Source organism: Pleuronectes platessa, chromosome 7 (genome assembly GCF_947347685.1).
Source record: "Pleuronectes platessa chromosome 7, fPlePla1.1, whole genome shotgun sequence".
NCBI classification, from domain to species: Eukaryota; Metazoa; Chordata; class Actinopteri; order Pleuronectiformes; family Pleuronectidae; genus Pleuronectes; species Pleuronectes platessa.
In genome coordinates this window covers 18,508,935-18,612,265 of record NC_070632.1, presented here as the reverse complement: position 1 = coordinate 18,612,265, position 103,331 = coordinate 18,508,935, and the positions used below count along the sequence as shown (strand labels likewise).

Here is a 103,331-nt window from a genome sequence, read left to right as displayed (position 1 = left end):
GCCTTCTGGCAATCTAAGCCTTAAGATACAAGCTTCTTTTTCTGGAGTGGAAAAAATAGGTCTGACACTTAATTAGCAAACAAGGTCACAGCCCAGAAGCCTGGTCCCATGTTTGTGTCTCCCTCTGTTCCTGTAGTTTTGACTCACACATGCCCCCTCTCACTCTCTCTCTCTCTTTCTCTCTGTGTATATAATTTAAATGCAAACATGGTGTCTTTTCCATCGGCAGGTTATGGAACTCAACACAAAATATCAGGCTGTCAGTGAATCATCAACTGCCCACTCCTAAATGCTCCTCGCTGCAAGCAACACCTGACAAACAGGCTATTCTCTCATCAATATGTTGTCCATGTCTGCTGAGAAACTGGATAAACTGCAGGTGAGAAGCTTTGAGCAGAGGAGTCTGGGTAATATTAGAAGACACAGATCTATTGATTGGGTATAATGGCTCTACCTCACTCTGCCGTGGATTGACAATTATGGGATTTCTGTGGCTTCAAAGCCTTAGTAGTCAAAATCAGACTTCAATATAAAACACTTTCGCAGAACGGTTGCACAATTATCACTCATGATAGAAAAAAACTGATATTTGAGCAGTTGCGAGACATCTCAGCTGTTACTTACAAACTGGAAAGCCTGTCACTACATCAGTGCCTTTGTCTCGTGACACAAAAAAACCCAGAGAGATGGATTCAAACAAACAATTAATGCTAATGGGAACTGAATAATGCTTGAAAAACTGTTTCTTATTTCAAGGATTATTTGAAATGAATGTGGAAATTCATATATACACAACTAGAGGAGCATTCCAACTCTATATTGTCATGTTAAAGAAAGAAAAAGAAAGTTCCTCTATCTCCACTATAACATTTATAAGGTTCTTCAATGGATCAAGTGTAGGAGATTTTGAATAATGCTGCTGACAGACAGACAGACAAATTAAAACTAAAATAGCACTCAGTCCAGCACATACCTCTAACAAGGTCCAACAGTCCCCTTAAATTCTACCAAGCTGCACCAAATGGCAAAATCCAGATCCTCTGAGTACGCCTGCTTTTCTCCATCAAGATCCATAAATCATGTCATTGGAAATTTGTAAAAATGTAAAAAATCTATGTAAAGGAAGTGAGAAAAGAAATCCTGGATCCTCCCCTGATGCAGACGTCATCACATTTTGATGGGTTCTCTCTTGGCCGGTGTCCTATCCTTCCACCAAGGTTTATGGAAATACGTTCAGAACTTTTGGTATATATAACAATTAGTTAAACCATTTGAATGCGGATTTTGGGCATCGATTACAAAGGCAATGGACGAAGCTTTCAGGCAGGCCCTATTTGACAAATAATCAAACCAGTCCTTATTTTAATAATTTCTTAATTTCAGCATAGTTTTGTCAGAGAAACCCAGTAACTCAAGTGAGCCGGTGAGTGGCTGTCTATGTGCTAATAAGAAGAAAATGTGCTCTGCACTGCAACTGAAAGTCAGCTGAAGAGTCCAGTGTTCCCTCCCTTACAGCACTTAACTGAACTCACCACCATCTGCAGTGATTTAAAAAAAACTGTACATCTCAAGCACATGAGGATATAATGACCACTTAAACACAATGTGAGTCAGGGACAGCCCCAGGATGGACAAGATGCTTTATAATGCAGGGGAGACAGCAATGTATGTGGATGTGGGTCATTGACACTTCATCGACAGCAATTCATTCCTGTTGCAGGATACACAGAACAAAACCTGAGAAATTAAATCTATCCAGAGTTCAATCACAATTTGTCATTACAGCTCAGGTTAATCAGCTTCAGAGGCTTAATCGATTGCACAGTATTGACTGATTAACAAGTGGCTGATATCTTGGTATCCACATTATAATTAGGATAATTACAGGAGCGCTGTGTTTCCTGTGTTCTTGTTAGTGCTAATGTTTCTTACCGAGACACATCCCAATTAAAAATACAACTGCTGTTCTTCTGTTACTGTTTTTGTCTACAGAGACCGAAACAAACAATGTTTTTTAGCATCTCAGTTATTTTTCGACTACCTCTGTTTGTCGGTGGCTCTCAGCCCCATGAGCCCATTCACATCTACTGAACACAAAAAGGCATTCAAAGCTGGTAACAAACAGGGATTAAACTGTTAAGTTGTAAAGTATCAAGCCTCAATTACATGTTTTTGTCATAAGGGTTTTTATATTGACTGACATATGAGTATTGGAAATGTTTTACTGCCTAGTATCTGTATCAGCATTGGTCCCTAAACATCCAAAACAGTCAGGCTCTAGTATTTACAATATAAAGGCAGTATCTGTGGCACAGACTCAAAATAATCAACATGTCCATGTTTGTGCAGATGAAGGAACATGCCAGCCACTGCACCTGTTTGCACGATCAAATTATTGTTATGGGATTTGTTGTCAATGCAAAAACTATTGCACATCCCTCGAATAATCTCTGAAAATGTTTTCCACTTTAGTGAACAGGAAAACACCCTGGACATTATAATATATTCCAACATCTGTCTTTCCCTCAACTCATCATTATGTGAATTGTCTGTTTGCACAGTAATTGCACATAAGTGACAAATTGTTTGAATATACAAATCCCTGATGTCCTGCGTTTCCTTCCCAATCAGCAGAGGTCTGTTTGCAATGTTGTGCAACAGGAGCAATTTGTCTGAATCTACCGACATCTGTAGTTTTTTCTATAGAATCTGTATAGGTTACCTATAGGGACACATGCAGCTTCAATCACATTCACTCGAACTGCACAGCTCCACAGACTGCAGAGGAATGGAGCTCAGAGGAGCAGAGGAGGAAGACGGGGGCAGCAGATTGATGCAGGGACTGGACGTGCTGAAGCTTTGTGAAAAATAATTTGATTTGGTGAATCCATTGTGGCTATTAACTCCGAGTTCTGGAGCTTTGATGCAACAGCTGCCCCACTGCCAGGGGCATTGTTGCACAATTTGTGGCGGAAAGAAATTGACAGCAAACAATTTTTTATGTCCAATATTTGCCCGTTCCAGATTTCTCTCCAAGGCGAATGTGGATGGATGACGGATTATTCCAGGAAATGAGAAGGAGAGAAGCTAGTCTCCTGCCAAAAAGGAGCGTTAGTGCCTTTTTAGAAAATGTCTGGACCATGATCAGACTAACAGTCCTTTAAGATCATAGCGATCTCTAGTGCACCAGAGACAAGCTGAGTTGTTTACATCAGCAACCCATCACTTAATGAATCATTAAATCTACTCAGACCGAATGAATCCCAAGTGAAACGTCATAATTTCCAAGTTGGGCAAAAACTAAAACACCCTGCGATCCTACTGATAAATAAGTGATTAAGTCGTGAGAGAGAAGATGTAATTAAGACAATCTAAGGCTCCTCATGTGATACTGCATTTATTAGATTTTCCAAACCAAGATTAGAGAGCTTTCGTTCTGAGATCTCTAAAGTGGCCCCCTAGAGCTGAGGCGTGGAAGTGGAGACATATGGTCTTTATATACAGTTGATGGTTTCTATTGGGACAGGAATGGGAAAGCTTCAGAATTTGTCTGAGTTTCCCTTATTTTTCAAAGTAAATGACTAATATTTCAGGGTAAATATATTGGTACACAGGAAAAATTTATGTTAATACTTAAATCCAGCAAACTTAATTTTCCAAATATAAACAAATTAAATGAAATGGGGCTCACAACCTTGTCCACCCAATTTATCCATGGCAATCCTATACTTCCCACTTCTGACAAAGGATTATGTGTTCACTAAAAAGTTGTTCAACCTTTCTTCGTGGAAATTGTTGTCTTTCAATAATAAAGACCGGTTTATCGGAAGCAGCAGTGGCATTACAATATGCCAGAAGCCACCAAATCTGGGCTCTCACAGCCTTTTTTCTCTAAGCAGCCAGGACACCAGACTCCCTTCCTGGCTCCACCATATTGTTGCGGAAACCCCCGCAGACACCTACTCCAGTACACCAGGGTTGAAAGTAGACGAGACAAAGCCCGCTCTGTGAATCCATTGACTGCCATACTGTATTCGTCTGTGCCAGTGCTCTTAAACAGCAGCATGCATATTCATGCCTGCCCATCAGGAAGTCTTCCTCTACTACTTGAGCCACCAAGGGCTCCACACTCTCTCTTCACGGATACATTGACAAGGGAAAAACATATTCCCATTTTATTTGACACTGGAATATTCCTTCCTTAAAAAGCAGCAAATGCTGTTCAAATACAATAAGCACAAGCTATTATTCAAATTGACAGAAACCTGAATGGGACGAGCTAATATTGGCTGATACATTAAGCCATGCAAACACATTATCCACATTACCGTTCCTCTGTTACTCTCCTTTGTGGTAATCAAATAATTCATTTGATTGGTGCATGCAAAGTGAAACTTATATTTTGGATGAGGCCCTGCACCATCATATACACTTGTGTCCGGAACACAGTGTTCATGTGGACAGACCCGGTCAGCCTGTGTTTACTGCAGAGCACATGGCCACAGCCAGACAGCCTGTTGGAGAGCAGCGTGTGGGTCGACTGACAATGAGCACAGCCTGGGCCAAGACCTGAGTCATCTGGTGAATTTTGGCCAAGTCACACCATGTGATCGCGGCTCAGAACAGGTGCCCTCTTACACAACAGAGGCGAGCGGAGGGAACTGCATGGGAAAGAAAGAGGCCACATTTCGATCAACTGACATGTGCAGATACTTCAGTGATTAGGATCTGGCTAATGTGGTGTCTCCACAAAAACTGCACACAACATTGACACATCATGTCGTTACTTGGCTGCGTAAGGAGGTGCAGATGTTTTGGAGCAATCTGGCATTAAGATCGCTAATCGTCACATGAGGGAACCATCTCCTCTGTTTGTACTCAGCCCAACTGCTGTTTAAAGAAACTGCTCAGACAACAACAGCCCAAGCAGCTTTGTTCTTTAGCGTTTCCAGTCAAGCCCGCCTCTCCTCCAGTTGCAGCCAGGAAGTTAAACTAGGTCAAGCGAACGTTTCATAAAATATGCTACAGACAGATGTTTTCTGCTCAACTGACCTGGGAATACTCACGGGGTCCTTTCACCTACATTCTGGTGGGCTTCATTGATTCCATATGAAAGTGAGAGAGAGTTATGTTTCTTATGAGTAATTCTCATGTCTAATTTGGAAGCATTTACTTGACTGTGAAATGCAGGACGTCCAGACTGAGGAACAGCTTTTATCCAACTGCCATCAGACTGTTACTCACTGGCCCTGACACCACCCTGGACAATATTAACTCAGAAGATTCTTCACTCTGCCCCTCACACACACACACACCCATACGCACATATGCACACACTATATTTGTCTTGACTTCATTTTTGTTAAAACTCTTAAAAGCACACTATTCATTGTGGAAGGAAAATAAATAATTTCATTGTTCAGGACTGTGCATATGAAAATAAACGTTTTGAACTTGAATTTAATAATCATGTAAAATATCCATCCATCCATTATCTTTACCGCTTATCCTTTGATAAGTTTTAAATCATTTGATATTATACTATTATATTATAATTAAAGACAATTTCAATTTTTCTTTGAAAGGACTGTTTGGCAATTTGAGAGAACTTCTTATTTTCTGAGATGCTGGAGGTACAGTGAATGAGAAGAACGATAACACTGTTATGTCTGTTAAATCTGAAGCTGGAGGCAGCAGAAAATAATATTAGCTTTGCATAAAGACTGAAAATGACTGGCTCAACAGGGGTTACTGCTCGTTGTCTGGCAACCTCACAATTGAAAAAAAGACCCTGTTAACGAGGCCATGCAATAGTCCATAAAACCACAAATTGCTAATTTTCCTCTTTAGTTTTTTTATTGTAAATTGGAGTGGCTGCTTACCATGATCCAAGCTCCTATACTGAGTCTTAAGAGTATTTAGTTTTTAACCATATTGTGGAACCAAATGTACTTGGATGGAAGGAAGGAAAACTTGAACAAGGGTTTATTTGAACATGCTTTCAGCATCACTGCAGGTAATCCAATGAAACCTTGCATTTCAGCAAGGTCAATAACCCAAGCTTCACTCAGCGCTTTGTCCTTTATATATCATCAGGCCAAAAACATCGGGGGATCCCACCTCCTATGTTCTCTCTCTCAGTCTCATCATCACCAGAATGTCCACACATTTTTTGCCCTTGTGCACCAAACTGTATCACGGCACATCACCTACCCTAAGCAATAACAATACCAATGTATTGTAAGACATTGGAACAACAATAGAAACATAACTTAGCATAGTCCACTATTCAAACATATAATTGCAATTGCTGCTAAGCTAGGCAAACCACCGGTGTCATTTCTATGGGTGGAAAACGTGATTAATGCACATATTTAGTTGGTTACAATACAGTCAGTCAGTTGCATGCTTGTTTGAAACCTTTTTATTTCATTGTACAGGGCCCTAGTAATAAACTGGTCGGTCATGGGTCAATGTTATTAACATTATATACTCCAGCAGACTCTATAAACACAGAGTAGTTTCCATTCCCCTTCAGTCGTACAGAAGAGCAGTGTTTTTCTTTGTCTGATTGTTCTGTGTTGCAGGGGAATTAAGACAAGTACAACCCCTTCTCTTAATGTGCATATGAGAGAGAGTGTGTGTGTGTGTGTGTGTGTGTGTGTGTGTGTGTGTGTGTGTGTGTGTGTGTGTGTGTGTGTGTGTGTGTGTGTGCGTGTGTGTGCGTGTGCGCATACGCTCTTGCCTGACTGTGATGCTTTGCCCTTCGCTGCGTCTGTCCTTCACACACTAAGGCCCTGTGTGAGCAGCATGAGTGGAACTGTGTGTCACAGATAAGAGTCAGAGTCGAACAAAGTGTGTGTGTGTGTGTGTGTGTGTGAGTGTGAGTGTGTGTGTGTGTGCATGCGTGCGTGCGTGCGTATGTGTGCGTGCGTGTGTAAAAAGAGGATTCAATGCTCTTCCTCCCAGCCTGATTCACCTCTGGATGCCCTTTTACTCTACTCACTGCCATTACACCTTCCCCATGAATAATCTATCCAGTGACACTGGCCAATGTACGACTGACACATTTCAACACGAGGCCAACACACACAGTATGGCTTCTGTCCAACATCATGCATTGCACGCTGTGATCAAATACTCTTTTTCATTAATATGCATGAAGGGTTAGTATTTCTCTGTTGTAATATGCGAGGGAAATGTTGTGAATGTTGCGATCTCCCAGCAACCAAAGGAAAATAAAAGGGGGGTATCTTAGCTTACATCTTCATTATCTGCACATATCAGATTGTCTGCCGTAATTCTGAAAAGTGCGATGGGAGAAGAAAAAATTCTGTTATTAGGAAACTTGATTTAGCCTGCATCTCTTTCCCTTCCTCTCTCGATATGATGACTCAAGCGATGCTCTGACTTTAAAATAAGGTAACAGAGAACACCATGATCCCGTCTTTTTTCATGGGGTAATATTAGCCACTTCTTCTCAGGGGCGATTCTCTGTTGCTAAGTAAAATTGTGAGAATAGAGTCAGCAGCATGAATTGGCAGATTGCAAGAGAAGCTCCTGCAGCTAAAAACTGAGCCAAGGAAAAGAAAAGCCGGAGAATAATTAGTGCACAAGTCTCATGCATAAGTCAGCCAGATTCCCCCTCCGAGGGCTGGGCTCAGATCTTTCATAATGACAAACCGAAAAAGAGCCACTTTTGTTCAGGGACATTTTAGGGACGATTGGTGGAAGCCATTAGTGCTGGTGCATTGTCCCGCTGGCACTTACAGAGAACATGACGCAGGTGGTTACATCACCTTGTGGGTTCGTGGGCCAGATGTGACAGTGTCACGCCACCTTAGAAAGGTTCTGGACTGACGTGTCACATGGCAGAATGGGGCCTTATACAGAGGGAAGACGGCCACATAAGCATTCTTTGACCCCCTTTATCCACAGTCATTAGCTATGCAACAAAAGGGGTTGAGCTGGGACCATTCGAGAGGGTCCAGAGAGAACAGGTTTGTTAGAAACGGAAAACCAACCTGTTTGTCGTGCTCGCCTACACCGAATGCTAATGCTGCCCACATCAATGGGCTCTTCATGTAGGGATGCAGCGGAGAGGTTCGGGGGGCTGACCAGTGCAACACAAACACAGTGGCAGCACAGCGAGGGAGAGCCAGGAGAGGACAGCGGCAACCCACAGCCCTGGGCCTGCACCAGCCACAGCTTTTATTTCTGGTTACACTGATCTAAGGAATGAAGGGACAGCTCCAAATGTTTTGTTCCTCTGTTTCTCATTACATCCTCAACCTCTTCTTTCCTCCTCTCTCCAGCCCTTTGCCTTTTTAAATAGCCAAAGAACCGGACTGAAAAACCTTCTGAGTAAGAAAATAAGTAAGTATTGAATCTGTCAGGCTCCCTCTATAATAAGCAGGAATAATATACAATCACCTTGTCAGTGTTGGGAGCACAACACAATCGTCTAACTTTCAATCGATCAAACCTCTTTAGTATAGGCAGTTTCCCGGTAATGGCAGCATCCAAAGAGCTACATGTAAGTGGTTGTTACATACAGTATAGCCGATGGTAGCATGAGCAGCTGTTTGCTTACCAAGAGCTTCAGCTACTGTTGCTCAATCTACAGTTAAAGATGTTAGAATACACCCAGTGGGCAGTGCTATTTCTTCTCCTTCTTCTGTTGCACTGAGGGCATGTTAATGTCCATAGAAGAATAAAGGTGACAGATATAGTCTCATAATACCATATCTCTAACTCTGTTGCTGAATTGTAGAGCTGTGTGCAGGGTTATTTGCCACTTGCTGGCTTCTGCACTTGCACTATTGGTCATAGGCTTGTTACCATCCATACAGCCATCAGTCAGACCTCATAGTTTTAGTCGCAGTTTTGCGCATACCCACAAGTGTCATGGAATGCAGTTCCCTTTCTCGTGCAAGAACTTTCACTCTTTAGACACTCGGAATACGTTGCGGGTGAGAGTATTACTTGTGGGCGTGTACATGCATCCCAGCTACCACCAAAGACTGATTGAATACAGTGGGAAACGCTGTTATGAATATCGTTCAATATCAATATAATTTCTACCCTGACAGAAGTTTTGGCCATATGGAGCGTCCCGTAGAAAACATTGGTGTTGCTTCCACTGCTGGAGACAACTCTTTCTGAGTAAGTGCATTAACTCTGACGCAGAACTTACATCATTTCACAACTGGTGAGGAGCTATTCATGCGAACATTGCCGATGTACAGCAAAAACTTAAATTTAAAACAAAAATTCACAAAGCATCTAAAAAAAATCTTAAAATAGGAATTTTAATGGGATATTAATATCAAAAGATTTACAAAAAATTTGAAATAAGAATCGCTAAGTGGTCTCAGCAAAGGAACTGAAGATAAACAAACAGCCAGATTGAATAATGGGCATAGCAATAGTACTTACTGAGGCCCCTAGTGCTATGCTTCCCATCTCTGCCAAGCGTAATGGGATTTCTTGAGTTTAAATGCACTTCACTCACTCTGTTGAGCCAGTAGGAAGCTAAACTATTGATCCACAAACAATTTAGCTGTCCAGCTGTCCAGAGATGGTGAAAACAGGACGCCCCTAAATGTCTAATGAGGCTTCCAAAGAGCTCAGCTTCCTCAGTATTCGTCCCATGTGCCAGGAGGCCTTTGCTTTCGGGCTCTCACCACGATGAGTTCATACATGTCTAATACATGTATCCACAGAAGACTATGGAGGCCTGCCGGCTTAAAAAAGTTCCACCTCTCTCTAAGGACATTTTGGATTTTTGTAAGAATCCCCTTTGACCCCACCAGTCTTTCATATTCAACACACATCTGTTAAAAGGTTCATGACTCTGGTTTAGTATGCTACAGGAATAACAGAGCTGAGCTGTCAACCAAAAACAGCATTAATCATTATCACTATAAGGAAACATAGGCTGGGTTAGCATGGAGTACAACATAACTATACATGAAAGATGACGGATGAGCCTCACATCCTCAACTAGCATATAGATATTCTTGTGTTCTGCAAAGGCTCCCAGCACCATAGCAACAGGCTTTGCTCTAAGGCCCCAAGAGTGGCTTGGCCCGACCGTGGAAGACGCTTTCATACATAATTGGATAGTTCCCGGCGCCATTGGGCTTGTTCTTTATCCAAAGCCCTGTAAGATAACAGCCCAAGCAGTTGAAACTATGGTAAACTTCCACATCCCCATGATGAACACAGATTAAATAGGATTAAATCCAAAACAATGTAGCCCATTACTGGAAATATCAATGATGAAGGGCACAGAGGTAATCTAATCTTGAGCACTAGCTTTCATATGCAGATTATGGATGAATTACAATATGTCAGCGGGGACACAGTTGTATAGGTAAGACTTATATAGGCAAGCAACAAAGGTAATTATTTCAGTACTGACCTTTTTAAAATCAACCCAAACTATTTTCACAGACCATATAAATATGGTATTTCTCACATGAGCACCATCTCTCATTGATTTTATCTGCACTTTAAATATGCTTTGAAACACCATGAAAATCAATACAGACGATTTTACTCATAATCGAGTATAGACGTTTCTCTACATTGCTGCGCTGAAACGACAAGAGAATAAATCAGACACAGATTTTCAAATTGCATTAAAATGAAAGTCATCTCTTACAGGACCACAACAACAGCATGTATTGTTGTCTGACTGCAAAGCTTCTCAACAGGCCTGTAAACACTATAACCGACTGCAGCTATAAGGCTGCAAAAACAGATGGCTCAAGGCTCCCATGTGAGAGTTTGGTCCACTGTGTGTAACACAATATTCTGCCTCAGTGCAATGTTAAACAAATTCACAGGAGGTAATCTGACACTTTGAGGAGGACTTTAATTAAGACACCATCCCTTTATGATGCTTTAAATTGACTATAGTAAATCAGGGGAAATACTGTCTGAACATATTGACCTTGCAGTCCTGTCACTTTTACTTCTCATCAATAAATATAAAACTTGCTTAATCAAATGACTTATATTTAATTGTTTTTGCTATTGCTTGTTTATTTTATCCATTTCTTTGCCAATATTTTCAACTGATGTATTATTTTATCTGCTGTCTTTGATTGTTTTATTAGATATTTTAGATATTGTGCTATGTTTGATTTTAAATTACTTTTGTATTAATTTGCTTGTTGTTGTTTGTTTTTTTTGTCCTCTTCATGAAGCACTTTAAACAGCTGTTTTGTGCTATATAAATAAACTTAGCATTTAGTACTGGCTAACAACAGCGGAAATACAGTTAGTTATTTAATACAGTTAGTTATTTAGTGAGGGTTAGGGTTAGGCACAAAAACAATTGTCTATGCTGACACTGGAATGAAGGAAGTCAAATATTATTATGAACATTTTAAATGGATGATTGTGGTTTAAACTGAAATCAGCAGGCGAAGGGCACTCAGTTGTAATCTCCTTCTAATTGAGTCCGTAAATCCCAAAAGGTTTTCTTTGATTGTAAAGTCTAAAAATACCTCAGAGAAAACCAAGCAACGAATCAGAGAAAAAGACATGAAATCTTGTCAGACGTAACCTAGTTACAGACTCTAACTGTTCCTAAATATAGCAAGAATCCACTCAATATTTTTAAGCCTCCAGATGGCCTGCGACCAGACAACAGAGAGTTTGATGTCAAAATAAGGTAAAGTACCTTGTTTCAAAATCACATGACAGAATACCATGTCATGTATCCAGTGTCAATAATAGATCTTAACTTGCTCCAGCAGGCCAATGACGAAACCCTGTCAGTGAACCTGATTCATCCACCCAACGCGTGATAACAATCTGATGACTTTGATCAAAGTCATTCTATTTCCCCAATGAATGGCGAGGAGAGATAGCAGGCGATTTCAGAACACTAGTGCTCGTCCATTTCACATTATCTAAATGGAAACACAGTAATCCGATTTTTGAAAAAGGCATCACTTTGGCAAATAGACAAAAAGGAGGAAGCATGCGAGTCACTGAGGGGGCAGGACACACTATCAACAAACAAAATCACGCTGATAAAGAAAAGTGGAACGGATCAAATGTTCTGTCATGAAAGGCACTCAGAAGTTGTATCTTCAGGACAGCACAATGACTCAATGTTTTCTGTAACCATTCCGTTTCTTCAGGAACTTTTTTTTACCATGTCATTAAATTAATAATATCTTTGTCTGCGAGCTTTTAGTCTATAAATAGACAAAAGGCCAGCGGCTGCTATTTAATAAACATATTTTTTACCTTCAGCAATGTGTCGATCTACGAAAGACAATTTTTTGAGGATATAGTTTATAATATAAATATGGCAAGTTAACAATCATGGACTGCTGAAGAGCTATTAGTGTCACACAAGAGCATGAGCAGTGTAGTTCAATGATTATATATATAGCTTAAGTATCTAGTAAATTTCAACATCCATTCAAATGTGTGGGGCGGTTTCATATTTAAACTGTAATGACATGTTTGAATTAAAAATGTACAATCTAGAAGACTATCTGACCTTCAAGTTTGCTTTGTGATGCACCAGGGGGCGCTCACTTTAAGGTTGACCTATTGAATGCCCTTTTGACCTATCATTAAAGTAAGCCGGAACTGCTAAATCGTTTTGCTACGACAAATGGGGGACATTTCAATAAAGTTGAACAGATTGCGTTTTCAAAAAGCGGGGAGGGGAATTCTCTGGTTTTCGCGAGCTTCTTTATTGTATAAAGTTTCGACAAATTTAAGACTTTTTATTCCTAAACTCAATCACTTGATTGATTAACACTTCACTAGCATTACCATGAACCAGGTTTATTTGATGTAACTTGCAGTACATCTAAGTGCAACGGCCTCGGTCACGGCAATTCGTCTTGTGTGCTGTCAATGAGATTTATCCATTTTACGAGCATATTTACGACAAGGTGCTTCTCAACTGACAACTGTAGTTTGCGAGTTTGTCTTCCACGATAGCATTGCAACAAAAAACGAGTAAGCAATGACTTCTTCAGCAGTTATTCTTCAGTGGTAAAGGTGAGATGTTAATGTTGCCTGTCATGAAACAAGGAACCTTTAGGTGATGGTCATGTGCATGGCTTGATGGGTTGGCGTGGGGGAAATTCTATGAATGGTGAAACAAACAGTAAACTATAACGACAAATTGAGTTTACGAAGTGTTGTGTTGAGTGTTGCAATTGCAACAACGCGACATCCTGTGGACAGTGAACATAGCACAGTTTGTATCTTTAGTGAGATACAAACGTGCACTGTGCCTGGGAGTTTTCCCCCCCATTTAGCTCCGTCTCCACGCATAAGATCTATGGGTCACGTGCATGTAGAGAGCAGGAGCAGTCCACAGTGGGAGAATCAATTGCAGGCGCTCTATTCAGATAGCCGGGGACGGCAGATGGGGACTGAGGCCTTTTCTCTTCCTCAGGCATAAACAGAGGAGTGGTCTGTCTCCGGGCAAACACAGAAGACGTCATGTCTCTGCCTCGCTACCGTACCATTAGTGGATCTCCCCCATTGATCACCGGCGCGTAAATTGCTGAGCAATTTGAAGGAAGCATCGAAACGAGAGCAACGCACATTTTGTCAGCAAGGGAGAAAGAGACGGCGGCAGCAATACAGGCTGGTGTGTATGTGTGTGTGTGTGTTTCATGCGCCTCGTCCTGCTATGTCCTCTCCTAGAGCGTTCACTTTAACAATTAAACAAGTCTAGGTGACGTGTTCCATCCAGCACGACTGACGGTGCATTCAATGCGACAGAACAAACAGCGCCTGACAAACAATGATGCCAGATGCAAATGCTGCCAATCAGTTTAGAGCCTTTTGAATCGATCTTCCTTTATTCAACTGGTTCATTGGCTCTTCGCCCAAGAATTAGTCGCCCAGGGTTCTGAAGGACATCTGTAACCAATCTAATCTCCTAAAATGACTCTAAAATTACCCTGATCTTTGCTGGGAAACATCCAAGATTCTGCTTTGAGCAGCACAATCATGCTGGTTGAATTGAGACAGTGGTGTTTGAAGGAGATGGGGGAATTAAAAATGCATTGTCTGGCTGAATATATATATATATATATAAAGAAATCTTCATGCATGGGAAAGGTTCACAGTGAGGTTTTATACACAGGAATCTCACCCCTGTATTCATGTTCATACTTCACATGCTGGCTGAAGTGAAGATGTGGAGGCTGACAGCTCATGGGTCGGCCACAGGTGAAGTTACCCTGACTACCTCAACCCATGACTGAGTAGAGTATGAGACTGAAGAGGAAGAAGTAAGTGTACAGTTGAGTCATTTGAATGTGACACTAATGGAGGCTGAAGCTGTAGCCTCGACATGCATCACAGAGCAGCCACATCTTACAAGCTATACTGTATTATGTAAAACGCAATTCTGCCAAATGTGCTGTTAAGGGAGCGTCCTTCTTTTTTAGAGAAGATTCAAAACTCAATTTTCGTTGGATGGCGAGGGGAGATAGAAACTCAAGATGCTGCTCGGCACGCAGCAGGTTAGCCTACTTCTGAGGCGAGCAAATTCATTCACCTAGCATGAAGGAGAGGGTCTGTCCTCGGGGGGTGCACGGGACGACAGCACAGGATGCATTAACAGCAGCCAGGCTTACAAGATTCATAAAGTGCTTCCCCTGACAGGCGGCCACGGAGTCCCGCTGACATTGTGTGCCACCTTTATGGCTCTGATTTAGTCCGGACAAACACACGGGCTGGAATCTCACACTCTCATGACGCTGAATTGCAAAAACAAACCCCAGTAAAAAAAGGGGGCGATGATTAAAGATATTTTAGTGCCCAGTTACCCTAAAACAATTCATGAACCTGCATTATATGTTAACCAGCGATCAGAAATCCAAGAGAGCAGGCCTAGCTCTACCCTACTGATGTGCACACAACAAACACGCCCATTAAATGCGACTTTCCCTTCTAGTTGGCTTGTGTTGATTACATTGTGAATCCCTGTTACAAGCCTAAATCATACTCTGCTGTCTGTCGTGTTGCCCAGAGCCGTGCACTCAAGTCATTACGGCACCGCATCATGAAGACGAAATAAGCCTTTCGAAAGCCGTTATCTGATGCAGTGGTCACATATATCTGTAAGTCTTGAGTTACAGACAATTTTTACAATTAAGCTCCTTCACAGTGACCAGTCAGCAAAGGGTCAGGTCTGACACTTATCCATTGAAATGATCATGACATATGGCTTATCGGTGTTTCAAGACATCTCTCTTGTGTTGTTCTTTAACATTTGTAGATCTTCTGTTATTTTAGAACACAGGACAAGATGGTGAATATCCCTTGTATGTCCGGATGTCCTTCGCACTACCTTTGTGTCATCAGGTGTTTCAGCCTTTTGATCACAAGACGCCCTCTTCTAAAGCAGCTCCACCTCAGGCTGGGTGTGTGTCCCTAACATCTTGGGGCCCGGTTGGGGTCTTTCCTCCTGATCCACAGCCAGTAGGTGCAGCGCTCTGCAATCCCTGATGCTTCTTTTTATGGTCTGTGGTTTCCAATGGGTCTTTGAGCCACCTGATGGTGGAAGTTGCAAACCCCTGCAGCCAACCCTCACACCAAAACTTAACAGACGTGTAACGATATATCTAATTGTATTTGTTTAGCCCATTTTCACAAATCACAATTTGTCTCATATATGATTTAACAAAGTTTGACATTCTCTGATTGCCAATGTAATGTTTTAGCATCTAAATAATCCCATGTGGGGTAATCATAGTTATGATTTTAAAACCACCATTATCTTCACACGTGAGGAAAATTTGGCAACATGGCAACATGATGAAGACCTCCTCTTGGCAATCTCCCCTGAAAGTACCCAAACCTTACTTTGACAGCATGTAGCTTGAGCAGCTTCCCTCCCTCCACTGGAGCCTGGTGTGTGTCTGTGTGTGTGTGGACGCGCCCATGACACCTTCTCCTGCACCTGACACCCGGACTCCATCAGCCCTGCGATGGGCCATACCTGAGGAGCACAGATCTGGACCACATGCCTCCATCCACCGCTAAGCATCAGGACATGCGTCTGAGCTCCAGCCCGGAGCAGAGTGTTTACAGCCCCCTGATCTCGGCTGTGGACGGTCGGTGTGAGGGGGCGCCATCAGGCTCCGTGGCCTCTTGTGATGTCTGATTACAGCCGAATTTAAACCCCACACTCACTTACACAGCTGATGGATGTGTTGCATTGAAACATCCCTAAACGATCTCACCTATAAAGGAGCATCGGGACGTTCTCTGGAGTGGGTGGAGAGAAGCGCGCGTCAGGATGTGCTGCAGATCATGTAACATGCAGCCTCACCCCCGCCACGATAAGTCAAAAACACACGGCGTGTCCCCGTGTGATATTTCAACACACACATGCAACACGCAGCGTGTCTCTACCCCGGTCTCCAACCAGCCTGCATTGCGGAGGGCTGCTGCACTAAGCTCCTTCACGTCCGCACATCGCACTCTGTAAACAACACTGATTCCACAGCTGTCAAACCGCGCGGACCCGGCGCTTGTGGAGATGAGCGTTAAAATGAAACACCACGGTTGTGTGTCGGTGTGTGCGGTGTGTGCGGTGCTGGTCGTGTCCTTACCCTCCGGTAGTGTCCGTCCGTCTCCGTTCGTCCTTCACGATGCTCACACCTGCTCAGCACCGCATCGCCGGGCGCTCAGAGCGGAGAGAGGAGACTGACGGAGCCGCGGTCCCGCACCCGAGGATGGGATGGAGGGATGTCAACTTAGGGGGGCGCTAGACCCGCCTGTTCCCCGGGAGCAGAGAGCTGTGAGTCCCACTGAAGTGTCCGGGTTCCCCCTGAGCTCCGCCTCGGGTTCCACAGCATCACGAACATAAATGTGTGTGTGTGTGTGCGTGTGCGTGTGCGTGTGCGTGTGTGTGTGTGTGTGTAAGTGTAGGTGTGTGTGTGTGTGTGTGTGTGTGTGTGTGTGTGTGTGTGTGTGTGTGTGTGTGTGCGTGGACGCTTATATCTCCTACTCTACACCCTCGTGTTATCTAGAAAAAAGTACAAAGAAAGAAAGACTCCAGGAACCAGAGTAGAAGCATCTACCTGCTAATTCCACAAATGTCTGTATGTGTAACCCATATTTTCCAACTCTTCATTTAATCAGCCTCACACTTCACGTCTGTAGTGTAAACTGCCCAAGTTGTAAAAAAGATATATATAGATTGTTATCTTGTAAAAAGCTTGACCTCATGGTTTTGATGGCAGTGCAGCTTTAATGTGCATTAGCCATCATCAAATTGCTTTGCTACTACAATATCCCAAGTGTCCTTATTCATCATCATGTCAACTCTTTATTCTTCTCATAAAACTCACTTACCTCTGTCCTTTTTAATGTAATTTACATGTAACTTGATGGGAAGACTACATAACTGCTTTTACATATATGATAGTTAAATAAGTTGACAATGTTAGGGTTAGGCTAGCTCTTACCCTTATGTCTACCTAGCTGCTTAACTAATATGGATTTGCCAACGTGGGTTTGAGTCCCACTGTGGGACTTACTGATACATTATCATTAGAAGTGCTGAGTTAAGTGTTAATTCTACATCATTTCACCAAAATTCTACTTGTGTAAAGTACTTGAGTAAATGTTCTCATTGTCTTGAAGTCCTATCCACATTATTTATAACGGATGCACCATAAGTGGAATGGAAAATCTGTTAAATGATTACATGTATTTTTAGGGCCCAAGCACTGACATGCACTGACAGACAGTGAGGCCCTATTGAATTTTAACAGCTTTATGTGTCAATATTTCCTCAGTCATTATTTATTTTTTCAAAATGCATGTGCTCGGGCCCGCTCAATGCTTTTGTTTTCCACAAACATGCCTGCCGCTGGAGAGCTGAGATGTGTAGATGCTGCCATTGAGTTTGTTTTAGAAGACATCAACAGCGCATTCATTTTGAAAGAGGAACAGAGAACGCGGAGGCGACGCCAAAGCGCCGCGCTAATCCCTATCGCAGATTCACATTCTGACTAGAATTGTGAGTATGAAAACGTCAGGCTAGGGTTGCGCACTTCCTGAGCAGAAGTTAACTGCGCAGAATTCATTTTATTTTATTTATATTTTATTTTATAATATTTTATAATATTTTATTTTATAATCTTACATCCTTGCCTCCCATTTGTCCCAATAGTAGCTACCCACCAAATACGCAACTTCTCGCCACATTGTATTTTGACCTGTTTTAGTCTTACTGCATTCTTTCACTGCATTACACACCATTCATATGCTTCTGGCAGGAAATCTTACCCAAGGTCACTTTGGGGATCGAACCACTGACCTTCTGCTCTACCTCCTGAGCCACAGCAACACCAAACGCTATTTATGCCTTTCAACCACAGCTTCAGTGTAAACTAAGGTTATCATTCTTGATTTATCTGCAAGACATTTAAATTTAGGAAGGTTTGTTCAACAGGTAAAACCATATATACATATAGTATGTTATTATTCCCTGAAGCTACAAACCTTCAAGCAAAATTGCCTCAACAGAAATTTCTACTGTTATGATTGTGAATTGTCCAGACTTTCAGACGGAGATTTTCAAACACGAGCGGATAAATTGATCTGCATGACAAGAGAAAATGAGAAAGGAGTGTGGCTCCAGCCTGCTTGTTATCCATTAGCCTGTTCTTCATCCCTCAGATATCAGAAGGGCACCTCTACTAATTACAACGCCTAGCCGATGTGTCAGTCCAAACATGAGACCGTCTCAATCCCCGGGGATTAGATTTAAATCTTGGCTGTAAACACCGCACTGCAAATAATCTGCTGCGACGCATAAATAATGCAGGAATCTTTGAGAAAGAGCAGGCTAGAATAATTAACGGACTTAGTCCCCATGGATGAATTTGGGCGGAACATATAAAAGAAGTTATTTTTCTGACTTTACACAAATGTCATTGCCTACTATCAAGTTGTTTTTGCTGCTCTGTTCCCTGAGGGTGTTATTATTTTGACTTTCACTCCTTTTGAGTCGTTAATGTTGGCCAGACACAAAAAAGACATTATCTGCACCAGAGGGAGATATCTGGAAAATCTGTCACTCCACTGAGGCCAGGGGAATTTAGTAACACTGAGGAAATTCATGACTTCCTAATAAAGCATCAGGCCCTAAAAAGGATATTATTTTGTGCTCGGGTTATCTGAGATCTGGGTGTATTCAACCCTCAGACCAACAGTTTTGTTCCTCTCACAAGATGAAAAATGCAAAGAGAGCAAGATCCTGCCGGCGAGCAACACAGTTACAAGGCCGGTGTCTGGGGTGGATAAGAGGAACAGCAAACACCCTGCTGTCTGGAGAAAAGAATAGGTGGCTCTCATCTATCTGCCTGGCATAGAAGGAGGAGGAGGGATGTGAAGGCAGAGGAACAGGGAGATGGAGGAGGGAGGAGGGAGGGGGGAGGGAGGGTAAATGTGATTTAGCCCCAGTGATCTCCATGGGGGCTCATACAACCCATCCATGTTGAAATACACGTGGGACACTATGGGGGGTTATTTGTGGGGAATAGGATTTTTAGGCGAGGAGAGTGTTGATGGTATCATGAGAAAAATAAAACAAAATTTTTAATGTATTATGCGATATTTATTGTAAAGATCTAATTTTATCTTGTGTCCACTGTACAGGAGATTGGCAGTCGATATTTGCTACTGGTGAAAATATGACCACCCTTTGACTCCTCCTCCCCTTCCTGCATCAGGGGTTTTCAGCTTCAAACAAACCAAACCGACCAATCGGCTCCAACAGCTTGGTCTTGGCACGTGGGTTTGTGTGTGTGTGTGTATGTGTGCGTGCTTGCGTGTTGTCATACCGTTATTCAACCATATGGAAATGTCACAGAGTAATCATAAACAATTATCCTCCGCAGCTCTCGGAGCATCAGAAAAGGCCACATTTGCATACAGGCACAAAGGCTCTGCCACTTACATCTAAGGAACAGACGCTCTGGAGCTCTGCACACACTTGAGGATACCACAAACTAAAAGCTGGTTTCTTTCTAATAACTGCCTTTGATGTCTTTTATTCCGCAAAATGTTTTTACTGGGGATCTTGTACATGCTGAAAGATTAGGTCCTGCTCTTGAGCATCCGGGACACAAACAATGCCCTTCGTAGCTCCTGGAGGTTTTGCCGGAAAAACAGGACGTCACAATGAGACCATGTAATTATCCCCCCCACCCTCCCCGCCCCCCCTTCCCAGACTGGAGCTAGCCCTACAAACCAGCCGTAGATCAATTCAAACAAGGCTTCCAGCCCATGCAACAAATCAAAGAGCCGGACACAGAGAAGCTGGGAATGACTAATGGATGCTATGGCAGGCGTACGGCTGACACGCAATGGATCCATCGAGGACTGGATGAGGAATGAGATGGATGGAGGGAGGCTGTCAGGGCAGAGCGACTGGAAGGTGGGCGGGTGGGTGGGTTGGAGGTCAGAGGGGTAAACGGGCAGCTGCTCGTTTGGTGCAAATGATCACCAATCGTCAGACAAATAATGTGATTCTGTTGCCATGAAAACAAATCGCTAAGCCTCTTATAGGAAGCCTTTGTAATTGAGGACAGGGGATGTCAACAGGGGGCTAAACAAAGGCTTACAGCAGACGGCCCTGATGTGAGGCCACGTGTTGTGGTTCGAGAATGACACATTTTCATGGTAGAATAATCATTAGCATGTTTTGTTGACAAGTTGAGTCATGTTCCTTGCATCAAAATATCTGATTCAGTGTTTTTAAAAGCCTGTTGCCTATTCAGTCAGCGGTGCGCTTGCCTTCTGTCAGTAGGTGGCAGTCAAGTCAAAAGGGAAAAATCTATCACAAACAAATTGATGTATCATCCGGTTGCTGAAGGTCGTCAGGTGTCTGCTCACATGGAGTGAGAGTCATTTGTTTTGAGACTGAAATATTCCAGACAGCTGCAGATCAACACTCCCTGGTAAGAACTCTCCTGGCATCATTAGAGAAAAAGAAAATTAAACACCAACCCCGATTCATAAATATGCAGGGAGGCGATCCACTTTTAATCACTGCTGCTATTAACGGCAAACACTTCTGTGAACGATCCCCCCCCAAACAATTTCACCCTGCAAAAAGGAATTAGTGTACCTGGAGGAGCAGAAGGCAGCGTCCTCTGCCAGGAGCAGAGAGATGATTTGCAAGACAGCAGATAGCAGACTTCCTCGCTTCCTGACACCACTGCTGTGTGATAATGCACCAGATGGCGGGCTGCTCTCTCACCATTACCCTGACAATATGACTGTAATGGCAGTGAAAGGGCCACAAGTGAGCACAAAAAATGAGATGGAGCCCAACTGTTGTTTTTCATGAGGCCTTTCTTTAGCTGCTAGTGTCTGAGGGGAGTGGAGGCGTCCATATTTACACATCCCAGCAGCTTCTGTTCACTGAACAGGCTGGTTTTACTACTCACTGTGCTTTTACTGTGAGTATGCATTTATTCTTTTTAATATGCTTTTATACTCTACCACAATTCAGAGGAAAATATCACACTACTGTGTTCATTTGACAGGTCCTGTTACTTTACAAATCGTAAAGATTTTACTTAAAAAATGATAAGTAAATATAATACTACACATCCTCAAAGTTTCCAACCTGCGCGTCCGAATCATTTTGTGGCTTTTCCCGCAGCAGCAGTGTCCAGTTGTTTTAGTAGACCCCAGCAAAGAGACATTTCCACTTCAAATTCTTTATGGTTTCATTTCATTAACTGTTTGTGGCTTAAGAAGTCAAACTCAGCCTTGTTTTGAAAACTATGCAATAATCTAGAATAATAGCAATAATATGAATCATTTACCTACCTCCTTACTAAGGATGAGACATCTCACACAAGTGATTTAAAAAGAAACACAAATGCAAACATGAACGAAACATCTGGACAAAACAACCACATCATGTTTTACACTGTATAAATATATATATATCAGGCATAGGGGTCAGTTCTTAAATATTTTACTTTTATACCTCAAGTATATTTAGATGGAAATAGGTTTGTACATTTAATTTCTACGTCAAGGAAGTTTTTATTGGTGTTTGTTGTCTGTTAGTTAGCAATATTACAAAAAATCGATTGGATTGATTATCATGAAACCTGGTGGAAGGATGAGGTATGGGTCAGGGAGGAATATATTAAATGTTGGTGCACATCCGGATCCTGGGGATGATCCAGGATTTTCTTTCTTCTCTTAAAAATTTTGTGAGGGTGTTTTTCAACATTTTCACCAAGGTCTCACAAGAAAAACTACTGGCATATTTGGAGAGCTTATATTCTGTTTGTGCAACCTTTTGCATCTTGATTGAATGGAGGGGACTGTTGGGCCTTGGTGGAGCTATGTGCTTTAATGAGTGTAATTGTGGTCGAGATGTTGTTTCAGATGCACTTGTCGACACCATGTTACATGTGTCACATGCACACACACATGCCCATCAACACATAGACATACCAAACATATACTCATCTATTTTTGCAATAAGGATAAAAGTTGTTTTTATTTTCACAGTCAAAGAAATGGCCAGTACTGAAATTACATGTTTTTATTGTGTGGTATAATACTTTGTGGTTACATTATGTAGCCCTACAAAGTCTGAAAGAAGCCAATGACAGAAGAGTCTGAAAACTAGAACAAAATCAGATAATTGTTTATTCATTCATTATATTTCCAGTAGCTTGAATTCCATACTTGCACTAAAAGGATAAACTTAAATAGAAGACAAAGAAAGTATCTGTTAGTAGAAATCTGTTTCTTAAATACAAAACCATTTGCAATACTGTCTGAAAAGAGCATTGTTTTGGCAGTATCTATATATCGGTACTGCGTGTAGAACCAATACAAATCAGAGAAATATCATTGTGTGCATCAGTTAATATTGTCGCTTCACCCTTAAGATTGTTGTACAATGTCAAAGTTACAGAACTCGCTGACAAGCAAACCAGAAAAACAATCAGAATTCAAAAGTGTATGCATTTCTCCGTCCAGTTAGTTACAGTACAATGTTCACTGTGCACAGCAAGAAAAACAAAATGAATATAGATATTCTCTAGGGAGTAGTCTATATTTAATACGGTCCTATCGACAAGTTAAACCAGACCATGCACAATATTGCCATCATAGGCCGCCTCATAAGCTGCTTTTCCCTGTACAATCAATTCAGGTATTTACAAATGCAACAAATACTCTTCACGTCTTAAAAAAAAAGAAAACTTGATGCAAGTTAAGAGAAAATAAATCTTGATCCCATCCAAAGGCCCTCATGTGTTGTTAGAACACGTCAACAGTTTTTGCCTAATGTGAAATGAAAGATGTCTCTGCACATACATACACACACACACACACACAGCTATACATTCATACACAGCAGATACAATCATGTCCTGTACATAACGGCTGCAACTTAATATATGAAAGTGGTTTCAATGTTTTAGCTTCTTGGAGGAATCGAATTCTGTCCTGTGTCTCAAGCTGTTGAGGAGTCTTTCAAAAGAAAAAAGGAAATGAAGTGTATGAATTGCTCCTCCCTCCAAAGGGTCCTCTTCTTACACTTATCTCTTCCTTTCTTGGATATGACCTCAGCAGTCCCTCTACAGTCTCTGTTCCAATCACTGATCTCTGGAAAGACACTTCAGACCTCAGAACTATTGTTTTTGAAGAAAAGGCACTACCTGCCGAAGGAGCATTGCAGGGGCAAGAGGCAAACTCCCCCTGGGGCCTCTAGATCTCAAGGTCAATACTGAGAAGGTCACATGCGGGTCAAAGGTCATGTGCCATGCCATGCATCGTGTCAGTTCCCCTCCTTCACAGGTGCAGGTGGATGTTTCCACAGAGCGGGGACAGATGGAATCGTGTGGATGCAGCAGACTCAAGCATGCTGTTTGTGCGCTGCCCCCAAATATTAGTTCACTTTATATTTATATACAGTAAATATACACTATACATGAGCTACCGTGTGCACTGTATAAATGCATGATGGAATCAAACAAGCTTATTACATTATTAAATACAGATTCCTGTACAAGCTTCTGTGTTGGAAAACAAAATACATGGAGTAATAGTAATTTACTGTGGACACTGATTACTATTTGAACATAGTCGATGATATAAGAACAAAAAACAGAAACAGATATAGTTCAGACGACCACTGCATAGTCCGTAAGAGATTCCAGGTACACCACAAAAAAACAAAAAACAAAATGCAAAGCTTGTTAATACCAAAGTGTTAATTTAAATATGGATTTAGATCCTAATATCAAGTAGGCCTATTTCATGCACTGTTAAAATCATATGACTGGTTGAGCTACTTCATATTTATAATGAGCTAAGGGTTTCCAAGCCTCTCTATAAAGATTTCCAAGTGAAAAGATAAAAGTCTCTGATGAGCTGTGTGTATTTACTGATTGGTGTGTGGAGGTGTGATCATAAAGCCATGCAGTGTTGGGGGCAGCCCTCTAAGGAGAGACCCTGGGACCGAGCGCCTCATACTGGTGTGCGAGGACCGACCGGCTACACAAATGAGTTCAAGGAGTTCATGGCGTTAATGGGGGACGGGGCCTCCGAGCTCTCGTGGCCCACGGCCGTGTCCCTGCTGCCGCTCTTCCCGCTATACTGTCCGATAAACGAGCCGTCCTCGTTGAACTGTCCGTCTCCTCCTTCCCCGTAGTCAACTAAACTGTCGTCACTGTCGTCCCGCTTAACTGTCCCGTTAGACGGCGTGCGGCTCCCTTTTAACGGCTTATGGTCCTCATTGTCACTGGAGGAGAAAATAACATGCAGGTGTTACAGGTGAGATGATGTGACAGATGCAACAAGGAGGTTAGTGGTCACTTTTTTAGATGGAGCGCGAGACGGCCAATGGTTACTTTTACCACAACATAACTACTGTATGATCAGTAGGTCATCTCCTCCGCCAAGGAGGTCAGGTCTTTGTCTGTGTTTATTTTCGGCAGGATTACGCAAAAACTTTAAATCTGGTGGAGGGGTGGAGCATGATCTAAGGAAGAACTCCTTAAATTAAGTGGTGTGTATACGGATCAGTATTTTTATAAGTGTTTTCTCTCGTTATTTTCTCAGAGAATAATTAAGAAATCTGGGATGTTAAGGGGACTGACATTTCAGGATTTAGTGAATTTAACTGCGGAGTCATAAGGGGAATGTTGGGCCTTGGCGGAGGTATGAACTCTACTGAGTGCCATTCCAGTTTTTTTTTTTTTTTCATTTTGAAAAAATTATGATTTATTTCTTTCCTTTTTAAAAAAAACTTTTAAACTCAGCAGCAATGAACATTCCTGTCAAATTTGAATTTGGTCGGCTTCACGTCTAAAAAAAACTGTGGATGAATGATTAGTTGGTTTCCATCAGGCAACAGGGGAATAAAGCTCAAGCAATCATACATTGTTCAATTCCCCCTGAAACCAAAAAAATGAAGTGGTACATGTGTTGTTAGACAAAAAGCAACACCCTCGCCCCAACACAGAGGTTGTGATGAAAAAGGCAAATGAAATGAGTAACACTTGGGAAGCAAGGAATCAGCCAAACATCCCCCTGAAGCAAGCATGAGAAATATCACAAAATTGGCAAAATGCATGAACAAATCTGCAAAGAAAAGTTTCTTTGGATATCAGAGAGTCGAAAACATTCCACATCTATGACTTGAACATCGATGAGTCCAGATCATGAAGCCGTCATAATGCTGAAATGTTGATAAATCTAAATATAAAAGGTAATTATCGGTAAGCAAAAGCACTGACAGCTCAGTGAGGCTGCAGACGAATGATGTGAAAGACTCATCTATGTTCTGCACATGATGACGGCTTCAGGACCAAATATTAAACTCGATGGTGGATGTGAAAACCTGGGATGTACAAACAGCGAGCAGTTTTTCTCCATAGTGACTCCACTATCCACTGACCCCCCCCCATCCCCCCCATGCTAGACTGACAGAATGATGACCCTCCGCCCACCCACACGCCCATCCCGTCCCAACACTTATCACCCTTACCTTTCCTGAGACCCACACCCCCTGGATTGGGACGAGGAGATCCGGCTGAGATCCCACACAACACAACACAACGCGATGCAACACAACAGTCGCCTCGGGACATGATCGCACTATGCTTCAAAAGGGTTTTTATGTGAGTGTGGCACTTTGACAGGCACATGGGCCGAGTACGTGTTCAGTCTGAGCTCACAGTCTGCTCCCCGGCAGTCAAACAAGAACAGCCGAGTTGGGTTAGGTTATGCCTTTATTGACATACTGTGAGAATCCAGCTGAGCCTAAAGAAACAGCATGGATAGAAATGACTGAGACGTCCATGGGAGCGGTTTCCTAGCAGTGTAAAGAGGCCCCTGGTTTTATCTTCTAAAACTGATAAAGTCTTACAATTTGATTTACAATTTTTCCAAAAAAACACGAAAAGTACAAAAGAAACAATGTATTACTGCAGAGCCCCGTTGCTTTATACTATATTGAAGAAAAATACTTCTGGTTTCTAGAGAATAAAGTCATAATATTACGAGGATAAAGTCGTGATTTATTGAGAAAAAAGTAATTAAAATGACAAGCAAATAACTAGTTTTAGGAAATAAGCCAAAAGTTGAGGTATTTTGTTATTTGGGAAATCTATACTAAAGCCAGGTTGTCATTGTAACACAACATGATATGCAGCCTACACATTTCATTTCATTCTTTTAATGTTACGACTGATTTCTCCAAATAGTACAATGTTCTTCTTGAAATATTACAACTTTATTCTTGTAATATTATGACTTTATTCTGTTAAAAGGGGCAAGTCAAGAGGTATTGATAGTTGAACTGGTTGGTTTAGATCTTTTCATAGTGGTTTTTGGACAATATGAAATGTAGAATATCACCAGCCTCATTATAATTATTATGAATGACTGATTACTGGCCTGTTATAAACAGCATTAACTTGTTCTTGCACACTTCCCTCAAACATGCTCCTTATTTCATATTCGATCCATATGCATCTATATACTGTATATCTATATAGGAACAATAATTCCATTCAATACATTATTGCCAAAAGCAAATTTTCATATATCAGATCTTCACACCATGCACATCACATATTATACATACTGTTTATATATATATATATATCGATATGTATTTATCACAGCAAAAAATCCATAGAATAGATTTATGTTTACATAATACAAAAAGGAATATAAAATATAAAAGCAAGACAATCTTATAAATTGACTTATAAAAAACAAAATTGAAAAATGCTAGCTATACAGAAGTAAAGTGCGTTTTTTTTTTTTCTTTATTCCGCGTGCGATTGAAGAAGCAGCCTTGAATAGGATGCTAACAAGCAAAGCTGGGTTACTGCTCTACGTTAGCAGGAATGATAGTTTCAGTCATTTTCAATCTTATCTGGGTTGTGTATGTTACGAACAATACACTAAGCAAAGTGTTAATACTATCTATTCTGTAAACACAATGTATTATGAGTAGCTTATCAGTTTGCATGGGATTTGATGTGTCATGGGTCATGTTGCAAAATGAACGTAGCTTATTTATTTTCTCCTGACTGTCTTACTTAGATTTTTAAAACAACCAAACCCCCAAATCCCTTGAACCTGAAGAATCCTGCTTCTCAAATGTCAAGCACAAACAATACAGAGTCCAACACAAGTAGAATCCAGGACGTCCCAAGAAAACCCAAGAAAAAAAATTATCTTGTGCTTCACGGTGACAGAAGTTCAAATGAGGGGGCACTTCTTCTTGGTACTGAATTTCTGTTACTGGTGATCCTGGGTCATTTGTTGGTTAGCTGTAAGGGTTGAGAGGAGGGTAGGAGTGCAGAGCTCCAGCCCGGCCTGAGAGAGCAGAGCTTGGCACACAGTGGGGACGGGGCAGGGGCTGATGGGTAAAATTTGCTCTGGCGACTGGAGCCCTTTCTCTCACCTGTATTCCCCAAAAGTGCAGTCGTCTTCTTTCATGGGCTGGAACTCTGGGTCTGTGTGTGCGTCCTCCTTCTCTTTGACTGGTGGGAGATAAGATATTATTATTAGCAATCAACACAAATAAGCTTTTTTCCATTAATATATGATTTTATTTTTTACATCCAATAGGGAGGTTGTGTTTTCACCCTTTGACTTTGTTTGAAAATGTGACTATTTTAATGCAATAACAGATTTTATTTCATGATAAGTAGTTTAACTGAGGAGTTTGTTTAAAAAACACGTCACTTTCTCTTCTCATAACAGAAACCTTTCTTGTTATTTCATAAAATACAAAAAATAAATAATATATTGATAAAAGAGTTATTACAAAAATATTTGCCATTTCCTTGGTGTGAAACTTCCAAATGTCGTTTTATGACATAAATCAGTATGTTGAATCAGTAAAAATGGGAAAAAATAATATTTGACTGTAACGTCTAATACGCAAGGCTAATATGATAAAATAGCAACGTACTGCAGCAGAAGTATCAAAAACATCCTTAAAATCCAATCATGCCCCATTAATTGAATGTTGGCACATGAAGAATTAAAGTGTGGGTTTACAAATGAGTGTGTGTGTGTGTGTGTGTGTGTGTGTGTGTGTGTGTGTGTGTGTGTGTGTGTGTGTGTGTGTGTGTGTGTGTGTGTGTGTGTGTGTGTGTGTGTGTGTGTGTGTGTGTGTGTGTGTGTGTGTGTGTGTGTGTGTGTGTGTGTGTGTCAATGGTTTGGAGCGACGACTCACCGGGGTATTTCCCTCCTTTATTCCTCTGGATGAAGCAGATGATGAGGAGGATCAGGATGAGCAGAGCGATGGCGCACATGAGGCCGATGAACCATCCCTGAGTGGCGATGTCCACCTGTCTGCTCGCCACAGCTGGCCAGGGAGGAAGAGGAACACTTAGGAATTATGGGAGGACAGTTATTTCCTCCATTGAGAGCGGGAGACGGAAACCATTACTCACATCGGAGTGTTAACAACAAACATGTAAAGCGTACTATGTGTTGTTAAAATATGTTTGAGCATTCTCTTAGTAGCTACAGACTGATGCTTCAATTCATGAGTGGATCGTGAAGGCAACTGTCATGTTAGACGAGTTAGATTAAGCTAATGGTGACATGAATATATTGAAACACATTAATACTCAATGTAGTAAGTAAATCTTTGACCCACAACAACACACACATACAATCACGAATACACACACACAAACACATATACGAAGGATGACTGAGTGATATTAGGTTGGGTTTTATAACACATATTAATAAACACAGCCTATAGGAAACGTCTATATTAGAATAACGTCCTCTACTTGACTGAGACTGAACCATCATGCACGCTGCTATGTGCCGCCTCTATATCAGTACAGGACATGCCCAGCATACAGTCACCACAACACGTTTAACCCATGCTCGACCGGGCTATAGTTACGACTCAACGGCACAATCTGCTACACATTCTACACACGACACAGTGCAAGGTCAGGCCAGGCCGGGGTGGAGGCAACCGCCCAGGAACTGCCTCACCTGGAACCGTGACCAACAGCTCCTCGGAGTGGTGGAGCGGCTGGTCGTGGTGACCTTTGGCCACCAAGCGCACCCTATAGGAGAGGCCCCCCTTTAAGCCCTTCAGCACAACGTTCTGAGAGCCGTTCACCGGCTCTTTCTGCCATTCCTGTTCGCCTTCACCTGCGGGAGGGACGTTCATGAAGAGAGGTACGACTGAGGGAGCACAACTTCAAATGGGCTATGGAGGTCATGACAATATGAGAAGTGGCTGGTTGAAGAGAATAAACATCTACTGGTGGTTACGCTACTGAGAATGCTGTATGTATTAGATTTCAACTATTAAATAGCTCATTTAGTCTGTGAATGGACTATTACAGAGGCCCTGTGTGCTCAATGAACTGCAACTGAGCAAAACAAATGCAGATAGACAGGCAAGTGAGGAAAACTGTTTTAGCATGCACGCTCACACAAACGACTTTTAGATGTTCAGTGTGACTCTACGGTTGTTTTCTCATTTTGCAACGTTTTCCACCCTGCCACACAGCTGGGCTCTGTAGGGATGTCAGTCCACCACTTTGATCCATACTGGAATGTCTTCATACCTGAAATATCTCAATGGGCTGTCATGAAACTCTGCTGAAGAGGTTCATGTCCACCTCAGGATGAATTAGTTACTCTATTAATTTACATTTTGAATATTCACACAGTGCCACCATCGGGTCAAAATCTAAAGAATTTGGTTTTATAAACAAAAAAAACAGAATATTTTGGTTTATGATCAAATACCAAATGGCTCGTACTTTGCATTTGGTGCATATTAGCAATAGTTATTGTACTAACAATGCTGAACATGGTAACTATTATACCTGCAGTTAGCATTGTATTTGCCAACATAAGGTGGACACTGATCAAGTCAGCCTAAGGACTTAAGTTATGAATGAAAGACTTAAGTGATACTCTGACTTTTCATCTAGCGCCACCATCAGGTAAAAATCTAAATATTTACAGTACTTTGATTTGTGACCAAATATCTGCAGAACTAATGACATTTATCTATTTCCATGTGTTTTCTTCCTCAGTAGCAGCACACTAAGCACACTCGGCCTCAGTCGAAATAAATGGGGGTGAGGAGTTAAATATGAAATGCATTTGACTGATAATCACAGAAATATGTTTTTTGATAAGGACATTTTCTAAATGACTGGGATCTATGATCATGACATCCCCTCACTGAATTCATTAAAGAGTAGGTTTGAGAGAGCCATACTACTGCTTTTCATCCTCACTGCAGGTGGATAGAAACAATGGAGATCACTTCAGTCGAATCCAACTGGCACAGCACGAATGTTTGTGGTGCTTTTTTATGATGTTTGTCTTCATAAGTTCCACAGAGACTGTCACAGGAAATGCATGGGACTCTCCAGTACAGAGTAATTAACAATCCAATCACCGACAGCCTTGTTTATCACATCTGGGTCCACATTGGCAGAAGCCAGAGCCAATGACTGCCAATATTTATATTCACCTGCATGAGCCAATAATGAAGTAGGGGTCTCTTGCCACCTGTGTGTAGAACAAATAAAGATGCGTAGCTTTTCTTACTGTTTTCTACAATGTACTCTACATAAACGTTTTTCTCCGGGCCCCAGTACTCCCAACTGATGAGGGCCCCCTCCTCTCCAACCGAGGAACTAACGTTCCCGAAAGGACTCACCGGCAGTGCTGAGCACACAAGAGAAAAGACAACCATCAAGATTGGTCTGCTGATCAAAGGACAATCCAGTAACTGGCAATAATATGCTTTGATCTAATTACAGTCCCATTAAAGGCTATTAGAATAACTGAATCTATACCATTATAGCCTTACACAACAAAACCAACGAGCAAAAGCAAACACAAAGCTGATCCTGTAACATATCAGACATGTAATGTACTACGATCACAGCAGTATTTGTACCCTCGTTGGGGGGGCGGCGTGGAGGAGGCTGTGCAATGGGATGAGAGGATTGGGTGCTTCCTGTAAACAACATGGAATAGGCGTGAAGAACGCAACAAACATTAGACACACACAGAGACACAAAGACTTTCCGCATGCAAAGACACCACAGATGCTGAAGTCATTATACACACTGCACACAGTTTGCCTGGCACGCCAACAAAGCCTCGCCATGCAGCGGGAAGCATCTCCAGCAGCCGCCATGGAGGAAGTGAGAAGGGGTCAAAGTCGCCAGAGGCACTTGGAAAAAAGATGCAGCCAAGCACTTTGAAAAGACGTGTGTAGTTTTATCACACAACATTAAAAAGGCCCACGTTGCACAGCATCGTTATCTCTGATGCTTTGAACTTTCCCCGGCTTTGAACTCAGCGCAGTATTTTGGTGGGCAGCAGGATTTGAAAGAGGGAAAGGGGGAAATTGCTCAAATCGTGCAGAGTGCATGCCTGCAGCTGGGGTTTTGATGCTATGGCTGTATCTGTAAAACATGGCATCAGTCTAGATAACCAGCGGTACCTTCGCCCACATCTACGTCAGGCAGTGACATTAGAGCTTGTAAAGAGACACAGAACACAGGACATAGGAAAAAACAACAGGACAAGATTCATTATAGGATGACCCCCCCCACCCTCTCACGCCACCATCTGTGTCACTGCGTGTGACAGTGCCACACTCAGGAGGTCGTGCTGTGTGGTGTGAGTGAATTACAGGTAGAATGATGGATCTGAGGTTTCATAACGGCACTGGTCAACTCTTACAGCAATGAAACTGGATCGTAAACATGTTCCACTTAACACAGCCATGGATGATTGACATTTATATGTATAAAACACACCATATGAAGTACTGGAAGTAAATGTAAATGCTTCGGCAAAATGTGCATTAAACTGGTGAATATTTCACATATAAAAGTCACATTAGTTCTGAGCCCCTCTGGTGACATTTGTAAAAAAACATAACATGTGGCTGTTAAATAATAAAGCGTGGGAACAAAATGACTAACAAGATATGAATGTGTTGACACGTGGCGTGGCCTCTACAAGGGGCTTTAGTTTGAACACACTGTATGCACTGACTCTGAGGTGATGGACACGTCTGCAGCCACTTGTTAACCAAAACATGGAGCCCTATTTCCATGTGCCATGACACCTTGTGCAAAGCGTGGTACAATGTCCAGTGCACAGGGAGCATGACTGTGCATTTTTTTGGGCATCTGGCAACAAGGAAAGATTTTGATGAACTATATGTGTAGCCAGCAGGGATTTACTTAACAAATCAGACCTACTTTTACACTTCTATTCTTCTGTTTGAGGAGAGAGAGCACACTGCACAAGAGTGAGGTGTCGCCTTGGAGAGGGCTGACTGCATCAGTCTCACAGTTTTATACGTAAGAAAAAAGAAAGTGGCCACAATTTTTTCTATTGTTTCCAAATGTCACCAGGGGGCTTCCTATATTTGAGTAATCAGACTAAACATAAGTTTGAAAAATTATTATTATTGTCATCATCAATTACATTGAGATAATCTGCTATTATTCAGTTAATCATTTAGTCTCTAAATATAGTGGAAGATGTCCACCATCATTTCCTCTTTATTTGGTTTTGATGTTTCTCACCAGCAAAACTATAAATAATATTTTTACAAATATACAAAAAGATATAAGAAATAATTGTTGTCATTGTGTTTTGGGGTTGTTATTTTAGCTGCTGCTTTCCCCAAAACACAAAATCAGAAATCATGCTTTACAGTAAACATCATTCCAGTGTTTGGAGGAATGTTTAGTTTCCCGAGGTGGAGCCTCATGTGATCTTCCATCCAAGTTCATCCAAAATTGAAAAACAAGGCACAACTCTTCTCCATAACACCATGATTTATTTAGGTCATGTTTTGGCTTAGTTTGGAGGGAGGTTTCTTAAGCATAATTTTTTTTTAATTACCTTTTACATAGAAAATATTTACTTCCAATGAATATCAAAGTTTCCCTATTAAAAAAAGACATGCTAAAAAAGCCATCCATCCATCATCAATACTCCTCCTAACCCTTACATATTGTGGGTGGGGCTTGAGCCAGTCCTAGCTGACATTGGTTGAGAGGAGGGGTTCACCCCTGAACAGCTCTCCAGCGAATCACAAGACCGACATACAGACACAAACAAGCATTCACACTGATTTTCATACCTTCAGTCAATTTAGGGTCTAAACTAACCTCAATATGCATGTTGTTGAATATTAAAAACAACTATAAAAATCACCAATTACTATCTTTCATCACCCACCCTGTATAGTTGAAAATACTAAATAAAGCATGGTGTACTGAAGAGTTGTGTGATGTGCTTTAATTCAGCTATAAATCAAATATACAATCTGTAGATGAATGCAAAGTTTGGATATTGTTGCCAAAATTATTTATATATTCATCTCATAATTGTTTATCTAACTTTCCAGCTAAAGAAACAAAAAACATCAACTAAATTGATTGAAATTTCCTTTTCTGATGTACATTTGTTGACTTACCTTCATCCACGATGGTGACAGCCTCCTGAGAAATGGCTGGGCCCTCTCCCCTGACTGTTTTGGCATTCAAATAAAACTTGTAGCGCGTGCTGTACTTGAGGTTGGGCAAAGTGACTGAGGTCTCATTGGCGAGCAGGGCCAGCTCCTCCACTGGGCCCAGCTCATTGGAGTTATTGACTACAGGGGTGGAGGGTGGATGACAAGAGTAATGGGATGGGAGGGGGTGGAGGTTGGGAGGTAGTAAAGGTAAGTTGAATAGAAATATGAGGAGGAGTGGGTTGTAGGAGGGGTCAGAGTGTCAACAATGAGAAAGGTGGAAATGACAGCGTTTGAAGCACAGAGGTGCAGGGTTCAGGAAAAGAAGGCGGGAGGTGACAAAAGTTGATTTGTTAATTTGTGTCATAATTTACGCAAAATAACTTGTTTGAGATGCTTTTAGAATCTTCCTTAATTATCATTCTCATAATCTGAATTTAAACAGGATGAACGTACAAGACATGAAAAAGAAGGAGAAAGCTACAAACTAGATGACGGAAGGAGACACTAAACACTGGGTTAAGTTATAACAAGCTCTCTGAAGCCCAGTGCTGTGATCTACTGAGTCAGTATGAATCCTCACCTGGCTGATATTTGAGGGTGTAGCCAGTAATGCGTCCTTTGCGATCGTGGGGAGGACTCCATTCAAGGGTTAAGGTGTCCAGGTTGGAGTTGGTGACTATCAGCGAAGTAGGAGCTCCAGGTACTGTGGGGGGAAAAAACAATAATCAGGAAACCTCATCACAGTAAAGATAAATAGGTTTAAAATTAATATTTTAAATGAATGATTGCAGATTGCTTTCAGTCATCTGGCTATATGATTTTCACCATCGCTTCAGCTTTTGTGCTATAGATAGACAAGTGTCATATAGATTCATTCACATGACATTTAGGCCAAATACATATTCTAATAGGCTGTTGTGTTGTGTTTTAATAGAGGTGTCTCTGTTTGCTTGTGGCTTTAACACCTCCAATCTGCTGTTGGTTCGATGTTGTTTCAGGGAAAATAGTGGAAAATCTCTGGATGATTCATATTGAATCTCGACTTTGGTCGCTCAGAGCGGGGGCGGCAGATACCAACATGAAAAAAGAACAGGGGGGGTCCGACCCGTCTTGGAACACAGTACATTTTTGTGTTGGTTGCAATGCCAATATGTTTTATTTGGTTGGTAGATCATGTTGAGCTGGTCATTTCAAAAGTAGCTCACAAGCCTATAAAGTGTGGGCCCCCCCTGCAGTAGAGGGTGGATGCAGGGGTGATGCTGCTCGATCCCTGTCCAAAGCCTTGAGGCCGTTGAGCATTGAAGGAGTGAAGAGAAGAAGAGCCGCCAGCAAAGAGCCTATGATATGGCTGTGGCTCAAAGGAGGAGAACCATTGGGTGCTAGCCCCCTGGACACACAAGCTGGGGTCTGAGCAGCCTTAGCTAGGTCACATGGAGGAAGGTGCATGATGTTGAGAGACCCGACTCAAAGATTCCAGTACCATCTCTGAAGACGTGTCCAGAACATTAGCAGATTTACTAACATACCCAACGTGGATATTTTTAAAGTTTGCATAGGGAAAACAGTAAAAAGACAGACATAACGGGTGTGCATTCCTGTCTCTCACCTCCTTCTGGTGTCTCAAACTGCTGGGTGGGGCTCACAGGACCATCTCCTTTGCCGTTATACACTCTGACGTTGAAGGAGTAGAGGCTGAAGGGGTGCAGGCCAGGCACCATGCCGTGGCTGTGGTTCCCACTGAACATCAGGATCAGCTTCTCCATGTGGTAGGGGTTGTGTTTGTGGAGACTGCGCTCTTTCCAGTAGTACACCTACAAGATATGGTTCGTGTACAGTGAGCACTGAGAGGATTGTGGGTACTGATATTCATGTCACGCTGCATGTAGTGTTTGTTATACTGCACCTTGTATCCTTTTAGATGCCCACGTATTAATTTATGAGGCACAGGATCCCAGTGCACCTCGGCCAGCGTGCTGTTCAGCACCACCAGCTGAACGTTTTCTGGAGCTGCTACCGGCACTGTGTAACGGACAAGGAACACGACAACAACTAAATACACCAGCAAACACACACTGAGTAAATGCCATTGGTTACACAGTGAAATGTATCACCCCAGGCTCAGACACACACAGTAATGTTTTTTTTCTAAAGAGTCTAAAGAGTCAATCGAACTCACAGTCCTCTCCTGAGTAGCCGCGGGCGATAGCAGGCTCAGGTCCAACTCCGTGGTCGTTCACAGCCTGAACCTTGAGCTCGTATGGTACGAACGTGGGCGTTCCCGACACCACGAACCGGGAGTTATTGGACACAGTCACTGTGGACCAATCACTTTCCACTGCCTTCTGCCTCCACATTACTCGATAACGAAGCCCTGGGCCATTAGACTGGAGCCCTGTCAGCGGCTGCAGCAGAGAAAGTTTCAGTATTTTTCAAGAGTATACTTTTGCAGAAAACCTCAGATTTAATAATACCAGTGCAGTGACCGTTCTAAACCTGCTGGTTGGGTGCTTTGCTTGGTCTGTGGGAATACTGGTTGCAGTTAAGACAGCAGCAAAGGCCGGTTGTCAAAGAGTCACAGAACCCTGAAGCTGCAACACCGCTGCTGCACAAACGAGCCTGTTACTGTGTGATTGCAATTCTCGTGTTTAAAAACAATAATCTTGAATGTATCGTGTGTCCAAATCAGACACTGCACTTCCCTGGGCTCTTAACAACACACATGCCAAGTGTTAAGACGACAAGAGACATGTGGTTGTTGAGATACTTGTTCCACCGACAGACATACAGAGTTTTCTGTAGCTATTATATAGATGTGATATTTGATGTTGGTGGCTTGAAAAACAGAGACAAAAATTAAAGCTCACATGTTTCAGGGGTGGTCCCTGGACCACGGTAAATGTGTCAGGATTAAAATGGAGAGCCTAATACATCTTTATTACCTTCCATGAGATTACAAGATTGTCATGCTCTGTTCCAAATCCCTCAACATCTTTAGGGTTGTCGTCTGGAGCTGAAAAAGAAATCAATATCAGCAACATCAAACAATATCCAATGGAAAATATATTTCTGAAACGAGCCCTTCAGATGAAAACTGATCAGCTAATAATACAGGGGGCATTTATTTAGTGAAACGGCCCAAGTACCTGCAGGTTCTGTCTTAAACATCCTGGAGGGGAAGCTGGGCCGACTGAAGCCCATGGCATTGAGAGCCAAAACCCTGAAGGTGTAGTGGACGTAGGGAGACAGCTTGAGGTGAGCAGTCGTCCTGGTTCCAGGGACCTCGGTGAGGTTGTGCCAGTGACCTCGGTGGTGCAGAGAGTCTTCATACTGGATCAGAAATTCTGTGTGAAATAAAGAAAGACAAGTACAGTGAACAGGACGCTTCAAACACGGTCTGACAAGATATTGGAAAAAACTGGAATGTCCGCCTTTTTCTCAAGATTTCTAAATATGTTGCCACCAGCTGTGCTGTGCTATGGTGAAGAGATGTGTTCGAACAAGACAACAATACTGAAAGACAGTGAAGAAGTAACATGTTCTGCACCAGACTCTTCCGGTAATATGTCGGTTCTTTATTTTAAACATTGAAATACATTGTTTCCACTGAATAAACCTAGAAACTTTATATATTATATATCTTCCTTCAAGACGGCAGAGGTTATTTTTGGTTACTTTTTCTCCAAAAGGCAGACTTGATTTTATAAACATTTTATGTGATTAGTGTTAATTTCAATTATTGATCAATTGTGATTCAGAATTTTTTTCCGATACATATATTGGTAGATAGAATATGAGCCCCAAAAAATATTGACACAAATATATTTAAATCCATAATACAAACAATATATAAACTTAAAAATATAAACATGGAAATATATAGAAGCTAACTGTTCAGTTGGAACTTGTATTTCATCCTAATCCACTCACTCTCTGGATTCTCTGCACTCTCTGAGAGTCAGCCAAATTGTACAAATGTAATGAATTAAAGACGTTTAGCCTTTTAGTTCCATAATCTTGTGAGAAATTGGTCCAAATCAAATCTGTAAAGGCTGAGAAATCCTGACATTTACTCCCTGGATAGTTATTGAAACACGATGGATCTTAAATTCACCATTACAGCACAAAATAAAACAGTTTTCACGTGCTGAACATTAATCCTCATAACTGAGCTGCATATCTGAAAATCAGTAGAGCCTCACACACACACACACACACACACACACAGTTAATACATACTCTGAATTGGACTGTTATTCTCATCCCCGGGGGTCCATGTGAGCTGCACGCTCCTCTTCTTCTGGTCCGTCAGCTCCAGGTCAGTTGGGGGGTCAGGTCGTTCTGGGGTAAATGCATCACAGGGAGCAACGTTGGTAACTCATCGCACTGAGATCACAGTCACACTGACTCCACGTTACAGACGGATAAATATATGGAGGATTCATGCCAAGACGAGATGAAGCAAAAACAAAACAGGATATCTATAACCTGCTTCCATTATACTGCAATAACGATGTATGCTTAGGTTGTACCGTTAGCCCTCTTCTTCTTCACATGGTCTATTTGACACCATTATTTGCCCCGTGATACACATGCAGACACTGCATCATGCATATGAAACCACTGATCATCCTCCGTAATCAGTCTCCGTGAAATCGAGTCTGGGGCTCGCTCGAGAGGCTCAGGGCTCATGTTTTGGAAATGAATTGATAAAGTGAAAACGCATGCTTTGAATAAATGAGTGACGAGGAAACGGCGCGTGGCAAAAGATCCCAAGTGGTGCAATGAAGAGATGTTTGCTTTACAAATGATCTTTGCTTTGAAGTGTGAGAGAAAATGGCTTCACCCCCCCCCCCCATTGCCTAAATGTTAAATGTTTGCCTCAGTGGTTTGATTCATTCCAACAAATAAAAATACAATTAATCACAAAAAAATATGAACAAAACACTGGAAAACAAAGCTAAAAAGGAAACAAAAAAAATGCACAGGGACTGTTAAAAAGACAAACAGCATCATCAGGCCAAAACATGCTTCACTGAACAGAAACATCCACTGAAGAATACAAGCCCATGAGAGCAGAGCAGCACATCTGGGTGCTCCTGTGCGCTGCAGGTTTACCATAGACAACAGCTGGAGTTGGCGTGGCCTCTGCCAGGTAGGAGGGCAGGAGTGAAATGGAGGTTAGTGGTCAGTCAGCCGAACGGAAACAAAGGAGATTATCTGGCACGCTAAGAAGGCGATAATTAAATATTCATTCCGCTGATTCAATCCGCTCCAAACCCCCTTCAGTAAACTCTCAGGCTATTACCCTTGAAGCGATCTGTTGTGTGTGTTATGAGGCAGAGGTTACACGTTGATCATTACTCAGTTTGTTTTTAACACGCCAGTGAATTCAGTTTGTGAGAAGCGGCACGTACCGACGACGGTGAGCTCTGCGCTGGCTGAGTCGTGGTCCAGAGTTGTGTTCATGACGCAGGTGTACACGCCCCCGTCGCTCTCTGTCACGTCGGTGATGGTGAGGCTGTCAGAGGCCACGATTAATCTGTAAAACAAACAGTTCATACGGACAGATCAGCAGGATTAAAAATATAATCTTAACGCTATTTAATTTGTTTTACCGCCGGGCTTTCAAGTTGACAAAGGCCCCTTAAGGACCTGGTAATAATATCCGTCCTCAGGGGCTCGGATCACAAGTGAACAGCTGGTATTCAAAATAGGTCCTGAATTTGTCTCCTGCGTCCACCTCGCTGCTCTACATGCAAATAAACACGTACGTCATTTTCTGATCGCTAAAACCAAATTATGTTGTTTTTGTGAGATAACAGATGTGTCAGATGTTAGTATTGTGTATGTGTGTGTGTGTGTGAGAGAGAGAGAGAGAGAGAGAGAGAGAGAGAGAGAGAGAGAGAGAGAGAGAGAGAGAGAGAGAGAGAGAGAGAGAGAGAGAGAGAGAGAGAGAGAGAGAGAGAGAGAGAGAGAGAGAGAGAGAGAGAGAGAATTCGATTCATTGTGAAACTGCAGCAGGTCAGAGACTTCAGCTGAGCAGGTGGTCCTCCCCATGTGGCCCAGGACAGGTTCACACATTGAATATAATATGGCCACATGTGTCTCAGGCCACCTCCACATGTGGTCCGAGTGATCGGATCTCAGGTATTGCGGTTGTCATTTAGACCTGAACTTAGCACTGACCACTGATGATTGGATCACACAAGGTCAAGACATTTAACACTGAACTATGAATTGAGGTGAGGGGGGGGGGGGGGGGGGTAAACAAACACTGACAGGTTTACGTTACACTGAAACAGAGGGACAGCAAACACAGGGTCAATGGCCTAGAAACATTTCCAATGGTGAGTGACATATCTGACCGATCATCGTCGGGGAGCTCTCCGTCGTCTTTGAGCCAGGTCATGGTGGGGACGAGTGTGGGGTCATGCTTCACTTTACACTCAAACACCACCGACCTGCCCCTCTGGACCACCTTGTACTCGGGCTGCTTCAGGATGCGGGTGGGCTCTGTTGAGTCAGGAATGAATACATTAAATCAGTGGAATAATCTGACTGGTGCAAAACCCTGCTTTTTTTGTGAGATTTCCTTGTTTTTGCTTCGTTACTCGTATTTAGCCCAGCAGACAGGTTAGGTCTCTGGGGGAACCGCACTGGGAGGATGGGATGCACCCCCTCCTCTGGTTAGATGGGGAGAGATGAGATGCATTTCTTCACCCCAGCCATAATTCTTAACCTTATGATTAAACTACTACTATGATTAAACTCAACTTTGACTGTTTAAGAGTGTTTTCTTAAATGAGTCGTAATATCATGATGCGTTCTGTGATTTTAGTATCAGCCTATTACCTTAGCTTAGCATAATGACTGGAAACAAATGGAAACTGCTGGCATGGCTACAACCAAAGGTCACACCTCTAGTAGCTCTTAAACTCACCAGTTAATATTTTGTAGTGTATTCAAATTAATGTTAAATAAATCTGTGTTGATTGTAGTGATTTCTATGTCAGTATTTTTTTTTTTCATACGTCACACTGTAATCACTAAACCAAAACTGTGTAATGCCCCCCTATTCTTACTATCCTCACAGAATCGTCTCACCTTTGACCTCCAGGTAGACGTGATTCTCATAGATCCCCAGCATGTTTCTGGCGGCGCAGGTGTATTTGCCGCTGTTCCTGGCCTGAGCTGTGTGGATCTCCAAAGTGCCGTTGTCGTGCTGGATGTACGGATCTCCGTCCAGGGTGCTGGAGCGGCTGTCTTTGAACCTGGCAGAGAGAGAGAGAGAGAGAGAGAGATCAGAGAGAGAAAGCCCGCTTTGAGCTTTTGAAGAAATATATATCAACTTTTCATCTGTAAAGAAAAGTCCATTCACTCACCATGTAATTTTAGGGATGGGTGACCCAAAGAAAGCGCAGTCTATCCGGGCCCGGTGGTTTTTGATGACCTGGTAGACCTTGTTGGCCGGCGTCAGCACTCTGGGTGCCTCCGCTGCAGCAGTTATTGACGTGTTATTACCCTGCATGTGAAACAGCACTCCAATACAAAATGGATCTGGTGTGGTGAACTTACAGAGGACATTGACGAAGGCGTTGGCCATGAGGTAGCCGTGGCCATTGGAGACATTACACTGGTAGACGGCGCTGGATCCCATCTGTATGTCCGTGAAGATAATGGTGTCGTCTTCCACCTTTCTGCTCAGATCCGGCGGGGAATCTGTTCAGGGATAACAGGGTTGAAAATATTTAACTCTGGCTTTGTGAATCCTGGTTAAAGTCCAACAGAAACTTTTGATTTTGGCTCTGATGATGTCATCCAATTAGGGCTGATTGTGCATCCATGTGTCCTCAGAATAATCAGAAAAATCAGTTCCCGACTATGTAACACTTTCGTGAACCCTAACTGTTCCTAGTGGAAACTAACTGGAAAGTCTGTGAAAAGGTTGGTTCCAAGATGCTGACACCATCACTTTTAAACCAATTAATATAACTTTACAATAAACAGTAGCTTTTAATGTTACACTTTAGTTGTAAACTGCACGTCCATCTCTTACCAGCGCCTAACACCAGACTTAATTTTCAATACAGTTGTTTTTAATATTAACGTACATTATATGCCTCTCACACCAATAGGCAAAAATTGTAAAGAGGTGTGATGGTGGTAAATGCTCTAAACTTATAAATACTACACATTCAGTTTGCAGTGTCTCACAGGAACACAGTGGATATCACACCTCTATTATTTTTATCCTAGCAAATTAAATGTGATAGTGTACCTTTTTACATCTTCACCAATTTCTCTGAGAATAATTCATGGCTGTAAGTGACAAGAATCAGGCACATTAAGGTGACTGATATCTATGAGTGTGTGACATTTCCTGCAGCTTGATAGATTATAAGGAGACTGTTGGGCTTGGCAGAGGTATGTGCTGCACTGAGTGATATTCTAGTTCATTGTTTGATGATTTGAATCATGATTGTGCCTTGTTTTGGTCTGTGTATTAATTTATTTACATTCTGGTGTTAAAACAAGTTTAATGTTGGGTTATCAGATATCACTCTCAAGCCAAAGGCAAATCTACCACGATAGCCATTTAGCTTAGCTTAGCATACAGACTGGAAGCAGGAGAAACAAGAACAATCAGCATCCTCTAGCAGCTTTACAAATCAATAATAAATAAATGATATCCTTTAATCTGTACAAACACAAATATAAAACTGACTAGTTGTGTGTTTACAGAGGGTTATGTGCAGGGACTTCCTGGAGTCTTTCCACTGGTTGCCAGGCAACAGAACATCACAATACTTCATCTTTAGTCAGGAAAGCTAATTTGGCTTATTTACAGAAAATGTAAGCAGATGCCATAATTTTTGATTAAACGAGAGATAGTTGAGAGGCTTGTCTTGTCTGGAAACATCTTCATCTTTGGGAATTCCTTTATTGTCCGGATCAAAAACTCCGCCATTGCAAGTTTCAAACGTGTATCCCATAGGGAAACAATGCTGCACACTCCCAAGGTAACTACACCTGCGTCAAAGAGATAACAATAAAATCCCTTCTCTGATAATCAAATGAAACAAAGCTCAGCTTATGTGACTAGACCACAGCACCTGGCAGTTGGATTTCAAAGCAGTGGAACAGGTTGCACTCACTCTCTATGGGGATGCCATTCATCAACCAGGTGATGGAGGGCTTGGGCGTGCCACTGGCCCTGCAGGTCAGCACGCCGTTCTCTCCCGGAGCCAGGACGAGGTTCCTGGGAGCGCCGGCGATCCAATACGGAGAAGCTGAAAATAGAACAGACGGCAGGAGAATTAATCAGCGAACATAGTGGCCTGTTGGCATCTCCGCATAAATCAATTATGAGACAGAGGGAGAACGGAGCAGCAGGAAGAAGGAGTGGAGGTCTGGCCGCGCCTCTCACCACCGACCCACCTTTGACAGAGACGTGGATGGTGTGGTGCACCGAGCCAAGCTTGTTCTTGGCGCCGCAGCGGTAATCTCCCGCGTCCGACGCCGACGCGTTCACGATGCGCAGGGTCTTCTTGTAGTACAGGTAGGACATGCGTTGGGACGGGAGATCGCCGCTCACTTTGTCCCAGGAGATATCCGGGGTGGGCCTGGTTTCAAAGAGGAAGAGAGAAAGGGAGCGATGATGACACTCGAGCAGGTGCATGTGGGCACTCAAGGCTTTCAGCAGTGAAGCAATGGCAGATTCTCTCACTTACAGCCCCTCTGCGATACACTCCAGCTCCAGCACCTGGCCTCTCAACACCGTCTGGGAGCTGGAGGAGCCAGATGGGATGAGGAAGGTCGGCTTCCTCTCATCCACTGGGTCTTCTGTGGTTAGAGATGGACATAGAAATGTATTACTATCGTTTCTGCATCAGTCCATAACACAGTGACTGTGTTTAAATGGACACCAAACATTTCAAGACAGTATTTCGACCATCATTTCAGCTTATTTCTAACTAATTTTTTATTTTAGATAATTGATCTTGTAACTGTGTTTTGAAAGGTGCTATGTAAATTAAGTTTATTCTTATTGTTTTTATTTATAACTACTTGTTTGGACTTGAACCCTGGCTGTGTGTCTTACAGCAGTACTCGCCAATGTCGCAAAATACTGAGAAAACTCCTACAGGATGATATAATGCGATTTAGACGTGTACACTGCGAAATAATCGGACTAGGGACAGAATACTCCTCATGTTTTAATTTAACTATCGCTTATTCTGAGTACGACCTTATTTAGAATAAGATAATCAGCACATGCTGTTTATGGGTTGAATATTGTCAGTAATTGACCTAATTAAAGATATTAAGATTTGCTTTCGGCTACTTTAATTGCACGAAAGTTATTTGAACTCATGTTGGCTACTGTGTGCGCTTGTATGGACAAAGAGACAAAATCTGTTAAGAAAGACAAAATGAAGTGAGATGAGAATAGCTGGTGACAGGAGGATTAACAACTAGGAGCACGATAGCACTAGACAGGGCAGCAGGGAAACTTTAGACATGAAGACTGCTGATGGCCTCAAGACAGAGGCAAAGCGAACAAGGAGAGATTGAAACCATCTACACTTCAAGTTGTGTCCGGATCAAATACATTGTTTATGATGGAACTGGGCAATGTGTTGCATCTGAGGGGAATTTGATTTACCACCACAAAGGGATTATTTTTTCAGAAAACCTGACATATATATTGTTAGCCTGACTACAAGATTAAAGTGAAGAGTTAATTGTCCATCTGGTTCACTTGGTCTTCATATTATTGGTCAATACCTTTTACCGAAGGGCTAAATTATGTTCATTCATATTTTTGTTTTTGTTTATCTCTCTTTATTTATGTTTTCTTTGCTAATGTTTTCTGTATTGTGCATTTGTTTTGCTGTATACAACTTCAAAATAAATAAACAGATGCTAAATAGATTGGTTATCATTAATAAATTAAATGCTCAATAAGTTAAAATGATTAACCTGATTATTTTGTTGTTAATTGATACCTGGTTTGCTTTATCAAACAACTGTTGTTATTTTCAAGACTATACAGATGTTGTTATTTATTCATCTCAGTTCACAGTGGATCATCAGTGGTGATTTAAAGGAAGAAGTGAAAAGTTATTAAAGGGTTTTGATTGGATAGAGCAGGATTGAAGGAGGGACACAGAATTCACTTGGATGTTAGTGGGTAACAGCTGCAGTTTGGAGTGCTATGCCGGGGGTAAGCACAAGAGGGTGCCAGATCCCACCCCCCCTCATTAGATCGGTGCGACTGTACAGAGCCGTGGGGTTGTCAGGAGGAAGGGTTAGTGTTAGTGGGTAAGAGCCAGAGTTTCGGAGCACTAGGTTGGAGGGAGTAAACACTACGAGGTCTCAAAACTCACCACTAAACAAATCAGTGTCATTGTAAAAAGCTGCCATTGTGTCATTGATTGCTTCCACTGTAACACAACAGAGAAATCACACACGCCACAAGTTGAAATCATCAGAACAAAAAAAAGAAAACAAAAACAAACAACAAACATGCTGCGACAGATAAACATGATCAACGGGAGCCGATTTAAAAGTCAGAGGTCAGAAGTGATCGTCATCAGAATCCAGTGGGAGCAGTGTGCCGTCACGTCAAGTCACAAACGCCGGCCGGGAAGAGAGCGGCCTTTGTTGTCTCTGTGGAGAGCGTGCACAGAGCGTCTCACAGCAGAAGTCAAACAAGCGCCTGCTTGGCAGATACTGCAGAGAGCACCGACAATATGTCTTTTCAGTGGGACGACGTCCACTGGCGTCTCTGAGGGATGGAACTAGAGATAGGAAATGCTGTTTCCCTCCCACACTGTCATGCTGCTGCAACTGACCTGTCTCACGCACACGCACACACACACACACACACACACACACACACACACACACACACACACACACTGTTCCCTCTCCCTCATGCCGGCTCATTACAACCTGGGTGGATTTCTCCTGGTCACGCACACGGTCAGACTTACGGTTGAGGACCTTGACGGTGATGGGCTGTTTCTGCTGGATGGTCTGTGTGTGTGGGAAGCGGGCGTAGCAGATGTAGTCGTTCCTGGAATCCTCTCGGAGAACGTTGGAGAAGTAGAGGTCTCCGTTCAGGGACTGGGACACCCTGCTGCTCTGAGGCAGCCTCTGGAAGTCTGAAGCGCGGAATATGTTTGTTAGAGATGTCGTTTGCTGGGTCAGTTCATCTTTAGTAAAAACACTACAGCTGTTAGGGGTTGTTTTGGGACTATTTTCTCCAGTAGAAAGAGTGGGCTCTGATTTCTCTCTCTTTTCTGTGGATTAAGTAACTGAGACTGAGTTTGAGGTGGACCACTCGACAGAATTAAGGATAGACTGGCCCAGTAAAATGTATATTTAATGCATAATTCTTCCTAGAAATCAAATTGTTTAATAACTGATGAATAAATAATGTCAAATAATGAATGTGGTATTAATCAAACACCATTAATTAGGCCTCATAATACCAGTGTATTTGCATGTCTTGGCTCCTTAAGTAAAGGTTTCCTAATGAGGCTGTTTTAGAAGAGTTGATGTAATATCTATTCCGAAGAAAGAACCACAGGGATGTGGTGGAAAATCTTGTGGTCTAGGCTATTTACATCAGTGTGCTACCCAAAGGGGTTTATTAGGTTCTCAAATAACAACGAGATTGGTTCAATGTTTTGGATCCAGGAGGAATACAACTCTGTCCTGAATGAATTTATAATATTATGACTTTCTTCTGGTAATATTTGGACTTCCTTCTTAATTACGACTTTATTCTTGAAACGTAACGACATTATTCTTGAAATCTCAAGAATTGTGATATGGTGATAAAAAGAACAGTGTATATGATTTGCAGTAAAGGGGTTCATATATACAGACAGTGGCACCGTCCTTGAACTGTGACCATGAACCAGGAGAACACAAATCATTATGCCACAAGGACACAAATCTGAGATAAAGTCATTTTTTGTCAGCAGCAGTTATTTTCATACAGCTAAAAAAATCCTCTGTAACTGAAGTACTTACTATTGTCCATCCAGAATATGATGGGAGGGGGCAGGCCAGCAGGGGGTCGACACGGCAGCACCAAGGACACGCCCTCCTGAACGACGATTGGCTTGATCCTCTCCTTTGACCACAAGGGGGATCCTGGATTGGTTGGAAAAGCGGGCGCAGTCAGCGGCGTCCCATTATGTGATGTGAATTATGTGAGTGTGGCTAATGGACGGCTGCTGACATGATGACAGAGGTAAAGAGGGACGATGTCTGACTGAACAATTTGCTAGAGGAAAAATTACAGAGGGACGTTCAGCTCTATCCACTATTACATCCTTACATGCTGCTTTCCACATGCACCTTTACCTTTCAGGAGCGCTCTTAAGATGGAAAATGCAACTTAATCATAAAAAAAGAAAAGAAGGAGGTGATTTTATATGATGTGAGGTATTTATGGTATTGAGAATGATGGAAAAAGAGAAAAATGAAAAGATGAGAGATATTATGATAGACTGCAGTGCACTTACTGGACTGTCGTATGACTATGTTGTGGGAAACAGCAGTTCCATGTTTGTTTCTCGCCGTGCACTGGTACACCCCCTCGTAGTGATCAGCCTTCTCCCTGCTGATGTCCACCACCAGTGTCCCTGAGTGCGGCCTCATCACCACGTTGGCGTCCTCGTCGATGTCGAAATGCGTCCCGTTTCTCGTCCAAGAGAAACTGAGGTGATAAAACGTTCGTCATGAATCTTGATAACAAACTGTGTGATGAGATATTATTGTGATTAAATCACCAATCAAATCTGATCAGACCATCAGTCACCTGATGAAGCAGCTGTAGCCTCCTGACAAATACCACTTTCCTGTTTACTTTGATTATTGTTTGTTTAGTGTAAAATGATGAATCCATAAACATAAAGATAAGTTTTCAGGGTTTTTAAAATACTATTTTTTAAGATTTGGGTGTTTAAACTCCTCAGTACTTTCTAGGCTCTTGATGTTTACGTAATACTTTATTCTAGGGGTTGATATTTTATTTGGGTAAAGCTAAATTTTACGGCTAGGAAATGAAAATATGTTCAATGAGTCATCTACACATTTGAGTACTGGCATTTCCAAATTTTGAAATTATTTGCTGATGCCTGCCGCATCTTTAAACCTGGCTGGAGGGGACTGTATTGTGCAATACAGACAAATCAATTGATTAATGAGTACTGTCCATATCAAATAAATATATAAATGACTTATTGCTAAACTGAGATAAATAGAGGAGGGGGAGGTGATTTGGAGAAAAACATTTAAGAATCATTGGCTAAAACCAGCCTCTGTTAAGGACACCATGTACAGTACATACATAACGCCATCGTGAATGTTTAATCTCAGTTTACAGATTCCTACCTGGGATGAGGCTTCCCCTTCGCATCACAGTGGATTACTATGTTCTCCCGGGGGTCGATGATGTAATCCTTGGGGGATTGGTGAGTTATGGTCGGTGGCTGTGGCACTAAAGATGATCAGAAACAGGAAGAGATATAATCACGACCTTCACTGCATAACTAAGCCGCTCTCTGTGTGTTGCAGTATTGACCACACAAGCAGTCCTTACCCATCGCATGCAGAATCACCACACCGGCTAAAACCACACGGCTGCTTGCTGACACACACACTAAAAAATAAAAACCTCCCCTAACATGAGGAGCGGCAGAGCAGCATGCAGAACGCTCGGGTACATTTCACCTTATTGAAATGATCCTATGCTTAATGTGTTGCTGTCGGTGCTGGGGAGGTAACTAATGGACTATGAAGAAACAAATGATAAAAGAACTCATGCTGTTTGCAATATTGCTCAAGACAAATGCTGCACAGCTGCAGACACACACAGCAAACAAAGAAACAAAAGGATCAATGCATGCAAACCACTGAACCGCAAACCACACTCAGCATCTTATAATGTAAAACAGACTAATACAAAAATATAAAAAATCATATCAACTATAACTCTTAGTGCACGGCAACACAAAACACTGCTTGCACATCCTCTGCAGTAACTTCACTCTGGTGCGAGACTTACATTCTTCCAGTACTTTTGTGTTTTTCCCAAGAATCAGCAAACAAGAAAGAAAAGACACATGTGACAGTAAAGAGAACCAGACATTAGGGAAGGAAAAACATCTTCAGCTTCAGAACAAGGTTTGGAAAAGACCAGTTTCCAGATGAGGAAGAACCAGATGGTGAAGTGCTCCAAACAAACAATATGTAGAAGGTCTCCAGCAGCATAAGCAGCCGCACAGACACGTGAGGCTTCAGGGTCAGACGTCGGCCGTGAGAAATGAGTGAGAGAAAAAGAACGTGACTGTTTGCTGAATGGAACCATTGCAACAATATATAGTTTGATATTTAAAAAAGAACTGTTGAAAAAAGAAATGTGTGTATGCTAATAGGTAGAGCACATTTAAATTAAAATGAATGTGATGTTGAAAAGTTGATCAAATAGAAAATGTATCAGATTCATCTTTACAGTCAATATCAAGTGAGCATTTGAAACAGTCGGTAGTCCCAGCTTCTCTCATGTACTTATTTGTAATAACAATAATAATAATGAACTGACTATCTTCATTTAAAAAAATATATATACATTATATTTTGAGATTTGTTTTAATAGTTGCAGTAAATGTACAATAACCTTGACCAATAGGGGGCTCTCAATCAAAACAAAACCTAGTTGGATGATGATGTGGGGCAGCATGGGATCATGGGAGTTGTTGAACATGAAAATCTACCTGACGTGACTCATATTCACAGATGTAATGTATACATTTTATTCACGTGGCGTAAAAAACATATTGCACACACATTCTGAGTGATAACATATTTCTAGTTGTTTTTCGACATTTTAATGAAGACTTGTTACATATTGAACTGTTAAATGCTTTACTGTATAAATGAAGATTATTTTCTATACCAAAAAGCAACTCAAAGGGAGAACTGAATATTGTTAGCTGCATAAGCCATCATTTTAAAACCAGGACTGCAGCCAACAATTAATATTATTATAATAATTTTGGCAAAATGCTAATTTCCTTTCTTGCCAAGAGTTGAAATGATCAACACGGCACACTGTAAACCTCATGAACCTCTATATGTCCAACCACCTCTCTAAAGCCCAGACATATTGAATTTGTCGTGAGGAAGAAAAACAGGCAATCCTCACGTTTGAGCCTTTAATTTCCTGCTGATCAATCACTTAATTAGATGAAGACAGACCTACTGCTTCGACTGAACGTGTGTGTGTGTGTGTGTGTGTGTGTGTGTGTGTGTGTGTGTGTGTGTGTGTGTGTGTGTGTGTGTGTGTGTGTGTGTGTGTTTCCTTACGGTCGAGTGGGACCTCCAGCGCCGCGGCGAGGTGTCCCATTAACAGCACCAGCAGAGCTGTGTCCATCCTCCTCTCCATCATCGCTGTGTGACACAAAGGTCTGGTCCCCTGAGTACGACGATGCCCCGCCTCTTTGCTCGGTCACACCGTGTGAGGACGACTAGACACACACACGCACACACACTCACTCACACTCACGCACACAAACACACTCCACAAACAACTGCAGGGAGAGAAAGAGAGAAGGAGACACAGAGTGTCAGAGATAAGAGGAGACAAGCAGAAATTATGGGCTTGAATAGCAGATCCAGTTACTGAGGCGATCAATCATAACACTGAGTTTGTTCTTCTCTGTGTTTATCAGCTGCTGAGAGGGAGAGAGAGACAGACAGACATAGACAGCGGCTTCGTCCACAGATCGATGTTCGCTGCCGTGCAGTGCTGTTTGCTGGAAGCTATCTTTTTGATCTAGTGCACTTGGATAGGGACCGACGTGGCCCACATGGGCTCACTTTGCTCAGCTAATCACTGCCGCGGCCATGATGCCATTAGGCCCCGCTGCCATATCGATCACGTCAGCCGGCAGATGACAAGCTGAGAGACAGGGCGTGGGGGGGGACACTCACTTCATTTTCCATTTCGCTCTCAGCTTCATCTGTCTGATTGACCGACGGACTGATCCGCACTCAGGTCAGATTTCAGACACCGAACCATCATCTTTCAGTGAGATTGTTGTCGCGGGAAACATCACGTGCATGTGACACTGCCGATTTGAGCAACTCTGAAATCTGAGCAGACACAGCTCAGTGGGGGGGGGAGCTGAAAGTTCAACAGGGTGTCAGTTTCAAGTGAGACGACTTGTTTGCAGGTTTTACCAAACCAGTTAAAGTCTAATTGGCCATTGATTAACTGTTAATTAAGTGGGGATTTTCTTTTGTTACACAATGTGAACTAATTAGGCCTCTCCCTCCGAACAGTAACGGTGCTGCATGGATGCACTGTGAAGAAGCAGGAAACCAAAACACACATGTGGTTTCAGTGTTTTCTCGCAGCTCAGTGTCACACCTTCATCCAAACAGACGCAATCATCTTTTTTGAACGATGCTGAAAAGGCAAAATAAGAAAGCACAAATATCAACAAGAAAGAAAAAGCTCCGCCAAGGCAAATCAGTCACCTTGTGACACTTCATTTAAATTCACATCAGGATTTGTATTTGTATCTGCACCAAATTGCACACACTCATGAATATCAGTCCCCTAAATATGCCTGTTTTGGTTCATCAAGATCCTTGAATTACTCTATAAGAAATCCATGAAAATTATTCTCCTATTCGTTAAAGAGAGATTTTAAAGAGGATAAGGAGAGATTATTCCAAAGTGGGAGCCCTGACAGAAAAGGCTCAGTAACATTTAGTCGATCAGCTGTGGAGGGGTGAGTAGGGCCTTCACTGAGGACCTCTTTACACCATGGCATGTCAGTCCATACAACATCCAAAATGTCCAGAAGTGGTTTGAAGGTCAGAAATATTGTCCAGACCAAGCAAGGTCGAGGAAGGGCCTAAATGTAGCTCAAAGTCCTGATGGTTCGAGGTGGACACAACACAATACAATTCAGCAAAAAGCTAAAAGCAGTTTAATACAGCCTCAGCAATACGTTTATTCGTTCAACAGCTGATCGAATAAAAAAGTGGACAGGGTGAAAACATAACGTCCTTGGCGAAGATAAAATAATCACTTTGAGCTTCATCAAGCCAGCCTCTGATTCAAGCTTCAGAGAATAATAATAATAACCAATTTAAAATGACTCAGCTTGATTTAATTTATATTCATCTGCATAATTCAGCACTGTCACAGTGAAACAATCGGTATAATTCATTATATTTTATAACTGTGAGCACAGCTTGCTAATAAAATGGAAAGAAAGACTGAGGAAAACAGATCCAGGAGGCGTCTTTTCTGTCTTTTTACAGCATGACCATTTTTTTTATCTGGCTCTCCTGCCTGTCTTTACCCGGGGCATCCTGGGCCACGTACTGTGCCAGGCACGGTATTAAAATGTCACCGCTTAATTTAGAGCTCAGCCGGACTCATTTGCTCCGTTATTGCAAAGCCGCGCTATCAAATTTTGGGGATATTAATGTCTGTTAGTGTATGAGAGAAAGGAATCGAGCCCATTAGAGGGGGGGGGGGGGGGGGGGGCAGCATGCTCTGCTCTCCTGCCTTCGGGCTTGGGGCAGGCCAGAACTGCAGATGAGGCTGTGGTGCAAGCTTGTGTCTGGGGCCACAGGCGAGATAGCAAGGTAGTCGAGACCCCCAGTGGTCCTCCTTTGGGAGCTGATGCATTTGTCAGTGCTGCCCCCCCCCCCCCCCACCCCCAAGTCATGATTCAGAACTGGTCCCCGGAGCGGGCGTCTGGTAGCGAGGGAAGAGACCAAGGCTAATGTCTGCTGCCCCCAGCTTCAACTACACCTCTCAGGGGAAGGGCCTGTATTATCGGCCCAGGGCACCCAATCACGCTGCTCGGTACGCCATCCGGCAGCTCCTTCCTGGGATCCGACATAAAATCATCCGGCGAGGGGAGGGGGGGGGCTCATTTGCAGGCTGCAGGCTGGGTTGCTGAACTCAGTCTGAGCAAGAAAACCTGCATCAGACTCTGACCGTCGATGTTTATTTTGATCTTGTTACGTTAGAAATCAATGATTAGATGTCAGTCATGCAGGATACGTGATAATGAGTTGTGTACTCTAATAATGAGTGAACAGAATCTATGTAGTTAATGTTCTGAACATGCCCCTTTGGAATGGGTTGTTTGCTTGACATAAATAAGGGGTTTATAATCAATGTTTTTCATATAATACAACGGAATTTGTTTTATTATTGTTCACTAGTGTGGCTTTCATATATAAATTATATGATGTACTGAACTGTTATAGTTTGAAAAAATGCATGTCCGTTACTCTTAACACAATCTTCAGACCCGAGACGACACCTTTTCAAAATTAAAGCTCCATAATTCAGCTTGATTAAAAGCTTTTCAAAAGCAAAACAAACGTTGTGCCAAAAAGGAAGTGATCCGCAAATGTTGTGGCCATGACAGAGATCAACGTCTTTGCTGTTTGTTTGTGTCTGCTTCTCAGTCCGATTAGGTGAAATCTGCTAGCGATTTTGACTTTGAAATACAAATAAATAGAGATGACAATAAGTATAAATATGTGAAAATACAGTAGAGGCATGCAGAGCTTAGCGCTGCACAGTCTCAGGTGAAGTGAGCAGAGCCGGCGACAGCCAGAGAATAAATGTGTTAATTATAGATTTTATGGTGAATCCCTGAAAGCCTGGTGATTGTTATCTGGAAAGGAGCCAGGGCTTCATTCAGGATTCATTTCCCAATTTAATGAGGTGATGCAGCTTAGCTCCAGCCGGTCAGCATGTGTGTGTCTTTGTGTGCGCGCTGTGTATATATGCGCCTGTATTCATTTGTCTGTACGTACCATAATTATCCCCTGTGAGCTGCAGTGATACGGGGGCCGGCCCCTCACATCCCACCTCACAGGGGACGACACTGGAAACTCAAGGGAGATTCTAATGACAATGAACCAACCAACAGAGTCTCAATCTACATCCTGGCTGAGTATAGTGACTATAAGGAATTTTACCCTTTGAATTTTCATTTTCATTCTAAAACCCTCACTTTCCCTATGTAATGTTAGGCAGAGACCAACTAACACCATCAACATCTGACTTTTTGTCTGCAATGGGAAGGGATACAATCAGCAATCAGTCCCGCGTCCAATGACTGTGCAGTAAACACAAAAAGTATTTATTGGCAGTGAGAGAAACATGACACTCGGGTGAGCGCCCGAACTTCTTTCACTTTATTTGGTGGTCTAGATCGTGACACTGCACCTTTCAGCAAAACCTTAAGACGTACTAAATTTAAAGTTAAATTTTGTTATCTCTAAACAATGTGCAAAAAGCTTTACTTGTCGTATTGTCCAGGTGGCAACCCTGGTAAGACAGTGATGTCTTAAAAGCTTCTAAGTTTCCAGTGCGTCAAACATGACTCACCGAGAAAAAGGCAGAAAAACAAACCTCCACTGGCAAAGGTAAAGCTTTTTTTTAAGCAGGTATAATAATGTTTGGAATAACCTGCGTAAACCTGCTAATTTGGTGTAAAATGAGTCCTGCATCCTAAAGAAGAAACTACAGTTCAAAGCTCATTTTATAAAAAAAAAATTGAAAAAGGAATTATTGGAGGGGAGACATAATGAGAAAATATCAAATCACGATTGTTGAACCTTGCCATCCATCATGTGCCAACACAACAGGAAACTCAGGCCAATCTCACAGCTCATTTCATCGCAGACCGTTTGAAGTGCTGTTTCCAAAAGCTGTCAGACGGCAGATGAAATCGAACAGTAAATGGCCTCTCACCAACAAACATCAGAGGTTGGTGGGGGGCACTTCAAGTGAGGATAACAAGCTATTATTCAAAACAGAAGAGGGCAAGAAGATAAAGACAAAGTTTTTAAACCTACTATCTTTTAAATCAAACTCAAGAGATTTGTTAGCTGTAGTGTGTCGAGGGGGAAAGCAGCTACACCATGAGCCCTTATAGAGTTGGTCTCAGTCTGGTCCTGATGTAAGTCTGGGACAATTTGTTTGAGGTGGGAACTTCATCGATCATCTGACCCAACCACCAGTCAAACTGCTCCTGTGGCCAGGTGTGCTTTACATTGAACAATGAAGCAAGGTCTCACTTGAAGTGGCAATTAAGATCAAGGTACTGCTTTCCTGTATTTACTTTCTTGCTCCTGTCCCAGTGAGACAGGGGGAACAGAGACTACGGGCAGTACCTCATAACATCACCCTTCAGTGTACTTATAGGACTATACCAGTGATTTGACAAGATTAAGCTCCATAGACAAAAATAACTTAGTTTCATTTTGTCCTGTAAAATCTAAATTATCATCACCTTTTAAGTAGATATGTTAGTAAAGACTTCCATAATTACACATCTAATGGGTCAGCAGCATTGATTTTGGTTTGTTCCATATTCACTCACCTTTTAGCTCGGTTTTTGGTCTCTACCAGCTCCTGTGGTGAACATCTGGCTCTACAGCTGCTTAATACTGCATTCAGCAGATAGTTCCTAACTGAGCTTGTCTGCAGTTTGATTCTGGGTAAGTAGTGAACAGTAAGTATCACAGCTTTTATGATAGAAACAGCTTCCTAGGAAAAGTAACATATCTATCTATCTATCTATCTATCTATCTATCTATCTATCTATATACCAAAACAATGAGCTGAAAGATGCTAAAATGCTCCTCCAGAGTCAGTTGAGAATTCTTTGTGGAGTTAGTCCCTTGCAGGGGCAGGAAGGTGCACTCTGAAGGTTCCAAGCAGCTGTTACTTTTCATTTATTTCCTTTAGATGTGAAAGACTCTTAGGAACTTGCTTGATACGATGTAATCCATCACAGTAAACATCAAGTCTGCATTGATGTTTTCTTGGTGACATGGACTCAATCTGTTATCATAAACCACATTAACATGAAACAATAATGTGACGGAAAGAAAAACTATTGCCGACTTGAGGTTCATGGTGACGGATGAATCCAGGTTTCAACTGACTTTCATTCAGTCCAGAGATGAATGCAAGTCAGAGGCCACTTGGGAAAACGCTAACCTGAAACCTAACAGTGTGGCGAGCTATGATGTAAAGACTGTATGAAATTAATGAGCTGACATGAGCAAATCACTGTTAAAGCTGTTGATGGCATTTCTAGAGAAAATGCCATCAAAGTAAAATGCTCCAATGTTAATTACTGTCTACAGCACAAGAAGGCCTTCACTCAGGACTCTGCTTCTATCTCTGTTCATTTCACCCGTGGAGAAAAAACACTCAGCACTTGTGTAGAAGCCACATTGAGCTGTCTGGCCTCTCATTCAGCCAGCCTCTTCAATTACTCCATTGTCATTTTCCCATGGCCGGTTACTTCACCATCCCAAAACTAATTGGTTTTGTGCACATGTCAGAGATGTAGCACATACCGCAATGCATACACACTACACATACACACAGAGCCGGAGATACATTCATGCACACTGGCCACAGAACGAGAGGGTCAGGACGTGTCTGAGCGCAGATGGAGCTGACAGGGGCACGAGCACTGGGACTTGAAGCACACCACAGTGTAAATGAATAGCAGTCACCAGGGACTGGGGGGGGGGGCATTGGACCTCCCTTACAGCCAGATAATACACCATATGCTTTATGCTAACCACTAGAAAAGATATAGCCATTGTCTGTGCAAATCTGTAGTGATGCAATGCTGAAAAACCAACAGTATCACCGCCGTTGCATCACTGGCGTACAGTTGTGATGAAAGACAGACCTTCCTTTCATGCCACGCACCCTTATTAACTCTCATAATCGCTGCTATTGATGGCTCCTGCAATGAGGGGGTTGTGAGCCTTGGTGTACGGCCTTAATGGAGCAGTAGGGATCCTCTGCAGAGGGGTGGATGTGGGGTGTAATGACGAGAATGGCTCTACATTCAGGAAGGTGCTGATGAGAAAACGGATACGGTCGGGAGAGTTGATTTCCTCCACGCCCGGGGCTGCGTGCCCATTCCTCGGTGCCATTAAACATTCACTTGAAAGCCCCCCGCTACAGAAGACAGTGAGACAGTCCTTCAACCAATGCTAATCAAGCCACATGCATAAAGAAAATGATTGTAAAAATAGATGCTGTCATTTAGAATAAAAGCTGAAAGAAAGATGGAAAGTGTCACATTTAGCAGCCATCTTTGATTGTTTAATGGATTCACAGCTAATGTAGTGGATGAGCATTAGCCGTGAACTATATCTGTGCTATATGAGGTAGAATGTTCAAAGGCCTTGAATACTACGGCTCAAAGGGCTTCTATCTGCAATAAGGAACAATGGAAATTAAATGGGCCGGCATCAACGTGTGTCTCCCATAATCTCCTCATTAGCTTTTATAATTGGGGGATCGTATGCGAATAATTAAGTGTGGTTAACGTATGAACTGGGGGTCGTGTTGATGGGGGAGACCCTGAGGCTAAAAAACATATCATGGCCCTTTCATCTGTACTATACAACACACGGCAACGAGGAGAAGATCTATATTTCATCTTCTCCACTCTAGTTAGTTGTTTATATCTTCCTCTTTTCACTTTTGTTGGAGGAATACTGCAAGCTAAAAGTGAGGTGGTTTTGATATTATGTCTATTTTGCTATTTCTTCATAATAGAGCTCAACAGCGTGGTTCCGGGTGTAAAATTCCATTTGTTTTCTGATTGGAACTTTCAGCCATAAAACTGAAACCATCCAAAGTCAACTCACAAAAAGCTACGATATCTAATCTTCCTCTAGAAGCCACAAGTCTGTATGAAACCAACTTTGTAAAAAAAAGAAGCACTGCACTACCCACAATCCTCAGGTGTAAGAGCTTCATCTGTGATTTATGGAGTTCGCTGTTACCATGGAAATGCGAAACACAGTTCCAAAAATGGAGTCACTTTCAACTGGATGGTTTAGCTTAACATTACGTTTCCCGTAGAGCAGCCATGAGTTCTCTTTCTAACATTTTCCTTTTTTAAAAGATGACGAAGAATCCACTGTGATGAAAATCTTTTGTACCATTCATCCCGTAGCTGTTCATTCTGGTTCAGACTTAAAACTCTGCTTACAAAGTTTTTCTGAAACGTCAATAGAGAAAAAGAAGCAGCTTCCATAAGTTTGGTACCAGCAGTTATGAGCTTCTACACCAAATCTCTGCAGATGTCTTTAAAGATTTGTGGCTTTTGTTTCCACTACTTCTTCCCCAGCTATCATTCTACCACCACTCCTAATGCAAATAGGCATCTGCTACTAATGCAACGTGTCTGGCAATTTGTTTAGTCCTCCTCCTTTCACAGAGCGCCACACATTGGCATTCAGCTTCCTCCCTTGTACACGCCATAAAACACTCCGGGACTCGCTCTCTGTCCCTTCTACCTAAAATGCTAATCACTGCCGGCGCCGGCACTTCTGAGAGGGGGGGCTCCTCTTTAGCATGCAGATGGAAGCGGCACCCCTAGATTGGACGGTGGCATTGGGGAGGAAATCCCTGCCTGTTCAGCCTGAATGGAACCACAAGGCGCTATTGCTTTCATCTTATCATCGCAGGCCGGCTAAATATAAAAATTGTCAGTGAGTCACATCCTCACATTATGCCAGGGCTCTCTCTGAGGAGGCTTCTCATGATTGGGAATGGGCGTATGAAGCTCCTGTTTACCTCCTTGTGATAATTGCTCGTGACAAAGTGTAGATCTTTCCATCTTTTCACTCCCTCGAAATGCGGTGAAAGCTTTAAATAATTCGTTAGCAAAGAGCGATGTCAGCAAGGTTGCAAAAAGTTCAGTCCCAATAGTGCATTTGTACTTGTCTGACACCTGACTTGCACAGTAGCTCATTACTGGAGAATTACGGGAGCAGCGAGGGGCAAATTTAAAAAACAATCATTAAAACGAGATGTGGAGGGGGAAGCATGAGGCTCAATGAGCAACTGTAGATCTGAACTTGACCTTTTACTTGATAGCTGCTCCCCACACTGTAATCACTGCTTAAGAGAGGATGTGTTAGTATCCCTCAGCAGTCCTGCTTTCGCATGCATATCTGTGAGCATGGAAATTCATACTCGATTACATTCATCTCTATATGCATCCTCCCTGTTTATGGGTGCTCTCTGCGTGCGGGTCAGTGCAGTACGTCGGAGGTTGAGGATGGAGCTCGAGAGCGTTCGCCCTGCCACATGAGAGTGTTACGGGCGAGGCCATTCATATGCTGAGCAGAGGTTCATTATCATGAGCAAATTCAGCAGAGTGGGAGGAAAGCATGCGCCCACCAGCATTCTGAACAGCCAAGAGGACCCTCAAACTCCTCGGCACACAACACCACAAGACCCACTTTAGTTACAGAAACATAACAGCGCCGAGAAAGTAATCAACATAAAAACCAATCTGCAGTGGGAGGACAAGCAAATCCGTTGAGACAGCGGGCGGGAACACCCATGCATTCGTGGAATCAGAAACAAATACTGTTATGATATAATCCATAAGCCTCAGAGTTCAGCAAATGTGGTGAAATGTTTTACTGGTAAATATAGGAACACTCCAAACAGTTCTGAACAGAGCTGAGAAGCTCAAAACTGCACTCCAGAAGGGCACTCTGTATCCATGGCAATCCCCCACTACTCTCACATCTCCATGCCGACAAAAATATGTCAACCCTCTCATCAAACATAGACACATGGGGGGGGAAAAAAGAGGGTCAAGAGGCCTAGACCTATTTGTCATCTCATAAGTAACCTTGGAGAGAAACTGTACGCTTGACATCTGCTCAGCCCCCCCCCAAAAAAACGTCTGAACCTCCACCGAGCGCAACAAAGGAGGTATGATTAGAATCTCAGTGTGCCACCATGTTCACACCGGATGGCTTACTGCACAAGTGAGGGGTCTCTCAAGATGGGGCCAATATGTGGAGTTTACTTTGAGCTTACGCGTGCAACAAAGAGAGTCTGGGTGAGACAGGCGTTGCCGGGAAATGTTCACCTCAAACGCACAAAAAACGGCAGCTGTGATGTTTGTAGCAAGTGTAATTCCCGTGGGCCGTATCAGGCGGTGTAACACAGAAACACAGTGTTTATGTGATTTCTCCCAGTCAACAGTTAATCCAACCACGCCTTTCTAGAAAAGCACTGGTATATAATAAACATTCTACTGGTGGAATTTGAATTGTGCTGATACAGTAGAGGCAGGCAGGCAGGGAGCGACATGTTATTTAGAGCTTTGTATGGAACCATTCAGTCTCGCAAAATCCACCGACAACATCAGACAACAAAGCGCGAGCGCTAACTGTGCAGTTACCACTGCGTGTTACCAGAACATGTCATTTGCCAGTGAGAAAGAAGCAGGTAGAAAGAGGCGCTGAGGACCACCTCTGTCCTGAGGCCGTGTCCATAGGCAACTGCTCAGCATGGAAAATTATCCACAGAGTGTGACAGGATTCAGAGGCAACAAGTAGAAGAGATTCACAAAATGAATCGTCACGAAGCGTCTTTAGAAGGGTAGATGTAACAACTAAGGGCACTTTATTATACCTTATTTGTTTGGTTTGAACCGTCTGACTTTTCAATTTAGTCAGAACCAATATATGTTTCAGACCAAATGGTCTAGGTCCGGATCAAAGTGAACCGTGAATCTTTTCTTTTACATTTTGAAAACACTTCTTGGATAGTTTAGGCCTTCTGACAAACTGCAGGAAGTTGAGACATCATTAAAACACCATTAGAAGAAAAAGAAGTGGAAAGGCTGGATTGCTTGCAGACTTCGCCTCCGATGATTTAATGGTTGAATGACAACAGTCAAGTACTGCGTCTGCAGTTGATGATGCTGGTAATAACACCATAATTATATTGGCAACGAAATGAACCAGTTCATTCGATCTCTCCATTGACAGAAAGACAAATCCTGTCTACAAAAACAGTATAGGTAGGTTAAGGTAGACCTGGCCCACATAGGTTATGAAAACATGAATAATTTGTGTCACTCAAAGTTCTTTAGTGTTCTCCTTTAATTGCAATCTGAAACCAAAACTAATCAGTTCAACTGGACTAGGTTACTCGAGCGATCAATGTTTCTGTCCCTAGAGTAAAGCCACGAGCTCTGATAAGGAGACCAGAACACTGACTGTGCACTGCCACCACAGTACGTTACCACAACTTGGAATTTACCAGTGAGAAAGGAGTGGTGAGAAAATCCCAAGCCGGTGGACAGAGGCCGCGAGCTCTAGTGTTATTGAGTGCCACCATCACAGAGCTCCACAATGAGCCTCTGCTGCCACTCCCCTCCTCCACCTCCACCAGGCCCTTCCACTCCACCCCACCTGTGTCTGTGAAAGGTCGGCGCAGAGGAGGGTCCTCACCCCCTCCACGAACCCGCAGCTCCCACTCCACAATCAGCCCCAGCACTGGAGCGCAGTGCCAGGAAGCTCAATCAAAGACGGGCTTTAGAGGGATCCAGACCTCTCCAAACCCTCCATTGTCTCCCGAAGGCTTCCCCACACCGCGGCCGCTCTATATGTAACACTGTAAGAGGAGCTGCTCATTACTGCCCGTCCCCGGGTCCACTTTGTCTCTTTTGTGCAGCTGACAGAGGAATCCAGTTGCTTAGCCGCGCCAATACAAGAGAGTGCAGTTATGTAAAAGAAGAAAGAAAGAAAAAGAGAACAGAGAAATTAATTTGCAGGACAGGATGATGTGAAGACACATGTGTTGCATGTGTGGGTTCTGTCGCTGGTCGGGCTTCAAAGAGACATCATACAGAGCTGTGTTACCTGTTGTGTCACTGCCCCTCTTTAATGGTGTCTGACAAAAATTCGCCATTCATCCCACGGGTTGGTGAGTTTTGACTGATAGACACACCACACCACAATGTGTGTGAATGTCAGAGCAATCCATTATCACATAAAGGAAGCACTATGTGGTTGCCCTCGCTCCCTCTCTCTCGCCCCTCCTCAGCTCCATTCAGATACGGCAGGTGAATACAAATCATTTCCCCTCCGCTGCTCTCCAAAAGAACTCGCCATCCAATTTCAGACAGAGAGGACACAAACAATGGTCCTTTCAAAATGTGGGGGAAATCAAATCAAGGCACAAACAGGGGTTAACCCTTCCAAAACGCTGGAAAAATTGAAAATTGATTTTTCTGATGAAGACTTAAAGAAACCATGAGATTGGTTTATACAAAGAGAGTTCACTGCTTCATTTATAATCAATTAACAATGAATGATCTATAATGTGTAATCTATTAAGGGTAATGGGAGGACAATAAAACAATATTAATGATTATCACATAAGCAATACTAGCAAAACTTCAGTCCAATATATATTGATGTATTACTCATATGTGCACAAAGAGGAGGTATAAAACAAAACTGATCCAGCTCAGATTTGTAAAATGTTTTGCTGCTTATTATTAAGCGTTAAAGCCACAACCTTCACAAAAATGAGTCTTCAAACTAAAAGAAAAAAATAATGTCATGATATTGATAATGACACCATTTTCCTCTTTGACCATATTGCCAGGGTCTAGTAACAGTTAGTTGATCCACAAATTGTTGAGTGACTTATGATTTCAGCCGTACTTTGAAGGAACATCTTTCTTTTGCGTTTTTCTAAATTTGTCATCATACTTCTTGTTGACGGATTAATAAACAGTCAAGCAACAACACTTCCATTCGGAAGAGCAGGAAGAATTAACTAACAGTCAATTTGCAATCAATGATTATTCTGAAAGTTGTACCGACTATTTGTGTCAGTACTAATTTGGATTGGCACTTTTGGTGCTGACTTATTTTGTATGAAATAAAGTAATATATGCAGACCGAAATGTTTTATCTCCAAACAGCCAATGCAATGAATCATATAGAAAACTAGTAGAGCACATTCCTCCACCAAGGCAAAAACTATACCAATTTTACATTCTCATAAATATCTGTTCCCTAAATGTACCTGATTTTCTTTCATCAAGATCCATTAACTATTCTCTGAGAAAACGCCTCACAATATTAAAGCAAGTGGAAACCTAAATCTTTGATCTGCCCAATGAAGCTTGACATTACTCATACCTCATCCTTCCACCAAGTTTAATATAAATCTGTCCACTAGTCTTTGCTCATAGTGTATTCATCATTCTTATATCATACCTTACCTCTTAATACTGTTCATATTCCATTTATATTTCTAACTGTACTTCCTATTTATTTACATATTCCACTATGCACAATACTCTGCACTTTTACTGCCTTTTTTTGCACTTCTGGTTAGATGCTAAACTGCATTTCGTTGTATATGTACTTGTACTGTGCAATGACAATAAAGTTGAATCTAATCCAATCTTAATCTGGCAAACAAACCCACAAACCAACCAAAAAAACAAATAGGGGTGAACAAATATTCTCCTTGGTGGAGGTAATGAGAAAATGTGTTATTTATTAAAAACTGAAAGTTGAGGAATCAGTTAACTAACTAATAGTTTCAGCCCTAATTTGAATTTGCACCCTTGGTACTGACTTGTTTCCATCACTTAATACATCAGGCACCAGGAGACAGTAGCTGTCTCTTCTGCAATTTGTCAGTGCATGAAAACAGACTCATACAGAATATAATTAACGTGACCTAACACAAGAGCAACTAAAATACACAGCACATGCAGAAATGTTGCTCAGCGTGTGAGTGTGGCTGATAAAACTCTCTTTGAGCCCCAGTCTGAATGAGTTGGAGCTGTGGCTCCTCTGTTTCCCCAGTCAGGTTTTCATATGCTAAATTCATCAAACAAGTCGTGGGGGGAAGTGAACAATTCATCAAACGCAGCTCTGAGTTAGTCCTCTGACTGGCTTGGAATGGAAGAGAAGAGAATTTTTATTATAAATCTTCCCCATTCCAAGACTTTTGATGGGATTTGATGTAATTAGGTTGTGAGACTGAAATTGCTGATATTTGATCTAAAATGAAAGACACAACATCGCCCTTAAGTGAATGGAGATATTATTTTTGGGTTAAGGAAGTAACTGGATGACCCTGTTTTATTTGAAGCGCTGTTTTTTGGGGGAAATTAAAGAGAGCATTTTGAAGATTATAGACGAAGGAAAAGCCTGTGTTGGGACTGACTCATGGTGACTGCTGGCACCGCATCAAGGCTTCAGTGTGAACATGCTACTGTCTGTCTCATGGGTCAAGATGACTGAAATGTTAGCTAATGAGTATTAATGATGCTAATGGAGGACTTGGCTTTCTCACAAAGAGAGTTACAAGCGGTAAAAGTCTCTTCACGAGTTAAGCTGATGTGAAAACACACACAAAGACTCAACAATGGAAAAAAAAAGGTTTCCAAGAGTTATAGTGAAGAGATTTTCCCCCTTTCCATCCATCATTTGGAGAGTTTGAGTGTGTTTCGAGTGGGTTAGGTGGTTTCAGCCGTAGGGACTCACAGTTCAGACAAACAGTCCTCCATCCTCGCAGTCCGTCCACCGGCCCCATCAGAAATAATGGCTCCGTCAAGAACCGCTCCATCAGCCGGCGATTCCGGAGGAAACGCTGTTGCCATTTAACACTAACAGTCCGCCAGGCTTCCGCTAACAACCTCTGTCCTGTGTCTGTGTTTGACGGGATGGGCCTGGTCGCTAATGCAGGAGAAGTGTCTGCTGAGTGCTGGATAATGCCTGGGTGAGGCTGGAGTGGAGCTGGTGGAGTTTTTTTTGTTTTGTTTTTACGGGAAAGGTCAGCTCTGAAACGTACGACTGGACAAGGTGTGTGTGTGTGTGTGTGACTCGTCTACGATGAGGGCGACCAGGGGTGTTTCAGTTTGTTTGTGACCCTCGCGGCCAAACATGACAGAGGAATGAATCACTGCTGCAACAGATAATGGTATAGTATCTGTACAGATGCAACCTCACCCTCCTCTGCCCATATCTGAAGAATGTATACATGCATTTAACAGTAAAGTAGATAAACATGTGGTCTTGGTTGCATTTTAATCCCCCTGAGAGTAGTGCTCATAGAAATCTGGTTTTCTAAAAAAACAAATCTTGTTACCTACTTTAGGATATATAAACACATTCTAACATTAAACCTTTTTTGTGCACTTATTAAAGACACCGAATCTCCTCAACGTTAAATACTGTATTACCTTCAAAGCACCCTTTGTCTAAATATAGTCAAAAACTTTTTAACTAGCAAGTTGTAGATTTTGGTCTGTGCCAAGAAGTATAACATTTGATATATATTTACTGTTTGGTTGTTGTATCTTGTTTAAGTTTTGATTCTGATGTAAGTTGTTAAATTGAGACTAAATAATACCATTAATAATTGAAATTGTCTTTATTTTAATTTATTTACAGCAGCTGCTCCTGAATCCAAATATAATTTTTTTGAAGTGTGTTTCCATTGTTTGTTTTGTTTTTAAAGTGCTCTAAGAGATATTGATATATATGAGAAGTGAAAAGCAAATGCTTGCAATACAAATCTGAGCTTCCCGGTTGCAATTAGGACTCTGATGTTAACAAGAACTGAACTCCCTCATTGCATCTGTTATCATTATCATTAACACTGGTTCCTTTCTAAAGGCAGTTGTTTTTTTAATCAGGGGCCATAAAGTGGCCACATTTTAAAACACAGGGGCCAAGTACAGTATACTTTATATATTCAAACCTAATTTCTTTTTAAATAAGGTCATTTTTGTTGTCGGTTGGCTCTATAGCTGTGAACAAAGACACAGTGAATATGTGAGTATTGTTTCGGGTTAAATTCTACGTGTACTTCAAACAGGCTTTGGAAATACAATAAAAACACCTCACAATTGTAATAAGGATTGTGTTTTTTAAACGTTGGTCCCTCGGAAAACATAAACACTTATTCATAATGAATACAATACCTTAGCGCTACTGTTTGTGATGTTTACTCGTCTGTAAGGAGTCAAGTGAGAGGGGCACTTCGGGCGCTCTGAAACTCCAGAGTAGTGTGAACGCCAGAGCTGATGCATTTTCAAGCAAACATGTCATGTGGGCATAGCCTAAATTTAAGCCAAATCCTGCCAATGATCCAGCAAACACAATCTCTGAACCCTGAGCCTGACACACCTAACGTACGTGGAACTATAACACTGGTGTTTTACCTGCTATGAAATGTCTCTGGTGAAAAGAGGCTTTGTGAATAATAAAGGTGGAAGTTCTCCGGGTTGCAGGCGCAGCAGCAGCTACAAGAAAATCAACAGAGCCCAATCTGAACATGCCCACACATTCCTGAGAGGAGGAACAAACATGCAGTGGAGGTGCACCAAGGAAGAGTGGAGAACATGTGTCAGTATGAGTTACTACAAGCTAAAATATATATATATATTTAATATGGAATGGAAAGGATTTAGATTCAAGGATTGTTTTTTATTCTGAGCTCCATAGATAAAGTTCCGAATGGAGAAAGACGCATACGTTGTCAATGGATGGAATAATTCTATAATGTGGAATTGAAATGTGGAAACAGAAAACAACATATTGGTGGTTCGAGGTCGGATGTGATTCACCACGCGGGAGAAATGCACAAACATAAGTCTGAATACAGCCTGCTTCTCTCCATCGCTTTTACGTTTCATATTTACTCTTTTCCTTATTCTCGCTCTCGGCAGGTGCAGAGAGAAATTCCTCATCAGAATCGCTGAGACGCAGGTGAGCGAGGGCGTACATCTAAATTCTGCCATTTGTATTCCAGCGCATCACCCACGGAGCAGCCTGTTTATGTTGATGAGCAGACAGACTTGGCCTCGGACCAGGACCCACGCCTAACAGCCACATACATTGTAGTTTTTTAAGAGGCCCCCCTCGAAACTGATAGAACCCCCCCCCCCCCACAGCTTGTGATGTGAGGACCATCTTCTGCCCTGCAGCCATGTTGATACTCAGAATCAGACGGTTGTTTATCACCCTCAGAGAGATGGCTTCAGTTGTTTCAGGTAAGAAAGGAGAAAAACAAGATGAGTCAATAATTCTGCTGAGATTTTTTCATATAAACAGGTTTTCTTAAAAGGGATGCATTGCATGGTCAGGATTTAAACCACCAGTGGCCCCCATGCTCTCAATTTCCTCTACTGCTTTCTCACTCTCTGAGGCCATTTTCACACCTGATGGTCTGAATAAAGGTTCATGTCAAGGTTTGCTTTCAAATTGCATTCTGTCCTGTCTTCATCACCTTCACTGAAAAAAATTGTTTAAAGTTGGGAAGTTATAATAACACAGGAACTTCCTTCGTTTGTGTCTTACCAATTATAATAATCCTTTAAATTGGGAACCCAGTTTTTTGGAGCAATGGGAGAAACCTGCATTCAGCAGTGCGATTGGAGGAAAACCCACCAGGCTGGGCAAGTTAATATAAAACCACACATATAAAACAGCGTCTCCTCTGACACTCAAGGCTGTCCGCTGTTTGTGAGTCAGATTTGCATGAAGCCCACTTCCTCTGAAAGCCTGGAAGACGGAGCAGGAGAAGCAGGAGCCCCTCAGGAGTGGCCCCACCACCTCTAACACATCACGCAGCCTCTTTCTCTCCTTCACCCTCTTTGTATCCACCTATTCATCTATTTGTTTATTCCTGTCCTTCCTTCTGACACTTCAGCTGTGTCTCCCAGCACCTCCCTGTCTCTGCCAACCATACATCCATGAGAAACTAAACAACACACAGACACACACACACACACACACACACACACACACACACACACACACAATCTGCCCACTCAACCACACAGCCTCTCTCTTAGATACAGCTGCTCTTGAACACAACATGCACAGACAAGAGTGTTGACACAGAACCGATGGAGAATTGTCAGGCACGTATCAAAGACACACCTATAGAGAGAAATATCTTGACGTGCTCATCTGAAATGACGTGCGCTGAGATCTGCCCAGGGGCCCTCTATGTGTGTATGTGTGTGTGTGTGTAGGTGTGTATGTATGTGTGTGTGTGTGTGTCTGTGTGCGTGCATGCATGAATCCCTATATTCATCTGCAACTGGTCTGATCTCAGAAGTGCAGCTCAAAACATCACTCGTACTTTCTCAGCATGTGAGAAAGGCTGCTGCTTCATTCATAGTGGATGATGACACTGTTCAGGTGCATGGTGTATAAATGAAAAGGAGGGGTCCTTGGTTCAGTCCAGTTTTTATTGTAGGAGTTACATACTTTTTTGTAGCCTTATAAAATATCCATCCAGCTACTTTCTAAGGATTGTGAGCCAGCGGAGAGACTAAAGCCGATCCCAGCTGACAATGAGTGGATGCAGGTTGCACCCTGGACAGGTCCCCAGCCCATCATAGGGTCGATATAAAGAGAGAAGCAACTATTAACTCTCACACTTCACCACTACGGTCAATTTAGGCCCCGTTCAGACCCGGTATTATTAACGTTATACCTGAGTGATCTGATCAGCAGTTAAGTCACTGTTGAGTACACGTGTTCACACCTAGGAACAGAGTGGATCCTGAATGTGTCTCCTGTGACCAATCGTGTTCAGATCTCAATTCCCTGCTATGATATATCAAATATAAAATATATAGAAAAATTGAATTTAGTTGAATATTCTTTGTAGTCAGTGCCTGGATAAAAGACAAAGGCAGGATGGTTGGCATCGTCCCCCGGTGTTGTTCTGCCAGGCCTGTCCTGAAGCCACCTGAACACGTGTCAAGAGACTGAATTGAGTTTGGCAATAAGACACCCTTGGTTGCCTTTTCTGTGTGTTGTCCTGCAACACTTTGCAAAAATGTGGGCTCTAAAGATGGTGATTGTCTTAAAATGTGCACTTCATGGTGCTCACAACAAAATCAAATGCCTATAAAACTAAAAGGCAGCACTTAAACTTTGTAGTTTTCACTTCTGATCCACGTTGTTGGAGTAGAGTAAAAAAAAAAAAACTGCATTATTACTTTCTGACTGCGCTGCAGAAGATTATGTAACTCGGTCTCATAAGATTTAAAGTCAAAAGCCAGAATCATGTAGAGCTATTTCTGGACAGGCGAAGCTCTGATTGGGTGATCCTCCTGATATGTTTTTTTCCCATCCTCCCCCACTCCGCATCTAAACACACCAACATGAGTGATAATAGCCCACTCCCTGCCTGCCACATGAGAGCAGCCAGTGAAAGGCAGCAGTGTGGAGGGAAACAGAAACCTCTGCAGCCTTCCATTGAAGCGCCGGGGACCCTGAATGCCGCCGCTCACAATGGACGCTTCACGCCTCACTGTGTTTCAAACTGCAAATTCAGTGCGCAGCTCCTACGTGTGGCCCTCCATGACTCGGCCATTGAAAACTGTGGACTCAGCCTCCCTGACAGGCAGGGCGCATTCACAACAACAACCCACTGGCACGGTGCAGCGACAAGTGGAGAGGAGAATGAGAGCCTCAGTGAGAAATGACCGGACAGGCAGAGGTAGAGCAGGGAGAGAAATCGGCCAAATATAAAACCAACGCAGCAGCACGAGTCCCTCCTCGGCTCGGCGTGCAACAGGGGCCGGGGTTTCTTCCTCCACCCTCCACAGGGCGGTGCATGCACATCGCACCGTGTCACCTCCACTCACAGAGAATTAGATCCACTCCTCCCTGCATCCCACTCTCTGAACAGCCGTAATCAGGGGTTGGGCCAAAGGTTACACAGGGTCATTTAAAGAAACGAGCTGAGAGTCAATTCTCCGGGCTCTAATGCACACGGAGACTTCAGCTCTTAATTGTGCGACTGCCATTAGGCAGCTCTCCTACCCCTGCGAGCTCCATTACGACACATTATGCGTGAATAAGAGAGCGGCACACGGCCAGATCTAGTCTCCGAGTGCTATTTTGTGATTTCTAAGTGTCAACGTCCAATTGTCGCAGCGGTGAGCGGGCAGGGGGAGTGTTACCTTGACGACCGTATGCATCAAACAGACAGTTGGGACACTAGAATTGCCGGTGTTGTGTTGTTGTTGTTCAAATTCCCCTGCCAAACCGTTCTGCCAAAATGGAGGCTGCGACAAAAACACACTTTGCAAAGTGGACAAACGCCAGTGAAGCAAGCGGTGACCTCCGCCTTCACAGACAGGACTAAAGAACAGGCGTCACCACCGAGAGGAAGAGTCGTAGCGGTGGAACGGTTTAAAAGATGTTCCGAGACTAAGCAGCTCTACAGCGAGCGTCAGCGGGAATACATTCAGGCTCCGGCAGCGTCATGGATGGAGATATTTGGACGGCCGACACTTGTTAGGCACTGGCACACAGACTGACATTTGTGTGTGTCCACATCCTACTGGAGGGGAAATGTCTTTGAGAAGAACAGGAACGTTTGATTCCGAAAAGGACAAGAAGCTCACGCTGTTTTGGAAAAATGACGTTGCCGGTGGAGATGATCTGATGAGGGGGAAAAAATGAACTGAGACTCGGAGAGAGAAAAAAATATATTCCAACTTACCAAAGAAACCCGGAACCCCCCCTCTCTCCTGCTCCTCCCCGGCTGCAGCCGCCTTGTTCCTTTTTCTTCTCAGCTTTTCTTCAATCTGCTCAAACACAAATAGAAGAGAATAGCACAGTTTTAGTTTTCATAATTTATTTCTCTCCGCTCCTCTCGTCCTCAAGTGCAACAACCAGGACTTTAAAACCAAGATAGGGGAATCCAGCCGCTCTTAATAAGCTTTCTAGGGAGGAACTTTTGCACCGTTATGCATATTTCCAGCGCATTTGACTTCACAATGGGCCTACTACTCCATGTTTGGTTTTATTATAATCTGCAGAAATCCTTTGCGTATAGGAAGTCTCTTGCTCCGTCACAGATTACACACCAGGAAGCTCCAGCATGAAATCTCCTCTTCTTATCAAACGCAGGGTGAGGGAGGGAAAGGAGAGATTCTCCTTTTCGAAGCGTAATCATGTGTGAGTGTGTTGACTCGGTGGAAATGCACTTAAAACACTTCCAACTGTGACAAGTTGTGGTGGTGAAAAGAAAGCAAACACCCGAGCTGTGTAAACCAGAGTGCGGACACGGATTTTCCGAGGCAGGAGTGTGTAATCCAAACTGATAGACACACAAGCCTGCGGCTGGAAGCTGGAGAAGAGACACGTCTCCTCCCTGTCGCTCCTCTTGTCTTGTCTCATCTCCTTTTTCTTCTCTTATCTTCGCCTGTTCTGTCCTGTGCTTCCTTTCCTCCCTGTTACCTACTGCTATCCTCACCCCTGTCCTCGTCCTCGCTCCCCTCCTGTCCTTTCTCATCTTCTCTCTGTTCTTTGGTAATCTTCATTTTCATTCTCTCCTCCTTCGTTAACATCCTCGACCAAACTCCTCTCTCCTCTTTTCCCCTCTCAGTTCATCTCCTCCTTTTTTTGTCAGAATATTTCCAGCAGTCCAGGTCAGGACCTCACACGGGGTCGTGAAATCAGCAGAATGTGTTTGTCTTGACATGTGTTCAATATGTATTTGTTATTGCCTTCTGCCCATTTGCATCCCCCCTCTCCTCCTCCATTTTTCCGTCTCAGCTTAAGAGAGGATTTCTAAAGATGACAGATTTTTTCTCTTTGGCTCACAAATCAAAGTTCAACATGACAATTTGACAGATGTTCAGATCATGAGACTCGGGGATGTACATGTTGCGTCATGATCCAGACAAAGCTGATGTCCTGTCGAAACATATTCTCTCTTTTTCTTTTCTCTGCCGCTTTTCATTTACCTCCTCACGTCAAGCTCCGTCTCTTTCCAGCCCTCACACACTGACTTGTCCTTCTTCATTTCATTCACCTTGTTCCTAATTTTTCCTCAGGTTCTAATTCCTTAACATTAAAAAATTTAATTCAAGGCTACTGCTAAAGTTACTTCTCCTTCACATACTCTCCTCACGTAAGCTTTCCTCCACGTCCGCCTCATGCCTGTCACTGTCTTTGTTCTCTCCATTTCTTTATTTTCTTTTGTAAACACAGAGTTCTCTTTGAATCTCCTGCCCTCGCTCTCAGATCAGTTTTTCAGCTCTAACGTGGGGACTTCCAACCCAGACTGCTTCTACCTTACTATTCTCTCCTTTGTTTATTATCCAAACCTTTCCTCAAACTTTGTCACAATGGACACACACACACACACACACCTGAAGGAGTTGATGGGCGAGACGATTGAAGAAGCCAATCCAATTTACCAGCGCAGGCTTATCGACTCCGGTCTGCTGCTCTAAATAACAAGTCTGGAAGTCCCATTGAGAGACGCTGCTGCTCTAACACTACTTTCACTACACACACATACACAATCGTGAAACACACAATTTGTTCTGTTTCTCAAAATCACAGATGTGTTTTTAGATGTTTTCGCTCAGACCGAAGATCAAGACTCTCGAGCCACCGGAGATTCAACCCTGCAGCTGCCGCACACTGCGAGCTTGACTACCAGATGTTTTTTAATACGACTTCTGCAAAATCAAGCTTACTTACTTCAAGCTTTTTCTACAAATACACTGAGTTTGTGCAGTAAATAGTTTTATCGAAAGCTCAATAAATATCTGAAAGCTCTGAATTTCAAAAGAAACATGTTTTAAAGACTAAAAACACAAAGCATCACATTATATTACTGCTGACACCTGAACAGAGAAGGACGGCACAACTGTCGTCTTCTTCAGTTCGACCTTCCACCTCATAATTTCCTCCTCACTGTGCCAACAGCTACAAATCAGCTGATTGCAGCTGAGATCAATGAACAAGACAAACCGACCAAATGACCTTTCTACATCCTGAAGGCCGATCCCATCAAAAGAGCCCCCCCCCCTCCAATGACATCGGGCCAGCCATCCCGCCGACCCACCTCTGCCCTCAGTCACCGCCGAGTCGGCCTCAGCTCGGCCAAACTCTGCTGCCATGGTGATGAGGAAAGGGGGCGGAGGAGCGAGACTGGAAATAGCCGACCACAGGATTCTGACAGTGGGCAGTGGGAGAGACACACAATGCCCTGGTTACCTCAAGGAGCACTCTCCTGTCACGAGTGCTGACAAACAAAAACTCACAGCTGATGGATGCGGAGACAGCACAGCAACATTGAAAGGACTACAGCTAAGAGCTGACATATGAGGCCCACACGCGGGTAACACACATCCTGAACCTGAAAGCTGCTCAAATCAATACTCTGAGGTTAACGAAGGATCCAATGACGAAATGTCTGTTTGTCTTAATAAACCAACATATCACCAACATATATTGGTAATAGTTGGCAATTGTGTTCAGAAAAGTATGCAGTAAGTACTACTACCACAGTACAAGCTGCACAAAGCTTCATGTTAACTGCTATAAATACAATTTATAATTGCATCATCAACATTGGGTTTCGCCAGTTCTGCCTTGGGTTATTATGCCCCACCCCTCCACATAATTGCCCACAAACAAACAAACACACAAATGGACAGGGGTGAAGACATGACCTTCTTAGCAGAGGTAATAAGAAAATACAATATAAGTCATACACATTATACTGTATATATAATATATATGTATGCTGGCTATACGCAGACAACACAGCCACCAAACCCCTGCTCTAATTAAGACCAGGGATATAGAGTGTGTTTCCATTTCCCACATTCAGATGCATGTAGAGTAAAGTGAGATGTCCACAGGTTGAATAAGAATTGCTCACACCAGATAATGTCAGAAAATGAGATGTCACACGTTTCTCTAATGAGACTCTAGCTCCTCCAGGCTGTGTTATCTGGATGTGTGTGACTACCTGTCTTTGTGTGTGTGTGTGTGTGTGTGTGTGTGTGTGTGTGTGTGTGTGTGTGTGTGTGTGTGTGTGTGTGTGTGTGTGTGTGTGTGTGTGTGTGTGTGTGTGTGTGTGTGTGTGTGTGTGTGTGTGTGTGTGTGTGTGTGTGTGTTGAAGGGGGCTAGGCAGTACAGTGGCCTGCGGGATTCATTTTAGGCTCTTGGCTAATAAGAGGAAGAGTGTGGCTTTAGAAGATATCCCTTTCCCGTTGAAGCATCATTACTACACCAAAGACGAGGGAAATAATAATTTTCTTTTTTTCCCTCAAAGCCGTTTTACATTGAGGGACGCTGCATCAGAGACAGAGAAGTGAAATAAGGAGAAGAAGAAGAAAGAAGACATGTTTGTATGAAAGTGCTGGCAAAGTGCAAACTATCCATGAAAATGTGAACAGCGGCTGATTGTCCGAGGAAACAGGTTTTTTATGGACGTGGCAGTGTGAAAAAAAGTCTGCTCAGGAACTTTTACCACACTGCAAGAAACTCACATTCTCCCCTTCACACATTATCGTCATAACTAATTGGATTTGCTTGTTTAGTAACTTTTTCTAGAATTGATCATCGTTATATTCTTTATCGAATAAACTGCATATAATCAGAGTTCAAAGTTTATAAAATGACAAACAACCAGCAGTCCTCTACACCCAAATGATATTCAAAATGCTATCTATCTATCTATCTATAAAAATCAGCAAATCCTCACAATAGAACTTGGTGATGTTTTGCAAATTTGCTTAAAAACTGAATGACTTCAATAAAGCAGAAACTATTTTCTGCTCATCAACTAATCGACTATTGCTTCATTTGTAATCTAATAATTATTTAGAGGTTTAGAGTTTTACACGTTCCAAAAGCTGAACACTAAATGTCTATTTTGTCTGGTGAACACTAAAACAATTATTTAACTCAATAATAGCTTAAAATAATAGGGAGAAGAAATCCCCACAAATGAGAAGCTTATAAGATTAAATATATTTCGATTTTCCTTTATACAGAACTTGAAAAAAAATTAAACAATTTTCTGATTAATCATTTTATGTAAACGAACAAGTGGATTGAGTTTCTCAACAGTAAAATCATCCAGGACCTTTCATTGGTTCATCATGAACAACATCCAGAAAGAGAACCGGTGGATTTGTTCCCATCACCTGCAGATCTCTGAGAGCCGCAGGTGATTCCATGGCTCCTATTAACAAAAACACAGTGCGCATCACATACATCACCTTTATCTCTGCACATGGAAATGAAGGTAAATCTCCTCGGCGTGTGCATCTGCCGCTCGGTTGTGTTAATCCCAGTGGCTGCGTATTCCTCGACGTGTCTGCTGTGACTGACTGACAGCGAGGAGAGAGGAGCCCATTCTCTCACAAAACCTGCCCCCCCCCCCCAAAACACACCCACAACCCCTCCTCCCACGTCCCTCCCCTGACCCTCCCTCCTCTCTCACAGTGGGATTAAAACAACCTTTTGTCTCTCTACAATGGGGCGTTAAACATTTCCTGGTATCACATGTACAACTATTAGAATCTACAAAGTTACCGGGTGGGGTTTGTTTTTTTTACTCACATTGGAGCAGGAGCATTAAAAATTTAAAAGTTATTGCTGTGTGAGGGGTGTGACTGTCGGCGGGATGAGGAGACGACAGAGCATAACATCCTGCCATTGCATTTGGCAAAGCATGAATGTAGAAATGACAATATGATTGCATGTTAAATCAACTAGCTCCCCGGTGTACGTGAAAACAACTGTCAGCTGCACTGATTGTGCTGGTGTCAATGCAGCTCTCTACATGTTCAATAGAGGGCGGAGGTGGAGGAGACGCAGCACAGCCACGCAGATAAAAGGAAAACGCCTTGAGGCACATCCTAAAGACTTCCTTTCCCATACAGTGAGAAAGTGCTCACCTACACTCAACAGATGTCCCCCTGCAATCCAATCTAGTGGACTGAGGGGAGGCTTATTTATTGCAGACTCCTCACCGGTGTTATTGCAACCTGTTGTAAAAGAATAGATGTAAGAGAAAAGGGTCTTTTGGCATCCGTTAGCTATGGTTGCAGAGGGTGACAATGGTCTGAAAGAGTCACTATTCTCTGGCCTGGCCTCTAAATAATGCCCCGCTCACTACAAAAGCACAGAAATGTAACATAATCTGTCTCAATGAACATTGTCCACCGGAGTGAACAATGATTTAGACTCCGGTATCCACTAAACTTTATTTCACACTTTATCTCGCCTCTTGGGCCACAGTGGTGGAATGAAACTTAATACATGAACTCATGTACAGAACAATTAAAAGTCTGGGCTACTTTAATTGCATCCACTTCACCGTACTTTATCATTGTAATTTACTTTAATGATGAAGATTTTACATATAAAAGCCAATAATGAGTGTAAACAATGTAAGTGTAACTGGTCGGCTGGTGACCTCTTATGACACTATGTAGTCTGGCCCCTTGTCGTGATCTATGGGATGTTACCAGTTACCCCAAACAGACATTTCCTCTCTAAATCCAAAGCAAAAAAAAAAAAAATGAAATTGATTTATGTTGTAGAGCTTTATTTTTCTTGGCCCTTCAAATTTATCTTATAACCCCTCAGAGGGGCCCTAGCCCACTGGCCTGAACAGCCTTATCATGTACTACTGAAGTTATAACTCCACAATGAGTGGCTACGATAGTAAACAGCTGCGAGCACACTCCTGTGCTATTATAAACAGTGTAATACAATTTCATATCTAATGATTGTGCTGCTGAACCAATAGTTTTAATTTCGATACCAAGATATTTGGCAGACTAGAAGGGCTCTCAGCAGTCCCCTTAAAGCTGCACCAAATTTCACACATTCAGATATCAGTTCCCTAAATGTACCTGATTATTGTCATTAAGATCCAGGAATTTACCATTAATTGGACAATTTTGAAAACGTTGAAATACACTTTATTGCAATATTAAAGACAGTAAAAAGTGGCAAAATCCTCGATCTGGCCCCTCAGCCAAATCCACACCAAATGTGAACCTTTTGCTTAAGTGCGATTTTAAATACAGGACTTTTACTTGTCATGGATTAGTTTTGCTTTGTGGTTTTGGCACTTTTACTCATCGTGTCTCCACTGGAGATTTTGCAGTTGTGGGACTCACCACTTAATAATCCTACACAGCCATATGACTTCTGTCTGCACCACTGGGGCACGCTCAATGGCTTCACAACATGGTCATTGTTACATGCCACCGCGAGTATATAATTTCCACCCACATACCAGGATGAAACCATGAAGCTGAAGACCGTCGGAGCTTCACCGGTGGTCGAGAGACCTGAAACCTCTGCGCTGGAAATCCACCTCAATTTACTAATGGACAACTTCACTCGCTTTCTCTATAATATAACTCAGCACGATAAGCTGTCTCAGCATCTAACGTCACGCCGTAAGAAGCCGTTAATTTGAAAAATGTATCATAAATAAAAGCATTCAGACATCTTTCAGAGATGATGGATGGCGGAGAGGTGTATAGATTGTGGTGTGAAATGAGTGAAAGGGGCATATTTCATTGAGCGGGGGGGCGTGATTGACCAAGTTTAATGGGAATTATTTCTGCACACTGACTCCGTTGAGCGGAGACACTGGGTGATCCCCGCCGGCCCATTGCTCCTTCAGACTCACACTGGGATAGGACTGCCGCCCTCCCTGCTCTTTGTCACCACACCAATAGAAGAACAATATTTCAATGGCAACTGCATATTTCAATGGCAACTTTTAACAGAACAAAGTTCATGCTGTGGTCCAGACCAAGCCCTCCTAACTAGAACTGTCTGCATGTGTGTGTATGTGTGTGTGTGTGTGTGTGTTCGTGTGTGTGTTCGTGTGTGTGCCTGCATGCATTCGCCTATCAGTGGGTGTTCTTGATGAGGACTCCCTTTTGAGTTTCCCATTCAGAGACGTGAATAGGAGTGAAATATGATTGGCTCGTGAAGAGAATAAGGGGCTGGGTTCACAAGGCTATCAAGGCGGGGTGGGGCAGAGGGAGGGGGGGGGGGGGGGGGACACTTATAAAATACTTCACTGCTGTCAGAGACAGAATGAAAGAACAAGCACGGATGATTTAGTTCTCTAACGCTCGCCACTCACACATTCCTACAAGTAATTTTCAACGCTTGTTTGTTTGACTTAGATGCTTTAGAGCTCACATCAAATCAGTAGTTGTTCAAATTTGATTCTCCATTAAGTAATAAACCATTACGGTGCTTTGATATGAGAGACGAGCACTGTCCTCTGGCAGACGTGGCGCTTTGTCCTGGTCCATGTCAGTGTCAATTTTAGCCTTGTTAACCCCGGCTGAACTCATTTCAACACAATAACACACAAGTGTCTGGTATCATCCAATAGCAGCACAGTCACGCTAACCTGTGGTATCTGGTTTAACCATGGTTCATCCTTTGATGTATCAAAGGAAAGTGAAGGAATTTCATCATGAAGAAAATAAAACGTTAACTTTGCATCGAGCTGCGTGGAGGACACAGGCATCAGACTCAGGTTTGGGGACAATGTGGAAAACAAAGCGGCCGAGGTCTTAAGGGAATTTACATGAATTACAGCAAGAGGCCCACAGGGACGGCCGCGACCTCTCCTCAGCTTTTTGAAACTAAACAAGACCCTGATCCCCGCCCATCACGACACACACACACACACACACACACACACACACACACACACAGACACACACACACACAAAGACACAGATAGAGAATGCTGCAACTGGTTTCCATGGTGCCATGAGGCTCAGTGACAGAGCTGGAGTGTTAACATGCTCACACACAACAGAGAGGATGATGGAGAGAAAAAGCAAAGGACAGAGGGAGAGAGACAGAGGCAGAGAGAGAGTGCAGTAAAAAACAACAACAAAGAACATGTAGAATAGAAGAGATTTAACACACACACAAGGAGCAGACCATCCCTGAGGTTAAGGACCTGTGGGTTCATGGACTGTATTTCATTCTGACTCCTTACTGGCGCAATTCGAAACAGACAACAGTTCAACTCAACAGAAGCTTGAGCAGCACCCGCCTCATTTTTATTTCCCGTCACTGCTATTCCCATTAATTCTGTTTCTGTGATGCACGCTGTTAATACATCATTCTACTCCACTCTCATTTATAGTTTATAGTTTCATCAGTAGTGACACTTCGCTCACAGAGTAAACTGTGAACATGTTGGAATGCAGCAACGAACAACAGGACGCAAATCAAGCAGCCAGACGATAATACAATTTTAAACAAACACTCCAGCTCGCCAGACTCGAGGGTTTGTTTACTCTGGTTCGCTTCGCCAGAGTATTTGTTTGACAATATAATGTGTAAATAATATGAGACCCTAGCTGTGTTAACAAGCTGGTACTTTGATAACACGTAATTCGTCTTGGCAGTTGATGATCGTTTGTGACCGTGTCTCTCTTCAGAGGCAAACTGTGAATGTACAAGACTACAGCACGTTTGAGGACGACCCGCTCGACCCCCTAAACCACAGCCACCACCTGGGTGTGTTTCCCACGTGTATGACTGACTTCATATCAATCTTTGGCAATCCAGATCTCAGTCATTACTGCAGAGAGTACACTGCTACCATAGGGAGTAGAGGCCAGAGCTTCAGAAATAAAAGTTTTAATAAACCACAGTTTGTCTTCAAGTCCCAGCAAACACACTGGATGGACATCGTATGCTTTTTTGTCTCGTAAGAGCTAAAAAGTAATCAAACTTGTGAAAAACAACATTAAAGCTGTTTACTACATTATATTTGTTTGACTGTTCCCAGAAGTTGCTATAGATTTGTGAGTATTGTCTGTCAGCTCTTTTGTTTGGTGTTCTGCACAGCTTCTCACTGCAATATGGAATTATTAATGATAATCCCACTGAGGTGGAAAACTGCTGGCTTGCATACAACATGCTGTAATGTGGGTAATCATAAAACTACTGTAATACAGCTGAATAATAAAACCAATTTTCACTATCTGACAGAGGAACCCCTCCTCATTTGGCTATTGTTAGCGCACCATGTACGAGCCAGTGACATTGAATGACTTGCCAACAATAGCAATACAGTATAAGGCAAAATGGTAACTATTCATGTGGTAATGAGGCAGGAGAGGAAACACTACAGCCTGGTTTTGACACAGTGTGTGGGGGGGGGCTTGTCTCCAACAGCAGAGAGCACCAGCTGAGGACATGAGGGGAGGTGGAAGACGTCCAGGCGACTTCTGCAGCAAAGGGAGAGAAAGGCCTGCCGAGCACGGTCCTCTCTATAAGCTCCATACTGCCACCAATAAGAAGATCATCCTCGGCCCAGTGAGCACCCACAGACGTCAATAAACACACACTGTCACACACGCTCGCACACACACACTCGCACACTCGCACACACACACACACACACACACACATACACACACACACACAAGCACACAGTATGTATGTGTGCTGATCCCTGCTTCCATATGTGTCCACAGAAGGTGCAGGCATGTGTGCACCTCCTACCCTTCCCCACCAGGACCAATTTCCATCCGCCGTCTGTGTGAGAGTGTGCGATCGATGCTGCACGGGGGTGCGTCATCCAGACTGTTCATTACTGGGAGCAACACTGCAGCCATAAGCAACACACAGCTCGCACCACTGACGCATTACACACTGTCCACAGCCCGGATGGCTGGACTGCAGTTTTATTTAACGTTGTGAAAAAGCATTTTGCACCCGTTACTTTACAACCCGGCTACAGAAGTAAAGAGCTGCTCGACCGCCATCGCTGAATTACGTTTCATTAGCATTCATTAGGTTTCATTAGGGAACCATAACAACAGCTGAGGGAGCTTGGTGTCTCCAGAAGACATCCTGGGAGTGCCGCGGGAGGGGAATGAGATTTCTCTCCATCTCCTCTTCTTCATCCTCACCCACGCTGTGTCCGGCTCTCACACCACCTGTCTCCACAACCTAAACCCCCCAAGAGCACATACTGGGTCCACCACACAAACACAACCACCGTATTTTAGAAGGAACCGTGGGGCTGTCAAATATTTGGAGAAAAACAATGCTATTTTAAAAACTAAACCAATCTCCATCCACACAAGTATTCAGTAATAAACTTGATTCATACTAAAAGCCCTAAAAATGTATAGCATGTGACCAGAATAACACTCAGATCAAGAGTTTTAAAAAACAAATAAAAATGGTGCTAGCAGTGTTTTTAAAACTTTCAGTTCTCAATGCTCAAAAACTCCAGACTAGTGTGGACGGCAGGTGTAACCGTAGCAACAGTGATGCATTTTTAAAACTCAAACGTAGAGTTGTTGAATGAGCCTTGGAGACTTGGCTCTGTGAAGCTGCTCTGAGACACAGTTGCGTTTTGGTGAAACACCTTTAAGAAACTCAAGCGAGTCCAGCTGTGGAGAGCTGTGTACACCTGCTGGAGAACCTGCACTGAACTGAATGCTTCCCATAGGCTACAAAAGAGTTTCCCCTCAAACACAGAAAGAGCCAGGAGAAAAACCTTGGAGCATCACAGCCAAGGCTTCTCGTGCTTTTCATTTTTAATATCACAAACAAAAAGTCATGGTCTTTCTAGTGGATCCAGAAACTGACAATCTGATCTTTCACCTCCTCCCACTCCACCTCTGATGCAAAATCCATACAGCGCACAATGAGTGAACAGCGAAAATATAATAAAACACATTTTGTGTTCACTGCTTTAACACTCATACTGCTCACAGATATTCCTATGAAAATAACTTTGATATTAGTGAAACCAACCAAAGTTAGCTAGTGGTGCTGAGGTGTAGTCGAGTCAAACAGTTGTGAGGAAGAAAGCGCTGAAGGGTTTAATCAGCCAGTCTACACAATCACACACACTCACACACACACACACACAAGGTTGCTGCCGGAGCTGAGATAAAAATGCAGAGTGAGGGAGACGGAGAGATGGGAAATACAGGAGAGGAGAGAAAGAAAGTATGTGCCAAAGGCAGGAGCAAATGAGAGGAGCAGTTGTGAAAAAAGACAATGAAGATGTGGCGGTGGAGGCTCGTTAGCTGCTGTGTGTGTGTGAGAGTCTTTAGTGTGTGTTTTTTGTGGGAAAAGAGTGTGTCCATTCCTGCTACAAGAATCTGCAAAGGTGTGAGCTTATACTGTAAGTGTGTGTGTGTGCGTGTGAGGTTGTGCAGCTGTTTGACGAGACCCTGTTCACAGTCTTTGAAGCAGGTTGGCCCAATTTTTTTGTCTATATGTACCTCTAAAGATCATCTATTAGCTAGTTCCCTCTCAATACAATAACTGAAGCGTTAACCAGAAGTGAATATAGGCCTTCTTACACTGTACCATTAGAAGGGCTGGCTCCATCATTAAAGGCCTTAAAGGAAAAAAGCAAGAATCGGGCTGTTTGAGGCATCCACATAAAACATCTGTACATGAGGAGATGAAGTGATTAGAGTTCATTACAGAGTAAAGTATAGAGAAAGAGCAGCAGAGTCGTGTGCATGACCAAAAATATCCCTTGCCTGTAATTCTGCTGCGGTCAAGTGGTTAGAAAGTATTGAGAAAGTGGACGGATCAGAGAAAGGATGGCTCTTACTGAACTTGGATGACACAGTAGAATTTATATGTCAAACAAGTCCTAAGAGTGTCTGTGATTTCACATCAAGCTTAACAAATGATTGTTGAACAACTGACACAAATGTCGGACAGAAAGGGAAACAAAATCCCTGGATTTCACCATTTCTTTGGATTAAACGGCACCACATCCTTCCACCAAGCTTTTTAGTAATCTCTTCAGTAGTTTCGGCGAAATTCAGTTAACTAACAGACGGACAGACAAAAAGAAAACACAGTAGGTTATGTAACTGCTTGTCCTTCTCTGATGTTTGTCCCAGGAGTCTTCGCAGAGGTCTGTGGTACTAACTGGCCCAGTGGAGGGAGACCACGCTGTCCTCCGTTCCCCTCGCAAGTCTCCTCTCTCCTGAGACTCCTGCCTGCTTTTTCTCCATCCACCTCGTTCTTCCTCCCCTCTCCTGCCTGGACCCCGTGCTCCTCGGTGCAGGTGACAGCACAGGCACAATGGGATGATATCACTGCTCGGCTCCGAGCGGCTTGTCTGCATGCTGCACAATAAAAGACGGCTGCAGCTCGAGTGTGGCATATTGTGAAGTTTGTGAGCGAGCGAGCGAGAGACGAGAGCACAAAGAGCGAGACAGAGGGAGAGAAAAACAATGCACTGCTCAACTGAGACTGAAGGAAGAAGAAGAAGAAGAAGAGGGAGGAGGGAAGTAGATTGTTTTCTGTGCAGCATCAGTACCTGTGAACTTTGCTGTGGTCATGGCACTACATTTCAAATCTATACGGATAAAGGCTGAATGTGTGTGGGCAGGACTGCAGACTGTGCCGCCTTTTAATTACAGCACTGCTTCTTCCTCCAGTTTGACAACTTCTCATACACACACACACACACACACACACACTTACACACACATATATACACACAGCAAACAGCACACCATGCACCTGCCATGAGCTAGATTGGGTTTACACTGCATCAATAATTCACCCTCACGAGGAATATCCCTAAACTAACACAAACACACACTCGGTACATGTTGTCTTTGAGTAACCAGCAGCATTTAGAGGAGGCTGTGGTCACTATGAGTAAAATCACAACATAATATAGGGAGAACCATGATACGAGACTCAGGCCACCACTGACCGATCCTGCATCATTAGAGCTGCAGATGATGAACCAATTAAAAGTAAACACAGACAATGAGGAGGAGACTTTTGTTGGAATCAGTCTGCTCCGATTCGAAAAAACAGCGTCGCTGGGCTTCCTACTCTCCGGATCCATCAGCAGCCTTCATCTGAGACGGGCTGAGCACCAGCCTCACTGTCGGTGGGAGGCTTTCATCTCCTCCTCTGCGCTGTGCATTAGGAAGGGGTTTCAGCTGCCCTTGTTGAAAATGGGCCTCTGTTATTGTTGTTCTTCCACATTCAGCAAATACATTATTATTATCTCAACTGTGTGATTATATCTAAGGCCGGATTTCATCACTCTGACCTGTAGTTCCACTCAGTTTAAAAATGCTCCCTTTGAATTAAAGTCAGGATGTCAGTGTCAACAGCTCCAATTATCAATTACTCTTTCATGTGTCTATTAAAAGCGATTTATGTAAGATGTAGGTCGGGCAAACAGCTTGTTTTGTTTCACCAACAGTCAGAGGTGTTGTTTGTTGAAGTGACACAGCGCGGCAACAGCGTGTGCATTAGTGCGCGGCTAAGTTATGTAATGACTTTTTCTATTGTGGCAACTTTACATACAATAGTCGACAATAAGTTGGACTGACAAGCATTAAGCTATAGGCGAATGAACACTTGTGAAGCCTCACTGGAAACATCCATCCCCTGTGCAGGCAGAGGTCAAATTCATGTAACAGCCCAGGCCATGGAAAAATGGAACTTTCATTTCCAGCGGACATTGGTGACGCGGCACAGGCTATCAGAGGTCAACAGGCTGGGTCAAGCTTTATTATCAAATCAAAAATAATGAAACTGTATCTGATATCTTGAAATCTGAAAAATAAATAGGACAAACATGCATCTAAGCTTATTGTTTGTTTGGAATGGGAGGTTTAACTGGGAGATCTGTGCTGCTCAGTTATTTGATAAGGAAGTGAGCAGGCAGACGAAGGGGATGTTAATAACCCAGTGAGAAATTGTGAAAATGTACTTTGTCATAACTTTGTTTGAAGAAGTAACATTGCAACTATACTTGTAATTAGAAGGGATGTGAAGAAGAATTCAGGAAATTAGCTGTAAAATAGAGCTCTGTAGAATAAAGTTTTGTCAAACATAACTTTGGAGAAACTTGGAGAAAGTCTTTAAGTTAACAGAATAAGTATTGTAGCGTGTCTCCTTGTCTTTTCCTGCCAGTTAATGCATGAAACATGAAATATAAAGTTTTCTTTAGGTTCAAATATTTGTTTTCATGTAATGGAACGGGCCAAATGTTTGCCAGGACAGAATTTAAACTAACTGTAGGACAACATTGAATTGTGTTTACCTGAATGAGGTTCTACAGTTATAGGATGTCAGGCTGATCTGACACAAGCCCAAACTACAACATCCATAAACATCCCATTGCAGCTCAAATGGCGCCGGCATTGACATGAACACGTAATGGATTCCAATGCACCCGTGTTCAACCACCATTGGTATTTACGGTGGAAAAGCTCATGTATTGATCAAATGCCCCATTAGCACTTTAAACCTGGCCTTTTATTGGAAACACTTAAAGTGGATTCCTTTAAAATGTTTTCGAGAAAATGGATCCACTGCTCTGCCGGCACACGATAATGCACTCACATTGAACGACAATTCCATTAGACTGAGGACTATGTTAAAACCATTGGTGATGCAAACATAAACAGGAATGGTTGACCTTGCAGGGTTCGATTCTCGTGAAAATAATGTAGTGCAGTGTTGCTCTAAGAGGATCCTGAGGAGGGACGCTGGAATATCTTTCTGGTTCTGGTAATTTATTCGACTTGGATGTCGAGCACAGGAGGGGGCAGGAATTTTGAGAAGTGTGTAACAATTGAGCTTTTCTTCCCGCAAATCTGCATAATTATTGAGGTTAATTCAACTCGGAGTTTCTGCACCATTGTCTTTGAATGTGGCTGCAACTGCTTAAATGAATAAATTAGTGACAAAATGAAGCTGACAGACGAGCTCTGGCTGAATGCACCGTGTCAAAGACACTGGATAAGAAGACGCTGCAGGGAAAGGCCCTCTCTTATTTTGGTGGAGACAACAGTCTCGTCATTTGCAGGTATCCAGGCATGAATCTCCTCAGTGGTGTAATTTCTCTGTGCTGCGTACTTTGTTATTCCCAACTTAGACAGAATTTCCCTTTGACACGTTCTTGAAAAGCAAAACTAACACTGCTGCAGTTGTGAGAGGACACCTTGTTCTCCTCAGGGAAATGATACAACAACATGGGACAGATGTGCACTGCTAAATTAGATAACAAGCCCAGGGAAGATTTTGTGAACTTGTTTTAATTTGGAAGAACAGCTCACCACTATTTATAATTCAAAATGGAGGAAGGAGGCAAGTTGAAAAGAGTTTTCCATCTGGTAAACACCAGGTGTCTTCGATGGAAAAGGTTGGACAAATAAAAATGCAAGTTTGAATCAGGTAAACTCTTCTCAAAGATGCTGAGGAACTTTTTTGATTTGTGCTCTCAGAAGAATTTGTGCAAAGAATAAAAAAAAAGTCAAGTTTAAGTTGACCTTTTTCTCTTGCCAGTCAAACAAGTGTCTGCAATTCTAAGACCTGATTTATATTATTACAATTGTGCCTTGTGACATTGTCTTTCATCAATATCCACCTATCGATGACCACAGGAGAAGTTATAGTTAAGTTTTGACTGAAGTGTCTCTCGTGGGAAACGCAGTGCTGGGAGGCAGGGTGAAAACACGCCCACCCACCCCCCACACATACACCTAGCTTATGTAGTTGCCTAAAGGCCAGGAACAAGTTTTGACCCATGATCAACCAAATAAATATGGATTGTTCTTTATAGAGATTAAGTTAATGGTTGTGCACTGCTTCTAAATGCTGAACTGGGACACTTGTACAACACAGGTCTGCAGTCAGCTGCTGGTGGGCTGCTACATCCGTGTGTTCCACTGGATGTTAGATACAACAGAAGTTACACAATACAAGTTGAATCGTCTGTTCAAACATTTCTAACCTGGAGCCAGCACCATTGTGTCCTCAGCTACACAAGCAACATGCTATCAACCCACTACACAGGCAGGAATGTAATTATACAATTGGTTTATACAGCCACAGCTGCTTCCCTGTTTCCCATAGTGACGTCCTTCTTCTGAGGTGGCACTGGAGTCAGGTTTATGGGCTTTAACTTGTCCTTGTCTGGGCTTTTATGTGTCCGGTGCTACCGCTGTTTCTCCCGGCTCCTGACATGACAGATGTGTGTCCTTGACATGACCGACTGGAGACATCAAGGAGCCCTTGCCGGAGAGGATAAGCCCTCTGAGTGCTGCGAGGGGCCAAGGACACCCTAGCATCAGGAGGAGGTCTGAGTGGTGCCTGTCTGCAGCGGGTCCTTCTTCAGCCTGAAATCAAGTCTGTGAAGGGGGACTGACCAACCGGCTCGTCTGGCCTCGTACCTCTGGCCTCTCAAGGTCCCTCTCTGCTTGAGTGCTCAATTAGAAACTAAGAGTCTCGCTGACAGGCTCTCAGTCAGTCAAGCGGCCGTGCTGGTTCGGCTCTGTTTTAATAGTGTTTCTAAGGGATAGGGTGTGGAGGACTGCACCATGCAACAAGCCCCTGAGGGCAGACATCTCTGAACAAGGGCAGCCTCTTCAACTCTCTGTCAACAAAACGACAACAGAGGAGAAGACAGGTAGTAGTCACACAAAGGAAGCCAATCATTTAACTGCACAGCTTTTTTGTTCCGCTGCTTAAGCCTCTAAAGCTGTTTGCACTTTAATTTTTAACTCTTGATTTGTTGACTTGAAGGGACAGAGGTCTGAAAAGACCAGAGTCAAGAGCAAAACAGATCCACTTACTTTATTTTAATAGACTTAACCATTTCTGTAGGTTGACAAATATTTAAATTGCAAGTTTCCTTCCTGTTGTTGAGTGTGGCTGCTGACAAGCTCCTTCGATGTCACAGTAATCTCTGCATTCTTGTTAATATAAAGAGTCCAAGACCTGGAAGAAAAGCCTGGATCAGCATTTTATAGTGCATTTCCTCTCTCTATGCAGTGATCACAATGCCAGTGGAAGCTGCCCGTTCCTTTTCCGTCCAGTGTGCACTCATAATGGAGTGGCAAGTCAAAAAGCCCCACACAGTGGTAGGCATCCTGATCCCGGTGTGCCATTCACATGGAAAACAGTTTCAGATGGGCCCAGTATTGTGCCGCTATAATACAGCATCTGCTTTATGGCATGGAAGAAAAAAAATGCATTGTCACTGAGCGGCAGTGAAAGAGCCATTGAAGGGACGGCCAGGGCTTCACCGAAAGGCTGAGGGGGGACACAGACTGGTGGGTGGTGGTGCAACTACCTGCGTGCTACTGCATCACAGAGGCTGGGGAGCCAGAAAGTAAAACATGAGTGCACAAGAGTAGAGTGAATGAGGAACTTTATAGTCTGACCAAGTTCCAGAACAGGAGTCGGAAGCTTCTACACAACTTTGTCAATACAGAGAATAACTTGAGCACAGCTTTAAAGTCTCCAATGAGGCCTTGTATCCGGTCTGAATGCAGCAGTGTGGTGGGTCAGAGTGCTGCAGTGAGCACTGGAGCTCGGCCAGGTGGGAATGAGACACTATGCAGGCCAAGACAGTAGATGCCCCTTATCCCTTATCCCTCCATTAAACATTTAGAGTAGCACTCCTGCACTCAGCGCGGCTGAGCGGTGCCATTATGTGGATCTATGAGGGAAAATGTCTCTGTGTCACAGATGTGTTCATTTATGCTAAATCATCCAGCACAATGCACTGTATTGAAGGAGGCTGTTATCCTGTTTCCTCTGAGAAAGCTTAGTTTAAAGTTAGAGGTAAAGAGAGTAAATTAAATTAGCCCATGTGGAGTAATAATAAGTTTTCATGTGAAGTATTTAATCCGCACTGTCATAGTTACAGTCAGAGTGGCCACACTGATCATAGGGATCCATGTTTAAAGCTTAGAGAATAACTATCCATGCATGACTGTCCCACTTCAAAACATCTAATCGGCACAGTGATACTGGAGCAAAGGCAAGGACTGAATAAAGCCTCTCCCATGAGGCCGGGATGATATAACAATAAAATGATAGAACTGTGCTGTGTCTCCTGAATATCATCTGAAAGTCACAAACGGAAATGTGCTGTTTTTCTCCGACCACGGGCCAAAGATTTTCCGTTTATTACCTCCACCAAGGAGGTTGTGTTTTCATCCTCTCCCTTTTGTTTGTTGGTTGCTTGTATGTTTATTTGTTTGTGAACAGGATTACACTACAAAACCAACTAGACAGAAAACCCCATAAAAGTTTTGGTGCAGATTCTGATCAGGGGAAGGATTCAGGGTTTGCGAGATATTTTTTTTCAACATCATCTCCATTTTCCGAGGGAATAATTCATGGATCTGGATGAGAAATAAATCAGAGGCATTTAGGGATCTGATGTATAGGAGATTGTGACATTTGGTGCATTTTGATTTAATTAAGGGGAACTGTTTGGCTTTGGCCGAGGTATAAGCTTGACTGAGTGCCACTAGTTTTTATGAGAAATTGTAATAAATCCTCTGATTTTAAAGGCTTGAAAAAGCAGTAATTAATCATATTTGCTTGCACTGTGACTCAAATAATAAACGATCAAAATAGTTGGTAATTAAATAACCCTGACCTCAAAACAGTGATAACTTAACTGTCACTCGACTAATCAAGTTAGGGTTCAAGCTCTACGGCCTACAACCAGATATTTTTGAAACATTGTTTGTAATATTTTATCATTGTCGACAATGTTGCAGGGCTGCTTCATGGTATGATTAAATATTCACGTTATTTTTGCCTCAATGTGAAGATGCACCTTGATTGAAGGAGTATTGGTCATGTGGTGGCAGATTGTTGTACACAGGGGGAGAGTTGTCATCATACAATGACAACTAAAACATCTACATGAAATGTGACTGAAAGCTCTGGAGGAGTGGAGAATTATCGGTTCTTCCAAGGTCAAGAATGAAAACTGAAGCCCAACATTCTCAACTGAATATATAAATGTATATCAATACATGTTTATTGCATATACCATCCATATCATATTGTCCACTCATACTTCCCATATTAAAACTATGTTTTAAGTCTCATTTCCGAGGCCGTCTTTGGTAAATACAAATGGTAAAAAGCTCAGAAACACTGTTTTCTTGCCCTATTATCAAGCACATGCCTCAGAGTCTGCTAATTTTAGCATTACAAAACACAGATATGTTGAGGTTGCTCCAGTTTGAATTCACAGAGGCCCAGCGGTGAATGACGGAGGTTAGGCTTGCAATTGTCCAGTGTTATGTAAAAGAGCCACTTTTAAACCATTTCACCATGTCTGATGTGAAAGAAGAAGTGGCGTGTCAATCAAACTCAAGTGCAATGACGAGCTGTGCTGCATGGCTTCTCTGTGGCCACCTACTCCATTATAGTTCCAGACAATATGAGTCACAGGGATAAAACAGCAAGGCTTCACATGGGCCTCAGTCATACCAGTGCATTGGATCAGTGGTAGGTTTTAATCAGGAGTCATTCTTAAAGCCAGTTGTTTGGAAGGAATATATTCGCCATGGCTGTCAAGGATGCAGCCCCGCCACTGCTGCCAAAACGCCGCTTCCACTCCAAATACGAAATCCCATTCAGCCTGAATCACAACTTAGATAAACAGGCCGAGCGAAACCAGTTCAGGGGCTTTTGTTTTGAGGCCAGAGGAGAATTTTCAGTTCTCGCTCTGGCTGCAATTTGATGCTAGATTGGAAAACACAACTCACAAACAATTGAATCCCGTGAGAGGGCAAGAAGAGAGGACGAGCTCCTGCAACTCTTCAAAACTTTTGTAGTGATAAAGAAAAAGACTGATTGTCCGAGAAGAAAGAGCCGTTTATATAATTATACTAGGATACCACAGGCAAGTGAGACCTTACAGAATTTGGGAAGGACACACTGGGAGAGGACATGTCCTCAGGCCTCCAGCAGGTGCATTGTTTTCAGCATCAAAAGAAGGGAGCCGTAAAATTTCAGATGTGGTTACATCCTGGTAAATGGCCGAGCACGTCCTGTTCACCGGCTCTTCCCCGTCTCTCACCCTATCCTGACCCCTCACCCTCCTCACCTCCTCTCCCCTTCATCTCCACCTCCTATGGACAATCACCTGATCAATAGCGGCCTCCCATTGTGACTTCTTCTCCTCACAAACGGACTCTTTAAAACACTGTTAAAGAGCAACGACCACAGTAAACATGTACTTTCACTCAAACAAAGGAGAGGATGAAAAGCAAACTCCACATTTCAGAGCATACGTCCAGCCCACGCCCTAAAAGTTAGGACAAAGGGGTGAAGATACTTTACTGGGTTTTGTTTCGTCTCAAAAGGCAGATTTGAGGGCGGGGGGCTGAAGGGAGAGATTCTCTTCTCTAATCTATCTGTCGCTTCCACTCATATACAGACACACTTCTAATTTGACTTCAAAGTGCTGGGGGATTGTTAACGATACGGATGAAGCTCTGCATGAAATCCGTTCTTTTTAAAATCATTATCTCACTAAAACACACTGAAATTACAGCAGCTACGCCCACCATGTCCTGCTGTGTTGTTGCAGACTCGGTAAATCTCAAACTGTGACGTTTTGACTTGAATTGAATTTACCTGATATGGCAGGAAGCCGCGAGTGACACACTACTGATCCTGTGGTGACGTCAGATTCAGTGTGCATGGATTTCATCACCCCCCCTCTCAGCCCCAGCCTCAGATTATGGGAGTCTAGTTATCACTCTCTCTCAGGGTTGGGGTGTTGGGTGCAGGGCCAGGGTAATCCTGGGGAGTTTGACTCGGGACGCTCAAGGCTTAATTCGACTTTTTCCACTGCTGGTGACCGTGGAGAATCCAATCAGCCCGACCTCCATGTAGCTCCTTTATACTGCTCTGATTAGACTCTATAGCTGTGAACGACGCTGACATTTAAAGGCAGAGTTAGAAAACAGGGAAATCTATAGATTCAGAAAATATGCAGGGACATAATGAATGCCACTGGTTTGCCTGAGGCTCTGTGGTAAAAACGACAGTAAGCTCCCAGTTACAATAACCTGACTGACTAGCAAACTAATAATGACCTAAAGCTAACATTAGCTTGCTTTTTACTATATTTTTGCTATAAAATAAAAAAGTTAATCCACCGACATTTCTTTGTCATGAGGGTTTGATGTCTATGGAAGGAAATTTGAATCAGTTTCATTTCAAATTGAAATGTTTTACTGTGGGTTTTAACAATCATATAAAAACCTCAGATGTGTATTTAAGTCAACGAATCAGAGCATCTCAGTGCAGGAACCATTCCATCTGTTATCCCACACAAACAGTTCCCTTGACACAAAACTGAGTCCTCTACATGCCTTGAAATGTCAACTACAATCAACATACTGAGTTCAAAACCAGGAGCTGTAGGAATTCCACCTCAGTGACACATCAATCAATCACATTTTATCTGTATAGGAGATATTCACAAATCACAGTGTGTCTCATAGGGCACATCACAAATGACCAGTGACTGAAAGAACAGGATCTATGGAGGCGTACAACCTGTCACGCAGTAACCCCTTTGAGTGAAACGTCCACCATTGCTCCGCTCATGGAGAGATGTGGTCATTGTGCCTTTCGCCCTGAGAGGCCCAAGAACCAGCCAACCTTGAAGACCCGGGCATTAGGTCTGCCTCAGACCAGAGGCTTTTCATCCTCTGCCAGCACAATACAACCTAAAACCAACGTAAGGAATGCCATTCATCTCCAAGTTCAAAATACAATGATCCAATTGTGTTTTTAAAATCTACACAGAACAGAGCAAACGGAAAAGACGAGTTCTGCTTCTGTAAATGTGTACAAACTTAAAGATTAATAGTTTAATTTCCTATGAGGGACTTTGAATCAACACCACAGCACTTTGGCTGTAAAGCATGGCAGCCTGACAAAGATTCATTGATATTTCCACATAGACAGAGCGCAGTGCTGAAAAAGCCCCAGTGTTGGTCCAGACAGCTCTGAGCCACACTAGACATTTGATTGGGTAATCAGGCCAGCCAGCCTCAGAGGAGATCCTGATAAATGAAGTTGCCATTTGTCCGTCGTCCCCTCCTCACAGCCGGGCCCTGCTAGCCCACAGCAAGGAATTATCTTCATGACAATTACATTCTTCCAGCTCCCGAAGATGCCCGGTGCTGGGAAACCAGCGAACGACTGACCACAAGGAGATTATACTGATTGCTATTCAGATGCTCGTGTTCAATCCTAAATTGCTCTGGCACATGCAGAGCCTGAGCAGAGTCAACCCCATGGTGGTTGTACTTGGGTTTTTGTTAATAAATCAGACAAGTCTCTTCTTGTGGTGTTTGAAAAATAATGACTTTGATAAAAAATGCAATCCTGAAAAATGCTATAATCAGTTTTATGATTTGTGATTTGTTCTGTGTAATTACAGGCAAAGGAAGACCAATTTAACATGGCACACATATAGTATGAATACAATATAAATACATATTTATGGCAGCTATGGCTATTTTTAATCTAGGGCTACAAGTAATCAGCTTCATTATAGATTCATTTGTTGATTATTCTTGATTGATTACATACATTTCCATTGTTTCAGAAATGATCAAATAAAACTTCCAAAGCCCAGAATGATTGTTGATATTTTTTCCCGTCAACAGTCCAGAAAACAAATATGTACAATTAAGAATGGACAGCAGAAAATCCCCACAATTCAGACGCTGTAGCTAAAAACAGTTTTTACTCTGTAAATGACTTGAAACCATATATGTGTTACTTAATGAGCCGTGCTCATGTGATCTCTGGATGGCTCAGTGGATTGGTGTAAAGGGAAGGAGAGGGGATTTGGTTTTACAGTGGCAGCAAATTGTATGATTCTAATGGTTTTCTGACCTCAATCTCCCCCAATCATTTTGAAGCCCGGACGAAGATTATCTGGGTGTAGATTATGTTTTTTACACAACATGTGGCGCCAGCACAATAAAAAAACACAAAAACAAAGCTGTCTGCATTGTGTTTTGTGCTTTTGATATCTCATCAGACATGAACCGTTCTCTTTCGCTGAATGAGGAAGAATCTTGGATCCACACTTGAATTTGTTTACCATCCCGTGCCTTTGTCTCCCCGGGGAGAATTTTTTCCCAGGATTCCTGTGGCTGGGTTTGGGGGGTTTAAGGGATGAAAAAGACAGAAAGAAAAGCCCATTGGTCTCAGCGCCACAGAAACAGCATCCAGCGCCAAGCTGTCATCCCACTTGGATTAAGGGCCCTTCAGTGGTGGCTGCTGTACTGCTAACATGGTGTCTTACCCTCAGCCAGGGTGTGGGAGGGGGTAGAGGGTGGGGCTGAGGGTAAGGGCATTAGAGGGCCTGGCCTAAATAAGACCTTGAGGTCAGCGAGCCTCCTGAACCATGGCAAAGCCACTTTGTGTTTCCATGTCAACTTTATTCATGAGCTGACAGCCAAGTGTCCCCTTCTTTCCTGTTGATTCAGCCACTGCTGCATCATGTGCTGGGGCAACAAAGATAATCTACGCCTCTGCTCCGCTTAAATCTCCACAGACCCCCTCGTTGACAAGTTTATAGGATGTAACATTCAATGGCCCGCTGGTAAGAGTGTGGAGGCTTGTGGAGGATCGCTTGGCAGCGCTCATTATTTACAGATCCGACTTTACAAGTGGAATAAGAGCTGTGGTGATATATTTGCAGAGCTATTAGCACAAGTGGGCTGCACTACTGTGCCAACGGGAGTGGGATGTTCGGCCGAGGAGTTTTTCTTAAGCTCCATGCAAATAGGCGAGGATGGAGACTTGAAAACAGAGTAGAAAGCATTCAAGTACACTCTCTTCCTGAATACTCTGTAATTTTGGCCAGCATACGCCATGTCGGTGGAGCGATGCCCACCTCCTGTTGTTTCAAGGACAGGAAAAGGAAGCACTGGTTCTTGTTATGTGCTGCCACTGGGCCACCAACTAGCTCCCCAAAATCTGCTGCCCATCCAAAGTTGGCCAGGGGCGTTCGGCAACAAGGACGGCCTCACTCAGTCCTCTTCAGCAGGGACAGTGTACAAACACCAGAGATTCTATTGTGGATGTCTTCGGGCATAACCCTGCAACACCCCCCTCTTCACACTGCAATAAAGAGGCTCGAACGGCCGCCCCACCAGTACAGACAGAGAAAACAGACCCCCTTTGTTCCCCCTGTCCCTCCTCACCATCGACTGAGGTACATGAGCCACCCCTCCTCCCCACTGCAATCCTGAATGCTTCAAAACACTCCCACTTTTACTTTCCCTCCCTCTGCTTCTTCTAGCGGAGGGGGGGCAACACAGCAAAGCATCTTATGGGACTTCAGAAGAAATTGCCTGAGCCCACATGTCAATTCTCATCCTCGTTTGCTCACTTCAGGTCCCTGAACTCAAGGCCGACTGGGAGCCGGATCCAGTTGGTATACGGAGCTAGTTAACCTGTCAGGCGCTCTACTGGGGGTAGAGAGGAAACATTAAACCCACAACACTACACTCCATTATCCCAACCTGCCACTTCAGACGGGAATCTATTGCTGCCGCTCCCTGGCAGTTGGTTTGAACAGAAAAGAGCATCTTTAAATGCTGTGTTCTCATTGGGGCTTGTAAAAACCTGATGTGGGAGATGGCAGCTCCCTGGGCAACCTTGACTGATTGGGCTTCATGACTGTCATGGTGAAGAACTCTGGCGTAATGATTCGGTCACAGTGAGTCGTTCAGGGACACCTGCACTGACCGCTACTCTTTCACCATCTGCCCACTATACTGCCAACTTAATCTTACAGTACTGAACCTTAACTCATAGAAGACAAGCGTTACTTTCCAAAATTACTCCAGCTTCCTGCCACAGTCCAGTGTCAGGGTTATCTCTATATGTTGGCCCTGCAATACGCTGGCCACCAGTCCACGGTGTAATCCACCTCTCTCCTAATGTCAGCCGGGATGGGCTCCAGCTCCCCCATGACCCTCAGAGGAGAGGCTGTGTAAATAATGGATGGATGAAAGGTCCAGAAGAAGTGAAAATGTCCCAAGATATATCCCAGAGGTCAAGTTGACATTTCAAGTAGTCTAACATCCAAAGATATTTTTGATTTGAAAAATTACTCAAATGATGAATGAAATCATCAAAACTGTGCCATATGTTTGTTGTTTTTGTTGATTTGATCAACCAACTGGTCTTTAAAATGTCAAATAAAAGTGAAAACCTTCCCAGAAAACCCAAGGGGACAGCTTCACGTATTGGTTTTGTCCAACCATCTTTCCAAAACCCCAGAACACTCAATAAACTGATAGAAAACAGATAAATGCATTAAATCCAGGGCTGCGACAAACAGTTATATTCATTTTGTTAGGTCTTTAATTATTAACGTTTTGGTTCCTCCCAATGGTGGGTTTTAAATTTAATACGATATAAAGCAGAAAAACTGAAACCAGAACATTTTCATTAGAGAAATTACTTCGATGATTAATGAATAATCAAAACTAGTTGCTAAATAACTCTCTCTTAAAGAACGTATCAATTAATCCACTGATCCTTTCAGCAAAAACTAATAAGTGAAGCTGTGGTGTCGCAGGAGATTAAAACAGAAAACAGCAAAGTGACTAATCTTATTACTCAGTAAACAGTGTGAGTTTGTCAGTGAGCATCATATAAATCACCTGATATTCATCTGTCACCATCCACTCATGGTAATATTAACAGGTCCGGCATGTAAACATCAACAGTTGCAGCCATGTGGAGTGGATCGCAGGAAGGTGTCAATCCCCATTAGAGCCCCTGCCTAACTGAGTGTGAAACTGTAATTGCACCCAGCAGTGAGCGAGAGAGGGAGAGTGAGAGAGAGAGAGAGAGAGAGAGAGAGAGAGAGAGAGAGAGAGAGAGAGAGAGAGAAAGAGAGAGAGTTTGTCTATAATGAACATGTATGTCTTTCTTTACATGCACTCCTTTGCCCCTGCATGCATTTGTTAAAGTGCAGCCGTGAAGCGGGGGGGGCACACCGCTCCCTCTTTGGTGGTCTAATGAGGCGCTCATCAGCCCAGAAATGAGACCAACATGCCCGTGACAAGGAGGACCGGGCCGTGTCAGCGTGCCGTGCTCCTGTGTGCGATGGGCTCACTGGGAAGAAACACCGGTGACACTAATGGGATGGCAGGGGCCTCCATCAGTCCCCGGAGATTTAGCCTCATCACAGCTGAGCAGCACAGCACTTTCTATTCATGACGGCTGCTGCATCGTCCCCACTCAGGGCACCAGGACACGTGTCGCCTGGACACACACACACACGAGCTCAATCATCCTGTCAATCAGCGCTGTCAGTGACCTATGATGCCACTTTATTATTGAACTTGGGCTGGTGCAATTTTGCATGAAAGAGAAATGGCCGTGCAACTGTATTTAACAACGATTCACCTCAGTTTTATAGTCTTGGTCGTTAAATTGAACCGTGACAAGAGAACTGGAAACATGGCCTCAATAGTAAAGAGCAGTCATGGGACAAAAGGCACAGATGTTTTGTAGCTGTACATGCACACACAGTTTTCCCTTATCACCAACATTTCGGGTGTCCTGTCTGAATATCTCATCAAGAGCTGAAAAATAATAATACAATTTAATTCAAACTACATTTTGTATTATTTAAAACATATTTCAAAGCATTTTCTTGATTAAACAACTACCTGTTTTGTCTAGAAATGTCCTGTAGCTTATTCTTGATTCATTCAAACATCTGTCCAAAAAGTTACTATATTTATTTTCTCACATAAGCTGCTTTCACACTGAACTGAAAGCAGCCCTTTCAGACTGAATTACTGAACTCTGTACATTCGGAGGGGCTGTAAGTGAGAATGTCAGAGTCAGTTGCTCCCGACATGACAGCTCCCAAGTAAAAGGTCCAGAAAATGTGTGAGTGAGTCAATGTGTCCAAATTGGCAGTCTGAGGCAAAACTGAGAAAAAGTAAAAGGATACAAAAACCTAAGGATAGAGAAGAGGAACCACACACAAGACGCTAACAAAGATATCAACTTGGAAAGAGATGTTGATAACGAGCACCGCCTGTAAAATTAATTCATCTCTAGTCTCATTACTAATTTCTTGTCCTTTTACAGTTGGGACCGTTTTGGAAGAACAAACTATCATAAATCATTGAAATGGTGAAAACTACAGCTAGACCCAAATAAGAAATAACTAGAATCCATTGGAATGTTGGGTCTTACCGATGCCATACAGAAGAGAGGCTCTTGACTGTAAATGTCTCCTACTCTCAAAGAAATGTGTGGACTTTATATAAGTCCCACCTTTGAATACATGAAAAGTGCATTTTCCTCTACACAAGCAAAGTGCGTCCTTGGAGAAAATGAATCATCAAGTGAAAGTGTCTCAGGTTCACAGCAGTTCCCTCTCAGAGATGATGTCATGAGCATCATCACAAGTGACACAGAGCAAATCTTTCCATCTATGAGACACTTTGTCCCATCCTGCTGTTGGCAGAGTTCACAATGCCACAGACGGCCGCTTACAGAAGGAGCGTTGATCGCTTCTCGCCACATAGCCTGCGTGTTTGTGCGGCCCACGCTGCCAAATAAGTGGCATTTTCCCTCCAACACCCAAGCTTTTCCCACAGCCCCCGGAGCAGAGCTGCCCGCCACTGGTTTCGGGGTCATCTCTGCGACTGACTGGTGCTCTCACAATAACTCCAGCCAACGTGTGTCGTGATAATCCCTTAGTTATGCAAATCTGCCGGCCTAGTGCCGTTTGTGCTGTGGGTGAAAGTAAAGATGGCAGCACAATGTAGGTCACTATCTCGTCCTGATTTCTCCACGTCGGTCAGATGAGCTGGAAACGTCCAGTCAGTGGAAGCTCGGAGAGTAGTTTCTCTCCGAAGTCAAGCAACTTCCTGACGCGTCGTGGTCACACTTCACGGCTGTTGCGACCACCAACAAGTCAGGGACGTGCGTCTGTAAAGTGGTTGTCTGGGCACACGTTTTGCCGCCTGTTTTGAATTAATGCAAAGCAGACATAAGGCTGGGATAGAGGGGATATTGTTATCTTCTTAAAGAGATTAACAGTCCCGCTCCGGAGTGAATCAACATTATTGGAAAGTGTGTCAGCCCGTCCAGAGAGCAGCGAGAACAAGAGCTTCAGACAATGAAGCAGGGGTCATTAGCATTGTATTAACGTGGCTGGATCTGAGCGGGCAGGCAGTGAAAGTGTGCAGCCGGGGCATATGTGTGTGTGTGTGTTTGCGTGTGAGTGAGTGAGAGTGTCTGGGGATGAGGGGGGGGGGGGGGGTGAGGCTGAAGCTTTGACCAAGAGCAGACAGAGGGAGGAGGAGGACGAGGAGGGGGATTGGATGGGAATGTGGGTTTCCAGTGGAGCGGTTGTTTTGTGAAAAAGAAATGGCGTGATGGGATGCTGGAGGTGAGTCTCAGGAGATCAGCCATAATTAGATTGAGTGAGATGATTGTGCGAATGAGACTAAACAAACTGAGTGGTCAGTCAAAACAAGGCCGACCTGGGTGATATGAATATGAAGGGAATTAAACATGTGGTGAGCCAAATCAGCTTACAAGGCAAGAGGGATTTCAGCAATTTCATCAACACAGCGGGACACAAACATCTATCCATCTATCAATATATCTCTCTATCTATCCATATATCTATCTATCTATCTATCTCTCTATCGTGAAGCCAAAGACAGATCCTAAAGGTTAAGACAAAGTGACAGCAAATAATAAGATATGAGGGATTTTGTGAATGAGGACAGGGATGTCATCAACACAGAGGGACAAAAACATCCATCTATCGTTCTGTCGATCGTTCTATCTATCTTTTTATCGTTTATGAGGCAAAAGACGGATCATAAAGGTTCAGACAACGTAGGTGACGGTAAGGAATAGGATATGGGGGATTTTGTGAATGAGGACAGCAATTTCATTTACACAGCATGAAAAAAACATGTATCTATCTGTCTTTCTATATTTCTATCTATCTATTATGTATCCATCATTCTATCTATCTTTTATCTATCTGTATATCATGAAGCCAAAATGGTTCAGACTGGAAGAAAAGTGACAGATATTTTTCTCAGCATCTTCTCTGTGTGTCAATCTCGGGTTTGACTCTCTGAAACCGTGCACCTGCTCCCTCCTCACCGCTACATGCTAACACCTAACTGTGTGTTTGTCACAGACCCAGCACTAAAGACACACAACCCCTGGTGTCCTCCTCACAGATCCAGCATTAAAATCACACAACCCCTGGTGTCCTCCTCTGTGCTCCCGAGTAGGACAGGGCTGATTCCTCCGTTCGCCTTCGCAGCATCCTAAGTGCTGCTCCCCTCTCCACAAACTCCTGACAGCGGAACCGTACACACAACCACACGACACGTGTTTATTATGAATGGATATCACTCAGCTCACCTTATCGTTCCCCTCGAAGCACGGAGCCTGTTGTTGTTGTTGTGTATCTCCTCCGCTCCCCTGCGTCAGGAGGAGCGATGCGTCGGCTGTGCTTTGTATTTACGCGGAGAGCCTCCTCTGCGCCGACAGCCTCCTGCACTTGTCTCCTCTGCCTGTGTCACTGGTCTCCTCTTCCTCTCCCCACCACTTCACACACACATACACTCATGCACACTCACGCACACAAAGCCACACACACACACTCGCAGGCGGGGGCGCGCAGCAGCACTCCGGGGCGTGCGCAATCCCCCTTGCGCGCACTGCAGCGCCGCCGCCGATGCATGGTGGTGGCCTCGAGTAAAGCGAACCTTTCCATTACACGGTATCAATAACATTGACTTATTTATAAACTTAATGATTCTGTATGGTCGAGTTCACATCTCCAAAAAATGCAGAATGGCAAATAACACAACCAGCCCCATAGGATTTCTATGTGGATGTAAAGAAGTAGTGCAGTGCTTGCTCTAAACCTTCCTAGTGCTGGTAATGCTGCAGAGCTGCTTCAGAACGATTCCTTGTCATTAATGATTTCTCCTCAAGCAGGTCTACAATATACTGTTCCTTGTTATTGTTTGGGTGCTGGATGTTCTGTGGAAACATTTATGTAAGTCTATGGTGACGGTTAGACAACTTTGTGTTCATCCTACCTGGTTTATCTGCAGTGACGATAGTGAAATGACATAATCGAAATATCTTTGAATTATTTGTTGGACTGGTATTATTATTTTTTTTCTCTAGATCAAAGTTCACAAATTTACAAAATAAAAGCTGGATATAAAGCATTGCGACCACAAAACGAATGTTGTGCTTTTACTTTGAAGACAAATTGCCAAACATCAAATTATGCTTTTACTATTGTTGCCATGACGGAGATCTGCACTTTTGAATGTCTGTGTAAATCCTATATGGTGAAATAAAAATAACTCTAATTATCAAAAGATGATGTGTAGGCGGTTTTGACACAAGGTTTATTACTGTGGTCCACCACTGCTGTAGTTTATCAGAGGACGTAGAAGAAGACACGTTCAAGTTGGTCCACAGACTGAGGGCAAACTGCACCAGCCCCAGTGTATCTGTAAATATGCACATTTGTAAACAAAGGTGTAAAAGTACAGCCAAGCGTTCCAGCAAATTGTTCTCCAAATATATACACGCTAATGTTGCTCTAGCCCCCTGCAGGCTCACAACCACAGCTGGACAACAGCTGGACGACTCTCTGGATGTAGCCAAAAGTTGTCTAGTTAATATGCCAGGCAACGACCCTCTCTGTGCTTTAACAGCAGGGAGAGGCTCTTTCATTTAGCTGCTGTATTGTTACTTTTACATTTAAGCATCATGGAAATGTTACAAGCACTAATAACGGTCATCACTGAAGTAATTCTAAGCCTTAAAGGCTTAACAATTGTGCATTTTCCCTAATCAGGCCTGTAAAATGGAAAAAAAGTGAATTAAGGTAAAAAAAAAACTGGAATAAAACATTAAATCCACAAAGTGCATTTGGTATGGCACTCAGTGGAGCACATGCCTCATCCAAGGCTCAAAAGTCCCCTCAAGAAACCACATTTAATTCACTAGATCTAGATTTTTATATGGATCTGCATCGCATTACACACAGTCCTAGAGATCAGTCCCCAAAACATGTCCGATTTTTTCACCAAGACCAATTATTTATGTTCTGGGAAATTAGGGAATTTTGACGGAAGTGTCCTTAGGCAAGATACTGAAATCCCAAATTGCCCCTTCGCATAGAGAAAGTGTTGCACAATGATGCACTGTATGAAAGTGTGAAAGAGTGAATGTAAAAATCATTATAAATAAAGGCCACTTACCGTTTAGTTAATATCTCAAAACTCAGACTATCTCACAATGTTAAAGAAAGTAATACAAATTCTTTGATCCACAACTAATTTGAATGGGTTCTTCACTGATCTTTACCACGTCCTTCCACTAAGTTTCATGGAAATCCACCCAGTGGTTTGTTTTAAAGCAAGATTATGCAAAAACAGACAAAACACAAATCAAGTAGACAGATGTGAAAACATAACCTCCTTGTTGGAGGGAGTCAAATATGAGCACCATGACCTTTTTGACACTGGACTTCATTCCAGATGTTCTAGGGCTAGGCCTTTCTTACTTAAATCCATTTGTATGTCCTGGTACCATTTTCCCACTGAGAGCCAGCTGCAGAGATAATCACACATGTAGCTGTGTGGTATGAACCACGACTCGGCACGATGAGGTCATGTGACTTAAAAAAGCAACGGTTTGCTCTTAGTTCAGGCTGCCACGCTCTCCCCCCTCAGTGCATGTTACACACATACACATTATCCCAGGCTTAGCCATGGTAGCCATCTGCAGCCACAGCATCAAACACAGACAGCAAGTGATGCAGTTATTACTGGGATAAGCCTGGTTTTGGCAAGGAGACAGGCTTTCTGATTTGAGTTGCCATCCGGAGGCTGCATGGTTGACGGAGATTAGCTAAAATTAGGCTGTGGCACAGATCTGACGATAAATGGAAATGCGTTTACAGTTAATAACCGTTTGGAGACATGTTGAAATGCAGTTCAACATAAGAAGCCTTAACAACTACAACAAATTCTATTTCAAAGGGTAAAACCCCTGATCTCCCTTAACATTGTTTGGCTTTCTCCAGTGCTCCATCTTTCTTGTTTTTCTGCTACACACTTCCTGAGGCATTCGGCTTTACTCCTCAGCACATGTAAAGAAGAACGACTGACAACAGAGAGAAAGAGATGCTGACACATGGTCAAGGTCATTTGCTGGACGTAACACCCCAGCATGGAGAGCAGCAGTTTCCCTCATCATCAAATGAAGGGACACAGGGATTCTTGCTCACATCTTCCTCCCCAGCTCCACACTGGGAGGAGAGGAACTGTAATAGCGCTCGCTTCTCGGTTCAGACTGCCTCCGGATACGTCTGAACACCTCTTGAATCTCATTAAAATATTCTCCTAATTCCCCCCTTGCATATTATCCACAAAATACTCTGAGGGATTTTCCCAAGTTCATGGATACAGCCCCCTGGAGACTAAGTTGGCACTCAGCAATTGGTGAATCTCGTCAGGGCTTTGTGGAGAAATGTACAAACCCACCAGAGGAGGCTGTCGTCTCTGCCGCATTGCTAACTCCAATTATTGTGCCCATTACTGTGCTGGATCCTCACTCGCTGACA

General features: G+C 42.9%; 1 protein-coding gene across 1 annotated transcript; it reads right to left on the bottom strand.

Annotated features, from left to right (window-relative positions):
- Positions 1 to 24,501: 24,501 nt before the first annotated feature.
- Positions 24,502 to 100,338, bottom strand: LOC128445030 (neuronal cell adhesion molecule). Its single transcript, XM_053427772.1, has 31 exons — positions 100,097 to 100,338; positions 70,521 to 70,605; positions 50,471 to 50,694; positions 48,497 to 48,602; positions 47,626 to 47,819; positions 47,129 to 47,251; positions 46,081 to 46,251; positions 45,472 to 45,528; positions 43,813 to 43,924; positions 43,520 to 43,704; positions 43,237 to 43,371; positions 41,657 to 41,800; positions 41,464 to 41,575; positions 41,186 to 41,352; positions 40,447 to 40,594; positions 39,496 to 39,620; positions 39,197 to 39,226; positions 38,318 to 38,419; positions 37,225 to 37,422; positions 37,021 to 37,091; positions 36,258 to 36,483; positions 35,985 to 36,100; positions 35,688 to 35,892; positions 34,662 to 34,784; positions 34,043 to 34,219; positions 32,045 to 32,080; positions 31,138 to 31,257; positions 29,554 to 29,709; positions 28,769 to 28,900; positions 27,989 to 28,067; positions 24,502 to 24,808 (listed from the first exon to the last, which is right to left on the bottom strand). Exons 3-31 carry the CDS (start codon positions 50,550 to 50,552, stop codon positions 24,562 to 24,564), a joined length of 3,879 nt encoding a protein of 1,292 aa, XP_053283747.1. The 5' UTR covers positions 50,553 to 50,694; positions 70,521 to 70,605; positions 100,097 to 100,338; the 3' UTR covers positions 24,502 to 24,561.
- Between the last annotated feature and the right edge of the window lie 2,993 nt (positions 100,339 to 103,331).

Excerpts from the sequence above, each read along its gene's own strand:
- LOC128445030 (XM_053427772.1), bottom strand. The coding sequence starts at position 50,552 with ATGATGGAGAGGAGGATGGACACAGCTCTGCTGGTGCTGTTAATGGGA. Across the intron at positions 35,893-35,984 it reads GGCATCTAAAAGGATACAAG|GTGTACTACTGGAAAGAGCG; the intron begins GTGCAGTATAAC and ends CATATCTTGTAG. Across the intron at positions 34,785-35,687 it reads GTTTGAGACACCAGAAGGAG|TACCTGGAGCTCCTACTTCG; the intron begins GTGAGAGACAGG and ends TTCCCCCCACAG.